The following is a 113,810-nucleotide window of genomic DNA, read 5'->3' as shown; positions in this document are numbered from 1 at the left end:
GAGCGAGGGAAGGCGGGGGACAGGCCCCGGGCGACCGCGGGCTCCGGGATGCGGCGTTAGGAAGGGCTCTGCCTCGCCCCCTCCCGGCGATCCCAGGACGAGCGGCGAGAGGCGGCACCGGGCTCCAGCCGTCGGTAGGGCACAAGCCGGGGGCAGCCACGGGAGCGGTGCCCGCTGAGCCGGGCACCCCGCAGGGGTCTCAGACCGCCGCACCCAGCCCAGCCGTGAGAAGGACCCTCCGCGCATCTCCCGAGAAGTAACTTGGCCCGGTCCCCCCGTCCCGGTGCAGCCGGGGATGAGGGGCCCTGAACACAGCACGGCTGGGGACACGGGGCTGGTCCTCAGCCCCTGACATTCCAAAGCGGGGGTCCCGTGAGACCCAGAGCCCACAGCACGCATCAAGCTGACGTCAACAGGACGACTACAAGCAGACAAACCCAAACCAAAACAAACAGCGGGCTGAGGAATAAACAGCCCTCCCTGGGCAGCACCAGACCAAACCAGCCAGCCCGCTGCGGCCCGGGAAGCGCCCACCGGCACACGCTGGGCAGGCACGGGCTGTGGCAGCGCTCGCCGGGGCCGCGGAGCCGGCCTGCTCCCGTCCCCCCTCCTCCCGACCCAGCGGCAGCAACAGAAGCGTTGGTGTGTCCTCGGGGAGAGCTGGGGCAGGGCCCTGCCTGGGCTTGTTCCCCTCTGCCTGCGAGTGCAGGCTGCTTCCCTGGGGTGTCACCGCAGCGCTGGTGATGGGCACGGCGAGGAACAGAGCTGGCACAGGGTGTCTGGGGTGGCACCGGGCACGCAAATGCTGCAGAATCAGTGCTAACCGTGTCTGCAGTAGAAGCACTTCTATCTCCCCCAGACTGCTCTTTGCCATCCCCCTGTTTCTGAGCTTGCTCTCCCAGCCCCACAGCCCCAGTGGGCCACAGAGCGCAGGGGACCAGGAGCAGCACCGTGCTCATGACATGCCAAACAGACATGGAATCTTGTGGCTTTCACTTCCAAGCACCTTCAGATCTGACACCAAACCAAGATCAGTGCCTATCCCCAGCAATAACAGCAGCATCTGGTCACCCGGAAAACATCCAGAAGGACAGATCCTTTGGAGAGCTAATGGCTTGGTGTGCAGCCCTCTGACAGAACCATGGCACCAGCAGCCACTCGGCCCTCCCAGAGCTGGGGTGCTGGTGGGGGCACTCACAGCAGAGGCAGGACACACAGATCCCACCCCGCTGCTGGTCCTTCTCCCCATTGTTCCCATCAGGCACAAACTTCAGCAGGGCCCAAGTGCAGATGGGCAGGACAGAGTGCCTGGAGAGCAAAGAGCCACTGCAGGTCCCACCGAGACCGCCTGGACCTGTAGCTGCTCACTGTTACTGTACAACATCCTACACAGGCTGCCCAAAACCCGGGTACAGCAGGAAGCAGGTGTCACTTGTCTGTGCGGCTCAGCCTGGCACTGACCCTATCTGCTCACATCCTTCTTGCCACAAGCCTTCCCACTGAGGGTGGAGCAGCAGTTTTTCCTGGTCCCCATGGTTTGGTGGCAGGTCTGGTTACTCAGTCTGACATGGTACACAGCCTGCTGCAAAGCACACGTGACATGTCCAGGGATACCCTGCCAGCTCCTCTAAGCACCTCAACATCCTAAGGGAGTATGGCAAAGCTCTAACGCAGCCATCCTCCTTGGACACATCTCAGCACCAGGCAGGGTTTACATGGGAGGGCTGCCCACGGGCACGCAGCCTGGAAGCCCCTCTCTGCATTCAAGAAAAGCTCCTCAGTGGGAACACAGGAAGACTTACTGGTGTCAGTACTTGTCATGAAATACTCTGCTGCTCTGGTGCCAGAGAACTGCACTAGAGAGAGGACATGGTTGTGGCCATACTTGAATGGGCAGGGGTTAATCTGCACCCTCCTGCACTGTGTGGTGGCCTTTGGATTAAGTCATGGAGTCCTTGCAGGAGTCCTTGGAGGGGCTTTTTAATAGCAGCCATCTCCACTCAATTCCCTGTGGACACGCTCTGTAAAACAATTACCTTCCTTGGTACCAGGGCTGCTGTATTTAAGTCAGCACAAGATTTAATAAAAGAAGCCATGAAGAAATCAGTGACAGGTTTCTCTTCACGGGTCTGGGGTCAGCCTTGACAGAAAACCCCTTCAGTGCAGTAAAGAGATTAAGAACCAAGTAGACATTGGCTCAAGGCTCTAAGACAGTGCATGGGGAAGACAGCGTATCGCTGCCTGTGTTTTCCTGCTGCAGCTTCAGGGCTGCACTTCAGCAGAAACATCCTCCCTGGGTCTGGATCTGTTTCTCCCCATGCCTGCTCCCTGGCAGGGCACAGCCTGGGCTGCCAGCGTTGCCCTTATCTGCCACTTGCAGAACCCAAGGCCAGGCAGCTGCACTCAGAAAAGAGCCCAGAAAGGGAGCTGTGCAGAAAGGAAGAGGCCCCTTGGAGACTCCACAGCGAGCCTCAGACTCCCTCAGATATCTCCCACTCACCTCCTATGCCCACATGCTCCTTAACAGGCTGAGCACTGTGTTTCCATCAACACAGGTAGCAGGGCTTCCCATTTTCTGCAGGCTCCACTTCCAGCCCCCCCCAAAGCCCTGTGAAGGAACCTGTTACCTCTGCCACAGCCACAGGATGCAGCTCCCTGTCTCATTCCAGGTTTGACATATGAAGTGCTGCAGCATCTGACAACTGTGTGAACGTGGGTATGACCTAGAGCTGAGCCAAACTGCTGTAGGGAGCTTACAGGTGACATCATCCCAGCTAGCAAACCCCTGGGGAAAGGAGCTTTCCTTAAGAACCGACATCTCTTCCTCTCCAAGAAATGCCAAGCCTCCCACCCCCGCCCTGCAGCACCTCACTGCAGACAGACTGCACAACCTCTCATAGCAAACCAGCCCAACTTCCACCCTGCTCAGCAAACACTCCAGATTGCAGGAAGCTCCAGTCTGGAAAGTAAAACGAGTCCCAGTTCCCCCTTCCCCACACCACAAATACTTGGCAAAAACAAAGCTTGATGTCATTGCTGGGTAGGTGTCAGCAACTTGTTTAAGTGAGCTCTTTGCTAAGATGTAGAGCTTCCTGCAAAGTCGCTACTATTCAGAGTAGTGCATTCCTTACTCACAGGATGGGTCTCTGGTGACTTAACCACAGAGAAAAACAGGGAATCCTTCCGCCTAGTAAATACTCTCACTGCTTGTCGGCCAACATCTGGACTGACTTATCACTGAAGCCAGCCCATGTCACAGGTTCTGCCCAGAGCAATGTCAAGGCATTAGTCTGCAATGTGTTTTGCAATCCTCAACTATTGTGAGCTTCACAATCTGTGCAAAGATGTTTTCCTAAATACCACACTCAGGTAATAGAAAACGTTGGTCATCGTGCATGAATCTCTTCACCTGAGCCATCTGTTGCTTGCACCTCATGCCAAAGAGCCCACAGCCTATCAATAAACAGAACAACCCCCAGCACATGTTGTGTCTCCCCGATTCCCACCACGTTTCTGGACCAGGTGACTCACCAAGCTCACACACACTCAGCTCTGGAGTGAAACAAACCCAGGGACTAACTGAAAAAAACCATCATTGCACCAAACGAGGCTGCAAATTAAAAAGCTTTCAACATGCAACTGGTAATGGGACAGCAAAGCTCTCTGAAGTGATTATAGACTCTTGTTGGATATACCAGCCAACAGAACGTGATGACAATTTACAGAGCAATCAAGTCCTCACTTACAGCAGCACTTAAGCTTAAAGTATGTTTATAAGTACAGTAGTACCTTACACTCCACAGCAAGCAGGGTGCTGGTTCTCGAGCGTTTCTTGAAGCCCTCCTGTGGTTACTCACTGCCAGGTCCCAGCTGAGCAGCGAGAGGTGGCTGCTGGGACCACAGCAAGCCGGGCTCTGTGGCTGCCAGCAGCAGGGTCGCTGTGCCCTCAGCTCAGCTCCGCACGCCGCAGGCACAACAGGCCTAACAAAGGGAGCCACAAAGTCCAACTTCAGAGAGCACCCCACCAGGAGAAGACAGCCTGAAATACAGCCTAAGGAGCAGGACAGAGGGACACCAACGGAAAACTGAGAGAAACAAACAGCAGAGCACCAAAACACTGGCAGCTGCCTGAGTTGGAGCTTAAATAAGGCACCTGGGCTAAGGGGAGGGTGGGTGTGGGGAGAGCATCAGGTGTAGCTGGGCCAGCTGGAGCCCTCGGCTCAGCAGCCCTCACCTCAGCTCTCTGCTGCAGGCTCTTCTTATCCTTAGGTGCAGGGATGGAAACACAGCCATGAGCTTGAATCAAACCCCCTGGCCTGTGCAAACAGCTCTGGTGTCTGCAGCCGTGCTCCGACCTCGCTGCACGCTGCCCATGTCCCATCCTGGCCCTTGCTCATGGGAGGGCAGCACCAAAACACAGAAGTGTGCTGCCCAGCCGTGTAACTCAGCCACACTGCAGGAAAGAAACAACAAGGTTACTAACGGAGTAAGGTTTGCCTCGGGGGGAATTAGCAATGCTCTTTAGTGCCTGTCAAGTGTCCGCTGCGAGGAAGTAACCATTGATTTTTCAGAGAGAAAAAAAGATTAAAATGTCTTTATGTATCTTTAGATCTTCATTAAGCTGCTACATTTAGAGAGAGATTTTTCCAAAGCACCTCAGAGGATTGGGACATTCCATTTCTCTTGGCTTAATTGAGTAGTCAAATCCCCAGCTGCCGCCGAACATTGTGCCTGTAAAGCTTTGTTCATGCCTCTCGGCTGCAAAAATGGCAACACTTTCTCAACTTAGGAAAAGAAGGGACTCTTCAAAACTCACAGGCAGTCCCCTGGGGTGGGAGAGGAAACGCAGCCTTGTTGACGCATGAGAAGAGAAAAGGTCTAGGTAAAGGCAAGAGCTGCAGGAGCCAGAGCACAGCGACTGTGGAGTTCTGCTCGGAGTCCCGGAACGTTACGTGTTTCCATAAAGCTCAGATCTCGTTCAGGAACATCCCCTTCTGGCACACAGACTCCATCACTAACCCAGAACAAAGCCATTTATGGAGCTTCTCTTTTATCTTGTTGTTTTAGATATGAGCAGAAAGCTCTTGCTCTTCCGTCAGAGAAAGGAGGGTTTGCCTAACATCCCAAAGCCAGTCTGGGAGAGTAACATCAGCTGTTAAACAAAACAGAGCCACGATGTTCCAAGGTTTTCAGGGCTCTGATAACAACAAGTCCTTTCCTCCGAGGTCAGGAAAGCACAGAAAAAGTGATGGGGGGGATGAGATTCCTCTGAGGGGGAGACAAAGTGCCAGGGAGTTTGTCTGCCCGAAAGGCGAAGGAATGGAGATGTGAACCACCCGACTGTTCTTGCTAGGAGATGGCTCCCCTCTGGAGCAGCCTCTGTGGCCAGGACCGGTGTCCACTGAGCTCCTGTGCTTTCCTGCCCATAGCACCTCAAGCGTAACACATGCTAGATTATCTGTAGGGAACGTGGGATGTCTCCTTGGGCAGGGGAAAACCTGGCAGGGAGCTCAAGAACCTGCCCGCAGGGACCCCCGGGCAGAGCAGGGGCTGTGCACTGGGGCACTGGGCTGGCAGCGGGCACCCCTCGTCTTGGTCCAGTGGTTTGTAGCGTGCGGGCGAGCAGCGGCCGTGACCAGGCTGCTCTCACTGTGGAAAGTCTCTCTCAAAGCCAGGTGCTTCGGTTCCGTGGTGCAGATGGGTACCTGGGGACTCCCTCAGGGCCGCACTGAGGTGCAGTCCCTCTACGGCAGCTGCAGCTCTCTGAAGGTTACCTGCCCTGCACCAGCACCAGTGGATGGACTGACACACCTTCTGGTGTCGCTGGCTCCCAGAAATCCCCCTGCAGCTCTGGTTGTACACGGGGGGAGTTTTCTGTGACTCACACGATGTTCTTTCATTTCCTTTTCTTAACAGGAAAATTCTTGGTGTAGGTTTTTCATAGAATCACTGAATCACCTGGGTTGGAAGAGACCCTTAAGATCACCGAGCCCAGCCACAGCATCGCCCTGCCCAGCACACCTCTAGACCATGTCCTTAAGCACTTCATCTTTTAAACCCCTTTTAAGCCCCTCCAGGGACAGTGACCCCACCGCCTCCCTGTGCAAGCGGTGGTAGTGCCCAGGTGGGGTGACAGCTCTGCCACAAAGCATTTTACTCACTGGCGAAGGCAGCCGAATGGAATCGCCCCTCTCTGCGGGAGGGTGTCTGCACAGGAGGAAGGGTAACTCCCTCCTGACCAAAAGAACATGTTTGGCTCTCGTATGTGGGAACACTCGTGCACTTGGTGTCCTCACACATACAGGTGTATTGACAAGGTTGATCCCGGATGGGACACTTCAGCGCTGGCAAAACAGGGTGTTTCAGTGGTCCCCAGAGCGCTGCCCTGAGCCAGCTGTGTACCGACTGGTCTGCTAACCCCACCGGCTCTCCTGGCACGCTGTGAATGCCCGGTCCTCACTGTCTCTGTGCTCTGGTCCAAGTGACAGACAAAGGAGAGACGTGCCTGCACCCACTTGGCTGCATGCTTAATTGCTCCAAATGAGGGGACATGTCCCTGGATCTCTGTGTATCACCTCCTCTTCTCCAAAACTGATTCTTTTACGTGGAAAGAAGCACACAAAAACCATGGGGAGCGCAAACACAGTATGGTCTCATGCACCGATTTGCTGCTTGGCTCTGGGGAGCCTGCCTAGATCTCTCCAGGTCACTGGTTGTGCCAGTTTGTGGCTGATTTCTCATGGAGGTGTTTCTTTCTTCCGGTGCCAAATCGCTGCCCCCGAGCTCTGTAAAGCAGCTCTGTTTCCTTGGGGCTGTGACTTTGCCGGCACCGGCAGGTATTCTGGCCTTCCTAAAGGCTCAGAAGATGTTAGCAACGTAGCGCATGGGAAGGATGGTTTTCTGCAGTGGATCCTGTTCTGCCGGTGCAGAGTCACTTGTCAAGGATAATAGCTGTTGGCAAAGCACAGCCATGACAGACCCAGGCACGCTGCCAAGGGCAGCAAACTCTTTTGTGGTTCATGCGATGCTTTGCTGGCCTGTCAGTTGGAGATCTATTTGCTATTGATGGTGAACTGAAAACTGCCTTCCACCAGTAGCAGGAAAATACAGCCTAGGCAGCACTCTGGGTAATGGACTTTGCTGAACCCCCCCAGCAACAGGAACAGGTTGGGGAGGTCATGTGTCCACATTTGGGCTGGGTATGACTTACAACAACTACTCTACTCACTGTGTTGGAGGAGCCCTGCACATCAGGTGGAAAAGATTTCCTCTCTGCACAGTGAAGCCTGGAGTGAGGTCCTCTTTCCATCGGCTCCTGAGAATCACAGAATCACAAGGTTGGAAGAGACCTTTGAAGATCATCAAGCCCAACCATTCCCATCCTGAGCTAAACCATCTCCCTAAGTACCTCATCTACCCTTTTTTTGAACACATCCAGGGAAGGTGACTCAGCCCCTCCCTGGGCAGCCTGTTCCAGCCCTGACAACTCTTTCAATAAAACATTTTTTTCTAATATCCAATCTGACCCTGCCCTGGGGCAGCTTGAGCCCATTGCCCCTTGTCCCATCTCCTGTCCCCTGGCTGAAGAGACCATCGCCCACCTCTCTGCACCCTCCTGGCAGGGCAGGGGAGGGGGGAGAAGGTCTCCTCTCAGCCTCCTCTTCTCCAGGCTAAACAGCCCCAGCTCCCTCAGCTGCTCCTCATAGGATTTTCCCTCCAGCCCCTTCCCCAGCCTGGTTGCCCTTCTCTGGACTTGCTCCAGGACCTCCATGTCCTTTTTATGGTGAGGAGCCCAGAACTGCACACAGCACTCAAGGTGCAGCCTCACCAATGCCGAGTACAGGGGCACAATCACCTCCCCAGACCTACTGGCCACACTGTTTTTGATACAAGCCAGGATGCCCTTGGCTTTCCTGGCCCCCTGGGCACACTGCTGGCTCATATTCAGCCTGCAGTCACCCAACACCCCCAGGTCATTCTCTTCCTGACAGCTCTCCAGCCAGTCACCCCCAGCCTGTAGCGCTGCATGAGAAAACCTGGGATGATGCTGACTGCACGAAACAAAGAGCCTGTCAGCTTTAGAGGTGCTCACTACAGGGCCATCTCTGTACTTGCACCTGCTGCCTGATTGTTGTTCCAGGGATCAGGGGGTTATCTAACTTGGCTTTCAGAAGCTGACTTCCTTTTGCACAGCAGATCTCCTGGCATTTAACAAACTAAATGGGCACTTGCAACCAAGGTCCATGAAGTTTCAATTATTCCTTGAGACATCTGAGTTAGCAAGAACAGTCCTTATCGACCCTCCTCCTGTCATCCATTCACTGGAGGTTCCCACAAGTGCTCGGAGAACGGCCGTGCCTGACAGGCAGAGTGTTTTCATTCACAGAAAGAAGGAGCTGTGTGGCTGTGACCAGGGTTAGTGGTATCTCTGACTTACCTCCTCTGACATCGCAATCTGCTACACAAGGATTGCTCTTAGCTCTAGACACGTGCCACTCCCAGCCTTTCCTCACTGCTCACGCTTTTGGTCTCCTAACCCTTAAAGAGGAGCCTGCTTCCTTCCCTACCTACACAAGCACTAAATTAAGGTAACCCAAAGGAGTGGCACTTCACTTCTAACTGGGAATGTCCACACTGGTTTGCTGTTATCCAATCAGTCCTTTTCATCCTCACACCTTTACATCAGAGGTGATTTCTGAGTGTCCTGGGGAAACCAGTCTGCTGGGGACGTGTCAGCCCAGGCGCTCGAGGCCGCCGTACAGCATCCCCTGTGCAGCACCCTGGCAGCCACGCAGGGACTGGGAGTGGTGCTGTGGGATGTACTCGAGCTTGTCAAATACAAGAGGAGCACGTGCCCCTGACGGATGGTGACCGTGCCCCAGATACATCCAGGAACCACCAGAAATGGCAATGTGCAGTGGGAGTGCGTGTGCTCGGGGCTCCCTTGCTCCTGCTGCTCACGGAGTCGTGGCACGAGCCACGGTGAGCTGTGGCCCTCTCCTTGGGGAAAGGCACACCAGTCTGCATGCTGCACACTGTGAGCTTTAGGCTGCTCAATCAGCACAAAGATGGTTTTTCTTTCACCTCTCTCTGGCTGCCTGAAGTTTTTAAGACATCCCTGAAGTATTTCCTCTTCAGCCAGAACTTCCTATTTTGCCCATGTGATCCTTCTCCAAGCTTCATGCTGCTCTCTCCCATCCCTTCCCTGTCTGGAACGGCTCCTGCTTTTTGCACCTCTCATATCAACATGCTCAATGCCTGAAGAGAGTTGCAACTCCTCCTCCATCACCCAAAAAATAACCCTCCCAACACTGAAGTCTCTTCATGGCTGAGTATCAAGGTGGTTTCAAAGGATGGAAACAAAATTTCCCTGCAGCTCCCAGCAGATCACATAATTTCATCACCAAGCTGCTTTTTCCGGAGATTTGATTTGATAAGGGAGGTGCAGCATCATGAGGAGGATTTGCTGGGGCTAGCAGGTGTTTGTGTCTCTAGGGTGCAGCTGGACAGACAGACTCTGGGTTCAGAAAGCATGAAACTTCTTTCACCCTCGCTTAAGGCACTGTCTTAATTGGGTGACTTTGCTTTTCTACTAACGAAGTTTACACACCACTGGCTGACACGTCACGTGAGGAGACTGCCATCTGAGGTTGTGCAGATTGCTTTGTTTAGCTGCATCCTGCCCAGAAAGTGTAACAAGACCTTAGAAGGGAAGATTGTGCTATAGATAGAAAGTGCCCTGCTGCTCTGACTGGCTCTACGGCCCAAGAGCAGTGGAGATGTATGGGCTAGAGCCCCGTCTCTGGGGGACGTTGGCTTAACTTTGGGTACAGCTGCTGTGCTTTAGCCCATGCACCCTGCCAGAGCCTTTTTAACCTCTATAAAAACACACGTGGGATATCCAACAAGTGCTATGAAGGGATGAAAGAAAGCAATTCTGTGTTAAAAGCTTTTCACCAGAGGAACAGATGAGCATCCAGATGGGACGTCTGGGGTCTGTGCTCCCTTTCCCCTGCCATACCAAACGAGCATAACTGTGTGAGCGTCTCTTGGAGCGCCTGTCTTCCTCCAGAGCAAGGACCAGTCAGGACTCTAGACCTGACCATACAAAGGGGCAAAGGAAAATGAGCAGCTTTCTGGCTCTTTACCCTGCAGTGAGTCTGCTCACAGCAGATAATGTCTGTTCATGACCCTATTCTCTTCTCCTTTAAGGCACTTGTGTAACTTCTTGCTGTAGATAGACCTAAGCTTGTGCAATGCCTGCAGACTGCATGCCGCAGCTCTGATGCTTGCTGCTGCTGTTCCTGAACCAGGACGTTCGCTGGCCCATATGTTAACTGACAATTACCCCACCGAGTGCTTGCATTGTGTAAGCAAGCATGCCTCAGCACAGCAATCCTCAGGAGCCTCAGCTCATGTTAGGGGCAAATCCAGTCAGAGGTACTGGACTTCACTGCAGCTCGTAGCTGGTGCCTGCTGTCCCTTCAGCAGGGCTGCAGGAGGCATCTGTGTTTATTCCCGAACTGGGGAGTTTGCTTAACTGACCTGTACCGAGTGCCTGGGAACTGCTGGGCTTGGTGCTGAAGCAGCTGGAGGTTCGTTTCTGTGCCGTGTCAGTTCTGGCTTTCATGGAGGCATGAGGAAGGTGGCCTTCAGCAGAGGTAACAAAAGAAATTAATGAACAGAAAACCCTAAAGAACATGTGTACTAACACTGGTGCACAGCCCTGAGTTAGACCTTTACCGGGGGAGCATTGCACCCAGAGATCAGTGAGATGACACCCAAGCCACGGGGCAACTTGTGCCTCAGAACAGGGTGGCTGTTATGGCTGATAAGCGATTATGGCACGCTGTTCCCTCCAGCGCTCCAGGTCGGGCTTCTGCTTCACTTATCTCTGGCAAAGGCACAGCTAGGCTGTGCTTAACATGAGGCAGAGATTTCCCTGAAGGACTTATGTAAGTAGGGACTGAGTGACTTGTTCTTCAAAGTAAAAGTGCTGCAGAGACAAAGCTGAAGTAGCTCAGAGAGGCCGTCGGGGAGTTACTCACACCTTTGATGTACCCTTATCTTATCAGAATATGTTGATATAAGGCCCCTGTGGAGGCTGGCCAAGTGGCAAGTTGTTGGTTGTGCAAAGGCTGAGTGGACAGGCTGTGGTTCCATGAGGTGAGCAAGTTCCTGAGGACTTTGATCCTGGGGATGAAAAAAAAGACATTGCAAACTCTGACCTGTAACTCCCCAGTAAAGCAGCTGGTGGGGCAGAGGGCTGGGCTGGGATACACACAGCATGCTGCTCACTTGGGGACGCTGAGAATCCTCCCAGAGTCTGGGGTTCGAGGTCACCATCTCCAGACTCAGGTGGCTGCTCTTTGTAAACAAGATCCTGATCCACTTGCTTCAGTTACTACAGAAGAGCCAGCTCCGTGGCAGCCTGCCAGCCAGGAGCCTGGATTATAGGATGCTGGAATAGATAGTGAGCCACACTTTAATTTCCAGTCTGGGGAGGTTTGTCTGCGGGCTTCCCGGGGCACTTGCCTCACTTGAAAGCATTTGCTTGTCTCAACCCTCTGAGAAGCAGTGGTTAATGGGATGGGTTAGTGGGATGGCCACTGGAAGGCTTGAAGGCTTTACTCTTTTTATTTAAACTCTTTTTTTCCACTTATGTTTTCTACTTGGCAGCTGAACCAAGGATGCTGTGTCTATCTCTGGCTTTGTGACGTTGCCACCCTTCATCTCATACAGGCTGTGTCTGTGCCAGCCCTGGGGTGGCTGTTTTTCTGGGAGACGGAATAGGTATCCTAAGACTTGTAGGGGGGGAAAGCATTTCTTCTGAGAAAATGTCTCCTTATAAATCCTCTGCAGTGCTTCTGACGTGCAAGTGCTGCCAGGCACCCGGTGTGCCAGCGACTGGTGTCTGCACGGACGTGCAGGGCAGGTGCAAAGCAGGTCTGCTGCCAGGCTGAGCCTCCGTGTGTACAGCAGTTTGCAGAGGTCGGGCAGGCTGCCCAGCACTAGTGGTCTGACCGGGGAGTCCGGATATCCCATGCGAAGGGTGGTGGGAAGTGACAGGGACCGTTGGCTCTCGCCCTCCTCTGTGCTAGTCTCTACATCAGCAATTCTTTGTCTGTCTCTCCAGTTCACTTGCTGTAGCTCCAGGCGAGCGGAACCGTCGGCACCCAAGCTCAGGAGACACTGCTTCCTACCAGAACGGAGACGACAGGGTTTCAGCTGGTTGCAGGCCTGTTGTTTCCTCATCTGTAGATGGACAATAACTCAACCCTGTGCTGTACTGTCACAGCAGCTTTGGGAATGACAGCCAACCACAGAAGGGATGCATCATACCAGCTCTCTATGGAAATTCTTTTCTGAGGGGATGGTAGTAGGACCTTTCCTTTATGACTGAGGAAAAGTCATGCCTTTTTGAGATGAATTTTGCTCAAGTGACGAGCTCAAGACAAACTCTCAAATAGAGAAATACATACAGTGGTCTTTTTTTTTTTCCCTTCAAAAAAAAAGGAAAATCCCACAAAGAGATGCCTCCTCTAGGTTAGGACATTTCCCATGCTTCTGAGGCGACCTCCTGAGCAGGTGACCCTGAGCATGGGGCTGGGCGGTGTGCTTTACGCAGACAGAAGCATAGCCCTCTGTCAGAAGGATGACCGATGAGTATCATTCAGGGCTTGGCAGCCAGTTTCAGGAGGTGCCAGCAGGTGCCCTCAGACCTCCTACTTGAGCAGAAGGGTGATTGAGCGAAGCACTTGTGAAAAGACAGTGTCCTGGTCATCTGAGATCTTTCAGATCAGCTTAGTTTTTCACCTGCCCTCCAAAGGCAGCCCAAGTGACCCTCCAAACAAACGTGTGAAGGACTCTTGAGCATGCAGTGCTTTCTCTAGCTGCCTCGGCTGGCAGCTCTCAGTTCTATAGGGCATCTCATGTCCTTGGCTAATCACTAAGCCCAGGCACCCAAGGTTGTGTGGGAGCTGAGGGCAAAGGGAAAGGCCCAGTGCCCACTGCAGTGCCAGGTGCAGAACACCTGCCTTGGAGCCTCTAGTTTTAAGACTTCTAATTGTACAGGAAACAGCCCTCCCTGACAGTCTGCTGAAGCCGTGAGCCCAGTAGGGGCTGAACTGGTGGCACAGCACTCGAGTGGTTAACAGCTTTGTTTTTCCATCTGCATGGGAAAATGACTGTTCCTCTCAAGCTACTGCTCGGTGCAGCAGGCTGCTGTCCTTCCTGACTCGCTGCATCCGGCGGCAACTTCCTCCCTTCAGATAAAGTGAAGTTTATCTTCAGAATTCTCAGCAAGGCGAGAGGCGCAGTCATGGGATCTGCTGCTCTGACTGAGCCTCACAGAGCTGGAGGGGAGCACGCCTGCCCGCGCCGGTGCCCAGGAGAACACACAGAGCCTCCTTCCCAGGGCACACCAATGGCTGGCTCATGCCCACAAGGCCCTCACGTGCCCGAGTGTAAAGCAGCATGTTAAACACAGTGCAGAAGAAATGCTAATGCTGCTGCTTCTCTCAGACTGGGCTTGTATACTGGTGGGGGGTTAATAAACAAAAGAACCTGGGGGCTCGTGCTCTCCTTGTTAGGTTTGGATTTTGGGAGATGCTCTATACTCCTTAGAATGCACTGCTTTAGCCACGTCTGCCAGCACAAAACATGTGTATGTGAACTGTGCACTTACCTTCCAGACCCACTGTCCAGTCCGGAGTCAAAGGTCAGGGTTCTGGGTGGCAGCACACGTTCAGCTTTGAATTACGCTCTTCCTGTCTGCTGCTCTTTGGCTGTTCAGCACTAGGTGAAGAACACTACAGAAGGGAAAAAAGGAAAGGGAAACAGTTTCAAAATGCTGTATAATGTAAGAAAGATCATTTGGGAAAGGATTTTAGAGTTGCTCTGCTCAGGTGGTGGCATGGGCTGTTTGTCCAAGCCCTGAGGACTCTGGGTCTCCCCTTGGTGACCCAGCTAGCTGGAGCCAGTCTCCAGCCCTGTGCACTTCGTTCTCTGCCTCCCCTAAGAAAGCAATTAGTGCCTCTAGTGATGCTCTGTGTCCCCCAGTTCTTCCCAGTACTTGTGTTTTCACTGCCGTTACAGGGCCCACGCCCCACGGTGGGCAATGGGAAGAGGTGTGTTGCTTAGAGCACTTCAGAGTTTACCTGGATTAACTCTGTCTTTGCAGCAGTCCCATTCTCTACAAACCCTGGCTGGAAGGGATAGTTGAACGCAGAGTCCTCAAAGGAAAACATACAGAGGTTCACTGGAAAGGTGTCCCAGATGGGGAAGAGGTTCTGAAAGCACCTTCTTTACAGAACAGTGAACACATCAAGCATGTTTGGATGGACTTCATTTGATACTGGTATCTTTAGGATCAAGACTCAAGGCCCCAGTGAGACAGGGTTCCAGTTTGGCTCTGTGTTCCTAGGACCACTGGGTTCTCTTTGCGGATCTGTAACAAACCTTACATCACTCCCCACCAATCTGATTCTGCCACCTCTTCCCTGTGAAGGCTATCAGCTCCCTGCGACAGAGCCTGTGACGGAGCCTTAATGCCCTTCTGAAGTGGTAACTTGTCTTAAAAAAGGTAATGTAATCTCTTGGATGGAAGGAGGGTATCAGTCAAGCTCTCTGTGGCACCCTGGTACGGCTGTGCCAGACAATGAGTGGCTTTGTGCAGATGGCAGGGCGCTCTTCTCACAGTCGTTTTCTGAGGTGCTGCACGTGCCCTGTGGTGCGGGACGGTGGATGATTAGTGCTACTGCACCGGCGCTACACAGCACAAAGTAAGTAGCTGGTAAACAGCTCTGTGGTTCCTGCAGCTATGCCCCAACACTGCCAAATGCCCGGTGTTCTCCAGTGTCCAAGAGCTGAGAGCCCTTCAGTGGGAACTACAAAAGGGTGCCCCCCTTCCCCGCTCCAAACAACAACAGAAGTGCAGCACCTTGATGTCTGTGAGGCACCAGTCAAGGGTGAGTTCGTCTTCCAAGGTGGGCTTCACCAGGATCTCACCTCCACTGCCACTTGACGTAGGGCCTTCGGTTAGGTCAGCGTTGATGCAGAGAAGGGAGGAAGCCAACAGTCAGCTTGTACTTGTTCTTTTTGTCTCTGGCTAAGCTGGATTCACAGGTTATTGAGGAGGGAGGGGGAGGAGGCAGGAGAACAGCTCTAACCAGATGGAACTCGATCTCTGCTAGCTGGACAGTTGCAGTTTGTCAAGTAGAAACAATGCCTAACTGTTCACAGTGCGAGTAAACACGCCCGGAACAAAGCCTCAGCTGTAGGCGTGTGTGCTGCTGAACCTCCTTGCACTTACTGGCCGTCCACGTGCTGGTCAGTGTGTGGCACGTATCTGTAACCGAGACAAAGGAGAGGGACGGGCAGACGGAGACAGGCGGCCGTAACCCTTCCACGCACCGGCAGACCTGCGCCGTGTCTGCGCCGGCTGTGATACACCCCGTGTGTCTGAAAGAGTCCTGTACGGACTGCCACACGCTCGTGAAGGAGTTGGCAAGCAAGTCCAGATGAGTCAGGACCAGCTACAGTTCCCTCACGGAGCTCTACAAGCACACCAGCTGTCCCAGAGAGGCTTGTGAGCACAGCTAACCCACTTACTACCACGGGCGATAGGACGGCATGGTGTGAGGGTGCTGCCCACGCGCCTGGGTCTGCACGCACTGCAGCACTGCCAGCTCTGTTACCTGCCCTTGCTGCTGGGGGAGTCTGAAACCTCCCTTTGATTTTGCACAGGGGAATGTCTCAGCCCTTTATCTGTGGTTAGTAAGGCACAGAGCTGGAGCTGCTGGGAGCAAATCCACTCCCCCACTTCTTTGCTCTTGGCTCCCAGCGCAGCTGCACCGTTCTGTCTGTGGAAGCTGGAAATGGGGGGGGGGGGGGGTGAGGCTTTATTTTCCAGTGTTGTTTTCAACTGTGGAGTCTCAAAACAGTGACATTGTGTAACTCGTTTGCCATTGCTCCTAGTGATGGGAAGCAAGCACGAGGAGGATGTGTCCCATGGTGCCAGAGTGAATTGGAAACAGAACTGTGGAGTTCTGGAGAAATGAAATAAATTGGTCCAATTAGCCTGACCACTTAGTTGAAATTATTTTCTTCCTGTCAGTGTGTCAAGCATCTGCATCTGGAAAATGATGACATTAGGGAGAGAAAAGCGTTGATGAGGGAGCACTGGAGTATAGGGCAGGGGAAAGGACTGCTGGGATGATAAAAGGAAGTACCGCAGCGATGGAGGTTGGATGCTCAGTTTAGTTTACTTGCAGGCCCTGAAGGATTTCTCATTCAGGGAAATGCGAGGTGAGTGGATGCTCCAGCCTGGATACAGCATGGAGAATAATGTGTAAAGGAGTTGCCTTCCCCACGGGGGCAGGGACAGGCTGTGTGATTCAGTCCCTGCAAACTCAGCATTAAAATCCTCACTCATTTGCTGTCTGCTTTCCCAGGGGCTCGAGGAAGCCAAACTGCTCCGTTCTCCCAGCACACCCGAGCCACACTGTTCTCTTGGAGGCCTTCAGCACTGAGGACCCTGCTCTGCCCACGGTCTCCTCCTCAGCTGCCACCTTTCTCTTTGTTCTGACCATGGAAAGCAATGCCAAATGGCAGCATAAACTAATCCTTGGCTCACGATACTTGGCAAACAACCTTGGAACTGATTAGCCTTTAACTTCACTTATCTGCTTAACAGCCCAGCTCTCTGAAGTAAGAGATTGGTGCTGGCGCCAGCAGGCTCGGGAAGGGGATGCTGTATTGGCTCATAGCGAGTCTGTATCCCAAGGTTTCCTCTAAGGCTGCAAGGAAAGCACGATGACTGGAGGAGGAGTGGCTTATTTTCTGGTGTGCTTGGGACTAAGCTTGCCAATCTCCAAAGGCAAGTGAAGTTTCTGAAGCCCTATTACGATCAAACAGGAGGCTTAGAGCATATAAATAGCCGAGGGTGTGCTTTAATGGGTGCTAAAAGCCTGCCAGCACAAATGAGGCTAACACATCATGTGTGCACCAGCGATGCACCACAGCTGAGTTATCTTGGAGTTCAGGAGATGCAGCCACAGCGCTTATGCAGCGAATGAGTTGTCTTTGATGCATCTGCCACAGGTCCTCCCCAGTGTACTTCACTCACTCCGGCCAGCCCCAGCCTCTGAGGCTTTTCCAGCCTGTTGCAAGTCTGGAGTTGTGCAGGCTGGGGACTGTGCTTGGTTGATCACTGTGGAAAAAGCAAGCAGCTTTTGAAAACTTCAAAATTAAAAGAGGTAATTGTGTCAGAACTGAGAAACGGGGGCAGTGCCAGGCTCCTGTCACTGAGCAGAGCGAGGGGAGGAGGGGCACGCGGAGAGGCCGCACAATGGCAGTGGGTGGCGAGTCCTCGTGTGGAGCAAGACCGTCTCCTGGCAACATGTGGCACTTGGTGGAGGGAGCAAAAGGAGCCCAAATGAGGTGCCAGGGCCCATTGCAAGTGTTTTGGAGAAATTTGCCACTCACTCATTGCAGCCCTGCCCAGTGTATTAAGAACGCTCCCTCCTGATGCAATCCTCGCTGCCATGGAAGTGCTGATGAGACGTGTGTGTGGGGCTCAGATCTGCCTGGGAAGAGCCGGGCAGCGCTGTCCCTCGGCCCGCTTCTGGACCAGTTCCTTGGCTGTGACATTTTGCTGCCAAGCATTTGGTTGCCATGCCAACTTTTCAGCCTTAAATCATAATCTAAGCACAGCAGGAGGCCAAAAAGCCTTTTCAGGTCTAGCTCCTGTTCGGTGCCCATTGATCACGCAGAGGGCTGTGTGAGCAGGACTGGCCGGGCGCTCCGATGGCTGGTCAGCAGCGGCACGGATGAAAACTTAGCAGTGGGGAGATGACGGTTCCCTTTGGAAATGGGCACAGGAGTTACCAGGAACGATGCCTGGGAGACTTATGGCTCCTCGGCAGCCAAGTCCCTCTGGACTGTTAAAGACAGGCTTCAGGTTGTCAGGATCAAGGGAAGTCACTGTGTGGAATCAGCACATACTTAACTTGCTCTCACTCTCCAATCCCATTCAAGAATATGCTAGCAACTGCTATACTGATCTGCACTGTAGGCATTGAATGAAGGGGAGCCTAATGCCATGTCTCCTTCAAACCTTTTATCTCAAGTATTTGTAAACAACAGGGCTCCAAAGGGCTCCATTTGTCCCTAAAAAGGAAATAATCCAAAGTCATGCAAAATGCAAGATCTGCTAAAGGACACAGTTCCCACACCAGTAGATGACACTGGGAAAGGCTTTGTGAAAACAAGTTCTGTGGCAGTTTATGGGAGCTCTGGTTGTGAAGCAAGACTGCTATACCAACACAGAATAAAGATGGTGCTTTGAGTGTCCAAATCCTGTTTGCTTTTGAAGCTAAAAATACCTATTCAAAGGTTGCAAAGATGCTCCCACTTAAAAACACATGTTCTTAGAGAAAGCACTAATTATGTGGTGGATGTTAACTGTAAAGGCACATGTTGGGAAGCTCTGATTTCATGCTTGCTACATAAGTATAGTTCAGTAGCCTGGGCATGGTTTGTTCCTCTCAAACCCAGAAACAGTTTGGTGAAGCATAAGCAGTAAAAGGATTCGGTAGTTTGAGTATAATTGCAAGTGAAAGCTGGCATGCCAGTTGTACGTGTATTTTGATGTCTTCAGCTTTCATCTACGATGTACAAAGTGTCTCAGGCAAAATCGTCCTTTCTGTTTCACTCTCTTCCACCTGTACTTTTATACCGTTAATCAATGAATATTGAATTATTAACACCTTGGGTGAATTTTAATGCAATACATAGAGGCTTTCATTACATATATGAAGTGGGACTTTGACTTCAAATGCTCTAAGTCATAACTGCCAGCCCTCACCTATCATTGTGTAGCCCTCCAGTGCTTGGTTCTTTTCTTACAGACTAGCCTTCTGTGTTAATACACTGATAGGAAAAATCATAGCTACCATGTTGAAAAGAACAAAGCAAAAAGCTTCAGAAATGTGGCTGACACTTATCTTCAGCACTCAGAAGAGCATTAGAGGGATAACACCCCCCCGCCCCAATATTTCATCAGTGTTGTTTGACTTATCAATGACTGCATCCTGAAAGGTTGATATTGGCAGCTATGAATGTGAGCCCGTGGCAGAGGCTGCTGGGGCTTTGCCACAGCTTTTGGCATAGCAGAGTGAGGCCTTGGTGATGGTTGACACTTCAGGACAAGGTTTCCTACTTGACTTTGTTAATTACTCTCCTCCTGATTTGCAGTGTAATATGGTACTGAAAACACCAGAGAACTGAGAGGAAATACCTGTACCCCAGCACGGAGTGACCCACTGGTGTGTGCACTTTGGCAATCACTGCTTTCCACACCCAGAAGATGGTTTGTGCAGCCCCTAAAGCCAGAGAGCCCTCCATGTTTCTCAGCCCTGATTTGCTTCTTGGGACCGGTAACAGGCAGCGTGCTGGGCAAATACACAGCATCCAGCTGTGACTCTGCAGAGCTCCCAGTCCCAGGCCACACAAGGGAAGCAGTTACCTGTGACAGAAGGCACCGCTGGCAGTGTGAGGGTCTCCTCACTCGCAGGCCACTGTCCTGTCCCCTGGTCAGCACTATGTCTTTGAGTCAGGGCTCTGGTGAGCCCACACAGAAATGCTGCAATACAGAGGGAGGGGCTGTACAGAGGGCGGTGGGGGGGTTCTTACTGTATAAAGAAAGAAATGTCACCAGGCAAAATTCTGTCAGAGGAAAAAAGGAACTGAGAAGGAGATTGCCTTTATGCAGCAGCTCTGGTGCTCTGTTTTGCAGAGATGTTGGCATGATTACAGAAGTCTAAGGAGGATCAAAGAGGCAGTCTTGCAGATGACAGCAGCTCTTGCCAAATCCTACTTCTTCATAGCCTTTGCTTCAGGGAACTCTGACAGTGTGCTAGAGCTCTATACTTATCGCGTGGTAGGTTAAAGGAAAACTTGTCTTGCAGGCTTCACCGTGCAAGTGCTTGCTTATAACCTGTTTCACTGAAAGGTTATACACTTTTATACACCTGATTACGGGGACAGGTTTGATATGTTTTCCAAGAGGATTAGGGCTGCTGGACGTGGGACCTGTGGGAGAAACAAGATGACAAGCAAGAGGGTGCAGGAGGCAGAACCATCCTGTGGGACTGGGCTGTTTGCATGGTTGATTGCCAGTAATCCATCACTAAAGCTAGCTTCAAGACAAACTCCAAAAATCTCTTGGGGCAGAGCCAGGCAGAACTGCCACAAGCTTTAACTAGAAGAAGGTATCATAATCCTCAGCATGTAAATCGAAGTGTGAACAGAAATACCATCTCAGTAAGGAATCATGGCTAACCCTGATGTCAGTTAGTATCTTGGTAGGTGGAAGAGATGGCTACAGCTGTTTAGCATGGCTGGTTATATCCTGAAATAGATGGGAAGCCACGGACCAAACAGGACCTAGGAACTAGCAGCAGTGCTGTACTTGCATCACTAAGAGGTGGTCCATTACCAGCTGGAGGGAGAAGGGTTTTGCTCCAGCATCACCTGTCTGTTACCAAACAGTTGAGTTCCATGGAGTTGGGATGATTTTTGTTTTGTCAGGCTAAAAAAGGACTGTCTCCAGCTGGTACAAAGGACTTGCTGGACATTAAGCTCCTGAAGGCTTTTTAGAAAAGCAGCTGTTGGAAAGGTGCACCATTTTGTTCATGTATGTAACTTCCCAGTGTCTTTGTAGCAGCTCTCTGTAAGGCCCTCGGGCAGCAGGTCCTCCTTTTGCCTGGGATAAAGGTTAATTTTCTCTCCAGCAGCTGGTATCACGCTGTGGTTGGAATTTAGGGTGAGAAGGATGTTGGTAACACACTGATGATTTCAGTTGTTGCCAGGTAATTGTGGTGCCCACACTAAGCCAAGGTCTTTTTGGCTTCCCGGGCCCCTCCAAGTGCACGAGAGACCAGGAGAGCCGAGCCAGGACAGCTGACCCAGGCTGGCCCGTGTAATGTCATGCTTTGGAGAAATCTGGGGAAGTGAGCTGGGATGTGGGATTGCTGCTCAGGAACAGGCTGGGCATTGGCAGTTTTTCCTCATGGGTAGTGAGCAATTGTGTTTGTGCATCACTTAGATGATGATGATGATTTCCTTTGTTATCCTGTTAAACTGTCTTGATCTCAATCCACCAGGTTTTTGGTGCTCAGTGGTGCTCAGTTACCAGCTGGAGCTAAACCAGGCACACAGTCCAACCACTGAATGACAGAACACTGGAGAGGGGCAACTTCCAGGGCAGGAACAGAAATACCAAAAACCACCAACGGCTCCTCACTGAAACTGGCTCAGTGAAGAGGAAGCTGTCCTTGGGCAAGGCTCTGCACTCTGTCTCTGTCCTCTCAGCAGGGAAGCAAGTCTGGTTTTCAGCCCTGGCAAAGTGCTGCATGGCACTTGACCTGACTGACGCGGGTGGGAGTGGGGGGCAGCGAGTAGGCCTGGTAGTGGGCTCGGTTCTAGCTGAGCCCCATGGTGGGGAGTATGCTGCATCTTTATTATGTAAACTAGTATCAGCAGACAGATAATATCTCAGTGGTAAGGCATACAGGCTTTATTCCAGTCTGACATGCAAGCAGCAAATGCAAAACCAAGGACTGTATGGGATATGTAACCAGTCAGACCATCCAAAGTCAGCTGGTGCTTGTGGGATAGGTGGGTTGGTGATGAAATATTTCAATCCTGAGGGAAGGAGTGAGGCAACACTGGGAAAAGGGTCTGACTAGGGAATGAGAAATAGCCTAAAACTAACATGCTTGCTCTTGAGCCAGGGAAAAGGAGGAGGATGGGGGAGAATGTGGGGCTGGGCAAGAACTGTATTCTGAATACAGACTTGCACCTTTGTTTTCACCTGTAGAAGAAAGGAGGAATTGAAGCTGATCACCATTCTGTATTTCTTATAGACTACAAGATCAGTCTCAAGGGGATCTCACAAGCTCATCCTGTTTCTTCTCATCCTCCAGAGCAGGATTAACTATACCTGTTTGTCTGACCTGTTACAGAAACATCCCCATGCTGGAAACATCATCATCTCCCCAGGCAACTCATTCAATATTTAATTATCCTTGCAGCTACAAAATTCGTCCAAGATGTTTAACCTAAATTTCATTTGGTTTCATTTAGGTACCTCTTTATCTGGCCTGATGAAAGGGAACATGGCAGCACGGACTGTCCCCTTCCCATTTGCTGTTTTACAGGCTATGTATTGACTCTGCCTTCTCTTTTCTGGGCTAAACAGCTCCTTCCACTTGATACTTACTTGCAGGTCATTTGGTTTCCAGACGTACAATGGTTCTCACCGACATCCTCTGGAGATGTTTGTCCACACCACGTTTTAAAGTGCAGTATGCAGCTTGGACACAGCATGCCTGTGGATACAGAGCAGGAGGGAAGGGTTACTGCACACCTCTTGCAGCCCCTATCCTTGTTTAACATTCCCTACCGAGTACCTGCCCCTGGTCACAGCCAGGCAGTACAGCTGACTTGGGCCGGGTCCGTGATCTGCTGTACGGCTGGAGCCCTGCCTGGGAACAGGGAGGCACTGGGTGCCCTCTTGCCTTGCTCCAGCACAGGGAGCGCTTTGCTCTTGTTTGGCCCCGGCTGCACTCCCATTGTTCAAGTCCCCTTTCTACCTAGTTCTGTTCCACTGTGGTACATGCAGGCTCCTGGCTCAGCATCATGTTGTGGCAGCTTCACCTCTCTCTGCTTTTTTTTCATTAAAAGCATCGCCCAGATTGTATGCAGAAATATTTAACAGTACTGAGGTAGGACAACACCCCTCTAGAAACTCGCAAAAGACATTCTTAATCTTATTAATTATTAAGAACTGGAGTTTGCTAGCAATTTATGCACTTCCATCAAAATATTTTCCCATATACTGTTTCTTTTGCTTGCTTAAACCTGAGCCAGCCAGGTCAGGGCCAGAAAGGGAATGCCGACCTGCCCTTACCCGTACCCCCTCCATGGAATCCCCAGGACATGACTCCCAGCAGCTGCTGCATTCCAGGCAGCTGTGCTGACCCTCACATGCCTACAGACTTGGGCTTACTGGGATTTTCCTGAGGTGCAAGAGCAGGAAAACAGGTGTTTGGGGAGCTGTGGTGCTCCTAGCAATTTGTACCCCAACTAAACCTAACGGCAGTTTTTTGGGGCTCGGAAAAGGTACTTCTTGGGCCATGGGGCACATGCCCTGACAAATAACTGGAACTGCTGTTGTGCAACAGGAGTGTGAGGTCTTTTAAAGGTGCATTTGTTATATGGCAGTGTACCAGGCCAGCCTGCTCTTCCTTCTCTGGAGATGTTAGTTCAGATGTCATAGCACTCCTTGCCGAGCTGTGATGCTAGTATTATTATTTCTCCAAGGCTTAAACCAAACCCACTGTGTGACTGCCCAGAGTAAATGAGAAGATGTCACTTTGCAGCATTTCTCAGCAGCTGGATCTGAGCCCAGTTTCTTTTGTGGCTGCTGAGTAAAGGATTCAGCATTTCACAGAATCCTTGGGGTTTTTCTTAACTAGAGTCTCAGGCTTCTCTAGAAATGAGTTTGTCTCTCTCAGCAGTCTGCCCATGAGGAAGAGGACCTTAGGTGACTGCCGAGGTGGAGCCCCGTGCCAGTCCCCCTGGCCACTGGAGCGGCTCTGGGTAAGAAAAGAGAACACATTGCTTCCACAAGAAACCCACTGCCCTGTGTGGATCGGTTGTCACAGACCTGCCCCAACTGTGTTTATCGAGCTTAGGGAATATAACACCAGGATTTACCTTTGTGTGCTTCAGAGTTTCAGGAACCTTGTGACGCCCAATGCCGGGTAGGATGCCCCTTGTGCTACTGAAGGGGAATGTGAGAGGAGAGAGACACAAGCAGCACTAAATCTGAATGTATGTCCAAAAAGCAGCACTCCTGAGAGCTGGCTGCTGAGGGGGATGTCTCTGACCCCCTCTGTAACACTGCAGAGAACAGGTCTTCTCAGGGGCTCTGGAGCACAGGGAGCTGGGTGTGTTCTCCGTCTTGCCCCTGCCTTCCCCCTCCATCCAACATGTGTGCTTGTCTAGTCCAGTGAACTCTGAGACGAGCTGTAAAGGGAGAAAAGAATGATGAGTTCCTGGCCTTTTGCACCCCACCCAGTTCTCACTGTTTCCTTTTATTCACATCCAACTCCACTGAGTAAGTCTGGGGTTGACCTTAAACCTCCCTAGAATTAGGGCTGTGGTTTGGAAATTGGTTTAGAATCCTCTGAGGTACAGAACCCAAACTCCAAATAAAATACAAACTCCCACAGCAGCACACGTTGCTGTCAGTCCCATAAGGAAGTGATGACCTGTCGTGCCTCTGCTTCATCTTCATGGGACACTCCTGGAACGTTCTACCTGTAAGACTTACAGCAATCACTGGCTGTCTTACAACAGACCATGGTTGCCTGCACACACCCAAGGCAATGCAGGAAGGCTTCTAGATGCTTTCCATGTCCAAGATAGAAGGTATCTGCCTCCCAGGGAATGGTCCTTTAATTGGAAGGCAGTCAGCTGCGTTACCCAGAGTGACTGATCCTGCCTCCTCGCTCTGGCAGTAGATGATCTCATGCAGCTTTCACTTCATTTTCTGGAGGATTTTGTGCTTTGCAGAGGAAAAAATATCCCTTGTTATGTCAGTTTAAGAATGTGAAGCTACCCAGAGGTGTGTCAGGTTGGTATTACTGACTCGATCACTGCAAACCACAAATCTCATGTGAGCTGTTCCCTGTCCGAAAGAGCAGCTCTGGAAATCTTATAATTAAGGGAGAGATTTCTGGGGAATTTTAAATAGGCCTCTTTCATGATGGTGAACAGAAGATGAAAAACTGAATCCTAGAAGCACTAAATCTGGTAAGCTAAATGTCCCTGCTTGAAGAAAGAAAAAAACACTTTGATTTGGGTGGTAGTTGGGACTTCCTGGCTTAACAATGACTTAAATCTGTGGCCTGCCTAGAAAACTAGTTAAGATAGTTGGCAGCATCGATGCTTTTGATGCAGGGTGAAAGATTTCTTGGGTTTTGGTTGGGATTTTTTAATTAAAAGGGGTAGCCCCTGAATATTCACAGAACCCTTACTAAAGAAGTCACCAGAGTATAGTGAATTTAACCATCTGTTGGCTGTAACGTTTCTGCCCTGCTACAACCATCTATGCAGAAATACTGTCCACCCCTTAGGAACACTCTGGCACCCTAAATTCCTTGGCGGAGGCTGAGGTCAGAGCAGAGTTACTGCTCTGTGGCAGCGCTCCTCTCTCCCCCACGGTTGCTTCCAGCTGTCCCTTGAAGAGAAGGATTTTGATGCCATTTCCCAGCTGACAGGCAGCTGGGGTGGCCAAAGAATGTCCCTGTCAAAACAAGCCTAAGGCCCTCTCATGTTCATTTTCTTATTCACAGTTTTGCACTGTGCTTTATTGAGGAGTTTCTCAAAAAGTCTATTTTTAGGCAGGCACTTATGTTAGGTTTTGAAACGCAGTCCTAGTCCTAAAATAGACTGTTTTCAAAAAAAAGGCGGGGGGAACTCCCCATACAGAATCAAAGTGTTGAGCAGTTCCCTGAAAGTCTCTCTCAAGAAAACCCCAGCAGCTGACAAGCAGAAAGTTTCCTTTTGGGTTTTTTTTAACTGTCAGTGTTTAACTGTGGAAGATGACATTTCAGCTAGATTTTCTCACACGCATCCTGGAAACAAACTCACTCTGGGTTAATGAGCATCTCTCACAGGTGAGATGACAGCGGAGTCAAATTCTGCATGCTGTGCATAACGGTACGGCGACCCAGTCCTTGACAGCACAAGATGAGAAGAGTCTCACATCTTATTTTATTTGCTCCTCAGCTCCAGGAGGAGCAGAGAACCAGGAGACTCTCCTTGTGCGTAGTCAGCAGCCTTGGACGCTCGCAGAAAAGAAACAAACCCAAACAGGTAACTTCATGTATGGACTCACTTCGCAGGGTGACGCTTACACACAAATAGGGAACTCAGGGAAGGACTGTGTGTGGAAGCAAGTGTTAGACTGCAGCTAATGTCCGTGGCCAAAATAGTTTTTAAGGAGTTATGCGCATTGCAACATGACCTGAACAGCTGCCCTGTTTCTGACTGGGGATGAGCACTTCTGCCTCCCACACAGTGCAGTTCTAGGAGTCGTTACCGATACAGTAGTTGCTGTAACTTAAAACTTGCTTCCAAACCAGCACACCACACACAAACTGCTTTAAGATGTGAATCTCATTGTCCACTCTGGAGCTGGTGGAAAATAAAACATCTCCATGGAAACGGTGTCTTTTTCATTGTAATGCTTTTATTCCACCAATGTGGACTTGATTACTGATGGAGGTGAAATGCAGTAAGTGTTTACAGAGATGTTTCTTTCTGATGGATCACCAGAAACTGCCTCACAGGAGCGAATCTGGCCCTGCTTCTTCCAGTGCCTTTAAGCTACAGCAGGAAGCAATTATTTTTTTCTTGAGAAAAGTTATAAAGCAACTGTGGATCCTTGCAGGGTTCAAACACTGGAACCACACCATTCTTTACAAAAGGGACACTAATTGCATGTCATTTGCAGCACTGCTCTAGTCGACCTTTGGTTTATCTTCTGTCCAAATGCGACACATTGATGTGTCCTGCTTGGCTGCACATTTACATCTGCACACGTTCTGTAGCAATTAGCTGCTTCTCTCCTCTCCCTCTCCCTTCCCCCTTTCTTTCCTTTCACTGTTTAAGCTTCTCGAGTTGTCTGCTTCTTGTCCAAAACTCAGTGAATAAACTTTTGCAAAGCACTCTAACAGAAACAGGTACCTAACACCACTGGGTCTCTGCTACCCTCCCGACTGCTGCACTCCCAGAGCACAGAACTTCCAAATTAGCCCATCAGATGGAGCGTTGCTATTTTTCGACTGTTTTCCCTGTGTGTCAAGTCTTGACACGGAGCCAGTCTGAATTGGCAGCAGATCTCTGGAATAAGCCATGGGGAAAGCAGCAAAACACAGCCATTTATCTCTGAAACAAAAGCACCGAAGATGGAATGTCTGATTCTCTTCTCATTTAGGCTGGTGTAAAGCAGGCGCAGCTCCTCTGAAATGGAGAGCACAGCTGCAGAAGGGAAGAACTCAGCTCCTTCGCTGTGTGCTGCATGACAGAAAGAGATCTCCTGCTTCACTGGGTGGGAGGGCAGAACAGCAAACCCCACAGATTCCATGTCCCTTAGACAGCTGTTTTGGATTGATTGGGTTTTTTAAGGTGTACGCTCCCTTGCTGCCAGCATAAATCCATGATCCATGGGTTCCTCTAGATTAGTGATGGTGATGCTGACAGAGTTTGGTTAATGCTGTTCAGTTCTGGTGACGGCAGGATTTCTTGTCTTAAAAAGTTAGAAACTAGTAATTTTCAAAATGCTGTTTACGCTTTTTGCAAGTGAGTTGGGATCGCCTTTTCACCCCTTCTGTCCTAAGAGCAGTGCAGAGTAACTAATGACCTAGTGATGTTCTGCTGGCTCAGTGCTGGTGTGAGATCAGACCCTGTGCTTAAAACTTTCCAGCATTCAGAAGGGTGCTATTTTGAAGCAATCTGATCATGACTGCCAGTACGTACGCTGCGGAAGTGAGAAAATGCTGAGGAAGTAAAATGAGCTGCTGAATGACACAGATCTCATCAGAGCTTAAAGGGAAACTCCAAGGTTTCAGAAGAGCTGTTTTGAGCAGCTGATGACTCAGTGACACCTGTGATACACAAGTCATCTAATACAGGTGACTACAGCCATGGATCCTGTACTTACTCAACTCGTTACCAGTCACAGGTCCTACTGAGATCAGTAAGTGGGGCTTGAGAGATAGTATCCCTTTCCAGTTTACATGGAGACAGTCTGTGTCTTTGTGCAAGACAGGCATCTTCCCAGCATCACCCAGTGAATCGGCAGCAGAGACTGGGTAGAGAGCATCCCATGTCTAAGGAGGCTGGAGTGCAGTGCGTGCTGCTGGCAGCTTCACAGCGTGCGCCCACGCACGTGGTGGTGTCTGGTTTGCAGGGTTACTTCGCTTCAGCTCCCGTGGTCACCGTGTTAGGTAAGAAATGCAGCTTTTCTCTGTGAGCAGCAGAGGAAGGAGAAACCCTAGAGGCAGTTCAAGGCGAGTTAAAGGGGAACCCAATTTTTAGTTCAAATATGCCACATATGTTAGATTTAATACCTCAAATATTCATGATCAGTCTTACAGAAGTCTTGCCTGTTTTGGGGCTTCGATGTCAGTTTTCTGGCTGGAGAGAAGTGATACGGGTGACAGAACTCTGGTGACAATGCTGCATGTCACACTTACAAAGAGGAGAATAGTTTGTTTGTTGCCAGGTGCTGTGAAATGCACTAAAGCTGGGCAGTATAACCATAACCATATCATCACTTTCAGTTTCCTCTGGTTGATGGGAACCGATCTGACACAAAGACCAACCCCTCACAGGCAAACTATGCTTTCCAGTGCAGAACTGTTTTGCTCATCTCCAGCATGAAAAAAACTGGTTTTTTTCTCTCCTTTTATTTTACAAAAATGCAGCTGCACAAGTGCTGACACGGGCCCTGCACTAAGTGCCAGACAAAGAAATGGAGAGCTTTTGCCTGAAAAAAGACACTGCGAGGTGAGCACAGGGGAAAACAGTTTTTAAAACACAACTTAAGCCAGGAAGGTAGCAGCAACACAACTCGTGTTATGTCCTAGTGTGTTATGTCCACAATCGTGTGGGCAATGGCTTGAGTGAGAAGAGGCTCTGCTACAGGGGAAGAGAAGTGGTGTAAGCTTAAGGGAAGCAAGCCGGACAAAAAAGGCAGAGGAGAGAGAGATGTGGATTGTTTTGTGCTTCACTGTTAGGGTATGTGCATTAGAGGGTAAGAGAAATGGGTTATTTAAAGCAGTACTTTGAAGATGAACTTATTTATTTCGCAGCATTTGCAGTGTTATTTTAAAGAAAACACGGCTTGTCTACCCAACTGGGAGCTGGGTGGTTCCCTGGGGGCAAACCCATCCTACCAAAGAAAAGAGGAGTTCTGCAGGCACCTACAACAGCCTGTTCTGGAGGTGGTTAAGCTGCTGTGACTTCTGGTGTGGGGGTTTCTGGGGTAGGAAGGGCTGTCAGCTACGTTCAGCAGCTCACTTACAGTGCAATTACCCAGAGAGCTGAACTAGCCTAGGGTAAGGATGGTATGTCACCATGTGAGAACTCAGCCCCAGAGGGAAAACCCAGAGACAGCTACACCTGAAAATGGGATTGCCTTTGGTAACTTCTGTACTGCTAAGCTTATGTCTCAGCTTGGAAATGACCACTTGACCTTGTAGTTTTAAGAACAGACTGAGCTGGAAAATCAGAGTTTGCTAATCTCTATCTATACTCTGTGCCTTGTGCTTCTGAGATCAGGCAACACATGGTGAGAATTAAAAAAGGACTAAGAAAACAGACCCCATGCCCTAGACCTTACATGTCAGACCAGGCAGATGTCTATGGTTGATGTATATTTACTCAAGTAAGTACATTTTAACTGGTTTTGGCTTTCAGGGAGGGAAGTGGGGACGCCCTGAGGAACTGTCTGTGTCTTTTGGCGCTATCCAGCCTTGAAGAAATTTCTTAATTTACAATATAAAATAATAACTGAGCTGCACATTTTTCATTTGGACACATGAAGGGAAAAATAATAGTGCTTTGCATTAGGAGGGCAAGAGGGTGTAACACTTCTGTTGCCTGGGCTAATTTTTAATTCAGGTTAAAGAAGTTCTGTTGCACCGTGTTGGGTGGTTTGTGAAGCTGCAGCACAGACTTATCTCTGTTCCCAGTAAAGGCTGAGGATAATTTTGGCCATGTCTAGACAGCGGTGTGAGACAGAATGTTGGCATGTGCCATGACAACCTTCCATTTGAAAACAAGGTCAGCGAGGGCTTCTGGCATTGCTGAAGATAATTATCTATCTGAAAGGTCATAGCAGCATCAACAGACAGAAATTTTTATAGGAAGCGGGTTCAATATGAAGATGTGGTTTAACCAGCTATTTATTTGTTGCACTTGGTGCCTCTTCCAGGGAAAAGAGCAAAAATCATTTCCTTTTACTCTGCGATGTGACTAGAACATCATTTCCATGCCAGTAGGGCAAATGAGTGATATCACAGACAAGGGAAAATAGAGGATGTTTTCTTTAAGAAATATTTGGCACGCAGAACAGTGAAACCTCTGTGTGAAGATCTGGCAGCTCACCTTAAGGCATCTTAAAACATGCGAGCGAGCACATCAGCAACTTCCTGTTGCTGGCAGTGCTGTTTAAGTGTACCCTGACAGTATGGAGAGATAATGCAAAGCCCATCTGGAAAGCATGCAGCAGCCTCTTCAGAAAGCACTTTGCCTTGGAACAAATCACATCCTATTGCTCTTGAAAAGCAGAGGACTATGAGAGCAAATTGTCTTCAGAGCTGCTGTTCCTGTGGCAAGAGATGGGAGATCATTTCCTCCCACTAAGAACACATGACTCTTCCCTATACTCACAGACTTCATGGTGGTGAGGTAAATTGATGCATACATCATTTCTTATCCAGCACAGGCAGCCAGACCCCAGATTTGTGAGTCGCATCTCACTGCAGGCTGGCTGCAGATGCAGGAGAGGGCCTGCACCTCCTCACTGCGAGTCCCATCACTCCACTATGAACTCCTCTACCTTAAATTCCCTGTGTACTGCAAAGTGGGGTGAATACGTAAGTCTTGTCTCTGCAGCCTGCATTCTTCACAGACCAGAAGTCTAGTGATCATGAACATGAAAAGAGTATAGTCTGAAAAGAGCTTGCAAATAACACTTTTTTTCCCTTGATGCAGTTCTGTCAAAGAACTTGTGATCAAGGGAGAAACTGAAAGCAGCACTCCCTGAAGGGACAGAAATTCCGTGACTTCTGAAAGAGATTTTCAGGAGCAGTTACCACACTGAAGAGGTACAGAGCAGCATTCCCTATGTTTGACAGCTACTCTGCATTTTATAGCCCTAGCAAAAGACTTTTTTGTTCTTGTATTCTGTTTTGGTAACTTCATTATCAGGATAAAATGTTTTAGGCATGACTGCTGCTTGTTTGGTCCCTCCTGTTGAGACCAAATTCTGAGGTGCCGTCAGGGAAGCAAGAAGTGCTGCCCCTCAGTCAAGCTCCTGTTCCGAGCCCGTAGTGCTGCTGCAGTTCTGCAAGACAGTGTTCATACTGATCCAAACCCTGTGGGATAATTTTAATTGGCCCAGGCAGTCATTAGCCCATGGCAAATTAAAAAAGGGACTGTGCTTGAGTGATCCCCGTTAACAGACAAAGACTTTGTAGGATCCCTCGTAGCACTGCTGCATCATCTGGTACTGTGGCAAATCATTGTGCAAGTCCTGTGGTGGAAGGCACACCTCAATTTGCTGTTGCTCCTGCTACTTGCAACATAAATCCCTCATGAGAGAGGAGTTACGAAGAGTTACAGGGGAACTGAAGGACAGAGAGCTAAGGGATGGAAGCAGAGGGCAAAGCGCAAAATGTATGTGCACGTGAAGGGAAAAGAGTGACAATGCAAACAACTGAAGAGAAAGGCAACACAGAAGAGCCCTGGAACAAGTGCTGTAACGTTCAAGAAAGTACAGCCGAGAAAAAGCAACGAGGGGGGAAGGAGTGATAATCAATGGGTTTTTCTCCTTGGAATGCTTCTGTGAAGAGCTATCCTAAATATTCTCTTAAGGGAGGCAGGGTGGGAACAAGAGGAAGTTATTTTCTTAGGAAGATGGGAGGCTCTGTCCCCTTTATGCACTCCTGACCTCCTATCTCTTCTGCGCCCCACATTGTAAGCATCCTAATTATTAACAAACTGATCGCCCTACCCACTGAGATATTTCACCCTTCCTCCTTAGTGCTACAAGGCATTTTCCCCTTCTAGGCAAAACCATCCTGTCTGTGTTGTTATGGACAAGGGTCTTTTCATTCCAAGACTCAGTGAGCTATTTTGGCCAAGCACGCTGAATGAAGCATTTATTGCTTTCCTTCTAATGCAGCTTCCTTTTAAAGGACAGTCCATTTTTAAAAAGCTGAGATTAAATAACCCAGGAAATGTTGAACCAAAATATTCCAAAGAAATTTCTCATCACAGTATATAAGACATTCCATGATGCTATCTCGTCAGGGACACTGATCCTCCTGCTGAGTCTGAGGTAGATGAGGTTCAGGAGACATACATATTAAAACCCTCTGCTTAAAATGAAACAAATGTGTTTAGATGAAAAGGTGGTGTGGAAGGAATCCAGCTCTGGAAAGAACTTTAGATGGCAGAGAAGGGCCATAAACAACTTCTATGTGTGCATTTTTAAAAAAAGCCTTTGAAATCAGGTTATTTTGGGAAGTATCTATTTAGAGAGATCTGTGTAGGCTAAGTAAATTCACTTATTAATTCTGTAATAGCTCCCCTGGGACTCCATCCTGTGGTGCAAAGCACATGCCTTCCTCATGGTCAGTTTCTGAAGAAACAGAGGCACTGGAAACTAGTGGGTCAAGGTAACTACCGTAAGTTACACACTGAACTGGAGGGATTTGGTCTTCTGTTTCTTCCCAGCTTTATGTCCAGCTGGAGCATCATCTGAATGGACAGCGAGCCAGTCACCGGCCCTGTCCCTTGTAAAGTGCCCTGCTCTATGCTTGCTGCATTTCAGCACTTTGGGGTCTTCTGAAGGCAATGGTACCCGTGTGCTTTTGGGCACAGGGGCAGACAGGGGCTCGAGGGGAGATGGTTTGAAACCTGCTGTTGCTGTACTTTCAGCTTACTTTTAAGAAAACTGGGTTAGGTGAAAATCAACATACTTCAAGAATGTATCTGCAGGCACGTTTTGTACCAGGGTTGCTCCCTCTCCACCCACCCTGAGTCTAGGGAGTCGTGTCGAGGCTTGCACCAGCGTGCAGAGCCGCTCAGGAGTACAATACGCATTGCTTGCCCGATGGAGTTCACTGACAAGTCAGGCAGAAAGATGTGCCTCGAGTCAGAACTGGAACAGGATTTGTGTGCTGATAGCAAATTTGGAAACAGCCATGTGCAAACATACATCACTGGGTTCTACAGCCTCATGCTGGCCTATGGCACCGTGCACATTTAATTGGCTTCATGAGGTAGGTGAGAAAGCCCATAAAACCCAGGCCAGTGGTGCTGTGAGGTCTGCAGTTACAGTGTGCTATCACTGGGATGGAAGAGACCTGTGCAGGGAAGGTTCTCAGGCCTTATGGCCTTATCCATGGCTATCTTAATGCTTCTCCAGGTCAGCTGGATTTGTTGCTTGTGTCCAAAAGCAGTATCAACCCTACAGCGGGATTTAGGGCTCAGGCTCCCATGGCAGCGTGCTTTGGCTGGGAAGATGCTCCTCTATCTGATCCTGTCACTTCCAGGGCCCTCAAACACATAAGGACTGCTCTTCCCCTCACTCCCCTGAGTGCTGGTTTCCTCAAAGCACTGCAAAGCTCAACAGTTAGCATATCAGGAGCACCCTTCCCCCCACTTGTTTCCATGCTGTATCACACATTTTTGGTGCAACTAACTTGAAAATAATTCTTAGAAGAACTGAGATTAAGCTGTGGAAGTATTAATTCTGATAACCCCATGATCTTTGCTTTCAGCTGCAGGGCTGCTGCCTTCACGCGTTCATTCACAGAATGACTCAAGGAGCTCTGTGCTTTCCCAGGATGAGAAATCATGCTCCTTCAAAAGAGTTCAGCAAACATTGCAAGACGGAAGCTGGAGGAGAGGGAAAACTAAACAAAGGACAAGTTAACAGCAAACCTGACTGCCTCTACGACTGATAGGAATATGGAAAGGGCAGAGTTCTTTCATGCACATATAGTGGATTTTGCTTCCCTTTATGTGGTAAAGGAACTCCTCCTGTTTGGACGACTTAGAGCTAATGTAGTACTTGTGGAAACCCAAGTATTTTCTATTGCCTGTAAATGGGGAATGAGGAGAGAAAGGGCATCTAATATTTTCAACCTCGGTGTTTCTTTTATCAAGTCTGATATTTTCTTTGCTATCTTTTTTGAAGATAGTAAGAATCCTTAAGTCTGGAAATAGTAAGAAGTCTCTATACGCATACATATAGTGCCTGTACAAAACTAATTCCTGAAAATTACAAGCACGAGCTTATATAAACACACACCTCACAGCAGCAGCACAGGCAAATACAGCCTCAGAGTTTAAATGAAAAACAAAGAAAGAAAACCTTTGCCAACCTTATCCAGCTCTGCCCAAATGGTACACACTGACAAAGGTTTACTTTTCTTTTTGGAATCGATGCTTGCTGGAGAATGAAGAAAACACTGTGCAGTGGGAAGGATAAACCAAGACAGCTGTTTAAATTGCTTACAGTATTAAGCTGTTCTTTGTACTTTTGTTTTATTGTTTGTGCTTTTTTTTTTTTTGCTGTAGTTGCCTAACATTGACCAGTGTGTAAGGATACTAAACAAACAGCTGGAATTATATTTGTGAACATGGCTTAATTCTCCCCTTGAGCAGGCAGTGGAAGGAGGGAAGAAGTTTAAGATGCACTGTAAGCTTGGCTGAGCAAACGGAGCTTTGCTTGTTACTAGGATAGCAATCGAGGACACAAGAAACTGTATAACAGAAGCTAGCTTGTGTGTTGACACTAGCCCAGAGACACCAGAGACATCAATCTTCACAGCTCAAAGTATAAATGGTTCACAGGAGGTCAAGTAGTAATTTCTATTTTAAAATAAAGCTGCACATTTGCCTGCCTTATGCAGACTTGAAACCTGCTTTTAACTTTCTATCAATTAAAAGCAGGCACTTAGACAAGCTCAAGTTGAGCTGAACGACAGAATAAAAGTCATTGAGTTTCAGGGTAAGGATAGCTCATGCCTAATGTCTCCTGAAAAACTAAAAAAAAAGAAAAATAGTTCATTACAGGGAATTATGATAGTCAACAGCGACATTCCCACTGGGTCCCGCAGCAGTGATAGCATTATGTATGCCACCTGGAGTGGGAAAGCCTAAGAAATGATAATGCCAGGCTGAATCTGCCACCTTTGTGCATTAGTGTGTCTTTAATTACATGACATATTGTTTCTCATCTCGAATATATCAGGCGATTTTTTCTGCACTATGCTGTGTGTTCTGTACTTCAAAGAACATCAAGCCATTCTTTATCTACTTCTATCAGTGGCAGGCAAGCTTGTATCCTGCTTTTAATGATGCCACACGTGTTTTTCCAGGGACAAGGCACATTTAGGGAAGAACTGTAGAGTTCAGCTCAGCAGAAGATTCATCCGTCAGATCAGGGTAATGTGGTGGTGGTTATCAGGCTGGTACTCTTTACAGCATGGTTTTTACTTTCTCTCTCAAAGAGAACTTTAATTAAGGCTGAAAAGTTCTTCCTACCTTAGCTCTGGACAGCTGTCCATTTTAACAAAGGAGGTGTCAAAGGCACAAGGGGGAAATGAGCTCAACTGCCCTTTGTGCTTTAGCAAGCTACCATCGTCAAGTACTGAATGCTTTTCCCAGCTTCAGTGCAGTTCCTCGAGCTGTCGGGGGCCCTAAACCGTACCAGGCAGCACCACGAGTCACCACCAGCTTCTCACAGGCACGCTGCACAAGTCCTGATTTGGCCAGGCTGCTCTCACCTTCCTTTGCAGCATTAGTTCAGCGCAGGGATTTAAGTGTAGATGTAACTGTCAGTGAGCACCTCTCAGAGACCTCCAAGTTGCAGCTGGTATTTTTGATTTCCAGACAGTTACTAACTTCCCTCAATAGGAGAGAAATCCCAAAACATGTTTTGCTTTTAAATAAATGAGCCATTTTTTTTTTTGAGAAATGTTTGCATTTTATTCCTGTTTAAAAACTCTGGCACACACAGATACATGTTCTGCAGGTAGATGAGTTATGTAGGTAAATTACAGTATTTATACAACAGTGCTAGATTATATTGTTGTAGGAAATGGAATCTGGGAACTGAAACTGATTCACCCTGACTTGGGAAGTGAACCACGACAGATGCTAAGAAGGAGAAAGTAAAAAATGCATAGGGAAATAATGAAGACACTTCCTGATGCCTGGAATGAAGCACTAAGGTTAACTGTACTCATTAATGACTGAACAATTTATCAAGCTTTTTGAGGTAATTGTGATTCTCCTCATTATCAAAAGAGGTGTCTCCTTTGCATATTAATCTGCATAACCCTAGAGGCAAAGGGTTCTACAGGTTAGTCCGGTATGACAGACACACGTAGTACTATTTCTGTGTATGTTGAGGTGTATCTGCTGTTGTGTATTTGTATTTTTGTCCAGAAGCTGTTTAAACTGTCTGCTCTGGGTTTTAATTGGCTACCTTATTTTTGGAATTCAAGTACAGAGCACTACTAAGTAAATATTTTTCCATCATTCATTGTTTTATATACTGATACCAGGGTCATAGCATTACCAACATCACCCAGCCCAATCTTTACCAACTCTCCTCACATAGTCTTCTCTTGGGGTTTCTTACAGCAACACTAACAGCTATGGATATAGTTGCCTTGGATTCGGATGTGGCACTTTGTTGCTTTATTTTCTAGAGATTTGAGTTGGATACAGGGAATGCCATGCTACTCTCTGGGTATTCCTACCGCTCACAGGGAACAGAGGGAAATGATCTCTTTGATCACAGATGCAGTACTTGAGCGAGAGTTTGAGTAAAGACTTTGGCTTGATTAATTAAATCAGTTTAGAAACTGCTTGAGCAGCATGCACACCGCAGTGATTTAATTGAGCCCACATCTAAACTGGAATTCAATCACTGTAGGCACTGGCAAACGTTTGAAATGCCAGCTCCTGTGTGAGACATTTTTATCACTGCTGGGCGTTCCCATCAAACCCAGCTTTGGCACAGCACATAGCTGGGCTGTCCCTAAAATCAAAATGAAAGACCAAGCAAAAGGCAAGGGTTTGCCCTTGCTCCCAGAGGATGAAGAGCCATGCCAAGCCTTCTTGATGAATCACCGCTCTGTGCTGACACTGCTCTGATGGTGCATGTGTGTAGGGGCACGCTTGGCACCGAAGCAGCACCATTTTCCCATGTACCAGCACCCCGTTTGTGTTGATGGGAAGAAGAGCTGTAGTCCAGTGGAATCCCACTTATCCCAGCGGGATTACTGAACTCAGAGTGGAGAATACAGCATTCCCTCTATGTCCCAGCTGGAGCACAAAATTACAGATGATAATTGTGATGAACACCGTGACCTAGTTGGCATCTTCTTGGATGGTCAGACGTTTACAGCCTTTTAACTGCAGACAAAATGGAGATGATGCAGCACCTTCATGAGTCAGGACAGTGGTATCACAAAAACAGTCATATTACTCAGCAGCTTTTGACAATTCTGCCCCTCAGATTCAGGGGTCAAAAACCCTACATAGAACTTAAAAGCTAAAAACTTGTTTGAAGGACTAGAGGTGAGTAGGAATCGCCCATGAATGATGAATCACTCGCTGCTGGAGAGCTGGGCCCTGGCAGTTGCCATCTGAAGTGTTCATGCCTTTTTGTTTCTTTCTGCTCTTGTCAGCAATAACAGTGTTTACGTGGGCAGTGCCCAGGTTTTGTTCACGGCTCGTTGCATTGCTTTTACTCATCTCCTCTCAAGGGCACCGCAAGTCTTAATGCATCACCCTTTGTAAAGATTAAAAGCGCTACTATTATTTGGTGACACTCCAATTAAACAATAATGACTAGGTGTAGGCATTTCCTAGAAACTAATAAAAGGCTGGAAGGAAGTGATGGGCCAGGATCCCACAGAGAAATTGTTATTGCAATTGTGAGCTGAGAAAAAACAAGGGAAAAAACGCAGAACGGATTTTTTTAAGAGATTACACAATTTTGTTGGCATTGGAAAGCCAATGCATGCTCTGAAAAGAATGTATGTCCTGAAAGCTTGTCAGATTGTTTCAATCATCTTTCAGCTTCCTGGCCAGCTTGAAAAGCGAACTTGAAAAACTTGGTATGCTTTTGCTGGGTTTGGCTCACTCCCTCCTTCCAAACACATCCTGTCACAGAACTCCATTTACGAAGCTGTGTTGGCAATCCTGCCACACGAGTCACACTTCCTTCTGCTGGTAGAGCTCATGTTCACGTGTTTCAAAAGCTAAACTATACTACTTTTCTGACTTTTCCATAAAAAAATGTAGTAATTTCCTCAGGAATGCCAACATTACGGCAGTTTGAAGGCCCATTCCAACCAAGCAGAGAGGAATACGAGAGTAAATGAAAGCAGCTAGCACACTGCAGGCTGGAACCATGGATTCTCAAGTTCTGTGACACCTCTGTCACGTGTCACATTAAATGGGATTCAGTCAGCATTTCCCTGGCCTGAATGCATATGTAGAAATACAGAGCTAAGAAACTAGTTAGCTCCTCTGTCATCACGCACTAGGGAGTATCACATGTATCTACAAGTCAGCTTTGGTCCTTTATGAACAAATACTTTTCCACTTACCTTTTAAAAAGAAAAGCAAATGAAATCATGAATAGCTTAAAGCTTCTACAACCTTTTTGATAAGGCTACTGCCTGTAATGGGTTTTCTTCTATTGCCCCCTTACCCTAATTACAGCAAAGGTTTTCCCACTGTCTAGCCTGAATTTTCTCTCCTGTAAATTAAGAAAAATTATTCTTGTCTTCCTAGTAGTAAATACTGAGAAACACTGATCAGCTTCCTGGAATTAACAACCTTTCCATTGCAGAAAATCAACTCACTCTTCCAGAGGAATATGACTTGTTTAACCTTTCTTCAGAGGACATCTTTTCTAATCTTCTTGTGTTTGCTGCATTTCTTTGAAGCAGTTGATGTAAAATAACTTATTGTAGGCTACCCAAAATGGGATATGGTTCTTCAGACAAAGCTTCAGCAGATTAATTACCTTCTTTCAATATGTGCTGGACTGGATTTTGCCTTTGTTCCTCCATCGCAGGTTTCTGTTCATACTGTGAGCTGCTGCAGCCCTCAGACCCTTTTTGACAGACCTGCTGCTTTGTCAGATACTTCTAGTTTTGTATTGAAGAATTTTCTCCCTCTTGCCCTTACCTGTTGCAGTTGCATTTCTCAATTTCTAAAGACCCCTCTGCTTCTGGATCCACCTCTCCAAATTACTTTCAGCTCCTCTCAGGTACTGAGTTACTGAAAGAGCTTGGAAGTGTATGTTCCTCCATGAGCCAGGCTATGCAGTAATCTCAAACCCATTCCAGCAGGGTCAGGTGCAGTGCCCCAGTTCACAGTCAAACAGGCAATGAGTTCTTCTGCATGTTTATAGAATCCTTTAAAAAGTTTCCATCTCTGATTTTTGTATTGTTGCCTTACTAAGCTGCCCACTGCTGCTAAGCCTGTCAGGTACCTTTCAGAAGTCATCAGATGTCCTGCACTCCCGTATTCCTCGATTTATTTCCATCCAGAAGTACAGTGATACTCAACAAAGTTTTCCAAAGTCCCTCACCTCTGCTTTGCCACTGCAACTCCTTTCTTTACACGGTGAAGTCAATTGGTTTGCAAGCACTTTCATTCAATACACCCCTCTCTTCCAGATTTACAACTACTTTCAACATATTATTCAAAACCAGATCCGACAAACTCCTTTCCCTAATAATCATCTCTGCTTTCCAAGTTATTCCTATCTTGTGACAAAGACCTGTCTATCCTACTTAATATGCACTTGGGTTGCAGAGCACGAAATGACAGTCATTAGGATATGAAATAGTTGTGTCTCCATCTTCCTGCATCGTGGAACAATGGATGGCCCATTTCAGGAGACGCTATTGCAGAATTGTGAACAATTATGACAGTATTTCTGTACTTAGATCTGGCATAAACTTGAAGCAATTCTCTTTTCTCCATCTTTCCCACTACTACTGTTGTGGCATGTAACTTCGACTAAGCTAGCAGCAGGTAAAATGCTTCCCTTTCCTTAGCCTGGATGCAAATGATACTAAAGAGCTCGAAGAAATAAATCTTCAAGATTTTTCTAACCAAACAAAACTAAAACGAGAGTTCATACCTCCACAGCATTTGAAATGTGCTTTCAGCTAAGGGCTTGTGAGTGGAAATAACCAGCTTGCAAAAGTAAACAATTTCTAAGCAACATAACTCTGTTTCTATGTTGGCTTTTAAAGGTACGAGTCAGCCAGCAAGGACACTGTAGTTACACCTTTTCACTGTTCAAATGTGCATCGGCACAAAGACTGCTCAGTTGTGACCCAAGTGATATTCTTTGTTCCCAGGCTGTCAGTTCCAAGGATTTTGCCTCCTTCCTTCAAGCTTATAAGCTTACTTAAAGAAGTAAGTATTTTTAGCACAAGGACTGATGACCAGGAATATTTTTGCAGTTCTCTAAGACTAAAAAAATACACGTGGGGAAATAAGTCCCTTGCTCATTTTATAGAACAACTCTAACAGTAAAACTGATCTCTGCAAATAGGGTAAGAAGACAAAGATTTAAAATAAAATTATTTGGTGAACCTCAATAGCTATGTCTTTGCCATGACTTTTGACTGCTGCAAGTCATTTGTACCAATGCCTCCGGGGCTTTTTGGTGACTGCTTGGAATTCTTTTGGGCTATAAAACAGTGTATTTACATCTCAAAGGTACTTAAATGAAGGATGCTATATTCTCATTCGTATGCTACTGAAATTAAGATAACATTTGGACTGCTGTTTGTGCTTGACCTTCACCTTTTGTCCTCCTTTTTATCCCAGCAGCAGTTGTAGGAGCAGTAGTATTAGTGTTTGAATCTCAGCATTTCAGTTTTCTTGTAACAAAGTTCAGCTTTCAGGAAGGGGACCGGTTGTGCCACCAGCCAGTGTGGACCATTAGCCAGCGCTTTATGAACTGTGCACCTCGCTTTAAGAACTGCTGAGAAAGGCCACGTGTTTTAGTCAGGCGCACAACCTTGTGAGGGGAGTCACTTTCTGAGGCTTACTCATGATAAGTCTGGATGGCAGCCTTCCTTCAGAAGGAAGTACATGGAGCACGCTTCATCCCTATGAAACAACTCGAGTATCTTTAGGACTGCAGAGGTCAGTTGTTAAAGCAAGGGTAAAATCAGGGGGGGTTATAAGAGAGAATGAAACCAGCTAGACTTCTGGTGAGCTGGGAATAACCAGGAACCTGGGCAATAGGAAGCAAGGAAAGTTCAAATTCAAGAGGTCAAATACAAAACTAAGAACACTCTTACAAAGTGAGTGGGAATGTGTTACCCTTCCAAATGAAGCAAGAGTCCTGGTCATCACAACAAACATAGGAGACTCTTCTTCTCCAGAAACAAAACAAGTTATTAGTAATGTGAAGCAATTTACCAGGTCAAGATACAAACAACTCAGAGCCCAAAACAGCCTCTTTGCTACCCCTTCCTCTAGGATTGCTACTAGCACTCTTACAAACACATCTGCCTTGACGTTTCCCCCACTTCCCAGTGATGTTTTGAACCGGCCAAGGGCTGTAGCATCACCAAGGAATTCGTATTTTGTTTGGTCCTGACGCTGGCTGTGGTACAAATGATGGAGTCTCACATTGCAATGAACGACTCTCGACCTCAGCACCAGGGCGAGTCCTGCTGGGTGTCACCAGAGCTGATGTCAGTAACTTCTACCTACAGTATTCCACCAGCTTGCTCCTTGGTTTGTTTCTAATTTAATGTCTGAAACCAGTGACTTAGTTGTTTTCCACAGCTCCTTTTGTTTCTTTCCTGATAGGAGAGCTGATAGAAACTGAAACCACAGAAAATTTGTCTCTGTTCACAAGGTCAGTGCAGAGCCTCTACCGCTGCCCAGATCTTCACAGCCGGAGACATCAGAGAACGCACTGGCTTTCTAGCTGATTTGTGCCATCCTGCTGCACCAACTGATTTCAGACTCTTTTGGGTTCTGGGTTTTTTTTTCCCCACACCAACATATTTTCCATGCTAGCATGTTTCACAGCGTACCAACATCTTTCTGCTATTTTGTATATATAACTAAGCCGACAATAAAAGCCTTTCATTACTACTACTGCCTCTGAGATGTGGAGTGGGGTTATGACTCCAACCCAGAAAAAAGCAGAACCAAACCCAAACCAGTTGTCTCCCGGGGTTTTCTGAGCTTTTAACTCATCATAAACATTCTTTCTGGTTTTAGTAACCGTGTCTAAAACAGACTGCATCAGGGTCAGCAGTATGCAAGCAAGAAACAGTATTTATTAAGATAGGAAGACTGCATAGCCAGTTCTCTGTGTAAAATGATGTTTCTCATGCCTCCCACGGGACCAGAAGAAAATAAACATGCAACAATGAGGCAGTAAGAGGGGGGAAAGAATTAAAAGTGCTCACTGGGAAAACCTTCTCCCTGGCAGTGCTTTGTTCACACTGATTGAATTATTACAAAATAGAAAATAACCATCACGTACCCGAATAAGGGCAAAACAATTTTACTGCAGTAATTGCACTGGAGGGTCTGTACTACAAAGACAGAGATCCCGTGTTTTAAATGAAGGTGAGGAATAATTAAGTGGCACTTCAGAAAAAAAAAAAACAACTTTTAATACATAAAGAACATATTTCTAGAAATATTTTTTTTCCCATTCATTTCTAACACTCAGCTTGGGTAATCAGGGTGAAAGGAGTTTGTCCAGAAACAGTGAGACATTTCCAAAACAGTCCTTACACAAAGAAAGTTTCCCGCTTCTATCTTGCCTTAGTAACTATTCTGGAAGGGGTATTTGACATTTTTGCAGGAAGCTGTGTTATTCTCACAGGATAGATTTAGACCCAATTTATGTATTATACAGAGGCAAGAGTTACGAGCAGGGAGGGATGTAAGGAGAGAAACACTTAAGAAACAGTAATCAAGGTAAAAGGTGTCTGAACTGTACAGCAGTTTAAAGAGGATTACATCACCTCATTTCAAACTCCAGGCACATGTGAAATATCTGATGCTTCATGCTCAAGTAGTCTTCTCACCTAGAGCTTTTCTCCATAAATCTTCAAAGCATTTTACAATGCAGTAAATAATCATTACCCTAATTTTATAGATGGGAAAATTCTTCATATACGGAGCTGAAGCTGCATGCTTAAAGCTGCCTTATCCTGATTTTATGGATGGGAAACTTGTTTGTGTACTGAGGTGAAGCAGCATGCTTCAGGCTGTCGAGCAGCCAACAGCCAGGAGGGGGTCCCAGACTTCAATCACTTTGAATAAGGCCACAGATACATTATCGGACACAAGATGTGGTTTTCACTATCTGGACAGTGAGAACACAGATACTGTTGTAGTTAAAAACAAGCTCTTGGAGGTTTGCTTTTCTGAAACTCAGAGGAGTTTTGAGACGCGTATTTTGCACTGAATCAAGACAGTAAGTGGAATAATTTCCATGTTGTTACAGATCTGCCACTACACAGTTATTAAAAATGAAGAACTTATCAGCATCTTAGAGCCCAGGCAGTAAAAGGAAGAAGTGAGATGTACCCATATCGGAATGAAGACACACACAGCACATGACTGGGGCTTTCTTCTTGCCTCCCCTTTTCATGCAGGGAAAGTTCACCGTTGTTTCTGCATCATGAAAAGCAGAACCTGGCCTCTATTGCTCTTTAATTTTTTGATAACAAAAGCTGACTACCTCCTATGACTTCATGATTCATTGAGTTGAAGGTTTAAGAAAAAATTTACACAGTAACATCCCCCTAGTAATGATAACTGAGAGTGCAGCTGCTCTGCAGCCTCTGCATTAAGATCCCGCATGCTCTCCACCTCTGTAGTGGATCTCTCCTCACTGCAGGATTCATACTTCCCATTTGCAGTTCTTTGTCACTGCATTTTTCTTCAGACCATCGAGTGCTTGAAATCAACCAGAAAATAACTGAGCTTGTGGGTACTTTCAAAGCTTTAAAATTCATGTTGGTTTTGTGGTTTTTTTTAAAGTAGTAATGCAAAGCCCTTTCTGGTCTGCCAGCCACTCAGGTGAGGAATTAAGTCAAAGCCAGTAGGTTTATTCACATATTCCAAATTATCACTCAGCTACCTGCTTGGAGGTTTGGACCCATTTTTCTGACCGACCTCTCAAAGTCACCTCTTTTACTCAACTTCATTGATCTTTACTTAATAAAAGGGAATCCTGAACACAATACCTCCTCACAACATGCAGGCGCCTTGCAGAAAAAAGACCATTTGGGTGCCAAGTTTGCCATTAAATGGGCTGTGCAACATCATAAGGCAGCTGTAGCATGGCTCTCTGAGATTACTCAAACTAGCCGGTTCCACAGCCACCCACGCGTGCATCACCACAACCTGGTGTGCAGTACTGATAGACTTACTTGCTGGCAATGCCTAGTAGTTGACCCCTACGTCCTCTAGTATGTCAAGACAGAGATTAGTAGCCTTAATCCCAGCATAACAAGAGTGCTCGTTTTTCCAGCCTATAAATAACCCAAGCGATAATTCAATCTGTTACTTTAAAAAGAACAAAAATACAGGGGTGGGGAGAGGGACTCCCCAAACAAATAAAGCCTAACCAGCTAACCTCAAAGCCAATCCTACCTTTCACAGTGACTTTTAGAAAATGCATTCTTTTTCCTGAGAATGAGCACAATCGTGTAATTTACTGGCATTAAACTTATGTGCTTTTAGCACAGTTGCATTTTTTCCTCCAAGACATAATTAAAAGCGTGTATCTATGGAGCACAGGTATGTATCACTGTGAGGAAGCCCTCATTAACGAAATGCCATTCCTCTCTCCGTACTCTCTTCCTTTCATCTGCAGTCAAAATGCCTTTCTCTTCTAAGGAAAACAGTGAATTAGAGCCCGTATACACCCCTGAAAAATTGATCTCCTCTTACTGAAAGGATGGCAGCGACTGCAGAAAGGGGACTACTAATGCAAATAGCTGTATCCGTGCTTTCAGCGCCTGACAAGCTGTCTCTTCAGTAGACAAATATTGTCGTTTTGTTACCCACTAAGAGTATGGCAATATGATTAAGTCAAAACTAATTTGATTGTTGAAACGTTATCCCAAATATTTAAACTGCTCAGGTGTCCAGAGGTTTTACTGAACTGCTGAGTGCAATCAATACCCATCCAAAACTGGGGTGTCTGGTGTGAACAGGTGGGTTGTTAAACTCCCACTAGAGATGCCAAAAATGCACCTTCATTCACTCATGTGTGAGACTGACGGGGAATCCAGAAAGCATTTGGGTTTTATTGTATGGTTTTATTTGGTCAGGGGGAAAAAGTAACACACGTGTGCTGCATTTGTACTGGCACAGGGTGGCCTACCGAGGCGAGCTGCCTTGGACCCAACTTTCTAACCCCGCTTTCTGATGACTAGAATCATTGTTGAAGCACAAAACCTGGGTGTCACCGACACTCCAGATGGTTCGACATTGTTTTTCAGACTGAACGTGCATTTGAGTCACCAACCTGAGAGGAGCGATGTGGAAGTGTAGGGCGTTTCCACGCCAGAGCCCTGGCAGCTCGGTGACAGCCATGCACCTGGAGGGTGCGTGTCCCTTTTGCATCAGGCTGGCAAACGCAAGCGGGGGCAGGACCCTGGGGTAGGACCGGGGGGGACCAGGACTGGGGCTGGGGCCGGGGCCAGGAGCAGGAGGAGGACGCTGGGGCAGGACCGGTGCCCCTCTGCCCATGTCCCCGGCGGGAAGCGCGCGCGGCGCCTCAGAGCAGGGGCGAGACCCTCGGACCCCTAACGGTCGCCACGCGCGTTGGGCGCTAAGGAGAGCGCGCGAGGGAGAGGGCGCGAGGGAGAGGGCGCGAGGGGAGAGGGCGCGAGGGGAGAGGGCGCGAGGGGAGAGCCGCGCCTTGCCCCCGCCCCAGCCCCAGCCCCAGCCCCAGCCCCAGCTCCACGTGCTCGCTGCTGGCCGCCAACCTCACTTCCGGCCGGGCGGCGCGGGCGTGGGCAACGCGGGCGTGTGCGAGGCGGCCGCGGCCACGCATGCGCCGTAGCGCCGCTGGCTGGCGGCTCCGCCCGCTCCGCCCTCCCGGCCCGCCTCCCCCGGCCCGGCCTCCGCGGGCTGTGGCCGGGCGCGCCCGCCCCCTTCCTCCCCCTTCCTCCTCCTCCTCCTCCCCGTCCTCCTCCTCCTCCCGGAGCGGGCGTCACTGCGGGCGCGGGCAGCCGGCGGCGGGCGAGCAGCAGCAGCAGCAGCAGCAGCAGCAGCAGCGGGGCGGGGGCCGCGGCCGGCATGTGACCCGGGGCAGCCCCCTCCCCGCGTTTGGGCATCGGCCGCCCCTCGCCTCAGAGGCGCCGCCGCGCCCGCCGGCTTCTTCCTCGGCCGCTCCGGGGCTCCCGGCCCGCCCCGCTCGCCATGAAGAAGTTTTCTCGGATGCCCAAGTCCGAGGGGAGCGGCGGCGGCGGGACGGCGTGTGCGGGCTCTGGCGGCGGCGGGCTGAGCGGCGTTGCCCTGGGCAAGGTGCTGGCCGTCGGGCGCTACCAGGTCACCCCCGAGGAGCTGCTGGCGGAAGGTAACGGGCAGGCGGCGTGGGCCGCGCTCGGTGCCCGCGGGGTGTGGGGGGGGGAGCGGCAGAGGCCCGCACCTCCCCTCGCCCCGCGGGCACCGAGCGCGGCCGGGCTGGGGAGGGAGGGGGGTGAAGCGGCTGCTCGCCGGGACGGGCCGCCCCTCGCCTTACCGGCCGCGGGCTCCTGCCCTGCCCCCGCCGTCCGTCGGTGTGAGGGGAAGGGGGGGTGTTCCTTCGCGGGGCTCCCGTTGCGGGTGCTGGCCGGTGCCTGGGGCTCGTTCGGCGGCTTCCTGGCCGAGTGCCGCGGGCGGGAGGTGTCGGCGCTTCGCTGGGCCCGGCGGCGGGGCTCGGGCGGTGGCCCGGGAGCGGCTCGGTCCTGCGGCAGCCTTTTACCGGCTGCTCTGCCAACGCCAGCCCGCCCCCCCGGGTAGGAACCGCTGTCTCCCGTGCCGGGGGGCGGCACGGCCCTGGCAGGGTCATGGGTGGAGGCGCCGTGCCTGCTGCAGAGGCTGCCCGTGCTCCCCTTATCGTGGGGTGCTGGGCTTGGGTTGACTCCCATGCCCTTGGCCCTCCGTTGGGTCCTCCAGAAGAGTTGCCTGAGTTTAGGTAGTCCCTAGTCATGGCCGGACCTGGCTGTTGCGTGACTGGAGCGGATGCTGGCACAGGGCACGGGGCAGGCTGCTGCATCCCAGCTCTGCCCTGCACGAGGGGACACGGCATGGTGCCCACCTCTCCGAGCTGGCCACAGAATTACAGGAAGTATAATTCGCTGCATGGGGCTGTCCCGCACCCTTTGCCGTGTGTCACCCACCCTGGGTGTGTTTACCCGGCGGGCAGAGGAGGCACTCAGGGATGCGGTTTAGTAGAGGACGGGTGCGTGTGGACTCAGTGCTCTCAAGTGTCTCTTCCAGCCTGGTGGCTGTAGCCAGTGGCTGGGGCAGCGCTGTGGCACCGCGGCGGGTGCTGGGGCTCATACAGCTTACCTTGGTCATTCTCGTGTCCGCGCGTCGATGCGGGTGGCTGATGCAGCACAGACACACTACCAGGCTTTGATAGCTTACGTGCCTCTCCTGGTGAAGATTTCAGGTGTCTCTCTAACGACGGGCAGAAGCTGTTACTGGTTAAAATGGAAATCGCATAGGTGCTGCTTAGATTTTCAGTGCTCTCTGGAAAAAGTTTCCGTAGTACAGCAGGATCTGTGTGTAACTTAGGGAGGGCAGTGCTCTGGGAAGCAGTGCTCTGGGAAGCAGTGCTCTGGCTTTGGATTAGGACAGCGAGGCCAGGGCCTAGCCAGCTGCCTGCCTGGCTCCTGGAATATAGGGGTTTCAGGCTGCTCCTCGGGTAGTTCCTCCTTACTCAGTGCTGATGAAATACTATTTACAAGCTTTTTAGGAGGCTCGTGTCAGAGTTTTGGGTTGTGTAACATGAAACATTGTTAATAAGTTAATGAACCTAATGAGTTTAACGACCAGCGTGTTTCAGAACGGCTGCGTGACGCTGTGTTAGCAGTGCTGTGGGGTGGGTAGGCTCTTCTACCAGCTGCTAGAATTCAGAGTGTTATGTGTCAGATTCAAGCTGTTCGCAGCCCTGCACCCCCCACACCCCTTCCAGACTTTGCATCCAAGTTCTGTAGGGGGGTAATTGAACCCTTAATTTTGGGAAGGACATAGGCTGCTGGTCACTGGAGCGAATGGTGGGGGGTGATGCCAGAGGCTCGAGGTGGATGCGCCTCGTTAAGCTGCAGTGATGAGTCTTTGGGAGATTTCCCATGTTCCTACAGGTGCTGCCCTCAAAATGCTTTTTGTAGCCTTTGACAGTGCTGTTTGATTGCAGCGTTTCAAAGGCAGAAGTGTGTGGCATGGTAACCTCCTCCTTTTGCACAAAGCTGTGCAGCCCCATCCAAAGTGGCTGCATCCTTCTGTGGTACCCCAGGTACAGAGGTCGAAGTGCTGTAGTTGGCCGACTGTAGATGGTCTCTGTTGTGTTAAACATAGCTCTCTTCTGGCCACGTCACAGCCTTTGTAACCCAGTGCTCAGTTTGTTGTTGTATGTAGTATTTGGTTTTGAGATTTGTTCTCTGGGGAAAGAGGTGAACTCAGGTTAAGGCCTGATGTTGAAAATGAGTTCTTATCCCTTCCAGGGGACAGTGGAAGCATGTGGAGTCATGACCAATACAGGCAGTGTGGTGGCTCTGTCTCTGCACCTTGTTGTTGAACAAGAGTAGGTGCAGTCAGCTGAAGGCTGGAAAAGTCAATCTGACAAATGCAGAGAGTTCAGTCATGTCAGGTGGTATAGGGAAGTTGTTTATGGGGACTCCAGCATTGCAGAAGACTTCTTAGTTCAGAAACAGTAGCAAACCAGACACCACTAAGTATAAAAACATCCTTTGAAATTGATCTCCAGCGTCAGTGTGAAGCAGTTGGTGGTGTGAGGAGTGAAAAGGCAAGATAGCAGCTTAGCAAAATGTTTTTACCCTATATAAAAGGAGGAGGTAGAAAGCTGGGGCTGGACATGGGTGTATTAAATACTAGATCATTGTTTGCATTGACTTAAAGTTACTGAAGTATAGGAAATGCAGTGAGGCCTTTTCTTTCCTGGTGATGCAGGGAGAGGTGGGCATTGGGTGGTGGTTGGCTTATCACCCTGCTTGCTTCGCAGGGCTCGGGGTGTTGAAGCGCAGACAGGACTCTCCAGGTGTGTAAGGTGGGCACGCTGAGTGCTGTGCTGAACTCCAGCTGGTGGGTATGTGTTTGAGTGCTGATAAAGGCAGCAGGGGCATTACAGATGTTTTTTTAGAAACCCAAACCAAACCCAAACAGAAAAATCCCCACCCACCAACCACAACAAGAAGAAGCCACAGCAAACACAGCGCAGGGAGGTGTGGGTGGGATGGGGGCAGTGGGCTCTGGAGTGTCCCTCTCAAACATGACTGGCTTGGCTCAGAGGTTAACTTGGGGGTGTGGACAGATAATCATCGTGCTGCTTTTATTGTTTCCTCCTCAAAACGGTTAATGGAATCACAGGGCATGTGTTGCTGCTTCTTTTGAAAAGAAAACCAACCCAAAAACCCAAACCTGCCCCAAACAAGGACCGTTGGTTATCGGATGGCCTGAGCTGGTGTTTAAAGTACCACTGCACCACGGGTTTGTGAGGCTGGTTGTTCTCCTGTTGTTCAGGACAATTAGGACAATTAGTACCATATCTGGATGCTTCCACTTTTCTTAATTAGACTATTTTTAGCCCGACAGAGAAATGGGGTAACTCCATGTCAGGCAGTAGTCCCCTGTTGCTTGTGCCCCCCCCCCCCCCCCCAAGGGAACAGTCTGTAGAGGCACTACAGGTGTCCCTTGGGAAGGTTCCACCAGAGAGGCAGGAAACCATACCTCTCCTTACTCCTTAAGCTAGAAGTGCCTCACAAAAACCGAGCTGAGACTCTGCTAAAGAAGAAGGGAGGTGATGGAACATGAAGCTGGGACCATTTGAGGCTTGTACTTCTTAGAGAAGTTAAGAGGGTTGGTGCTTAGATGTTCTGGTGGGGTGATGCAAGTGTTAACGTAGCACTCGGGGCCCTGGGCCAGTGCTGCTGGGCTTGGAGTCATCTTCAGCCAAGAACCCTGTGCTAAAGGTACTGGTGTCCTAGAAACGAGCATGTGGGGCTTGGTTGTTTTGGTTTTGGTTTTGTCTCATAGTGGGAGTGCTAATCTGGCTGTGGGTGAGCTGTGCTACACTGGATTACACAGGATTATCCAATAATAACCGTTTGTCTGTGGTACAGATGTTAACCCAAGGTACAGATCACAGAATGTGTTGGGTTGGCAGGGACCTTCAAAACCCACCCAGTCCCAGCCTGCAGTGAGCGGGGACATCTTCACTAGAGCAGGGCACTCAGAGCCCCATCAAGCCTGACCTTGGATGTCTCCAGGGATGGGGCCTCCCACCTCTTCTCTCGGCAGCCTGTGCCAGGGATCCACCAAGGAGTCACCAGGATACACAGGAGTCACCAGATCCAAGACAGTGGCACTCGTCCCCGTTTGCCCTTTGGAACCAAGCACAAGCAGTGAGACACATCCTCACAGACAAGGAAGCAGCATCTGCTGTACAGCAGCTTAGAACTTAGAGCAGCTGCTGGAGCTGCAGATCCCTAAGATAACCTCCTCCAAAGACCTGATCATCAGGGTATGAAAGGCTCATTGAAATGAGGATTAACAAAACATGGGAAAGGCCATCGATGGGATTACTAATTGAGCTGCTATTGCCAAGACACAAGGGGGGAAGCAAAAACCCCACACAACAAAACTTCCAAGACGATTCTAACTGCAGGCCTGTCTTTGAAGAGCTGAACACCCTTCCTCTCTGCAAAACAAGCGAGATTCAGCCTCTACCACAGCTGTGCTGCTGGTCAGCTTTGAGGTTCCTCTTCCTCCCTCAGGCAATTAGCTGTAGTAAAACCTCCAGGAAGAGACACCTGCAGCAAAAACTAAACAGCAAGACAGCTCAAAGCAGGACTTGTGCTCCTCCCATTAAGGTCATGGTGTCCTCAGGCCTCGACTAAGCAGCATGAAGATAAAAGACCAGCTGAAAACTGAAGGTTAGCAGGTAATCACAAAGAATGCATGCTCAGTTTAAGCAGGAGGGTAGAGCTTGCAAGAAGCCAGCTCCTTCCCTGAGCCAGGGATGGCTCCAAGGGGCTGCAGCGGGAGATGGAGTATTAAAAAAACCAAGAGAGAGAATGGATTTCCAACTTTAATGAGGACAGACTCCTTGTTTTCACTTGTCCCCTCTATCACGATGTCCCTCACAGGAAAATATGCTTTAACCATCACATTAAATAGCTGAAGCAAATATTCTGTGTTACACAAGCATGAACTAATGAACTTTAGAGCTCTGCCACCACTGGAGTGGCTTTTCCCTGCCTCTCTAGCCCCAGACAGGTCACTCAGAAAACCAACAGCCTCCTACGATAGAGCCCCAGAAGTCTCAGCAGCCCACAGCTCCAGCCTCACCACTTTATCAGCCAGAACAATAAAAACAGCAGCGTTACCACTATCACACAGCTTCTTCCACACAGGCCAGGGCAAAGGAAACAGATAAAGTTACAGCACAAGAGCACCAAGTTCTGCCCTCCCACCCAGAGCTCGGAGGCACAGAGACCTGGAGACGCTGAGGCACAGAGAAGTGCTTTATCTGAAGGTGGCAGTGCTGCCCACCACTGCTTACTTCCACCCTGGGAGCAAGCTGCACAGCCAGCCAGCCTGTATCCTCCCTGCACACCTCCAGCCTTTCACCCTGCTTCCACAAGCAAGTTTGTGTGGGGAGTAAAATAGGAAAAACCTGCCTGGATTCCAATGGTGAGGAGCTTTGTTTCCTCCAAATGCAGCCAGCCAAGGCCTTCCAAAAGCCAAGGTCAGCAGGGGCAAGATCATGACCCTCTCGTGCTACGCTGAGAGCACACTGGGACATCCCTCACTACCCCTGGGAAGTTCCTTGGGGGTCTGTGCTGGCACTGGTGCTGTTTAATCTCTATTAATGACACTGACAGTGGGGTTGAGTGCACCCTCAGCAAGCTTGCTGATGGCACCCAGCTGGGTGGTGAGGTCAATGTGCCAGAGGGACAGGATGCCAGCCAGAGGGACCTGGACAGGCTGGAGAAATGGGCCCAGGGGCCAGTGGGCCCAAAGCCAAGTGCAGGGTCCTGGCTCTGGGTCAGGACAATCCTTGTTATCCGTACAGGTCAGGAGATGGGTTGGAGAGCAGCCCCGAGGAAAAGGACTTGGGGGGACTTTTTACTACCACTCTTCTAGTGGCTCTGTAGCATGTGGCTCGCTGCTCTTTGTGGTAAGCATGTATTTCATGTTCAGTTGGAATCTAGTTCAGTTGTTGAGGTGGATTGAGATGGATGGTGGTCTGGAAAGGTAACTGTTGGAATTTGAGTTGGGATTGGTCCTCTGGAGGTTTTTTCCCCAGTGTAACATGGAATCTGTGCCCACACGTGACTGAAAGGTCCTGTCTGGTTTTGTCTCAGTTCTGCTTCGATGATGCTTGAGTAGCAGAAGTGATTTGTTCAAGTTCAGAAGACAAAGGGAGAGGAAAAGCAGTGGGGGAACTTGAGGCTACGAAGCTGGTTCTGGCTGCGCGCGTAGCACGGTGTGTGGAACGCTCCGGTGTGGTCCCAGCAGTCACATGGCTGCTGGACTGGCAAGCAGGGAGATGCTGAGCCAGGCTCTGATGGCTGGGTAATGAAAGGTGGGCAGACTGTGCTATTGTGATGGGGACTTATCCTTGGGCTTCCCAAGCCTAATGAGGGCAGCTGACGACTCCAGCCTTTTTTACCTGTTGCAGGATGTAGCTGTGTCATGGGAAAGAAAACAAGCTAGGGAGTAGTTTGGGTATTTGCATGTGATCCTGGTCTTGCATCAATGGGCAGTTACAAGTACCTGTTCATGTAAAGCAGTGCACAGCACGAATGCTGGGACTTAGTTTGGCTTGTCAGATAACTCTATCAGCAGTACATTGGGAGAACAGTCGTTCCTGCTGTACTTGGCAGAGCTGTGTTTGCCTGTCTATGTAAGAGAGACATCAGCAGGTTAGGAAATCTGTGGGCTGGAAGGTTTCTATCGTATGGCCAAGAGCAAGTTCAGCTCTTGGGGACACCTGGCCTGATGTGCTCTTATTGTCAAGATATCAGCCTTCTCATCTCCCCAGGATGCTGTGCCCTGTGTTGCAGGGTACCTGAGCATGTAGTATTGTACCCCCGTGTTCTTCAAGAACGTTATCAATGTAATGTTTGTGTGCCTAGAAGTAGTTAAACCCTGAGCAAGTACTCTGGAATCCAGCAGCTCTGAGCTAAGCTCTTGGGAAGGTGGCCAAGGGTCCGATGGTTGTATAGGAAAGGGAGCTTGGTTTGTAGCTGTGTCATGTTAATTGGGCTCACGTACTCGAGCCATCGTTCCTTCACTGAATCTTGACAACAGACAGATGTAACGAGTGTTTGGGTGGGTGTGCCATCTACTTGCTTGCTGTTCTTGCAGCTGTCTCCTGATGGAGTGTGTGGATGCTGCAGTCACGGAGCGGCTGTGCGTGTGAAGGGGACTTTGCTGGGCAGCTCCTGGGCACCCCCAAAGAGCAAGCAGCCTCTACTAATGGAGGGCTTGGTGCAGGGTTGTCTTTGGGCTGTGTGAGTTTTGTTGGTGCAGCCAAAACCTGTTTTCATTAAATCCAAGTGTTTTGTGTAGAAAGGCCCTGTTAGCTAATGGAAGTAGAACTGATTTTCAGGTGGGTGTTAACTAGCAGCCACTGGTTCTAGCAGGAGCATTTATCTCTGAGCTTTTGTCAGTGTGATGTCAGAGCTGTCAGTCCTTAACTGGCGTGGTACCCACTGACAGGGTCGTACGGCTGTGCTGTGCCTGGAGACGCGCAGTCTGTGCCGTGGGTCAGTGCCACGGGCTGGACAGGCTCCCTGCAGAGCAGAGTGATGGCAGCCTGGCTTTCCCCTCGCATCCGGGAGGAGCGTGAGGTGTGTGGATACATGGGAGCTGGGTGCCTGCCAGTGTAGGGTGCCCGTAGTGCTGGCGCCCAGGTCTCAGTCTGCCTTGGGGCCAGCTGGGAGCACAGACCTGGCCATCGCCTGGCTAGAGCTGGGTTGCTTGGGATGGAGTCCTTTTCCTAAGGGATCATTAGGTTTGCAGACATCTGGATGTTCTGGAAGGGAAGGCAGGTTTTACTCATGCGTTTTCACAGATTTAGCTTAAAGTCTGTTGGTGCAGTGGATGGATGGCTGCTTCCTGAGACACTGGGAGTGCTCCCCTGTTCCTAATACCTGGAGCTCAAAGTCCCAGGCTGTTTTGCAGATCCCAGTGATGCTAAGCAGGAGTTCCCTGATGCAGGTCACGTCATCTCCAGGCTGTCATGCTGTGGTACAGAGATGGCTTGTCCTGTGTTTCCCTCTCTGGCTTAAGAAGCCAGGTGCTGAACGTGAAACCCCTCTCTTGAAGGGCTAGGTTCTGGTTCTTCTCTTGCTCCTTGCCTAGCTGCTGACAGTGAAGGAAGGGAGGTGAGTTCTTCTGCTTTCCTGGTTGTCTTGGAAATGGATGTCAGTCTCTGGAGTGTTTCCCTACCAGTTCATGAGGTAGGAACCTTTCCCTTCCTCTCCTCCAATTCATGATGACTCCTTATGCTTCTCTGTTATTTTTTTCTAGTAGTGGTGGGATGGCTTGGGTATGGATGGGGTCAGCTGTAAAACTTGGCCCTGGAACAGAAGAAGGGTTAAGGAAAACGCATTGAAAAGTACAGGTTAGCACCTGGAAATAATGGAACTACCTGATCCAGTGGGTCTGCTTTAATGAAGCGGGGAATACTGCTTTTGGTTGGGGTAGCAAAAGAGACTTTTACTGCTTTGTCTTTGAGCAACATGAACCCAGGTAGCTGTAGTGCTAAGGCAGCACTGGGATGCTGGGCAGGAGCAGACTGGTGGTGTTCTCCCCTTAGAGGTGCGATAGCCTTTTCGTAGCCTCCGTTCCCCTTTGGGTTCCCTTGCTGCTTCTGAGGCAGGATGTCAGAATGGTTATGTGAACTCTGTGAAAGCAAACACAGAATCACAGAATGAATGGGGTTGGAAGGGACCTCAAAAGACCATCTAGTCCAATGCCCCTGCCTGAGCAGGATCCCTTTGATTAGGTGACAGAAGAACACAGCATCCCCTCAGGGAGAGGCACTATCTGGCAGATGGAGACATGAAGGAAGATGAGGGGACTTTCTGCTAGCCGTACAAGTCTGTACAAGAGATGTGTAGAGTTTGGAATATCCTTGCTCTGTGATGGTTTCTTCCACATTGCTTCTGTAATGTGCCATCCCTTGATTGCCATACTGAAAAATATGAAAGGAATTCTGATATTCCAGGGTTGAGGAGCTTCTATTTGGAATAAGGTATACCTTGGGCTTCCTTCCAACAGATGTGTTGCTTTAATAGATTAATTTGTTCCTGTGGCATGCTGTGCACCTTCAGTGCACGAGTCTCCAAGAGATGTATTTCTGTGATCCAATTCTCTGGTTACTTATGGTTCTGTTTAGGGACTTGTGTTGCTTATCTCTCTCTCTTTTCAGTTTGCTGGTTGGACTGTGACATCTGTCTGTTCACGGTAGCAGTTTTGATGAGTTATTCACACAGCCTCTTGTTGCTTTCCTAGCAAGCCCAAAATCACCTTAAATATTAGTGAGTAATATGAGGTGTGCTGAGGTTCCTTTGCGATTCCTTGGTATGGAACAGTGCAGTGCACCTTTATTTAAAGGATGGCTGATAAACATGGGGTTTTGTCTTAGATAATTACTAAATGACTTGCATAAGACTACGTGGAAGTGCTGTTTCTTTGGAGAGACAAGCTGTGGAGGAACAAAACTTGGAGCTAATCGTTGTCTTGCTGCTGAGTGTGCATGGGCTGGGTCTGAGCTGCTTGGGAACTCCAGCAGAGCCAAGGCCTCTTTGGATTGCAGACATGTGAGTGCACAAGAAGGTGAAGCCACTGAGTACTTTGGTTTTGAACTCCATGTCTCAGATACAGATCAAATAGATCATTAAAGAATATAAGGTGCTGAATTACTCTGCTAACACCCGTGTAGGGACCTGCTGAGTATAGTGTGTGTTCCACGAGACAAGAATAGGAAGCAGGAATGAAACGTGCCACGTCAGTGTTAGTCCTGGGATCTGCTCAGCTCTGTGCAGGATGTGCAGGACCAGCAGCTTGCTGCAGAAAGGGACATGAAGTGGTTGTGTCCCTCAGAGTGCTGCTGGCTCGCCGTAGACATCAGTAGCACAGTCTGTATCTGGAGGTGAGACCTTCACCTTGAGCTGGGTTTAGATGAGATAACACTTGGCTTGTACTTCATGAGAACTGAGGAAAGCAGCAGGGCTGTTTGTCCTCCCAGTGTGCTGTCCAGAGACAGCAGATCCAGAAGCAGCGTAACGGGAACTTGTCACCAAAGCCACTGTGTGCTGTCTCTAATTTGGTTTAGTCATGGAGATGCCTTCAAGCTAAGCTGACAGTGGGTATATAGGTGTGTTTGTCAGCAAGATTTTGTGGAAGGAGGGCTTTGGGTTTAGGTGGTAGCTGGGTCTTACCTTTTACTTTTTTGAGACAAATTCAGGAACATGTGGGCTCCAGACTCGGCTGTGTTCACAGGTACTGCAGGGGGCTGGCTCTGCCCTGAAGCACAGTGAGAGGTATTAAGTGATTTTGATAATCTCGACTCTGGTTCTCACGGCCCCATTGCCCCTGGAGCACAGCTTGTTTATGTACTGTGATCGAGCTTCAGAAGTTTCAGAGTCTCTCTTTAAATTGCCAGATGTCACAGTGTGAAGTTTGAAAACAGTATTGCCAAAGCATCCCAAGCGTAAAGGTGATGCCAAATAATTCAGACAGGGGTCTTCATAAAGAGATGTTTAACAGGTGAGTTAAAGTACTTGTGTGCATTCAGCATGTACCAGACAGAGCTTTAACAACTGCCTACCCCATGCAGGTGTGAAGGCAATATTATTACCTAAAATATTGCTTGATTTACTGGTATGAGCAGGTCCAGTCTCAGGTATTTTGCTCTTAAGGAAGTTTATTGTTTGTCTGCTGGATATGTCTGTATCTGCTCCTTCATTATGCTCAGAGTTTAAGGATGCACAAGTATTTGCAGACAGCTAAAGATGAGGTAATGAAAATCCTTTTACTAGTCACCTCAAATATCACACATAGTCTGAACAACTAATTCCAGGCAGTGAATCTAGTTTTGATCTTGCTCATTTGAGAGCAAAGGCTGGTGAGCGATGGGATGGGAGCGAAACTCTGCAGGCCCCTTCTCGCAGCAGAGATGCGTTTCCTTTTGCTGACTGAGGATGTGTGATGCCTTAGAAAAACGTAAACCAGAGCCCTTTCCTGTCCCCTCTGCCTCTGCCTGACCTGCTGCTTCTGTTGAGAGTCGCTCGTGTGTCTGTGGCGTGGTGACTCTTGTTCCTGCGGTGCCGTGGTGCTTCCCAGTGATGCTGTGGAACTGGCCGTGCTGGTAGACCTGGGCACCTCACCTTCTGTCCTGTTTCTGTGCCGTGGGGGGTTTGTGGCAGGCAAGTGGTGTGAGAGTCACTGGTGTGTGATGCTGCAGGGCCATTCTCTGGGGACTTCTGCTTTGGATCCTTAGGCTTGAAATGGTTATTTTGAGGACAAGGAAGGATAAACTACAGAGGAAGTGAGAGTTGGTCAAGGGGAAGGTGTATGCTCTGTTCCTGGGTTTTCTGTTTGAGCTGGGCAGTAACTATTCAGTACAGAAAGGGAATTCAGTTCCAAAGTTGCAGTGGGTGCATGTGAGGGGTGTGATGAGCCTGCACCCGCTGGCTGAACCATGCTCTAGCTGCATTTCATTTGGACACTTGCTGATCGTATTGGACTTCAAATTAAGGCTGCTTTTTATGCTCAGCAAATGACATTTGAAATCAATCAGTAGGATGAATTGAATGAATGGCCTCTATTGATGTATGATTCTATGGATCATAGCCTCGCTGTCACAGAGTGAGTAGCTCCTTTCCTGTCTCTGTTGATAGGTGATGTCACAGTGCTGCTTTTCCAACTGTTTTCAGAGTGCAGCATGGATGGAGATGACTTCAAGGAACCAACAGAACACTTGGAAGAATGGGGGGAAACTCTTGCATGTGTTGAACATGATACATCAAGCTACTTTTGCAAGGTTTCAGGGGGTTTGTGTTGGGGTTTGTTTGTTTGTTTGGGGTTTGTTGGTTTAAACCATGCTAGTAGGTGGTTTTGCAATGTCTTGGACAGGTTGAGAAGCTTGCTTGTGAAAAGTTGGCCAGGAAGAACAGTGTGCCTAAAGCCATCACCTTGGTTACACCCTGAGTAACCTATGTCTAGCGTGCTAAAGTCTGAGAAACCAGAGGTTTAATGGCATGGTGAAAGGGAATTGAGTGAACTGTTCTGGCCTAGATTACACAGCATAATCCCTTACATAAACGCTTAGTCAACAGGCTCGACTTTGACCAAAACCCAGTTCAGGCTGGGGGTAGAGCCCTGTCGTGCGGGTGTCTGTTTGCTCCTGAGGCTCCCGGCTTGGGAAGGGAAGCATCCATGGCACGAAATTCGCACGCTCTGGGAAGAATCTTGCTTGCTCCTGCAACCAGCTGTTGCTCCTGACAAGTGTTTCCTGGCCTCACAAATGTGGATTGTGTTTCTTGAAGGTTTTTTTTTTTCTAAATTCCAGGGCTGGTTTATGCCAGCTTTGGAGGTTGTCAAAGTGCCAAGCCAGCCAGGGACGCAGTACCCTGCGGCTGGTACAGAGGAACTGGGCTTTAGGATGGCTGATCTGCTCTATAAAAAGTAAGCATGCTTACTGGAGTGTACTGGGATGAGCAGGAAGGAAGAAAGCTTCCAGAAAATAAAAGGACTGGTTACACTCCTGTTCCTCTCAGAAGAATTGCTTGAGGATCCCTCCTGCATTGTGGGAAGATAGAGCTGTTCCCGGGCTGGGTGGTGTGGAGCTGGTTGCTGGGCTGTTGCTGTGCCTGTAAAGAACTAACTAATAACTCTGGTGATGCTGCCTTGTGCTCAGGTGTTACCTGGGCCCCACCAGTGCTGGGACCAGGCTGGGTTAGTGTCTCAAAACAGAGATGCTTGGACTGTTTCTGTGAGAAGGAAGGTCTTGGTTTTGTTAGGAAAACCTGTGGTACCCCTTCTTCTGTGTTAGGTGTAACTTAAGTCAGGAGCAAGTGGCCGCAGGAGCTGACTGTGTGCCTGAAGCCCAGTGGGTTGGGGCTGAATAACCCAAACCTAGGAAGTTATGGCAGTCTGTCAGTGCAGGTAACAGACCTGTTCGATACTCGCATCGCTTCTGTTAGAACGTGATTTTGGCATCTCCAGGTGACGAGACTATAATGTTTTGATCTTCACAGTGAATTGAACTGGCAGTGATCTGCTTGTCATGCTCTGTGCTCCCTTAAGGGGAGGTATCTGTTGGCTTAAGTATGAGAAGCTGCCATAGGCACTTGTAGATGGAAATGTTTTTCCTGGGGAACAGCAAGAGGGGGTGATAACATGTTAGTACTGGGTGACACTTACAGTGCCTGTGACTGACTGAAGTGTGGGGAGGGTTATCGTGTTTATTCTAACAAGAGCGTGGGTTAAAGGAGGGATCAGTTTTACCCTAAGAGGTGCAGTGCTTTGAGTTGGGTGTGTAAGATGTATTACTTGCAGGGTGCATAGAGCACGTTTGACATGCTAGAGGGAAGGGATGCCATGCAGAGTGACCTTACAAGCTGGAGAGATCAGCCAGTGTGAGCTGTGTGAGGTTCAGCACTGCCCAGTGCAGGGTGCTGCAGATGGGTTGGGGCAGTCAGAAGCATGCCGACAGGCTGGGCACAGAACGGCTGGAGAGCAGCCCTGAGGAGCAGGACTTGGGCATGTTGGGGGATGAGAAGAACTTCCACGTGACCTGGTGGTGTGTGCTTGCAGCCCAGAAAACCAGCCGTGTCCTGGGCCTCCTCGCTGCTCCCTCACGGCCGGGAGGGAATGAAACTGTCAGAGGTGTCGGCTAAAAATTCCTCTGAAGGCGTTTTGATGAACAGCCACTTCCCTGCTGCATGGAAGAAACATGGAGGTGAATGCCATGGGAATGCTCCTTGGGACCGAAGAGGAGCAAAGCCACGGGGCTGGGACAGACACTGCATGTGCCTCTGTGTCCCAGCCCTGCCCCGTGCCAGCAGCCGCGAGGGGATTTCCCCAGCTCCCGGCAGCTTCCGGCAGCACGTGTGCAGCACCCGAGCCTGCCCGGGCTGAGTTCTGAACTGCAGCAAGCTTCTGGGACCCTTGGTGTTAAAAGTAGAGCTGACGTGTTGAAGTCTCCAAGTACATGAACTTGTCTGGGGTTAAAGCTTTGTTACTGCTTGGTGCTGAAACCACGAGCCCTGTGTGCCTCGCCGGTGCCTCTGCCTTGCCGTGACGCCTGCGCGCCGCGTCGGCTGATGGGGTTGGCTTGAAATGGCTGGGAGATGAAGCAATTTATACATTTGGTGTTTGCACGTTCTGCTTCAACACAACGGCTCCTCTTTGCCACTGAGGACACTGGATGGGTTTATCTTTTTCAGCTCCGTGCCAGGCACATAGGCGTTACTGAATGAGCAAACGTTGCACACAAGCCTGTAGCAGACCTCAGTTCGTCTTTCCCAGAGCACTGTAGTGGCTTGAAGTGTCTTGGAGCCCCAAGTAGGCACAGTTGCTCTTGTCAAAGCCTTCTGCAAAGCTGGGGTGTGCTTGATGACGGAAGTGAGAATGTGGGAGGGACATCGTGGAGGCCAGCAGTCCCATTAGCAGCTGGAGGTACACACAGCAGATTCACTTTCAGCACGGCGTGCTCTGACATCCTCGTGGGATGTGATTCACGGCCGCTGTGCTCACAGTGCTGCCGTAACAGCAGATGCTGGGCCCTGCTGGTCTAGGCCAGCCTTGATACTGAGTTACCCAGTGGGAATTTGTGTGGGCAGTGGGAAAAGGAGCTGCAGTATGTCCCCTGGAATGTGCTGTCTGCCCGCTCGAAGGCCATGTGCAGATACTGTTTTAAAAGTAGGGAGCTATTTCTACTCCTGGCTTTGGGAGTGCTGAGCTCTGGAGTTTGCAGGGAACATCTGCCAACTGCTCTTCCAGATGGAGCTGTGCCTGGGCCTTGTGCTCCTGACCGAGACTGGAGCCACTACTTCTGGTGAAGCTGTTCTCCATGTGTACACACACATGAGCATAGGTATAAAAGGAGATAAAAGCATAAATGTGCATGTGGGTGATGAGTTACAGCCTTTATTCAGCAGGAAGGGTGCTTTGTGGGCAGCGAGCACACACTGGTTAGGCTGGGGATTGGCATCTGCACTGTGGGACGGTTGGAGTGCAGCACCGTCCCGGTAGCTGGGATGCCCTTGCTGAGCGTGGGTCTGGGGGTGACTGCCCAAATGGGGCAGCATCGTGGATGAGGTGGGGCAGGCTGCTGGGATGATGGAATCTGGGCACCCCTCAGCCCATGTGTGCAGCAGGAGGGATATACCAACTGCTGCTGTCAGTTTCTCAACAGCCACTCAGTGTTTGGAGTCTGATGAAAACCTTTCAGTTCTGTGTGTTTTTAGAGGTTGCACTGTGGCAGATAGGCTGCTTAGTGCTTCAAGCTAACCATTTGCTCTCTGCACAGAACTGAAGCACCTCTTGTGTGTGCTTTTGGCCTGTTGTGTGTGTGACTGACACAGACGGTGCCTCTGCAGGATGGACTGGCTCCATTGTGGGCAGCAGGGAGTGTCTGACGATCTGTGAGGGCCCTAATGGGATGCCAGCAGCCGTGCAGTTACTGTGTTGTAGCAGCACATACCCCAGGAAAAGAAACGGAGCAGCAGGACAGAGAGGGTTGCATGGTGTGATGTATGGCTGCACGTCAGGATCACACAAGCACTGTGAGCTCAGCAGCGTGCTGTGCTGGTGCTGCCCTGTGTTAGGTCGGGGTCAGGTCTGAGCTGCAAGGACCAGCCCTTAGCAAGGCTTCCTCAGCAACTGGGGTAGAAGGGAGTTTGCTCAAAGTTTCTGGACAGCCACTGATGTGGTTCTTAATGCCCAGCATTGAGGGCTGGTGTTTTGGGGTCACGCTTTTTTGGGGGGGAGGAGGACTACTTACTACTTCCCTGATTCTTTTAATGAATGGTCTGGGTTTTCTTGACACTGATTTCTTTGGTGTCTTGGCAGCACCTAAAGCTGCAAAGGGTCAGACTTGTGGGTTTTGGTTGGGTTTGGGTTTTTTCCTGGCAAAGACCGTGAGCTTGGAACATTTACCAGGCCCTCACTGGTGTCCTGCAGTGTGGACTTGGAGGAAGATTTCTATTCACGCTGCTCAGAGCCACTCGGTTACTATTTGGAGAGGGACTGGTCTTAATCTGTATTTTGAGTGACTGGCAGTCTGTGAAGTGGTTCAGGCATCTGGATGACTTCTGGCTGTAGAATTAACAGGAGGCAGATGTGAGCACAGTCATCCAGGCATCGAGAGGTGCAGGGGAAGAGCGTGGAGGTGTCAGAGCAGCCGATTGTTGCTGTGGTTGTAGGGAAGCTTTTACACCTTGCTGTTCCCATGAGAGGCTGGAGTAGCTGCTGCTCCTGTCTTGGTGCTAGTAGGTGTGGATTATGGTAAACATGTATTGCTGTACAGATAACATCATCTGCTTGTGATGTCCTAATCTGTGTGTCTGAGATGTGAGCACAGAGTTGAGTAGTTCACCAGCTGGGAGAAGATCTGGTGCTTCTCTGTGTTCATGGTATATTTCATTTGTGTGGATGTCTACAATACCTGTGACTTTGTTCAGAAAACCTTTGTTATGTTCTTCTAGTCTTGCCCTGAAGAAACAGTTGGCTGCCATGCTCGCTCTACCCCAGCGAGCAGGTAGGGTATTGGAATTCTGACAGCTACACTGTCTCCTGGTTCAGGAATGTAACAAGGTAGAGTGTAAATGGGCTGTTGAGGCCTGTGAAAGTTTTGGAGTTTGACCTTAAATATGTGTAGGAAAAAAAGCAGATGAGAAAATGGGGCTGATGCAGAATTATTTTTAAAGACAACCACCCAAAACTACATCACAGAACCCACACCATTGCTAGTTAGCTTGTTAATAGGATCCCGGAAGGGGGTGGCTAAGATGTAAGAAATGACTGTTCAAGAGGGATGAATTCATAACTGTTGAAGTTTGTAAGAGTTCGTCTGTCAGCTTCAGGGTTTTAACTCTGCTGCCTACTCACATGACTGTAGATGCTACAGAGAAGCTTTTCTCAAGTAGTTAAAGGAAAGGGGACTACTGCCATGTGACTGTCCTGTGAATCTTGGAGTATTTATGTCTTGAATGAGTTTGAGCGAAATAAAGGACTGGAAGAGATTTGGCTTCTACAAGTAGTTGGTTTATGGCTTAATCCTGGATGGCAACTGACCCCCCAAAGCCCTGTGGTCACCCTCCCCCCCCCTCAGGGGTGAGGAGAGAATAGGAAGGGCAGAAGTCAGAGAACTCATGGGCTGGGGTCAGGGCCATTTAACAGGCAGAGCAAAGGGAGGAGTTCATTCCCTGCTGCCCGGGGCAGGCATCCCCAGAGAGCCGGGCTCCATCCTGCGTGACGGATACTGGGGAGGGCAAACGCCAACGCTCCGGAGGTGTGTGTGTCCCTCCCTCCCCTTCCCCAGCACTGTGCTGAGCATGGAACATCCCTGTGGTCACTAACACTGCTTCCAGCACAAATCCAAACCAGCTCCTTACAATCTGCCATGGGGAAATTGAGCTCTATCCCGGCCAGAACCAGTACCAAGAAGGTACTGTGATTCGAAGGGTGCAGCACACAGTGAAAGGGGTGGGTGTGTTTTGATGGGAAAGCAGCATGTTGTTAGCTCTTTGTGGCAAGCTCTGAGAGTGGCAGAGATGAGTCTTGGTGGTGAGGCCCCCAGCTGTGGTTCCTCCTCGGCTCAGGCTTGGCAGTGTGGCTGTTGGGTGCTGTGGCACAGAGCGGGCTGGATGCCGTGCTGCTGTCACCCTGTGAAACGAAACCTGGTGTTTCTGCTTTGCATGTGAGTCTGCTCAGAGCTGCAGCCAGCCCCACGTTCGGGGCTGGAGTGCTGAGGGTGTTGCAGGCCCTATGGTTTCTTTAGCTGCTTTTTCTGTGGCCGCCCAATTTGTGTTTGAGCTGTTGAGGGGGTAGAACAAGAGGAGAACATGGTATTGTGGTGTTGCGCTGCCTGTGCCTGGCACTCTTGCCTTGAATAGTGGCAAGTTGTACATGGTGTTTAGTATTTTTTTTTACTGACAAGTAAGCTACTCTGGAAAGGCAAAGGGTAGAGAGGTTCACGTGAGCGTACTGCCAAGCCTGGGCAGGCTGAGCATGTTTTGCTGGGTCGCTGCCTAGGTTTCAGCGGGGAGGGAGTTGGTTTTCTTCCTAGTAGCTAGTCTAATGCTGCAGTTTCGATTTAGGATCAGAATAGTGTTGGTAACGCGTTGATGGTTTAGTTGTTGCTGAGTAGTGCTTACACTAAGTGAAGGGCTCATTACCTTCTGGTGCGCTGCTGGTGAGCAGTCTGGGGGTGCCCGAGGAGCTGGGAGGGGACACGGCTGGGACAGCTGCTCCAGGTGCTCAGCTTACCAACAGGGAGCAGGGAGCTGACTGGAGGTGATGGGCTGGGCATTGGTCAGTGCGTGGTGAGCAGTTGTGTTGCACATCACTTGTTTAGTATATTTTTTAAATAATTATTTTATCTTCCTTTGCTGTCCTATTAAACCATCTTTATCTCAACCCATGAGTTTTAACTTTTTTTTTACCTTTTTACCCCTTTACCATCCAGCTGTGGGGGAAGGAGTGAGCCAGGCTCTGTGTGTTCCTTTAGTGGCCAGGGCTAAAGCAGGGCAGTTGCTGTGCCCTTTTGTCATGTTTTAAACAAAGGTGCTGTAAATCCTGGGTGTTCTCATAAAGAAATCACCACCACCCCACTCCCTCCCCTTCCTCCCCCCCCCGCCAAATTTAGGTTGCTTTTTGATGGAGAGGCCTCCAAGCTGGGGAAGCTGTTTCTCCTGGCCCAGTGGGTGAAGAAATGTGCTGGTGAATTAGTGCCCGCAGACCTGCCCTGGGTCCAAACATGGTATATTGTGTTTCTTGTCTGGGAAAATGGGGAGGTACCTGTAGGATGCTGTGGGGGAGTCATGACCTGCCTGTACCAGGAGTTTAAGAAGGTAACCGGCATCCTCATGATGTGTGGTCAAGTATGGAAACATGTAGAGAAGACAGTGGTGTGATGTCTGGAACTTCCTTCCCAGACATTCATGGCCGTGGCTTATGACAGTTTTGGATAGGGCTCTTCTGGATTCTTTGTGTCAGGGAAAACTGGGTATTCTTCTGCCTTGAGTATGAGATAACAGAAAACACTTCAGCCTCTGAATGTGTGTGGGAGTGTTTCTGTTCCATCTGCAACCTTGAGTCTCTGGGCAAAGCAGGTACTCCCTACTCTTGGCTGTGTTTGGGCACAGGATGGGCCATGTACACACTCATCTCCTTGCCCCCCACCTGCATCGTGGTGCTTGATAAGAGCTTTCATGGACATGTCCAGCACTGATCCTGCTTCCTCAGGTGCTTCCAGGGACAAGCATGACATCAGAAACAACTGAAGAGGTTTAGAGTGTGGTGGCTTAGGGGTTTGCTGGGTAAAGCTCCCCAGAACACTGGTGACTCCTAATTCTCCTGTAACTCTTAATATACTTATCCAAGTTTCCTCCGGGCTTATGCCGCCTGGATTTTGGTGGTGTTTACTCAGGGAAACCCCTTCCAGGTCATATTGCTGCTTCTTGGCAGAGCAGGGTCTGCCTTGATGGCTCGCTCAGGGTCCAGCGTGGGCCAATATTGACATCTAGTGGCAAGCAGCGCGTTGCCTGGGCGCTGCCGGGGCACCGTGGGAGGAGGTGGTACCCAGGCACCTCTGCTCTGGTGGCACCAAGCGATGGTCGGGAAACACCCAGCCTGGCCACCTTGTTCCTGGCCCCCTGCCATTCACAGCAGATTTCCAGTGTGCAGAATTGGTGCAAAAGACAAACTGCTCTTTGTCTTGTAGCTGTGAGACGCTGGTGCCGTGCCTGGGCATTGCTTTCCACTTGTGACAGCCTGGTAGTGCTTGGAAAAGACGCTTCTTTTTGTGGAGCGGGGAAGAGCCTTCCCCAAGAGAGTGTGCAGGTGACGTTCCCCGGGCTGATGTCCCCCCAGCCCCGTTCAGCGCCCGCTGGCGTTGGGTGATTGAGCTGAAGCCACCCCAAGCAGGCACCGGTTCATGGCTGGGGGGCCCTGTGTGAACCAGTTCAGTGTCATAATGATGCAGAACTTGGGCTGTTGGGTTAAAACGGGCAGTAATTTTGTTTTGGCAGCACAGCATCTCATTTGGCTAAACGAGCAATTACCTTAGGAAAAGGATATTTAATCTTCAAGAAAACTTCCTAAGACAGTGGAACTTCAGCTGTGAGCTGTTCAGGTGTGCTTGCTCAGGCACACGGGCGTCTCTAACCAGGTGCATTGTGCTTAATGAACGCTGCCTGCTGATTACATTGGGAGACCTGAAATGCGTGCATTTCAATTGGCTGCCTGATTATCAGAGTAGTTAATCGCTTCAATTTGCATATTCCTCTCCTGAATGTGTACCTGAGGTTTGCACTAGCTGAAAGCTCCTTCGATAATAGCTGGCTTACCATCAGGCAGCAGTCAGCTGAGGAAAGTATGGATTGATACGAGCTCTTTTATGAGCCAGACTTCCTAACCCTGTGGGAAAGCTCTGCACGTGAGCCTTGAGATGATGCTCAAGGCCTGGGACAGCAGTGAAGAGATGGGAAGATGGGGAAAACAGGAGAGTATGTGTGTGTTTGGCTTGATGGAGTGTGGCAAACGTCTGTAACTTCAGAAGTGCTGGTTACTCCTTAGTGACTGACACAGACTCTCATTTGTTTCTTGGTGTTTAGTGATGTGGGCAAGAGGAATAACAAAAACTCCAATAATTTAATGTTTTTATAATTGTTTTTTTCCCAGGTGGCTTCTCAACAGTGTTTCTGGTCCGTACGCACAGCGGGATACGGTGTGCGCTGAAACGAATGTGTGTCAACAATGTGCCAGACCTCAACATATGCAAGAGAGAGATTACAATTATGGTGAGTAGCCAGGGATTTGTAACTGGAGAACATATTAATTCTTAATATATCTATATACACACACTGGGGGTCTCTTGAATCGCTTCTAGACTACCTCCTCTTTTGCCCTCGTGGTCCTGATTTTGCACCCTTTTTTCAGAAACTAATGCTGTAAAAAGGCTGTAGTAGAGGTGACAGTGCTTGTACAGTCAGATGTGACATGAGCATTGCCAAGTTCCACATGCAGTATGGCTCTGAAACTGTGGGTGTCTTCATTGGGAGCACCTGCAGCTGCTCATGTATGATAACTTGGTGACAGTTCACTAGGGAAGTTGTGGCTGTTTCCAGCTATTCTTTAATAATTGAGACACAGTGTTTCAGTGTAGCTTAGGAAGGGCACGAGTAGTCTGGTTCTTCCTTATCTCCTCTGCATTGAGGCTCCAGCTATTGCTACTCCACAGCATTGTCTGGGAATGCAGCAGTTGGGGTGTTTACACTGTCTGACAAGCAGCATATGAATGTTCTTTTCTGGGCAGGAATTGCTCAGTGTTTGATGTATCCCATCACTGACACTGCTGCAGCGAGGAGCTTATGTCTCTGTGTGTGGCACAAGCAGTGGATGTGGGGCCAGGGCTCGGTTAACTGGAAACCATAAATTGTTGTCTGAAAACTTACTCTTTTCTGTGTTTAATTTTTTTGTGCTGAAGTGTAATGTGGGTTTCTCTTTCAGAAAGAGTTATCTGGGCACAAGAATATCGTGAGCTACCTGGACTGCGCCGTTAACGCCATCAGCGATAACGTCTGGGAGGTGCTCATCCTCATGGAGTACTGTCGAGGTAGGAGTCAACCCTTGGCTTTCCAGAGTGAATGTGGGGAAGAGGTTTGTGTTCATCACCTGGGACTTTTTTTTTGTGTTGCTCACTTAACATAAAAGGTTAATGTGTCTTGCAGCTGGAATACTGTTGGCTCTCTGCTTGGTGGATGCTGAGCATGACATTACTGGCATGGAATACCCACTTTGGCCAGTTCGGGTTACCTGTCCTGGCTGTGTCAGCTCCCTGGGTGCCCCCCACCTTCCTGTTAGCAGGGAAATATGAATAACTGAGAAGTCCTTGATTGCTTGGCAACACCTGAAAACTTCAGTGTGTTATCAGCACTGGTCCCATCCCAGCTCCCAAACAGACATTTCCCTGGCTGCTAGGAAGGAATTAACTCTACCCTGGCCAAAACCAGGACAGCAGTAGTGCTCTGGTCCTGCTTGGTAACACAACTTTGTTTCAGGCAATATGTAAGAACAAGTAGCTTCTAGATTATTTGTCACTCCACCTCACAGATGCTTTGGAATAAACTTGCTGTTGTGGGTGACTGCTGAAGCTTACCTAAAGTGTGAGGTAACCAGGCAGTGACCTCATGAAACAAGGTGATGGTTAACCCAGATGGGCAGTGATAGTGGAACAAGTGCTCCAACTACAAAATAAGTATTTCTAGACTAGAAAAAACACCCACCCTGTTGTCTGTGAGACTGGAAGAATGCTTTCAGTTGACGTTTTAATTGCAGTGGAAGAAGCAAACACTACAGCTTGTGCACTCTGTAGCACAAGGAGCCAAAGATAAAGTCGTGAAGGGGACAAGGATGACTTAAACTGATGGTTGTGCTTTTGGCCCTCTGCTCTGCTTGTGAGGATGAGTGTGTCTGCCCTTGTGGGAGATCACTTGTGACTCCGTATGGGTGGCACTCCTTCCTTCGTTATGGTGGTACCTAGCCACGCGGGTGGCAACTGTCTGGTGACTTGACAGAGCTCAGCTCCTCTTTCTGAAGGCACCAAGGCCCTGCAGACACAGAGTCTTGCCTCATCTGCTAACATGTGAGCTTGCTAGTAGGAAGAGCTTGGTACCATCTGGTAAAATTACTTCAAGAAGCAGGGAGGTAATGATTCCTAATCTTGCTGAGAAACCTGTCAGGAAGCTAAAGGTCTTTCTCAAAGGGTGGATTCAGGGAGCTTTTTTTTATACCTCCTCTGTCTTTTTCCCCTCTTTTTTCCATTGTTGTCTCCCAGGGAAACAGAGAGTGTCTAGAATGAGTTAAATTGTGTCCAGCTGGCTGACTGAGTTTTGGCTATGGATCTAAATGCAAGTGACACTGTTGAGGTAACATCTTTGTGTGATGTACCCTTATGACAATCAGTCCTGAGTGGGTTTTGTTAGTAGGGACTTGTTATTTTCCTTTGAGACAGTGTTTGTTTTTTTATCTAGAAGGCTACAAGAGGAAAATGAGGTTGGTTTTATTTAAGCACCATGACTATGGAAAACTTCCTTGCATCTTATTTGTGGACTTTCTGCATGTAGATAAATCTCTACTTTTGTACGTGATAGGCAACAGTAAAGAAATAAAAGTGACCTTGCTGTTTCTTTAGCTGGGCAAGTTGTGAACCAGATGAATCAGCGCCTGCAGACCGGCTTTACTGAGGCAGAAGTGATGAGGATATTTTGTGATACCTGCGAAGCTGTTGCCCGGCTGCATCAGTGCAAAACACCCATTGTTCACCGGGATCTGAAGGTACAACCTGCCTGAAGGGAAGCTGTGCTGAGCTGGGGTCAGCCTCATCTCGCAGATAACTAGTGACAGGACAAGAGGGAATGGCTGCAAGTTGTGCTGGGGAGGTTTGGGTTAGAGATGGGAGAAGTCTCCTCTCTGAAAGAGTGGTTGGACATCAGAACAGGATGCCCAGGGAGGTGGTGGAGTCACCGTCCCTCAAGCTGTCCAAGGAAAGGTTGGGTGAGGTCCTTTGGGATGTGGGTTAGTGAGTAATAGAGGAGGAGGAGGGGGGACTGTTGGACTGAATGATCTTGAAGGTGTTTTCCAACCTCAATGATTGTATGAGTCTATAAAAAGGAATGTCTAGGTTAGAATCAAGGATTTTCTTAAGGACTGAGAGTGTAGGAAGCACTTCACTAAGACTGCCTTCTGCTAGGGGGCTCTTGGTGCTGGTGGAGCTGTGTGAGGAGAGACTAAACCAAAGACATGACTTACTGCAAATGCCCACCAGTCGACTTTTCTGAAGACTGTACTGTTTGTGTGTGTGAGGGTGTGTAGTAACAGTCAGCTCAGAAAGTAACACCACTGCTTGTGTCTAATGTGTCCCTGGGATGTTTTCCTTTCCAGGTGGAGAATATCTTGTTAAATGACAGTGGGAACTACGTTCTCTGCGACTTCGGCAGTGCCACTAACAAGTACCTTCACCCCCAGAAAGATGGTGTTAATGTGGTTGAAGAAGAAATTAAGAAGTAAGTTCAGTTACTGTGGTAAGCAGTGGTGGTGCCGCTCGGAAGCACCGTGTGTTGCTGTGCGCTGTGTGTGTCTCGCTCCTGTGAACTGGGTTTCTGGTAGAATTTGAACTGGCGTTGACATAAATGTAGTAAACCAGCAGTGTTGTTTGGCAGCATAGGCTGCTTCTGTTCAGTCACAGGCTGTTTCTGCAAAACTGAGAGTCTTATGGATGAAATTTGGGAAAAAGTGCTTGTTTTGAATTTAAATTGTTCATATACATATGTTTGGCTACTGGCCATTTTAGCACTTCAATGTTTCAAATTAGTGTATTTTAACACAGCTAAAAGCATGAGAGAAACAACTGATGAAAATAAGCATTGGAAGAGTTCATGTGGAGTCTTAGAGAGTAAGGTCCGTGTTCGTTCTCCTGAGACTCACCAGAAGAATAAGTCAACTTGTATTACAGGCATGTTGTTGGAAAGATGTATCAGTTTGGGTTTGTGCCTTTGGGCTAACTACTGCAGAAGAATAAATACAGGCTGCTTGTTCTCCAAGTTATAAGGTGATTCAGGGTGGGTTTTCTTAGCTCTGAAGAGTACTTTCACTGCCAGTTCAGTAGTCAAGCTGGCAAGTTAATGTTTAGAAGGGCACGTTCTGCATTTTCAGTATGCACTAGGGGATGCTTTGAGACCCGTACATCTGATGCTTCAGGTGACTGGTTATTGCAGTATCCACATGAAGGGACAAACTAGGTGGGTGGGAGGAATAAAAGCAAATTTTACCAGGCTTGATATTTACTCTTGTGTATGGTGATTGCTGTGTTAAGACTCCACATATTCTCTGTGATGCTGCAAATGCAATAAATCACTTGTGTTGAGTCGGACACTTCCAGGTGGGTGTCTGGAACCTGGGTGTAAATGCTGTGTGCGTGGCAGGGGCAGGACAACACACTTCCAGCTTGGAGGCACGCTGCTTATCTCTGTCCTGTTCTGTTTCTGACCCGCTAGGTACACCACACTGTCATACAGAGCGCCCGAAATGATCAACCTCTATGGAGGAAAGCCCATTACTACCAAGGCAGATATCTGGGTAAGCAAAAATCAGGTTCTGTGAAACAAGGAAACAATTAGGAGCAGGGTGAAATGGAATTAATTAGTCTATGCTGCTTTTAAAGTGAAATATATCATGCAGCTATACAATGCAGAATATGGTAAGAGCATCTTTGGCAGTTATGTTTTCTGTAGATAAAGCAAACTCCATGTGTGATGGTCTGGGATTTCAGGGGAGATGATTGAGAACCTTCTCCTTGTTGTGGTGTGGATTGCTGTGTGAGAGCCAGCAGTGATTTCCTTTGGAAACCCATTGGCAGCATGGTGAGGAAAGGTGTCTTGATTAGGTGATGTAGAGTGAAGTGGAAACGCTAGTGGTGTCTCTGGGTGATAGGACTGCCCTGATTTTGGTCGTTAGCTGCCTAACCCGGGAGTCAGTGTGGAATAAAGCCTTTCAGAGCTGCTTTATTTATCAGCTTGTCACACCAAAAGCTTCTGTGTGACTGCATCAGCCTGAGCTGTACCGATTCGCTGCCTGTGGGTGCTGCTTTGTTGTGTGAAGCCTTGCCCTCCTCTCTTCACACTGCCTGTGTTTGTGTTTTGCAGGCACTCGGCTGCTTGCTGTACAAACTCTGCTTCTTTTCACTTCCCTTTGGAGAAAGTCAAGTTGCCATCTGCGACGGAAGCTTCACCATCCCTGACAACTCCCGATACTCTCACAGCACACACTGCTTGATACGTGAGTATCTGGGCAGCATGGCCATTCTCTGCCCTTGTACGAGACAGAAGAGCCCACTGACGTAGGGTGACTTGGATGGGTGCTGCAGACTGGCTGGATTCTTGGATGAACACTGGGAAAACTGTTCCTTGTTGCTCCAAAGTGTGTATTATCTATGGAATCTCAGGCCATTTATTGTATTGTCTGCCCAAGCTGTGCTTAGGTGAATTCGAAGTGCAAGGTGTGTGGGGAACAGTAAGGGTGCTGAGCTGAGCTGGGGAGGACTCTGTAGTATTTCATGTTTGTAACAAACCAAATCCAATAAAGTCTGTGCAATGCAAAGCATTGGACAGGAACTCTGGAAAGAAACAGAGAGCACAAAGAGTGTGAAGCTGAACCTTGGGCAGCAAGCTCTGAGGCTAGCAATTAATCCCTTACCCTTACAGGATCTGGTGTTTACAGTATTGATGACTGTTTTCAGTTGTCTGTCTTCAACTCTGAGCAGGTTAATTTGAGAGAGTGGGACTAATACAATCCAGAACAATTCAGGAAGTGTGAATAGAAACTTCTAAAATTCATTTCTAAGTAATGAATGAGTTGAGCACATCATTTCTGCTTTTATATGATAGGAAATACCAAATCCAAACAGCTTGTTTGAGTGTCCATTCACAGCTGAGAAATGGTAGTTACCACGGGAAGTGTTTGCCTTCTGCAGATAGTAACTGGCAAGAGGAGATAAATTTTGCAGTTATTAAATGCAGCTTCTCTGTGTCACAGGCTACTTTTAGAGGCATATGGGTTTTAATCCTGTCTCCTTACAAGCATGAACACTGATTTATTAAGATTGAGTGAGGTGCGGTGCCAAGACGAGCGCTCCTGGCACGGAATACACGTGGGTGGGGAAGAGGCTCATAATGTAAACTGACTTGCTTTCCGTTTGGAATGGAAGCCAGGAAAAGCTGCACTTGGTCATAAAAGGTATTTCAGGGACTTCTGGCTGGATCCCAGCTCTCTTACAAGGCAGGGGTGGGGAATGACAGGCTGAGCCTTCTCCACCTCGTAAATCCGATCGTTCTGAGTCAAGTGGCAGGATGATGCTGAGGGTTCCGCTCCCCTTAATGGTGCTGCCACTGACAGCTGTTGTATGCTTGGTTTGTAAAACCCTTTGAAAATAAAACTTGCTGTGCTGGCCAAGTGATAAGGACTGAGAAAAATGGTAAGATCTGTCTAAATTTATATTAATGTGAAAAAACGTGTAAGATTTTCTTTTTAACTAAATGCTGTTTAAGGCTGGCTGCACTGCTGAGCTGTTCTGGAAATGCAGCTCTGGTTCTCTCATCACATCTGACAACTCCACTCCTGACAGGTTGTTCATTTTGTTAGTAGCCAGAGACTTTTTAAACAAGCTAAGCCTCCAAAAATACATCCTTCACTGTTTGTTTGGTTTCTTACATCCCTTAGGCAAGATGTTTTGGTTATGGACTCTGTCATACTGTAAGCAATACAGAGTAACTCTGATGTGTGTGAAAAACACCAGGCTTCCTAACGTGGGAAGCTAACGTGTGAGGGGCATGAGAAGCTGCTTGTCTGGTCAGGAAAAATCCTTTCATCCATGGAACTGCATTTTTTTGTTGGTAGATGACAGTGTGCTTAGCCAACTAAACCCGCAAGACAGAAGGCGGTGTGGGGCCGTAGCCCCATGCAGTTAGATGTACCTGTGAACCTTCTATTAGCTACGCTGCTTCCCTTCTAACAGTAGAAGTTTCTAGTACTAGGAGTGGTGCTGGTGTTGTTTCTTTCAAGTTACTAATTGCTGCTGCAGCTCAGCCTCCCATTCCACAGCTGGGGGTCAGAAAAGAGTGTTGATCTTCACAGTTACATTGGACCTTGGGAACTTCTGGACTTGACAAAAAATAGTTTTAAATGACCAAAACCACCTAAACTGGGGGGGGGAGGTGGTGTGTGGTGTGTGGCAGAGCTGCTGCATTTCTTCTTGCTGGTAGTGTGCTGCCTCGCGGGGCTCTGACACCCAGTGATAACCTGGTGTTACCAACTGTTGCAGGATACATGCTGGAACCCGATCAAGAACAGAGACCTGATATCTTTCAAGTATCTTACTTTGCCTTTAAACTTGCCAAAAAGGATTGTCCGGTGTCTAACATCAACGTGAGTAATGTTTGTGTTTCCTGTATGCTCAGTGTGGTTTGCAGGCAGCACTGAGAAGGGTCTGTCACATCAGCCAGGAACCATTCTTCGGTTCCCTCGTCAGCCTTGGAGCAGAGTATGCCTCAGGTTGCTGTTGTGTGCCTGCAATATGAGTCTCTAAGCAAGAGACTCTTAATTTTGAGGGCAAAGCCTCATGAATTGTATTTATACAGCACCAGTCCCTGAGTCGTGGGTTAACTGTTACTAATCTCTTGTGTACGATGCAGTTAATGGGAAAGATACTACAGAGCTTCAGCTGGTTGCCAGTCAGGTTTAATGTGTTAACAGCAGTGCCAGTGCATAGGAACAAATGCCAGTTAGGTGAGCTGCCTGCAGAGGAGTAAACTTAGCAAGAACCCTGTGAGTGCCCTTAGCACTGATCCCTTAGGAGCAGGTCCGTAGTGAATGTGAGTGTTGCTTTTCTGTATGCTTAGATTTTAAGAGGAAACCTTTATGCACTGGCTGTCTGTCAGTCAGGGTGAAATGTCAAGTCATTTGAAAGGCTTTGCATTACATTCCTGCAGCGTGTGATCAGGAGGTGCAGTACCTCTACTTGCCCTCAACACTTCATCCTAAAACACAAGTGTGTGAGTTCATCTTGCCATGTGGGAATTTGGGAATTGGCTGTGTTATTCATGGAGGAATAATATCCCTGCACATGGGTGGCCTGAGAATCTGACTGTCCCTTGGACTCCCCTGCGCATGCAGACAGGAGCTGCCTGCTGAGGTGGCCCTTTGCCCCCTGGCAAACGCAGGCAGGTAGAATGCCTGTCCTTCCTCACTGGAGCATTATGAGAGCAGTAAGAGTCATGTCCTGCTTGCTGCTGGTTTCCTCTAGCACCCACGTCCACCTTAAGAGGAGCAGCAGAAAGGTTGCTCAGAGACACCCTGACCCTCCCTCCCAAGGGTGAGGAGAATGTCACAGTGAGTGTGACAATGTGTCAGAAAAGGGCTGCAAGCTGTCCCCTGGCTTGGGCAGCCCTGCATTTTTGAAGGGGGAGTCAGAAATACGCCCATCTCTTCCCTAGACTCTGGACTAATTCCAATACTGATGGTAGTTCTCAGAAGCAGTATTTGATAGTTCCTAACTCTGTCTCCACTATTTGTTGTGATTTAGATTTGCATTGTTTCCCTAAGGAGCTAATGTGTGTGGAACTGGAGATAATCCTTCTCCTCCTCCTTCCCCCCAGATCACCGTTTTCCTTGGTTAAATGCTGTCTAGGTGAAAAACAGTTTGTCTGAGATTTGATCCATGAGTTAAGGACAGCAGAAGCCTAGGGGCTGAATGGCTTTCTGAAGGGGGAGATGGCAGTGGAGGAGCTGTGTGGGTGAAAAGCTGCTGTTGTTTCATCCAGAGGTTAGGCTTTGATTTAGCTCTTAAGCTTGTGGCTAAAGCAAGGCTCTGTCCTGGGCAGTTAGGAGGGAACATGTGGAGGAACTGTACTGATTGTGGATAGCTGGTAGCATGTAAAGGGAGGGAGTATTTGACAAAACAGGGCAGTAATGTCTTAATTTTACTCTTGCAGCAGATAAGGCACCTTTAGAGATGCTGTTAAATTAAAACACCTCTGATCTAAAGCTGTGAGCATTCTGCATGAAGCCTTCTCACATGGCAAACTTGCACTCAGGTTTTTCCCTTCAATATGTAATGGTTTTTTTCTTTCAGGATTTCGTTGTTTTAATTTATTCAAATTTATTTTTCCCAAGAATTCTCCTGTCCCTTCAACTCTTCCTGAACCCATGACAGCTAGCGAGGCAGCTGCTAGAAAAAGCCAAATAAAAGCAAGGTGAGCAGCATGTGTGGCTTTACTGCTTGGGTTGTTTTGCTAATGTTGTTAAGCTGCACGTTTGTCTGAAACCTATTTTCACATCCTTGTTAATAAATGAAAAATCATCTTGGTAGCAGAGGGCACTACAAAGGTAAACTGCAGCTCTGAGAGCTTCGAGTCTCTCATCCGATTCCAGCCTGTTGCTGTCTTCATTGTGGTGGGAATCCACTGGGAGAGACTGAGAACCTGTTTTGTGGTGGGTGTTTCTCATCTGCTGTATCTTCTCCTAGTGTGACAAGTGAATCTTGCAATAAGGCTTTAGTGGCAGGTGAGGATAACACAGCCCAGGTAAACTAGTCGTAGGAGTTTTCTTCTACTGTGCAAACCCCATCTGACAGAAAGTCAGTGGATTTTGTCATTTCAGGAGTTCTGATCTTTATACCTTTCCTTGAACTCTGACTTCATTAGCCTGGTGAGCGAGAAGCAGATGAATGGGCTCGTCCAGGCCGTGCTCGAGCTGTGTAGATGTGTCTGTGGGTTTAAGGTCATGTCATGATCTGGGCAGCATTGTCTTTGCTGGCTCAGCTGTCCATTGGCAGCGTGCAGAGGGCTGAGCATGGAGTGTCTGTCTGTGAAATAATGTGTTAAAATTGGATCTAAACTTCCTAGGGAACAGTAGGAGGGCTCAGGTTTCCCTGATGCCCTACCATCCCACAGGTCAAGGCAGATAGTGTCCTGATCCAGTATGGGAGGAACTGGAGAGGTGCTGGGTGCAGGTGCTCAGTTGGTGAATGAGTGGGGGGTTTTAGCCAGTTGGGCTGATCTACAGCACATGAACGCTGTAACCTGGGAACAGGCTTAAAGCTCAGAAGTACCGTGGCTTTGGGAGTCTTTCTTACCCTGGCTGGCAGCCACACAGCTCTGAAACACTGCAAGGAGGATGCAGGTGTCACGGGCATTCTGTGAGTGTTATGGCTGCTGCAGGCTGAGCCTGGAACACGTAGGTGTGGGTTGATTTAACAGATAAGGCTTGTCTTAATCAGACTTGTCTTAATCAGGAACGGTAATCGTACCTCTAGTCACAGGGCTGCTGACTCAGCACCACACTTAACTCTGACTCACAGCTGTGAGTGGGATTCCATCCAGAGCCTTGGCAGTGAGGATCTGGTGAGTGGTTCTGTCTGTCCTTGGCAGTGAGGGTCTGGTGCAGCTCCCTCATGGTGGGCTGCCACAGCCACATGCCTGGTGGCTGCTGTGGGCCATGACTGGAATTACAGGAGGCAAATTTAAAGGTATTGAAATCCAGGGCAGAAGTGCAGCAGCACATGGTGAAGCCATAACTAAGCTATGGAGAGACATGTGTCTAATTTGAAGAAGAAACAGTCGTCCTGTTATAATCAAGTCTCTTCTGTGGGAAAACTTGTCGTTTCAGAATAACAGACACTGTTGGACCAACGGAAACCTCAATTGCACCACGACAAAGACCAAAGGCCAACTCGAGCACTGTCACTTCCAGTGTGCTGACCATCCAGAGCTCAGCCACTCCAGTCAAAGTACAAGTTCCTGGTGAATTCGGAAATCGTGGGCAAAAAGGTAAAGTACAGTCTGAGGATGGGCACACAAAAAGGAGATGATTTTGTATTTTGTTTCCCCCCCTCTCTAGGAGGGATGACATAAAATACAAACTCATCTGCTTTTTTATGTGCTACAACCCAAGTCTTTGTTCTTTCTGAAAGACTAAATGTGCATATAATAGCTTTGACCATAGTTGAATACAAATTGTTTTGCAGTGAAGGTATTTTTGTGCCTTGCACTGATTTCCAGCTAACTTTCCCACTGAGGACTGAGGAAAGTCCATGTTTGGTTTTGACTTTCAAAATATTCACTGAAAGTACTGAGCTCTGCTCTAACAAACTGCTTTCGTTGTAGTGGGAAAAATTACTTCCTCTGTGCCTCAGTAGGTCAGGAGAGACCAACAATTACTGGTTTCATTAGTAGGCTGGAGCCATGTAAACTTAATTTCCCTCATGACTGACGATGCGTTCCATGCTGTGCTGTGAGTGCGAGAGGAGGAACAGAGGAGTAATCCAGGGAGACTCAGTAGGGTGAAATGGGTTCTCAGTAAATCCTTTGTGGGCTCATCTCGTTCAAAAAGACCTATGGTTCGGATAAATACTCAGTTAAATGGCTTTCATTTCTATCTTGAATACTTTCCTAGCTGCACTTTGATGTTATGTGTCTGTCACAGTACAGGAAGGTGAGTGCCAGGGCTGTCACTGGGAAAGCCCAGTCACAAGGCCACGGGGAGAGTTTGTGCCATGCATAAGCAACGTTCACCAGGCAGGATCCAACTGGGGGAGCTTTTCCTGTTAGGACAGGGAACGGGTCACTCCTGGGCAATTCAGAACATAAATACAGCTTGCAGTAGAGATTAGTGCTGCACCCTTGCAAGCAAGCAGTTACTAGCACAGAGCAGTTGAACAGCAAAGCTAATCAGGAGTTCTGTTTAAGGGAATTTGGCAAGAGAGCAAATAATTCCCTTAAAAACATGGTAAGGGTTGTGTGCACACAGTGTTGTGTGCTTTGAGGGTTTCAGATGTTAGCAGGCACAGCTGAAGCGTCTGTAAAGCAGAAGCTGTGCATGCTGCCGCCTCTGCTGTGAGAACAGAGACAGCTTCCCATGATTCTAAGTAGAAAAGGTGCATTGAAGGCCTGGAAGTGGTCTTGGAGAAGAGAACTTGGTCTCTGCCAGCTTGTTGTCAGGCTGGGAAGGGAAGTTCATGAGCTGTTTCACCTTGAAGTGTGAAATACGAAGTGCCAGGGAGCTCTATCTAAACTTGAGAGTTCGTTATGTCAGTGGTGTTGTCTGAACATGACAGGAACCGCGCGACCGGGGAATGGACAGGAAATCCTACAGTCCCAAGGGACCAACCAGCATCCCCCACAGCAGACCAGAGTCCTCCAGCAGCTGCAGCAGGGAGACTGGAGACTGCAGCAGCTGCACCATCTACACCACCAGCAGCAGCAGCACCAGCAGCCTACCGTGCAGGATGCTTACGCTCAGCAGGTACACGTCCTGTCTGTCCAGCAAGCCTGGGGGACACACATAGCCCTTGTTAGTGACACACTGAATCCTGAGCCAGGCAAATGCTTGTGCTGTTGTTGCCTGGCCTTGGCCTGCTGGGAGAGGGGAAGGGTCCTGCCCCTTGGTTTGGCCCTCACTTTGCAGGTGCATAATGCTTATCCTAGGGAGTTGCTTTCTCTGTGCTGTCTTGTTTTTGCAGTTTGACCCTGAATCCCAGTTTGCTTTGAATCAGGACTGTGTGGCCAAAATGAAAATCCTGTCTATGTGTAAACATGCTTGGGGGAAGTGTTAGGAATTGCAGAGGTGATGATGGTTGTACATAGCCCAGCTCAGTAGGGGGTTCACTTTTTTCAGTTTTCCTTGGTCAGCTGAGAGCTGTTTTTTCTGCAGCTGTTCTGTCCACACAGATTTTTTGTGGATGCTGTGTATCCTCACACAGCCCAGTTTCTATACTGTCAAGTCTAGTTGCTTGAGTAGCATAGTGAATAATTCTAAACATAAGAGGAGACTAGCTAAATCAGACTAGAACTTTCAAATCACTCTCCAAGACACCTACCTCTATCCCTCTGTTTATCCCCTGTTGAGATGTGTTATTCTTTAAAGTGCAGCTGAATTATTATCCAGAAGGGCTTAGTGGTGGGAAACATGGCAGAAGCTGGGGTGTTACTTGCCCTGCCTTAGAAAAGGCAGTGCTGAATTAGTAGTCTAATTTTTTTTGTTAAACAAGCTGGTAATAACTAGGGGAGAAGGACAATGGAGAAGCTTCCAAACAGAGCCTCCTTCACACACAGGGACTGAGCTGCAGGCTGATTCTTGGTAATGAGATGCTTTACCTGATAAATGCCGCTGAGTCACAGAAGTGATGGTGTCATCGATGCTGCTGCTAAGGATCTTAATATTCATCAGGGAGGGATCATGACTTCTTAAAGATATTTTCTTTTCTATTACAGTATCAACAAGCAATGCACCAGCAGATGGTCCAACAGCAGCTGTTGATGCAGTCTGTGTACCAGCAGCAGCCTTCTCAGTATCCTGCCATGGTATGTCAGGAACGGAATGTAGATGGTGCAATCTCAAACTACCTGCTGTGTCTGTGTGTCGTGAAGATGCAGCAGGAGAAGTTTGGGGCTGTCTGTAATAAGACTATTTACCAGATCCACAGCTCAAGTTCAGCATCTAAAATGATACTCAGCTGTGGGGGAGAAAAAGCTAACCCAGACTTGGTTGCACAAGCTTATCTGGAGTTGCCCTTCTGTATTAGTAAGATAGAATGTATCCTAAACTTCATTAAGAAGGTATATACTAATTTGAAACATGCTTGGTGATTAAGACTTCCAGTAGTGACCACAGCAAGGAGTGTGTGTTAAACTACAGAGTGATAAGAGCTACGGTGGCACCGATTCCTGCCTGGCAAGATCTGTTTCTGAAAGCCAGGAGAATTGTCATGAGACTTTGGTTGCTGCTGTTTAAGAACAGAGCATGAGGAAAGCTGACTCCATGGTGCTGCAGTAGCACAGGGCTGGGTTGCAGTAATCCCAAAAGCCAAGTGGTGATCTGTTGGAAGAGAAAAACTGTGTCCTGGACAGGGTGGGATCTTGTCACTCATGTAACGGTCAGACCTGGCTGCTTGCTTCTGCTGGAGCTCCTGAGCTGCTCTGGAGTGCAGTGGCTGGTGGTGTGTGTGGCTGCAGGGCGGGTGGTGGTAGTTAGCAGGGGACAGGCCTGCTGGCCCACGTGGATTTAACGTGGTGGCTCTCTTGCTTAGGTGCAGCAGTACCAGCAGGCTCTCCTACAGCAGCAGATGCTCGCGCAGCAGCAGCAGCGGTCGCAGCAGGCGCAGTCTCCTGAATATATCCCCTCCCCACAAGATTTCTCACCAGCCTTAATCTCCTACCCTGGGTCGCTTGCGGTGCATGCTGGAACAGTGGTGGACTCTGCCTACCCTGCAAGCAGGCAAGTACTCTGACGGATGTACCTGAGGGTTGGTTATTGCTTAGTTGCTAATAGAGAGGAAGGCATTAGTTAAAATGGATGGGAAGTTGCTGTTTGGTGGTGAAGGATGTTTTGGGAGGAGGGTGGGACACTTACCTGGATGACAGATGGACTCGGTACAGCTTGCTGAAGAACCTGTCTTCCACTTGTTCACGAGCTTCTTCCAGGAACTGGCTTCTAACTGCTGTGCTTAGGGTGGTCAGGAGCTGGTGCTGCACAAGGTTATGGGCATGTTCAGGGTTCGCAAACACTCCCTTGAGAGGCTTTATAGTTGGCTTTTTATTTGCTAGGGCTTTTAACACTTGTGTCTGTTGATCAGTGGTCTGACTTAGGTATGTGATATGATGGAGCGCACCTCATCAGCGATGCGGTCCCTTTGCAGGGAGAGGCCTGTGCACTCAGCCTGGTTTAATAAAGTGCAATAATCAATGACTTTCCCATGGGTTCTTAAGAAAAACAACATGTAGAATAAAAAAACCCATTTTCTGATACTCAAGAGTTGCAGATTTGTCTTTTTTCATTATGTTATCAACTTGGTTATATACTGATGTATGTTCTGCTACACTGTGTTGGAAGAGAAGCCCTCTGCAGCTGTGGGGACACTGCAGTCTTCAGTGCAGTCTGTCTTACCACCAGCTTTCAGCTAAAGGCATGATGTAAATGTTTCAGGTGCCTTCGTCGCTCTTCACCTTTTCTAGGTTACAGGGCGGTGAAAGAGTATAAAACACCTTCTGCTGTAGGCTGGACCAGTGTGACATCCCACTGTGACCAGTTTGGCTTCATCTCACTGGTGGGGAGGTCTAACCGCTCACAGAGCGTGTTGTGCTCTGTACTTCAGTGCCCATATCTGGGATGTAGCAGTGGTACTGAGGTCAGGGCTGAGCCTCAGTGCTGGGTGCCAAGTCATCTCTGAAACACAGAGTGTCCCTTGGGCTCTGTGTGTGGGGCAGGAGATTCTCATCCTGCTGCGTAGCCCGGCCTCAGCGCTGCAGGTTCACAGGGGCTTGCAGTACAGGCACTACTCCTTGTGTTAAAGGCAGGGGGATGAGTCCCTTTTCCCTTAACGTGGGAAAAAGCACCTGAGCTGTCTGGAAGGAGTCCTTGCTCCTTTCTCTTGTCTTGAGGAGACGTTTCCAGGTGGACCTGGCCTGCAGGGCCTGGTGAGAAGCATAGAATACCCACTGAGCAGGCACTGCCTGCCTGAGTGCTTCTTTTCTAGTCAGCTTCAGACAGAGAAGCAGGAGGTGTAACTTGCTGAAAGTAAGCTGCTTTTTGAGGAAAATGAGGCAGTCTCCTGTGGCAACAGAGAAATGACCACAAGTGACATACAGGTCTTGTCCTTGCACACACATCCTGTTGATGGAGTCTGCTCCAGCTACCACTGAAACTGAAAAATGAAAGTCCAACGATTGTGTGCAGAAATGATGCAGTCAAACCACGTGTTTCAAGTGATCCATTTGCCTTAAATTAGCTCTTGGATGCTTCTGGGATAAGCTGTTAGTGTGTGTGTGTTATTCGTACGTGGTGTTTTGGCACAGTGAAGCATGTCATGTATTTCATTGCTGATACACAATCCTGTAACATTTCTCTTTATTTGCTGCCATGGGCTGCCACAGGTCAGGGATTCCTGATGCTGAAGCAATTGCCGGTTACCCAAAGCAGAGCATCAACAACCCACCTGATATGTCAGGCTGGAACCCGTTTGGAGAGGACAATTTTTCCAAGCTGACAGAGGAGGAGCTGCTGGACAGAGAGTTTGACCTGCTAAGATCAAGTAAGGGACGCTTGAAGGCTTATTTTGCTTCACAGTAGATGAGGGCTGTAGCTGCCCAGCAGTGCCAACACCTGTCTTGTTGAAGGGTCATGCAGTCCTTGCACAGAAAATTCTTTCTGAGCATTTGAGGGCAGAGTTGGGCCTGACTTCTTTCCTTCCTTCCCTTTTTGAGAATGTGGGCAATAGGAACTCGCTGTCTCAGGTTGGTACTTGCTGGCTCAAATACTGCAGAAGTGGTAATACCTTATCTCTTACATGCTGCTTGTGTCACCCTTGAACAGTAAAGGTATGTTGTCAGATGGGAAGAAAAGTTTGGCTGCTTGCTTAACTCCTTTCCAGCTTCTCTTGCACACCAGAGCAGAAGATTCTGTGGGTCTGATATGTCCTTTGAAAATGCCTGAAAGGAAACGATCTCTTACATTATGTTAATGTTTTGTAATGTCCTTCTCGATGAGTGGCTACATGTGAGGGCTGCTTTATTGTTCTGATATGGCAATAGTCGAATAAACTTTTTCCTCTTGAAGTCAGTCATCTCCATGGTTTTTACTTGGAGTTACCTCCTGTTCTGAATTGCTCAGCACATGCTCATTAGATGCTCTTACTAACACTGGTTTTGTCAAAGTGGGAGTTATCAGTGAGGCTTGTACGATGCAACAGTGTCAAAAAATAAATGGTGTGTTCCTTGCAATGAAAAACACAGTGAGGTTAAATTACAGGCAGCTGAAAACACCCTGTGCTGCCTTTGGTGTCTCTTTCTTCTTGAATTTCTGCGTCCTTAAATGTGGCTGAACAAGATGTGTTACCTGTTAATCTGTAAGTGCAGCGACTGCTGCTTTGGGGTGGTTTTGGGGGTGAAACTCTAGCTGATTGTTTGACTGGTATCCTGTGTTGATCAAATAAGACTCATTTTTCAGGTGGGGATGTAGCCTGCTGTGTTGTACAGGCAAGTGATGTACTGCGTGCTGGGGAAATGGATCATACACCCGCTGGAGAAACAGGCGTTCTCTCCGAGTCCGAGTTCAGACTTGGGAATCATTTAGCAGTAGCATTTAATATCTTTGGGCATGCTGCTCCCAAATGAGGCCTTAGAAGTCTTCTGAAGTTCTACTCTCTTGACTCTGGAGGAGGTTAGCGTGAGGCAACAGCTCAGCACAACGTTACCCACAGCCAGAATCTAACTGGCTGTTAGACTGCTGACTGCAGCTGCAGGTTTGATTCAAGCCTGGAGGTTGGTGGCCCTGCCTGTTGCAGGGGGCTGGAGCTCTGTGATCCTTGGGGTCCCTCCCAACCCAGACCAGGCTGGGATTCTGAGGTGGGTTTGGTTAAACTGTGTTTTGCTCACATAAGTACAGAAGGTAACATTAACCAAGGATGTACTTTAGGTGGCTGGAAAATGCTCTGAGAAACACGTTTGCCGGAGTAGCTCAGTAATCTGGTTACAGGGAAGTGGGACATCACAGAACTGCTCAGGTGGGAAAAGACCCAGACGTTAACCTGGTACTGTGAAGTCCGCAGCTAAACCTTAAACATCTCAACCGCTTCCCAGGGCAGCCTGTCCCAGACTTGCCAACCATTTCAGTGGAAATGCTGAGCTGAAGCCAAGGGACAGAGTAACATGGAGCTAAACGCCACTAATTGCTGTGTCCAAGTGTCCAGCAGAAGGAGCAGCAAACTGCTGCTCTAACTACCCAGTTTGTACAGGACACGTGTGAACATAGTCTGAAGCCTTTAAAGCCCAAATCTGCTGGGACACAGTTTTGGCTCCCTGCTCTGCAGAGAGAACGTGATCCACAGGAGAGCTGGATGTGGTAACAAGCTTGATAATGCTCCATCAGAGAAGTGAAGGTAACAGGGTTGTTCTGCTTCGTAAGGAGCAGCCTGAGGATTCTGTACTGGCTTGGATAGAGGGAATGTACAAAGGCCAAGGTGCTGCTCCTTGGTGGGTACCACACTGGATGGCAGGCTTGTTTGTGCCACAGCACCAGCACCTCTGCTAGAGGATAGCTGGAGGGGGAGCATTGCTGCCTTTAACCTCAGTGTATGTCTGTCTGTCTCAGACCTCAAAGACCATGTAACTTTCTCTCCTCATGTTAGGGATGTTGTGCCAAGGATGGTACAAGCTCACCTTGTGGTGTTAATGCCTTCACTACAGTCAAAGCTGAAATATTTGGTCTGGTGGTACTTTCTCAAGTTTGGGTGATTAATGAGAAAATGTGGGATTTTTTGTACAACAAAGGCTTATACCTATAAAATCGTCTTTAACTGTATATACTCTTCCTGGGATTTCCTCAGATATATTTTAACGATCAAGGCTTCATTCTTGCTGGATGAAGTTAACTCTAGTGAGAGAAAACTGCTGTTTACTGAGAAGTTGGGTTTTTTCCTGAGTTTTTGACTTCACTGTGAGTCATGTTGCCACCTAGAGGCAGGAGAATTGAAGGTACAGGGTTGGTTACAGGATTCTGTTACTAAGCTTGGTTCCTGCCCAGTACTGTGTAACTGTGTGCAGTGTTTGTGAGTTTGCCTTTTGTGATGTCATGTGGTGCTGAGGAGCGTTCAGAACATCAGCCCTTCCTTTCTGCTTCCAAAAGCCTGGTTTCTCTTGTTGACCTGATGCTTTATACAGAACTTAAAAATATTTTTCATTCTGGAAAGTACTTTCAGAGCCATTGTGTTCATGGTGGTGATACAGAAGTAGTTAAAAGTACACAGCCCTTGTTTGGTGCCCGAGGTGTCGTCAGGATTTGTCTGACAACAATTACCATCGTGTTTTTACCTTTAGTAGCTTGGTGTCACAGGGTGTGTAGGGATGGGTGCTGCTGTGGGGATCAGTCCCTCTTCATTTGGAGAGCTAACTTGAAATGAAATACCTGGCTTACATGTGGTGACAGTTTCCACAGTGAAAACACACCAGATGCTGCAAAACGTGTGATGAAGGGAGGTTTGTGACCCATGTGCCATCGAAGAGCAGTGGGACAGGGTCACAGGGTGGGTTCCTTGAGCCTGTTACACAGCTGCTTGTCTGTTGCTGTTCCTATCATGGGTATTGATGATCCTCCAGAAGCAGCAGGTGATGCTGAGATTCTGATGCTGTTGGGAAGAAAGAGTTGTCTGGGAACCCCTTTAACTGCTTCATAACCCGTGCAGAGTTGGGGGCCAGGAAGATGAGTCAGCTTTCTCCCTGGGAAAACATACCAGCACGGCTTTCACAATGAATCCAGCAGAGATTCTCGTAGTCCCAGGGCCATCCTGGTGCCAAAGCCTGCCAAGCCCTGCGCTGTCTCCTGAGCGGTATGTACCGTGTGAAGGAACTGACAGGGGTGAGCTGTGTCCCGTGCCAGGCTTGTGTGGTGTGAGTGCTGCTCCTACCTCAGCAAGTGCCCAGAGCGCCCTCTCCTGAGGAATCGTGACCTGTCACCTCGGTGGAAGCAGCTGGGTCCCCTGTGCAGGGTGTTTAAGTACCCGCACTCATCTGCAGCGGGCCTGCTGTGCCTTCTGGCAGCACTCTGGGCTCGTGGTTAACTCATGGTTATTCCCGTGGGGGGAAAAACCAGCAACCTCAGGCCTTGATCTGGAGGAGGCTGCATCTGAACCAACGTGATGTGGGAGACCGGGAGTCCCACTGAATGAGTCTGCGTGTGTGGAGTTGTCTCTTCTCTCGGACACACTGATAAAGAGCAGCAGAGCTCCTTACCAGGTGGATGAGTGGCTCTTGTGCCTCAGCTGGCTGGAGAAAAGACTTGTCCTTTCCCAGTAGCCTTGGATGAACTGACCCACTTCCACCTTTATTCTCCAGGGAAATGTGTCCCAGTACATGCGTGCCTCGGTGCCTTGGAGGGCTTGGCACCTTGTATTCACTCGCTTCACGTCACTTCCCTCGCATGCTTTGCGGTTCAGTCCATTTCGGTTTTGCTGCCCCTAGGCCAGCTGCTCTGAGTGAGAGATCAGATCATCATCTGGGGGCTTGAACTTGCAGAGTTTTGCATGCCAGCATTTGCAGGGACCCTCCAAAGGGTAGCTAAGGCTGCTGCACCCTTGAAAGTCACCGTAGAGTTCGATTGTCTGCAGACTGTGCAGCAGGTGACCGTTTGGCTCCGGAGGCAAGATGCTCTAGGGACAGGTGACATGATGAAAGCATCTCTCAGTCTGTGTTGGCAAAGCTGCAAGTTAAAGCTCACGTATTTCTTTAAACCCAAAAGTCAAACTCAACCAAATAAAACATCCCTTCAAAAAAACCCCACCATAAACCCAAACCCTTCCTCCCAAGGAGGGGAAGCACTGTGGGTGTGGCTGTTCAGCATCAAGTATGTACTGCTGCTGAATTGATGCTCAGCAGGTGTTTGTCTCCAGGGCTCAAAGCAGACTGTAGGACACACAGCTGCTGGTCTCTGGGTGTCTTAGTGAGTGTTGTCTGCAGCGTGGCTGTTGCTGTAGGATGGTTCTGCTCGGGTCGGTCAGTCTCTGCCAGGTTTGGGATGTACGTGTTGAGGTGAGAGCAGCTATTTAATCTCCCGCACTAGGAACCTGCAGCTGGAGTTGGGTTTGAAGTTGGGGTGCCTGTAATGTGATGACTCCCACTTGTGTCTCTTGGGAGAGTCTAGAGGTAGGTAAGGGAGAGACAATTCCTGTTACAGGTGCTTTTACAGAGCAGAACACTTGTCTGTGAAAAGTGGCATGTCATTCCAAACCTCCTGGGCTTGGAGCCAGGGTTAATACATGTCTGTTGAGAAGATCAGCTCACTGTCTGTCCCTGCTGACTGTCTCAGAGTCTCCTGGTTGCTCTAGTGAAGGGCTGATAGAAAATGAGCAGGGAGCCTGGTCTGTGGCTAGGGCACAGTCTGGCTGCACCTCTGCAGTGGCAGACTGGGGAGGAGATCATGCTGCAGCCAGAAGAGCAGCTGCTTGCTGTGAGAGGGGGAAAGCTGAATGCTTGTGGTATTGCTAAGTGGCTGACGGGCTGTGCTGGGCCCTCCTGAGGTGGTGGCTGGGCAGGGTGCTCTGCAGCTCCAGCTGGCAGCAATGTCAGAGTGAGGGCTTGGACGGATGGAAAAACCTTTATTTGACCATTCCAAGTGCTTCAGATCTTTGGCCCTGGCAAAGACATTCTGTATGGCTGTTGGACAGAGAGTCTTCAAAGGGCTGAGGGCCATACAGAGTGCACACTGCTTGTGTGCTCTTGGTGGGAGGGGGGATTAACAGCAGGTTTGTGTAGGTGAATGATCAAGCAGTATAAATTCAAGATACAGGATACCTGAAAAATGTGCACAACACCCTAAGGGAGAGGTTCCCTCTCCCCATGCAGTAGATATTCTGTGTAGCTGTAAGATCTGCCATTTTTATTTTACTTTATTTTTTGTTCTGTTTCACTTTGTTTTTTACAGACAGGCTGGTGGACAGGAGAGCATCTTCAGATAAGCATGTGGAGCCACATTCTGCTCCACAGAAAAGTCCTCCTGAAGATCCCTTTGGTTCTGTTCCTTTCATTTCTCACCCAGGCAAGTTACACCTGTAACATCACTACCTCTTAGATAAACCTGTACGTATGCACATAGAAACATGTATGTATGCATGGGTTAAGTGTGTACATCCCTTTCAGTGACCAAAGAATGAGAGCAGTGTTGAATGCTGTGTGACAATGGACAGGTTGAAGGGATTATTTATGTCGAGTGCCTCCAGAGTGTCTCCATGTCTGATTCCTGGTACTTGTATGGCATACAGACCATGCAGTGTGAAAGCCTCAGGCTGGTGCAGTGTCAGTCAGGTGCCCAGAACCAGAGCTGCTGCTGCTAAAGGCGGGGTGGTACTTGCCTGTAGTCGGCTTCCAACTCCTGGTGTCTCTTTAGCCCGTCTCTCCAGCTGAGTACAGACTGTACACTGCTGCTGCTGCACGTAATGCAGAGTTTTGGTGCAGAATGAATGAAAAAACAAAATACCTGATGTTATCTGTATGTTGGGGGGGTGTGGAGCATTCATTGTTGTGTTTCAGTTCACCTTTGGGTATTCTTGCTTTGGATGGGAGTAAAACCAACCTTGTACGTGGACGCTGGCTGTGAAACCCCATCATCCTGCACCTCAGTTGCCAGTTGTAACACTTGCTGCATCAGCACATCCTTAATTCTTTGGTACTTGTGGCAAAGTAAAGGCTACGTGACAGCTAAATGGTTAAAAGAGTTTGTTACTTACTGAGCTACTTAAATGCCCAAGGTTTTATTGAGAATGCTTGTGTGATAAAGGTGCCTTAGTGTGACTCCTCTCACATTGCTCAGCAGCTCAGGTAACGTGCCTTAAAATAAATCACTTGGGGTCAGCCTAAGTTGGCATCTGTTTCCCTTTGCTTTGTTCCTGACAATCACTGGCTGGGGCTGCTCGATGCTCACAAGTGCTCTTGTGTTAGACATGGCTGTGTGTTCTGACTGCTGAATTGTGACTTGCTGGGTTACCATGAGATGGAATGTTGATGTTATTGATACAGACTACCTAAAATAAAGAAGATTTACTCTTGTAAAAAGTGGCAGCTCCTGTTGAAGATGTGTTCTACTGTATTATCAACCTTTGAGTTGGAACTGTGGTCTTCTTCTGCTTCACTTTTTTTTCCCTCTGTAACATCAGTCTTGGGTTGATAAATGTCATTATATGTAGCTGAATAGTCACCCAGAATATTTAGTTTTGGAGGCTGAAGAGTTCTCTGCTGAAAGCAGCACTTGGCTGAATAGACTGATTCACTGATTCCTGATGCCTGCTGTGAGATAGCAGGAAGAAGCTGAAGATCGTGTATCATCTTTTGACTTCTTAAAGGCTTAACAAGGTCGTGGCGATCCAGCAAAATAAGTGCTATGGGGTATGTTTACGTGTATCTGGGAAGGTGATGCAAAGGAGAGGCAGAGGTTGCAACTGGAAACCTTTGCTCATCACTGGAAGGACTGTGGGGTGCTGTGAGGTGTGAGCCCTGGGATCTTCCCTGTGGAGCTGAGAGCACATTTCAGGTGGCTGCTGCTGCTGCAAAGATCACCAGGAAGGAGAACCTGGAAGGGATGGAGTAAGGCTGCTTGTGTGCTTATTGCTCTCAGGTGGGAGCGGAGAGCCAGGTCTCTGGTCACTTGGCAGGCTATGCAGAGGGCAAATAGCTCTGTGCAGCAAAGGGAGACATCCCTGGGTTCCTCCTGCTGCAGTCCATAGGCAGACAGTGTAGGAGTGCTCAGTGTCAGCTGTACTCCATGCGTATCCTGCTAACAGTGTTTTCAGGAGTGCTGTGTGCTGACCTGCTGTACACACTGTTTGGTGCCTGGATGCTTGTAGAAAATAGTAATGATGTAGGGCTTCAGGTGGCAGGAGAAGAAAACTGGCTTTAGACAATTCCAATGCTCATTCTGATAGAAACTGAACTGAACTTGATAGAGAGGAGGAAGCCCAGCTGAGCAGCCAGGATGAGCGTGCAGGACAGGCACTAACATGGGGAAAAGAGATTCTGGGTTTTGGGTGCTGAAACCCTGGATGGTGACAGAGGAACGACTGGCTCCTGCACTCAGTGTTGTGGAACAGGAGCTCCTGACTCCAGTGTGTGTTATCCAGCCTGCATTGTAACATCCTTTGCTAACATCAAGCTGAACGTTCAGAAGCAATTCTTGTTTTCTGCCAAGTCAAGAGGGGAATGTCACTAATGTTTTAGTTTGCTGTTGAGTTGTACTCAGTGGCCTTTAGCCCTCCTGTGGTTTTTTACACTAATGCTTTCTGGGTAAACTGGGTTAGATGGCCTTTTGCTTCCCTCAGCCTCATACTGGAACTCAGAAGTAATAAAACATTGGAGGTACCTCTCAGGATGATGCGGACAGACTGTGTGAGGAGTGGAGATGTTGGGAAACCGTGACTGGAATGTCTGCGAGCGCTGCCCTGAAGCTGTCAGCCTGGCATGGAGAACCTCAGGGAGCTGCCTTTGGGCCTGTCCTACTGGGTCGTGTCTGTTTAACGTTCTGCTGAGTGGCTGTGCAGCTCATCTGTCCTGTAGACTTGGTGCTGCTGTTTTCCTAGCGTACCTACAAAACCCCTCCCTGGGCACTGCACGTGTGGTCACTGTGTGGAGATGGGGAAATGAAGCAAGGGGCATTCTGTCCCAACTTCCATTTGACTTCCAGACCTCTTGCACTCCCAGACTTGCTGGTGTCTCAGAAGGACCATTACGGGTGCCTGGCTTGGAGTGACAGCGATGTCGGTGTGTGTGGGTCTGGCAGAGAGCTGCTGTGCTTTTCCTCTCCAAAAGGATTGGGTAATTTATTTATTTCTCCCAAGGCACAAATCAATCATGGTTGCCTTTCACCTTTTGTTCTTTTAATAACATGCTTCACCCTGTGGATTAATGCTTTGGAAGAATAGCTAAGCAATAAATGGGAACAGAAATGCTGTGTTCTTTTTTTGTTTGGTTTTTGTTTTGGTTTTGTTCTTGCAGATAAAGGTGGTAAGCAGTGTAAATCCCCGTTAGGATATTCAGCAGCTGCTGCTCTGGCTGTTGTCAGAGAAATAGTGCAGATTTAGTTGCAGCGTGCCCGTAATCCCTGGGCCTGGCATGTGGCAAAGCGTTCTGAAATGATGGTGGCAGTATGCTACCAATTCGCAGGAGCTTAAAGCCCTCCTGCCCTGCTCCCTCGCCACCCCCGCAGCGCCCCGAAATGATGACCCAGCAGAAGGCCTGTAATTACTGCCCTTGTTAGGGGGAATTCATCCTCTTACCATCGGATGTCTCAGAAAAGAACATCAGAACAGAAATTTCCTTGAAGATTGGGATCTTCTTATACGATTAAAGATGTTCCACCTGGCTCGCGTTCGAGCGAGGGACAATTGTCTCCTACAAGATGCAAACCTGATTAGAAGTGTAGTAATCTGGACAGGACATTGCAAACAGATGTTACCCAACGTTTCACAGCTCCTGCAGTAAATCTCTCCCCGGTCTGTGCAGCGGCGCCTGCTGAGGAGGCTGCGTGAAATCAACGTGACAGAACACTCTGGGTCTGGAAATCTGCTTTGCCAGAGCATTAAATTGTCATTAATGAGGGACTTTCCCTGCTGGGGCACGGAGTCTTTGCTGTGCTCTTTGTGCTTATCCAGCCTTCTGACTTCAGGGGTGAGAGGGGGAATGGTAGCATAGGAACACAAAATGTTCCTCTTGTGCTTAGAGCCTGGGGCTCTGGGGAGGATTCTTTGTCCCTTTGGTTTGGTTTTGCCATCAGTGTGCTGCAACTTTAGTCCTGGTACCAGGCAGAGAGTGAAGAAGATGCAGCAGAAGATGCACACAGACATGCTTTGTGCCATGAAGTTTGGAGCTGTTGCACCACGCAGGGTTTCATCCTCCCAGGGAGGGGGCTGAGTCACCCCCCGGGTGTGTTGAACAGATGGGCTGATGAGGTGCTCAGGGACATGGGTCAGTAGAGGATGGATATGGTTGGACTCGAGCTTAAAAGGTCTTTTCCAACCTTGTGATTCTGTTTGAGACCAGAGCCATAGACTAATGTCTGCTTGGAGCAGATGGCTGTCTGCTCACCGGTCCTTGACACAAGCAGAAGAGAAAAGCAAAGCACTTGCTCTTCCCTGGAAAACGCAAGTGGGCAAGTGGTGAGGTCACTGCTGGAGATACTTCAGAGACAGAGGTGCTTCCCTGAAAGCCGTGGAGCAGGAGCAGCTGCACCTCCTGGCCCCAGCTGATGGGTGCCACTTGCTGTCTTCTTCACGCTGTAGGGGCTGGCTCTGAAGGGTTGGCAGTGTCTCAGGCTGTTTCTGTCACTTGTGAGGTTCTCATCACTGCAAAATTCGTTGTCTCTGTTAATTCTGAGTCTGCAACCTGCAGGGATGTAAATTCCTGCAGTGGAAATCCTGAGAACTGGCAAGGAGACAGATAAGGGGGATGTTGGGCTCAAACTCCAGGAGCCCCCTCAGACACGATTTGTTGTGGAGTGAGGGCTTTGGAGCTGATGAGCTAATAGGCGGTTAATTGCACAGCACTGTGGTGATGCTACAACCAGAAGAATTAACATGCTTGTGGTATGGCTGGGTGGGCTTGGGATGGGGGTTTGGAGAAGTGTTTTCTTGGGTAAAGGGAGAGCTCAAGCTTCCTTCTTGCTGTGGTTCGATGGGTGCCACGTGCAGTGCGTGCCCCAGTGACCAGTGCCAAGGCAGATGGCCGTGCAGCAAGCATCCTAAGAATGAACCTGAACTTCAGCGCTGTCCCTGGGCACTCACACACCTTCCGTGTCTCTACCCATGAGTAAGGGGCTCGGGCTTCCCTTGAGGGCAGCTCAGAGCTCCAGGTACCTGAACAGAGTGTGTAGCCGTGTCTGTCCGTGCATCACGTGCAGGCAGGCTCAGTACCTCCTGTGTGACACCAGTCTCCACCTCGTGTGATGCCTCAGTGAACTCTTCCCGACTTCATCACAGTTCTTCCAGGGGCAGTAGTTGTGCAACTCAACAAAGGCAGTGTGGGTTGGGAATACCCATCCCTTAAAAACTACACTGTTGGGGTGACACCTTCCCCAGTCCCTTCCTGTGCGTTGTCAGTGAGAATCACGGCTGTGGGTGGTTCTGTCAGATGCTGGGATGGCTCGTGTGCCACTCTCCTGGGTGAGTGAGGTTTGGGAAGGGGCTTTAGGCGTTCTGCTGTGTAGTGCGAGTCCTGCTTGGTGTGTGCTCTGTCCCAGAGGTCTGCCTCAAGGAGCTCAGCATCACACGGCCCAGCTACTCACACAGAGAGAGTTGGGTTTGTGTCTCCTCGCTGTCTGTTGCAGCTTCTTTTGTGTCAGCAGTTAATGAATACTGCTCAAACCATTTGGGAAGGTGGGTGTATCAGCTACACTGTGCTTGGGCTGTTGGCTGTGAAACAAAATTCCTTTATAAATTGTCAGCCACATATGGAAACTACATGTAAAGATCTAAACATTCCTTGGGAGCACAAGTTCACGTAAGGAATGAGCATGAAGGTTTGGGGGTTTGTTGTGTAAGTCACATCTAGCCTAGAAACAATTCCTCTCTCTTCCCCTTTGCAATCTAATTGTATTTCTGTTGGCAGCAGTGTCGCAGTAAACGCTGGATGCAGCGGGATTTGGAACGCAGGGGGTTACAGAGTGCAATGTGAGGGCTGTACCTTTGGGAAATCTAAAGCAAGCAGCCAACTAATCCAGATTCTAATTTAGTGGGTAAAGCAAATATGTAGTATTTAAAATCAGAGCCGATAAGAAGCAATCTGACACCAGAGCAAAGAAGGAACAGCTCAAAGCCCTAATCACCCAATGGTTTGGGGTATTCTGGTCATCTTGGGTTTAAATCCCTACATGAAGTATATTGCTGTGGAGTTTTTATTGTTACCTTCAGTGTAATTGCAGAGGAGCGAACTGGCTGCTGGGTGGTGGGGTCTGCTCTGGTGGAACTGGGTGTTCTGGCCTAAACTGGAGCACAGAAAGGAAGAATCGGTCTTGGCCTGTAAGCTGCATGCTGACATCCTTGTGAAAGGAGAAATTACCTGGGGAATTATCTTGTGCCCCAGGTCCGTGCAAGGTACTAAAGGTGTAAGGAATGTGTACCTGGCACGTATCTTCCTAGAGAAGGCTGTCTGAGGGTACCTGGGCATTCCTGGCTGGGTAGATGTGAACTTGGTCTGGGCATTAGGCAGCATGGACACGTCTGCCCAAGTGTTCCCTGGCACAAGCAGGCTTTGCCGTTGTCCCAGTCCCTGTCTGGAGGTTGGTACCCCATAATACTCAGCTGGGAGTGCCTGTAATGTTGCTTTGCTTCCAAGCATCACACAGGGTTTCAGCAGTTGCTCCGTGCCTGCGGAGGGTGAAGCATCACTGCAGGTGTGAGCTCTGTGTGCGTAGAGCCCCTGCAGTGCCTGGCTGCTGCGCTGTCTGCACAGGAGAGGAGGATGTCTGAGGTGCAGGAGGGCTTTCCCCAGCTGAGAGCATGTGATCTGCTTCTCCTCCTGCTCCTTCTCTTTCAAGGGGAACCTGGCAGCCAGTTGTGCCCCCGAGAACGCCTCTGCGGGGCTCTGGCACGGCTTCGTGTGAGCGTGGTGTCACACTGGAGCAGTGGCTCAGCAGGGCCACCCCCTCTGCGTGCTCTTGCTGTCTCTTCAGTTTAATAGCACAAAGTTTTGGCTGTTCCTGGTGTTTCTCAGCCAAAAGCCCCATGAAAGGACCACGAGTGAATCACCTCACCTCTGGCTGTGAGAGAGCAAATAGGGATAAGGTGTCGGGGTCAACCGAATGGGTACTTTTCCTTCCCGTAGGGAAGTTGAGCTGACTGATCCTATATAGAAATGAGCGGGAGATGGTTCCTCACTCTTCTCACATGAAGCAATAGCATTCCTGGCTGAACTGCCACAAGAGAAGTTAGAAGGGGCTGAATGTGGAGCTTCAGCAGCACCAGGGAACAGAATCACAGACACGTAGGCATTGGAAGGGCCCTCCAGAGCCCATGGGGTCCAACCCCCTGCCAGAGCAGGGTCCCTAGGACAGGGCACACAGGTCGGTGTCCAGACGGGGCTGGAATCTCTCTGGAGAAGGAGACTCCACACCCCCTAGGCAGCATGCCCCAGGGCTCCCCCATCTTCACTGTGAAAAAACAGGAGGTTCTCCAAGCACAGGCTTGACAGAGCAGGTATTGCTTTCTAAAAGAGAAACTAAAGGTGAAAGCAGCTGCCTGTGCTTGGTGGGGGAGCCCTGATGGAGGGAAGCCTCAAGAGAGCTCCTGGGGCCGCCTTTCCTGGTGCTTGGGTGGCAGTGCCTGTGGTGGCTGGAGCCACGGGGGGCCCAGCTGTGGAGAAGCAAAGCCAGGGGCTGCCTGTTACTCAGCTTTGCTGGTGTAAGTGCAGCTTGAAGTCTTGGTTCTGAGTTTAGCTGGTGCAGAGTGTCTGTGTCAGCCCTCAGCGTGCGTGGCTGTGGTGTGTGTGCGGTGAGCCCTGGCTTTAGGAATGCATTTCACCTTCTGTTCTGCATTTTTCTTCGGCCCTGCAGGTTCCCCTGGAAACCAAGCGGATAACTCGGCTGGCAGCCAAGGGAACGGCGTGGGGACCCCCAGCAAGGCTGGCAAGCTGAGCCACGCTTTCAGAGACCCCCGCCCGGGGAGGAAAACTGCGGAGGGACAAGTGACGAAAGGTGGCGACGAGTCCGAGAGTGACTTTGAATCGGATCCTCCTTCTCCCAAGAGCAGCGAGGAAGAGGAGGAGCAGGAGGATGAAGAAGTCTTGCAAGGGGAGAATGGAGATTTCAATGATGACAACGATACAGAACCAGAGAATTTAGGCCACCGGCCTCTCCTCATGGACTCCGAGGAAGAGGAGGAGGAAGAGAAGCAGAGTTCTGACTCCGATTCTGATCGTGCCAAGCAAAAACCTGTGGAAGGGCTCCTGAGCAGCAGGTTTGGAGATGCTGTGGGCAGCGGTGACATCAAAGAACCGGGTTCAGGGCACATGTCCTCATCTGAGGCACCACGGGCTGCGGTCAGGGGGAGCCCCGGCCAAGAGTTCGATGTGTTCGGGGCAGTGCCCTTTTTCACTCTGCAGCCTCAGGCAAGAGAGAAGGCAGACAAGGACATCTCTTCTCCCGTGGCTTTTCCCGGCCTGAACCAAGAGCAGGATGACTTTGATGTGTTCACAAAAGCCCCCTTCAGCAAAAAGGCATCTCAGCAAGACGGCCAGGTGACGGGAACCGAGCCTCTGCTCTCCCCCAGCTCTCCGCGGAGCCTCGATATTTTTGGCTGCACCCCGTTTCAGCCTTCCCTTGTCCCCAGGACCGGCGGGAGTAGAGAGGACCTCTTTGGGCTGGTTCCTTTTGAGGAGATCACTGGCAGCCAGCAGCAGCAGCAGAAGGTGAAGCAGCAGCGTAACCTGCAGAAACTCTCCTCCCGGCAGCGGCGCATGAAGCAGGACGTCTCGAAGAGCAACGGCAAGCGCCACCACGGCACCCCCACCTCCACCAAGAAGGCGCTGAAACCGAGCTACCGCACCCCGGAGAGGGCCCGCAGGCACAAGAAAGCGGGGCGCAGGGACTCGCAGAGCAGCAACGAGTTCCTGACCATCTCGGACTCCAAAGAGAACATCAGCCTCGCGCTGACTGACAGCAAAGACCGAGCCAACCCCCTGCAGACAGACGAGAGCCTGCTGGATCCTTTCGGAGCCAAACCCTTCCACCCACCGGACTTGATGCGGCACCAGGGGTTCGGTGACGGCCGCGGGGAGCACGGCGCCGTGGTCGTGGCTGGCAGAGCCAGGCAGAGCTCCTTGCACGGGGCCATCCACGGCAGCGACGGGCTGAAAACAGATGACTTTGGTGCGGTGCCCTTCACGGAACTGGTGGTGCAGAGTGCGCAGAGCCAGCAGCAGCAGGCACTGGAGTTAGATCCCTTTGGAGCAGCTCCCTTTCCTTCCAAACATTAAACACTTCCAATGGCTTCCCCCATCTCTCCAAGTTACTTAATAGAGGTTCTAATTAACGGAGTAATTTATCTGGTCAAATGGGCAGGGACCGGGGCTGTACGGTGTGTTGGGGTCAGGCAGCCTGGCCAGCTTGCACAGTGACCTTTAGAATTAGGGCCATTTTTTTTATTATTATTATTTGTACTTTTTTTAATAGAACAGACCACCGAGGAGCATCATCAGGTTGGCTCCTGGGATGAAAAGAGCAATTGCACATGACTCATGGTCTGTCACTGCATGAGGCCCTGGAGCATCCTGAGGCTCTGCACCCCTGTGCTGCTGTCTGTCTCTGACGTGCTGAGACAGCGGGAGGGACACCTGAAAAACCTTCCCATGTGTGCTGGTTAGCTCGTGGAACTGAGGGGGTTCTCTCCAACTTGATCACAGCAGACTGAAGAAACCAGATGTTCTACCAACACCCAGAGCAGCTGCTGGAGGAGCCACCTCTCTGCTTCCTGGGTGAAATCCCTCGGGAAACCCACAGAGCCAGCCAGGTCTTCAGGGCAGACCTCCAGAGCACGGCTGTGGCTGGCACCTGGCAGACGTCTGTGCAGCCGCAGAGGGAAAAGGCAGGTTGTTTCCTGGGTGCCTACATGTGCCACTTCTTTTTCTTTTGTTTTTTTTCTTTTTTTCCCTTTTTCCCTTCCCCAGTAAGTGCCGTTAATGTAAAGTAGTGAACTGGGAGTTAGAACTCCAGAGAGAATATACTGGCTGGCGAGACAGGAAGCCTGAATGTAGGGGAGGAACCGGCAAGGACGAGCCAGCGTCCACAGCACCTTGGTGACCACTCAGTGCGCTGGGGAGAGGCTGGTTTACCCCAGGAGATCGCTGGGCTCGCACGGAGCATCCTGGATGGCTTGTAGAGTGTACAGAGAGATGTAACCCTGGTGATTACAGACTGGGATTTGTGTCTGAAAATGCCCTTCCCCTTCCTCTTGGGTTTTTATTGCAAACACCATGGGTGTCCTTCCAGACCTGTTGTTTTTAAAACAATAATAGTTTTACAGAGTGACTGTAACCTCATGTTCTTTGAAGCTCCGGTGACTCCGTGTCTGCACTGAGGGGTGTTTTACAAGGACACTGTGCTAAATGCACTGAGCTTTGGAGAACCTTCCCTGCCCCCAGACCTGTTCCGCAGCGGCAGCAGGGAGCTCGTGGACGCCGATGGCTCCCGTGCCGCGGGGAAGCTGCGCTGGACACCACAAAGCCTTACGGGCAGGGCTGCGTCCTGCCGCACGGTGCCTCTGCTGCGCGAGGTGCCCCGGAGCTGGGGAGCCTGCGGTGCCGGGAGGTGATGGGAACAGGCTCCTGGAGGACATGGTTGTGTTGCCGGGCTGTACGAGCAGTGTGCAGGGGGCACTGTAGCTTGCACCCAGCCGTGTGTGCTGGCTGCAGAGCGCCGTGGCTTGGGATGGGCCTGCTGGCCTTTGTCCGTGGCGATCCAGCTCATCTCAAACTGTGCTCCCTGCTCTGCCGAAAGCGCACGAGGAGATAACTCCAGGTTTATGTATGGAGGAGAGAAGCGTTCCTGCTGCGTGTCCCTGTGCTGTGGCCTCTGCTGGAGGCAAAGTGAAGTGTTTTGGGGGTGCCCCTCCTTTGCTTTTCCCCAGTCTCTGGCTTGTGGGGAGAGGGGGGATCCCTTCCAGTGTGGGCTGGAAGCCACATGTCACAAGTCATGGGAGGCCTTGGGTCCGTGCAGGATTGCTTCCCCTGGTCCTGCAGCCTGATGGGCACTGGCAGGGGTCTGTGCACCTCCTGGCCTTTATCCTCCTCGCGTGGTTCTCCGGAGGCAGGTGTGAGGTGCTGCAGTAAGTGCTGGGCGATGTTAAATGCGCCTTTGTGGGGCTTACGAATTCAGCTCTTAGAAGGTTATGGGTAGAAGTGTTTCAGCTCTATTTGCACGGGAGCTTCTTGGGCTTTATAACTACTGTTCTCACCCGGGGTTTGTGCCAAAGGCTGTGAGAAGCGCACGCCAAGTTTTGTAGCATCTTCTGATACTCAGGTTAACTGTCTGTGTTCTTTCTTCTTCTTCTTTTTGTTCTTTTATTCCTCTGCACGTGCTGACGAGCCGCCTTCCTGCGGCTTCCTCACGGGCTGTTACATAGGGGCCTGAAGAGCTGCTGGGACAGAGTGGTGGGACAAGGGGGCGGGTGACGGTGAAACAACAGACACCTGTCGCAAGGGCTGAAGCGCAGCCAGTCCACATGGCCACCGCCTTCCTGGGGCAAAGGCAACCGGGGCTGGCTCGGCCGTTGGGCGCCGGGGGAGGAAAGGGAGAGACGGCTCCATCTGCACGCTCAGGCTGGGCCTGGCTGCTCAGGCAGAGGAGGGCTGGAAGGCAGCCCTTGGGTTTTGGTCTGCTTACCTGAGACATCAGGCTGAAGAGCGCTGGGGTCTTCCTGGTGCTGTGTTGGTTGGGGTGTTGGTGGAGGGTGTGTCTGTGGGCTCGTTACAGGATGGGAGAGCTGAAGTGAGATCGTGTGAAGGTCAGAGGTGAGATCAAATCTCCATCACTTAAACGGCTGTGATGCCTCTGGCTGTGTGTGAGTTGTGACCAATGATGTTTGCTTTATCAATGGCCTTAATAAACCGTGTCCTTTGTATCCTGGTGACGAGACAGGGTTCTGCAGAAACATAACTTCCTTCATTTCTAGAGTTAAACTGTGTCCTGCTCTCTGGGGCCCAAGCAGAGATGGGTGTGCCTGGCTAAGCTGTCTCTGCAGGTGGTATATTGTTTAATCACAGCCAGACCCATGCTGGGGTTGGAGTTCAGCAAAGCTCTGCTGTTTGACAGATGAAACATGGTACTGTCAGGGAGCACGATGTCCTCTTGCCTCTGCTGGGGTGTGTAAGGGCTGCTGCAAAGACTGGGGAGACCTGACTGCACTGGGCACGGACCCTGTGTCTGCCGTAACGGCCAGGTCAGGAGCAGACACTTCCATCAGAAAACAGGATCAATTCTGCAGCTTCTCCAGCAGCACGTTGAACGACTGAACCGCGGGGCTTTGGAGGCAGCTGCCGCAGGGAGATCAGGGCTGGGGTCCTGCTGAGCTGCCCCCGGTCGCAGTGGCCAGAGCACGTGGTGGTGGCCGTGTCCTCAGCAGACTCCAGAGGGCCTGGAGCAGCGTGTGGCCGCTTCGCCTGACCCCTGACACGGGGCCCACGACCAGCAGCTCCAGAGGACGTGACCTGTAATCGTCCTGGGTGTCCCAGTTAGTAATACCAAGTACTGTGAAATAAGTTGATACGTTTGCTACTGTGAGAATAAGAGTTTATCTGGAGTTTTTTATACTATATTGTGTATTTTTATATATGAGAAGGATATATAAACATACACATGCTCGCACACATCACGTGTCTCGGAGCTGCTGTGCTTTTAGTAACGCAGCAGCCACAATCACTTGGGTGGGACCTGAGGGAGTGACTGTGAGAGAAGATAGAAGGTGCAAGGAGTGGCTGCTGCATTACTCTCCGAGAGCTTGTTTTGAAAGGAGAATCAAGGAGACTGTGTGTATAGCTGCGGTTGTGACTAAGGCATCACCTAATAGTAAAGAGGCATAAAAACTATTTTAAAATTGCTGGCATTCAGCTTTTAAGTGCACTTTCCTGAACTACACTTCCACTTCTGGTTAGACTTCAGAGTTTCTAAAGCTTTTTTGTGTACCACTAAACAGAGAACTTTTAACTTTCTGGTGACACTGATGTACGTCAGGAGATACTTGCAGCTGTTAAATAAACAGATGTGGTAACGGTGACTCGCAGGTCTGGTATTCCCAGGTGGGTTTTCATTCACTCCCTGCCAGCAGTGCTGCTGCCCATTGATGGCTTCTTGTGGCCATAGGCTCCGTGTTCTGAAACACTGGTGCTTGCTGCCCCATCCTCTCTGTCCCCTTGTTAAAAACCTGTCAATCACGTGCTATTTTTAACTCCTTAGGTTCGGTACTACCCCTTAAAGCCCTCCTGCAGAGCAGTGCTGAGGGGATGCCTTCCCTCGCTGCTGGCAGCAAGTTGGCCCCTTTTTGGGAGCCAGATTGCTCCATGTGGTTTCCTGCTCTGTGCCCCATCTCGACACAGGGCTCGTGGGATTCAGTTACCAGGGTGGGTTGTCTGGGTGCTGCTTGTGCCCCTTTCACTCCTGGGTAAAGTGGGGTATGAATAGGAAAAGGCTCAGGACAAGGCAGAGCGGCAGCAGGACACAGTGGCTGAACAGCAGCTCGTGTCCTGCCTGGTCCTTCCTCCACCTCTTGCCTGGTACAAGCAAATCCCTATGGGAATAGTTTCACTGGAGGCTCCAGCTCAAGTGAAGACAAACCCCCATGGCTGTGAATTCTTCCTTCCAACAGGTACCTTTCCATGCACAGCATGGACTTTTCCACCCGCATCCTGCCTGTGGTTTGCAGCGCTGGGGAGCACGAGGGGCAGAGGATGTGTGGCAACCCCAGGTTAGTGGTAACACGTGTCCTACAAGCACTGGATGTGCTCTGTGGGAGCAGAGGGCACAGAGCCATCCCTGCTGCACACAGGGGCAGGATTCGCACCTGCCCAGACCTTCTCTGCCCGTCTCTGCCTGAGGGCTGGGTTGTTTCCAGCCCCTGTGGTTATAAATGTGGGGAGGTTTTGGTTTGTGTTTTCCTGCTCACACTTTAACTTGCAGTTGAGACACTTCTGTTAGTCCAAAACCAGGTTTTACCAGTTGAGCTGGGCAAGAGCTCTGCTGTTGGAGGGGAAGCAGAGTCTGTCTGGACTTTCCCTTCTCCTGCTGAAGACACCACCGAGCTCTTTGGATACAAATGGGGCCCCCCTGGGAAACCATCTCGGTCTACAGGCAGTAGGTAGGTGGCAAAGCTGTGGCCAGTGCAGACTGTTCCCCCCACACACCCTGCCCTGTGTGCGGGATTGCAGCGGGCAGTGCCAGCACCAGCCTGTGCTTCCCCCTCTGCTTTCATCACCCCAGAGTCTCCCTCCACGTTTGAAACCCAGGGGATGTGACAGACGCTGCCTGGGGGTGACATTCGTGTCTGTCCCTTCACAATGTGAAACACAAGAACAGTGTTATTCCAAGGAAACAGCCAGTGAACCCAAATTTATTTACAGGTTCCGTACAGGACATAAAAGATGATCATGCAGCTTGAAAAACTTTGTCAGGGTCATAAAAACGTGGAGCTGAGCAGTCAGCTTCCTTCCCCCTCAAACTGCTGCAGCATTTAGAGTTTACATTAAAAAAAAATACATTGGCAACAGCTCAGGTCAGTTCAGTCAGCTTCTGTACCCACACATGTTCTGCATGTTACTGTTCAGCTGACACTGGAAACAAGCTTGTATTCTGGTGACCAGTCAGCACACTCAAGACTTGCCTGGCTGTTTGGGGAAAAAACCCCAATCAGTGTCTGCACTGAAAGGCTGTGAGGTGAGGTGTGGGAGCTGCATCGTCAGCACACAGGTCTTGCCACTTCCTCTTTCTGCAGTTGGGAACCTCCCCCCAGCTCCACCTGCCGAAAGGGGCAGAGGGCAGCATCACTTCCTAGCACACAGCCGGGACACTGGGGTCCTGCCATCTCCATCCCAACTGCGGATGCTCTGCTTCCATCGCTGTCCAGCAGCTCCTTGGCACACCCCTGGAGAGGCTGAGGGAGCTGGCTGGGCACCTTTAGCCTAGGGAAGAGGCAGCTTTGGGAGGCCCGTGGGAGGGCACAGCCTCCCCCGCTGAGGAACCTAAATCCCACCCGGGGAAACCTCCCTGGAGATGAGAGAGGCAAGAGCTTCCCAGGGCTGCCTGGGCAGTTCCAGCAGCACCATCTGTCCCCAGGCCTCAGGTCTGACAAGACCCCAACCCCTGTGCATCGCGCCGGCTGTGCCACCGGCACAAGGGAGGAGCTGCAGATAACGGGGGAGCTGGAGCTGGGTCAGCCCGGGCTGCTCATGGCCCCAGAGCAGAAGGTTCCTGCCTGTCTCAAAGCAGAATCAGTTGGGCTGTTTGCTGCCACGCAGTGATGGGATCCTGTGCCTCAATGGCTCCAGGCCCAGACTCTTGGGATTAGGTCATAGCAGCACCTCGAGGCCAGCAGGGTAATCCCCAGACACCCAGTGCTGACAAGCACTCAGTTGTGTGAAGCAGCAGCATTTCCTACAGCTGCTCCACTGAGCTGGAAGCACGAGCACAGCTGCTCTGTGGAAGCTGCAAAAAAATGTGGGTTCTAACCCCAAATCCAAGGCAATCCAATCCTGTTTGACAAACTGGCACCGGTTCAGCTGCACCGTGTGGAGCCCCAGCTCTCCCACACACTCTGTGTTTCCAGTCTCCCCAGCACAGAGGGGTCAGGGATGCTTCTCACGGCTGCAGGGAGCTGATGGCAGTCAGGGGGTGTCAGGAACAAGGTCCACAAGCGCAGAGTGACATCTCACCCCTTCAGTGGTCTGAGCCCACCGCAGGCTGCCCCCTCCTGTCTCATCCCACTGAACGATTCTCTGCCACTCTCACTGCAAGACACAACAAACACCAGCACGCAGCGTAGTGCTGCTCCAGGAGCGTTTCAGACCCTTAATTCCAAATGGCTGAAGGGATCCAGGCACATTTCCTGAAGGAAGGGCACTACCCCAGCTGGGGGAGGCCATTTTTAGTACCCATGATGAAGATGTGGCCATGGTGGATGACACGTGAGTTTATCTTCCAGAAAAAGAGTCAAATCTAGTCCAGGGAAGGGTGAGAGGACACTTGAGTTCCCTGTAACACGTTCTCATGCAGGTCACTCAGAGGCTCAGCAGGCTGCGACAGGCTGTACAGTGTGATTCAGGTCCCAGCCAGGTCCCACAGCTCGGGTGGTTTCAGAATTGAGCTGCCAGGAATGCTGCTTGAGCAAAACCAGGCAGCCCCGTGCACGGGCCCATTAGCTGGGGAAGGGTAACAGGGAGTCCTGCTCTTCGTGCTGGCTGTGTGAAGAAATCACCCCTGTGATCTGCATGCCGAGTGCTGCAGCCCAGCTCTCCCTTGTCGTGCTCCGGGGAGACGTGTGTCTCACCTGGCTGCAGGCAGGAGATGCAGCTCACATCCTGGGCAAAGCTCTGGGCTTCTCAAGGCTCTAACACCACCATCTTGGCAAGCAGGGTAGAGTCCAGAAGTCAGAAGAGAAACTGCTTCAGTGCTTCACTTCATAGCTCGGCTCATTCTGTAAGGTCCAGACCCTCCAAGTCAGAAAATCCATCGCAGAGCCTCTGAAACAGCAGGAAAGCAGCTCATCACACAGAGATAATCACCAACTCCCACCTGATCTCAAAAAAATCCACCCCAATGCTCAGTAGGCTGCAAAACTGAGCAGAGACTGAGGACAAGCCACTTCAGAACAAACACTAATGCCACTATTAGGAGTGTGAAACGGATGGCCAGGATCTGGCAGACCTCTACCCCCGACCTAAAGCTGCTCACAGCCGTGGCAGCCTCGTGCAGCCTCACACCACCGATGGGTACAGATGAGCAGAGTATCATCCTGCTCCAAGAGAAGTATCTTACTGACACGTGAGCCAGCTTTTTCCTGGTGGAAGCTAACTGGGGAGGCCGACTGAGCCTGAGGGGGAGTCAGACCTGGGATTATTTAACCCCACCCTTGTCAGGGTATCGTATTCCCACCAGTGGAGCTGCTCTACCTTCGCTCACGGGTCCGGGCTGTACTCAGGACAGGGCTTGCTGTGTCGATACTGCATGATGTAGATGGTGGACTGGTGCCACCAGTACAGCATCACCACGGCAAGGACATGCCATACTTGGTGGCTCGAGCCCAGGTAGTTCAGCTGCCCTGTGGGGATGAGAAAGGGCAGGACGTTAGCCTGTCAAACTCCTCAATAACCCAAGCAATGCAATCAGCAATCCGGCTCCTCTAAAGCTCAACTCTACCCTCCCCTTGCTGGGAGGCTGGGAAAGCTCTTTAATGAGCTTGGCCAGAGTCATCTGCCTTCTTGAGATGCAAATGCACACAACATGAGCACAACAAATGCACATGCTCCACAGGGAACATGCTTGACCTGCCCTCACAGAAGTTTGGGACACAGAGACAGGACTGTGACACTGCAGGAAGTTTAACTGCAGAAAAACCACCCATAAGAGGATTTCCTACCTGGGAAGTATCTTTCTGGAACTTTGGAAATATAGAAGAGAAAAGCTACAGCAGCGATGAAGTACATGAGAACTACACGTGGAGCAAACTCCTGCAAAAGAAAAGGAAGCTCTCCTATTCTGTCAGGAGGTGAAAAGCACAGAACAAAAAAATCCAAAGACAAAGAAGAAAAAGGCACAACAAAACTGCATTCACTTCACTGCCAGTCGTGTACAGACAGAATCCAACAGGGAAGCAAAAACCAGTTTGGGAAAATCTGGATGGGGAAAGAGCTGCTTTCTCACAACCTCCCTGCTTCAATACCTGAGCTACTGAGTGTTCCCATGCAGCCTGCAGCAGAGGTGAAATCTGCCTGCAAAAGGATGATTGCTAGTACCCCGACCTGAGGCAGAGGGGCTGGGAGAAGCAGGGACAGCTGGGGTGCAAAGTCTCGCTCACAAGGTGGGATTGCAGCCCTGGAACCTGGGAGTGGTACACACCGGGCAGGAAATGATCAAACAGCCCCTTCAGGAGCTGCCTGTAGCTGTCTCTGACAGGAGGGCTTGTTACCAGGAGCAGAGTGTTTTCCTGAAGCACAGAAACACCATGTGTCCCACACCTGCTGTTCTGCTGCAGCAGAGGAACACAATGGGGAGGCTGGGGGATGACTGCGGCTTGTGGGGGTGTGAGAAGGGCCGTGCCAGGCGCCCTGGGTGAAGGCTGCACCGGCTCCCACGCGCTGCTCTCCCACATCCAGCCGCAGCTCTGGACTGGGTGAACCTGTCTCCCCAGGTGAGTGCTCCAGCAGGTCGCTCAGGCTTCCTGGGAAAAGGAACCTTGTCCCCAGCACAGGTAACTGCAGCCGTGTGGGGCCTTCCTGCTGGGGCACTCTGCTGCCTTCGGCGGGGCCACGCTGCTTGTTTCCAGACTGATGCTGAGCAGCAGGAGCTGAGCCACCTCACAGCGATGGTGCAGGAGGGTTGGGTAAGTGGCTGAGGGCTGAGAAGGTAAATAACTGAGTTCTGCTGCTGGCCCAGGGACCAGAAGAGGCAGCGAGTAACCGTGGCACTGGTGTCTGCTGGTTCCTATCTCCCTCACACGCTGTGGAGGTGCAGAGCTGGAGCAACCAGCCAGGCTGCTCCCCGCTGCGCAGCCCACTCAGCTCCCAGCCTGGGAGCGAGGGTGCGGCACCCCTGCACGGGCTGTTCAGCCATCTGTGCCCAGGTTCCCTTCTCACCCTCTGGTTTTAAACCAGCAGAGCAGACTCAGTCTTACTGCTCTCACTGCTTCTCACTAAACATCTGAGTGCTTACATTGGGGCTGTATCATCCAGAAGAATTCTGTGCCTGAAGAAGTTTAGTTTCGGCTGCTTCCCCCCCTCACCTTTCCCAAATTGAGAGGGACAAGGGAGAACAGTCAGAGAGAAGCACAAAGGAACTTTACTCCCTTCTGGTTTTCTCTTACCTGCACGATAGGTGCACCAATGCCACCATTGAGCCAAACCCAGTGGATGGTGGGGATAATTCCATATCCAGACACTGAGCAAAAGATGATGGAGCGCAGCCTGTGCCACTGCTGCGTGAGGTAACTGGGGTGAATCTGAGCAAAAAACACTGCCAAGATCATCGCCAGCACAGTGATTAAATACACCTGACGCCAGTACTGAGAAGAAAAGAAACAGAAGCAGGTTGTGGGTGTTCTTATCACAGGTAGGACAGCCTCTGGGTAGAGGGTTTACATCACTGAACCCTGATACTAACCCAGTTCCCCATCACTGCTGTGAGCACAAGCGACGGGGGCTGACTGAGGGGACCTGTGTCTGTCACTGAGGGGACGGGACAGCCTGTGGGCACACTGGGAGAGCATCGTTACCAGGCAGCGTGCCCTGGTTTCAGCTGGGATGGGGTTAATTTTCTTCTGTGTAACCAGCACAGAGCTGGGTTTGGATTTAGGATGAGAACAGTGCTGAGGACACACCGACAGCTTTAGGTGTCACTGGGCAATGTCTACACCAAGGCAAGGCCTGTCCTGCTGCCCCCCCAGCCCATGGCAGTGAGCAGGGTGCCTGAGGGGCTGGGAGGGGACACGGCAGGACAGCCACCCCAGGCTGGTGCAGGGATGCTGGGACAGCCCAGGCCCTTTTGCCCCAGGCTCTGCACGGGGAGCAGAGCTGAGGGGTGTGTGGCTGTGCTGGCTGCAGGGCACGGGGAGCAGAGCTGAGGGGTGTGTGGCTGTGCTGGCTGCAGGGCACGGGGAGCAGAGCTAAGGGGTGTGTGGCTGTGCTGGCTGCAGGTCACTGGGCCTGAGCAGAACATCTCAAACACACCTCTGCTGAGGCAGACCAGCCACTGCCCTGTTGTGGGCATGGATGTAAGCTGGGCCTCTGAAGGGAGATGGCTTTACTCAGCCCCTGCCAAAGGAAAGCTTGTTTCTGCCTCAGGCAAGCCACCTCTGGGGAAAAGACTCCCAAATTCCTGGAGGGTGAGGCATCCCATAACCGGCCTCACGCACCTGACAAAGGCAGGGCTGTGAAGCTCACCTGCCTTCACATAACTGTACCCACCACTTCCACCACTTGCCACCACTTCCTCTGCCCCTGTCGGGAGGAGCTGGATTCGCTTCCCAGCTCCGGCTCCTGCCTAACACTGCGTGGGCTCCCTGCAGGGAGCTCCCTTCCTACCCCCTGGAACCGGTGACGCCGAGGCCACAGGAGCCCCTCGCCACACCAGGCAGCGCTTCCCACTCACGTTGCTGCAGTAGAAGGCGTAGAACACGCCTGACACGTAGCAGCCCAGGATGCCGATGGAAATGCCCGCGTAATCTAAGGCCATCCAGCGCCGGCTGGTCTTCTCGGAGCGGTGACAGCAGAAGAGGTGATATCCTACTGAGCACAGCATACACACCTGTACAAAGGTTCAAACAGGGACCCATGAATCTCTTCACATCTCACAGGCCACACAGCAAGCTTCAGCGCCGAAGATTTGGGCATGAGAATGACCCCTGAGGTGTTCTGCAGTGCAACTGGGTGGAGAATTCCTGCCAGTCATCACCAGCAACGGATGTAAGAGTCTCTGGGGGATCAAAGGAGCGACAGAAAACTTGGCAAGGCTGGCCAGAACCCCAGGCAGCACAGCTACAAGTTGGGCTACCAAGCCCTAGGTACCAGCAATGTCTGCACAAGGGCCATGGGATGGTGAATTCTGCCTGGCCAAGCTACCACCAGCACAAACTGATACCCAAATCCACCCCAGCTGCCTGGCACTCAGGTTATTTAGTGAGGGAGCACACAGGGAATTAAACTCCTACGCTCAGGCTGCTTACTTGCACAGATTATTTTCCCTGAGAAATGGTTTTTGTGTCTCCCTGCAGAGCAGCAGGGAAACACACAACAGCAGCGCCTTCCATGCCAGCCAGAGAGTTTTCCCCACTTCCAGCTACACAAAGGCACCCTGCACTCCTCAGGGAACAGATACAGTGCTCTTGATCTCTTCATGCTCTTCTAGAGACAGCGGACTTTGCAGGAGCTTTAGCAGTCAATGGGAGCCCTGCTGCCATGCCAGCAGCATGGGGCTGTGGCTCATTGTTGGGGTGATGCGGGTGACCCCCTTCAGCAGTGCCTGACGCTGGCTGGGTGCTGCACCCCAGCACCCAGTGGAAGCTGTGAGATACGGCCTGGACGCTTCAGGTGTGTTTCACAGACCCTCTCCTAGGCCATCTCGGCTCAGTCCTGCCCTGCTCACTCCACACATCAACCCGGCCAAAGCCCAGCGGAGCCCAGCCTGCGGGGTACCTGTGAGAGCAACGGGACGCCTGTGCCGGGCCGGCCCCGGGCCTGTCTGGCCCTGCGGCCCCGCGAGTGGCGCCAGATCCCGGCGGGCGCCCCCGCCGCTCGCCGCCCTCCCGCGCCTCGGCCGGCACCCGGCCCTACCTGGAAGCAGAAGAGGCAGACGGAGCAGATGACGAAGTCCTCTCGGGAGGCGCCGGCGGCCGGCAGGACGGCCGTCAGGTCGTAGATGCCCAGCGTGAAGAAGAGGACGAAGCCGAGCAGGTGGCTCCAGATGTTGACGGTCTCGTTGGAGAGGATGAAGAGGCTGCGAGGAGACAGGACGGGGTCGGTGCGGGGCGGGGGCGGGCGGGGCGCGGGCGGCGCGGCGCGGCCCCTCACCTCCGGAGGCAGAGGCGGGAGGGCAGGTAGGCCCGGTAGCCGTCGGTGATGTAGGGGTTGTCCTTCAGGAAGACGGGGATCTGCTCGTAGGTGTAGAGGCGGATGCCGCGGGGCACCAGCACGGGCCAGTACTGGTAGCCGCCCAGCTCGATGTAGTGCGCGCTGCGCGGCGGCTTCGGGTGCATCCTGCCCGCCGCGCCGCCTCAGCGCCCCGCCGCCGCATCGGGCCGGGCCGGGCCCCCCGCCGCCCGCACGGGCCGCCGCCCCGGGGACGGCCCGCAGCGCCCGCTCGGGCCTCCCGCCCCCGGCCCGCCCCTCCCGGCCCGGCCCCGGCCCCGGCCCCGGCCCCGGCCCGTCCCGCCTGGGCCCGTCCCGCCGCCTCCCGCGGACCGGCCGTGAGGGCGCTGGGGCGCCGCGGGAGGGGCAGCGGGCACGTCGCGGGGCGATGGCGTCAGAGCGCGGCGACGCCTCCAGCGGCGCCTGCGCGGAGTCCGCAGCGCTGGCCGTGGGCGCGCGGGGGCGCTCCTTCCCGCCGCGCGTGGAGGGGCGCGCGGGGCGGCCGTTGGCGGGCTGGGGTCCCTCTCAGGCGGGAGTCCCCTCAGGCCGGGGGTCCCTCGGACGGAAGGCCCCTCAGGCTGGGAATCCCTCGGGACGGGGGTACCTCAGGCGGGCGGCCCCCCCAGGCTGGGAGCGCCTCAGGCGGGCGGTCCGGTCAGGCCGAGGCTCCCTTGGGCCGGGGGTCCCTCAGTCGGGAAGTCCCCTCAGGCGGCCCCTCGGGCCGGGGCTCCCTCGGGCCGGGTCCGAGCGGGCTCCCGGGCCCGCTGCCCCACCGCTGGCCCTTGGCGTGTGCGCCGCCCGCAACCGCCGCGAGGCGTGCGGGAGCGCAGCGAGCAGGCGTCGCTGCGAGGCAGGCAGCAGCAGCACTCCCGCAGGCGCAGCTCCTGCAGCGGAAGGTACGCGGCTAGGGAACGGCCGGGGGCTGTGTCGCGGGGGCTGGCGCAGGTCTCCGAGCCTTGGAGGAAGCCCCTGGCTGGGGCGAGCAGCCCCCCGGCAGGCAGGCCGGCCGGCGGCCGCACGCCTTGCTGGGCCGGGGGCGCGTTTGGCTCAAGTGCTGTGCGTTAGCGTGGCCAGTGGGAGCTCTGCTCGCCCCTTGCAAGAGCAATCAGAATCCCTGCTTGATTGCAATAGCCGTAATTAGCAATTTTTTCCCCCAAAGCACCAAAAAAAAAATTAATTATCCTAGTACTGAAGACTCTTCCAAGAGATTTTCTTCATCTCTGTAAGTAGAGTCGTATGGGTATTGCTAGTTGCTTTTTTCTTTTGTTTCCAAATTAAAGGGGGAGAGTGGGGGAAGTAATTTGCTGGGTATCACCAGCCTGCAAACAGGAGTGCTGAATGGTAATCCCCATTCACCTGCTCCTCCCTGCCAGGGATGTGCCCCGCAGAGCTCTGCAAAGTCTTTCGTGTCATGAATTGAACTGTGAGAGTGTTTCTCCAGGATGGTGGCACAAGTATGAAAGATTTTCCCCGTGGCAGAGAGATGAGCACTGTCAAGTAAAAGGTGCAGGGTGATGGGTGTTTGAAACCAAGGATGACAGTAAAGACCAGGCGCTCAGGTCCTAGACCTTGCGATACAGCCAGCTGTGCTGCGGCACCCCCAACTTCGGTTATGTTTGTGTCACCATGAGGTTACCCAAATTAAGCTGGTTTTGGTCAAGAGTAGTTCTTGACTATTTCTACTACTAACCCACCATTCACTGCAATTTCTGCGTGTCAGTGCTCCGAAAACTGCATTCCTCCTGCCTCTGCAGACCTGCTGGCAGCTGCTCGTGCCTTCTCCCTCCTCCTCAGCTGCTTGGCGTGCTGGGTACATTCTTCTCTTGCATGTACTGCAGGAGGAATCGTGTTTGAACAGTAATAAGGCAGGCTTAGCTTTGAGTGACTTGCTCGTATTCTCACCTTGTTGGGATGTGTGTGAAGCATGCCGCTGAATGCTTCATTCCTACTTTACTTAGTTTCTGTCTTCCACATGGCTGCTGTGTTTCTGTTTGCTTCCCTCACGCCAGCTTGCTGTTAATTGAATTAGTAAGAATAATTCAGGAACGATACAGAGAAAAATGCATTGAGAAAGATCCATAGAAGTTCTTTTGGCAAGAGGGGAGAGACCTGGATGGTACTGCTGGCTGTGTTTAGGATGGAGCACAGGATATCCCCTCTGCAGGGTGTGATAAAACACCTCACACAGCAGTGCAGTGCAGTGAGAGTCAAGCTGGCCGGTGCTCAGGAGCCAGCTGGGCGTGTGTCACACATAACAGGGTCACTGGAGGGTTGGGATTTCAGATACCAGAGTTCCCCAGAAACAAAACCCAAGGAGGCTGCAAAGCTGTTAGTGGGTAACTTGCTCCGAGGGAAACAATTCACAGGCTGTCATGATTCTGTTGGGTGCAGGAGGAACAGTTCCATCTCCAGCTGACCTGTGTCAGCTGTGCTAAAAGGAACGAGTCCCATTTTGGCCAGCTCGGTATTCTCAGGCACTGGAAACTGTGAACTGGTCCAGTGGGACCAAGCAAAGAGGAACGCTGCTCTGTGTGGGGGCAGATCTCTTTCCTGACAAGGATCCCATTGGCTCTTTGTGCAGTGCTCACCTGGGGGGTGAGGGAGCTCATACCTGTCTGTGCCGAGCCCTGTATCTGAGGGGATAGCAGCACAGCTGCCCGGTGAGTGAGCTCCAGCTGATAAATGAGGAGATTCATTGTTCACTCCGGTGGTGACTCACTTTTATCAAGCCAAATACTGCCTAGAAAGTTGCTACCAAGTTAAAACCTTAATTAGTCTTAATTGTCCATTGAATCATTAGCTCACTGAGGACATTATACCTGGGAAAAACACTTTGTTTCTAAGCCCTGTGCAATTTCAGTGAAATCCCCAGTGCTTCAAAGGGTTCAGTCAGAAGGAATCCGGGCTGACAGCACTTTTTTTTAATAAAAGCAGCTTTAATTGGCTGCTAAGTTAAAGCTTTCAAGCTTTGATAGGAGGAGTGTTATAGGTTAAATTAATAGGGAAAATTGAGAAACAATTAGGGCAGCTTTAAGTTAATTACTTACACTATTTATTTTGAGCCTATTGAACAATTGTGTTGTATGCGTAAGTGATTGAAATTAGCCATCTGTGCAAGATAGCTTTGACCTAAATTGACCTCCTGGGGTAAGTAAGTAGCTTGCCCTCATTCCTGTACCGCATCCCTGCTTTCACTGGCAGACGAGCTGTTCTGGGAGTAAAGACGAATGCTGCTGAGAGGTTCCATGCTCTCCTGTAGCAGCTCAGGTCACCTGTGCCAGCAAGGGAAGGCTTTCGGGGAGGTGGTGGGGGAGCTCACAAGGAGGTGAAGTGTTCCTTGCTGGCCCTAACGGCGCCCTGCTCGGCGCCCTGCTCCTTGCTGCCCTTATGGGGCGTTGTGAGCCCTCAGCCGCTGGCTAGCCAGCTCTTTGAGGAGCGGGCAGGTTTAGGTGACCTGGCTGCTGTGCCTGTTGCAGTGACCTCTTCGGGCTCTTACACGCTGCGGTTTTGTGGTCGGGGTGGGGTTTGGTTTGGGGTTTTGGCTTTGTTTGGGGTTTGCTTTCTCAGGGGGCAAGCGACTTGGGAGCAGAATTGCCCCAGGAAACCCCCCCAGAGGCGGGGGATAAGCGTGGGGCAAGAAAAACGCTGCTGGGTTCCGAAGCAGCGAGGGCAGCAGAGCCCGGGCGCTGGGCTCGGAGGCCCCGCGGCAGCCCCGGGGCCGGCCGGGTGCCCCGCAGTCCTGCAGGGGTCAGTGTGGCACCGCCGGCCGCGGGGCCTCTTGCGGGCCCGGCCGGGCCGGGCGTCGGGCGGCCGGAGGGGCTCTGGGCTGGGCCGAGCGCCGGCGCTGCGGGGCCGGGGCTCGCAGGGCCGGGCGGCGCCTCCTCGCAACCCGCCGCCGCGGGACGAGGCGCACGGTTTTCCCGCGCGGGTGGTTTGTGGCCCGGGGCCGGGCCGGGCTTGGTCGGGGGCGCCGCGGGTCTTGCGCGGCTCAGCCGGTGCGCGGCCGGGTTTCGTTGT

The 113,810-nt window shown here is 50.2% G+C and overlaps 2 protein-coding genes across 2 annotated transcripts; one reads left to right on the top strand and one right to left on the bottom strand.

Moving 5' to 3' along the window:
• Nucleotides 1-46,347: 46,347 nt before the first annotated feature.
• Nucleotides 46,348-97,553, top strand: BMP2K (BMP2 inducible kinase; the record flags this gene model as incomplete). Its single annotated transcript, XM_084266844.1, has 16 exons — nucleotides 46,348-46,504; nucleotides 67,081-67,199; nucleotides 67,909-68,014; nucleotides 69,593-69,735; nucleotides 70,342-70,463; nucleotides 71,454-71,535; nucleotides 72,102-72,234; nucleotides 74,276-74,379; nucleotides 76,126-76,205; nucleotides 77,620-77,780; nucleotides 79,067-79,254; nucleotides 80,223-80,312; nucleotides 81,038-81,225; nucleotides 82,881-83,038; nucleotides 88,420-88,533; nucleotides 96,028-97,553. 16 exons carry the CDS (start codon nucleotides 46,348-46,350, stop codon nucleotides 97,446-97,448), a joined length of 3,366 nt encoding a protein of 1,121 aa, XP_084122970.1. The 3' UTR covers nucleotides 97,449-97,553.
• Nucleotides 97,554-102,555: 5,002 nt separating this feature from the next.
• PAQR3 (progestin and adipoQ receptor family member 3) lies at nucleotides 102,556-109,999 on the bottom strand. The gene is made up of 7 exons (XM_084266673.1): nucleotides 109,737-109,999; nucleotides 109,500-109,662; nucleotides 108,319-108,474; nucleotides 107,036-107,233; nucleotides 105,593-105,683; nucleotides 105,126-105,274; nucleotides 102,556-104,696 (listed from the first exon to the last, which is right to left on the bottom strand). The coding sequence occupies exons 1-6, from the start codon at nucleotides 109,919-109,921 to the stop codon at nucleotides 105,132-105,134; spliced, it is 936 nt and encodes a 311-aa protein (XP_084122799.1). The 5' UTR covers nucleotides 109,922-109,999; the 3' UTR covers nucleotides 102,556-104,696; nucleotides 105,126-105,131.
• Between the last annotated feature and the right edge of the window lie 3,811 nt (nucleotides 110,000-113,810).

The sequence above is a fragment of the Gallinula chloropus genome, assembly GCF_964237585.1.
Source record: "Gallinula chloropus genome assembly, chromosome: 7".
NCBI classification, from domain to species: domain Eukaryota; kingdom Metazoa; phylum Chordata; class Aves; order Gruiformes; family Rallidae; genus Gallinula; species Gallinula chloropus.
Note: the sequence above shows the minus strand (reverse complement) of the source record. Positions and strands in the feature narration are given on the sequence as shown.

Excerpts from the sequence above, each read along its gene's own strand:
- PAQR3 (XM_084266673.1), bottom strand. The coding sequence starts at position 109,921 with ATGCACCCGAAGCCGCCGCGCAGCGCGCACTACATCGAGCTGGGCGGC. Across the intron at positions 109,663-109,736 it reads TCCCGCCTCTGCCTCCGGAG|CCTCTTCATCCTCTCCAACG; the intron begins GTGAGGGGCCGC and ends GTCTCCTCGCAG. Across the intron at positions 107,234-108,318 it reads ACGCCTTCTACTGCAGCAAC|TACTGGCGTCAGGTGTATTT; the intron begins GTGAGTGGGAAG and ends TTTTCTTCTCAG.